This window comes from Grus americana, chromosome 1, assembly GCF_028858705.1.
Source record: "Grus americana isolate bGruAme1 chromosome 1, bGruAme1.mat, whole genome shotgun sequence".
In the NCBI taxonomy this organism is placed as follows: domain Eukaryota; kingdom Metazoa; phylum Chordata; class Aves; order Gruiformes; family Gruidae; genus Grus; species Grus americana.
This window is the reverse complement of record NC_072852.1, coordinates 48,574,518-48,683,648: the sequence shown is the minus strand read 5'-3', so window position 1 is coordinate 48,683,648 and position 109,131 is coordinate 48,574,518. Positions and strand designations below refer to the sequence as shown.

The 109,131-nt window shown below is 46.6% G+C and overlaps 6 protein-coding genes across 6 annotated transcripts; all 6 read right to left on the bottom strand.

Moving 5' to 3' along the window:
* Positions 1–15,084: 15,084 nt before the first annotated feature.
* LOC129201563 (uncharacterized protein C12orf50 homolog) lies at positions 15,085–21,491 on the bottom strand. The gene is made up of 8 exons (XM_054813036.1): positions 21,276–21,491; positions 20,529–20,652; positions 19,140–19,304; positions 17,899–17,976; positions 17,669–17,782; positions 16,935–17,054; positions 15,555–15,662; positions 15,085–15,317 (listed from the first exon to the last, which is right to left on the bottom strand). The coding sequence occupies exons 1-8, from the start codon at positions 21,327–21,329 to the stop codon at positions 15,085–15,087; spliced, it is 996 nt and encodes a 331-aa protein (XP_054669011.1). The 5' UTR covers positions 21,330–21,491.
* Positions 21,492–25,680: 4,189 nt separating this feature from the next.
* LOC129201562 (uncharacterized protein C12orf50 homolog) lies at positions 25,681–31,935 on the bottom strand. The gene is made up of 8 exons (XM_054813035.1): positions 31,878–31,935; positions 31,129–31,252; positions 29,740–29,904; positions 28,499–28,576; positions 28,269–28,382; positions 27,535–27,654; positions 26,151–26,258; positions 25,681–25,913 (listed from the first exon to the last, which is right to left on the bottom strand). Exons 1-8 carry the CDS (start codon positions 31,929–31,931, stop codon positions 25,681–25,683), a joined length of 996 nt encoding a protein of 331 aa, XP_054669010.1. The 5' UTR covers positions 31,932–31,935.
* Positions 31,936–36,468: 4,533 nt separating this feature from the next.
* LOC129201555 (uncharacterized protein C12orf50 homolog) lies at positions 36,469–42,718 on the bottom strand. The gene is made up of 8 exons (XM_054813011.1): positions 42,665–42,718; positions 41,916–42,039; positions 40,527–40,691; positions 39,286–39,363; positions 39,056–39,169; positions 38,322–38,441; positions 36,939–37,046; positions 36,469–36,701 (listed from the first exon to the last, which is right to left on the bottom strand). The coding sequence occupies exons 1-8, from the start codon at positions 42,716–42,718 to the stop codon at positions 36,469–36,471; spliced, it is 996 nt and encodes a 331-aa protein (XP_054668986.1).
* Positions 42,719–45,898: 3,180 nt separating this feature from the next.
* On the bottom strand, positions 45,899–62,762 carry LOC129201551 (uncharacterized protein C12orf50 homolog). Its single transcript, XM_054813005.1, has 14 exons — positions 62,556–62,762; positions 61,807–61,930; positions 60,418–60,582; positions 59,177–59,254; positions 58,947–59,060; positions 58,213–58,332; positions 56,831–56,938; positions 56,390–56,593; positions 49,122–49,241; positions 47,738–47,845; positions 47,297–47,500; positions 46,782–46,871; positions 46,094–46,185; positions 45,899–45,961 (listed from the first exon to the last, which is right to left on the bottom strand). The coding sequence occupies exons 1-14, from the start codon at positions 62,607–62,609 to the stop codon at positions 45,899–45,901; spliced, it is 1,644 nt and encodes a 547-aa protein (XP_054668980.1). The 5' UTR covers positions 62,610–62,762.
* Positions 62,763–65,808: 3,046 nt separating this feature from the next.
* On the bottom strand, positions 65,809–87,131 carry LOC129201546 (uncharacterized). Its single transcript, XM_054812994.1, has 17 exons — positions 86,856–87,131; positions 86,107–86,230; positions 84,718–84,882; positions 83,477–83,554; positions 83,247–83,360; positions 82,513–82,632; positions 81,131–81,238; positions 80,799–81,002; positions 71,233–71,397; positions 69,991–70,068; positions 69,761–69,874; positions 69,027–69,146; positions 67,648–67,755; positions 67,207–67,410; positions 66,692–66,781; positions 66,004–66,095; positions 65,809–65,871 (listed from the first exon to the last, which is right to left on the bottom strand). Exons 1-17 carry the CDS (start codon positions 86,907–86,909, stop codon positions 65,809–65,811), a joined length of 2,001 nt encoding a protein of 666 aa, XP_054668969.1. The 5' UTR covers positions 86,910–87,131.
* A 6,258-nt stretch (positions 87,132–93,389) lies between these two features.
* On the bottom strand, positions 93,390–100,394 carry LOC129201542 (uncharacterized protein C12orf50 homolog). Its single transcript, XM_054812985.1, has 9 exons — positions 100,341–100,394; positions 99,592–99,715; positions 98,203–98,367; positions 96,962–97,039; positions 96,732–96,845; positions 95,998–96,117; positions 94,616–94,723; positions 94,284–94,487; positions 93,390–93,469 (listed from the first exon to the last, which is right to left on the bottom strand). Exons 1-9 carry the CDS (start codon positions 100,392–100,394, stop codon positions 93,390–93,392), a joined length of 1,047 nt encoding a protein of 348 aa, XP_054668960.1.
* Positions 100,395–109,131: the final 8,737 nt, after the last annotated feature.

Genomic DNA, 109,131 nt, shown 5'->3' with positions numbered 1-109,131 from the left:
GCCGTAGATTGTAAAGTCATTTCAACAGTCAAATTTTCATAACAAATAAACTTAGTGGATCTGTGATCACACAGAACGTATATTTTGTGTTTTCAATCAGTTTTGAAACATTGTCGATGTACTTCCTGCATCTTATTTTTGGAATTTGCAATTGTGTCCTCTTTGGATTTTCCAGCTGATAATTTCCGCATTTCAATTTCGATTGCTCTTGTAAGTCGAAGAACTGGCTTCATCTCTTTCCTCCTGTCTATGTATCGCTCTCCTTTCCTGTTCACTTTCCTGTCTTCTTGGCTCTGTTTCAAAATAGATAGGCAGAACATGTTGTGCATCACTTATTAGAGGGAAAGTCTATGCTCTGTTCAAAAGTGTTAAGAATTAGACTTCCAACAGAAGACGCAAGATAGAGGTTCTAATCTCAGTTACCTGACTGGTTGTTTTAGACTTTGAGAACGTTTTAGGGTGTGGATTCTTTCTTTTCCTCCAAGTTGGTGCATTGTAAGAGCCTGAAGTATATTTGTCTGTAGAAAAAAAGACAGGCACTCTTTCTTAATTTCAGCTGCAATATAGGAAAGACTCTCTTAGCCTGGTATGCAAATTAAATATTACTGAAGTATCAATGCATACATTGGGTGACTCAGACACCACCTCTGAAATACAAGGTAGTATTAAATATAGATTTTGCCCCTAGAACTCTAAAGATCATCTGTAATCTCGCAGCGTTTCCATCAGGCTCACAGGATCTTCCAAAGAGGCGGATTGTGCCACGGACATCCTTGACTTGGACAAAGTGAATGTTCCTGTGTAGACAACCTGCCCAAAGGCATCAGTTGCTTTTAGATTAGACTACTCCACAATCCGGTCTCCTTTTTTGTCCCTGCTTGGGAAAGCGCTAGATGCAAGGCAGTGTTATGTTTTTGTACTAGGTGGTTGATTTTGCGTCAGAGTATGCTGCCCAATGACTGACTAGTTTTCTGTAAAACTCGGTTAGAAATCATTATTATGAATACTCTGGTTTTCTGTTAATTCCAGATTAATTCCATTAATTCAAAGTACTAATTCCACAATAGTCCTAAATTTTTCCTTTGCACACAGCTGTGAGTCTTACCATAGCTTTCGGTTTGGGTCCAAAATCTTCTATTTGCGTCAAGCTGATTCTTTGGTTTGGAGCGTTTCCCAGCATACGGCTCAGGTACTGCTGAAAAGAAAGGTAGCGAAAGTGCTAATGGTGGTTTTTACGACAAAAAATGGTGATCGCCTTTTTTTGGGGGGGGGTTTTTTTTCTTTTTTTTTAAAACTATATCCTTTCTCAACCTGGAAATTTGATAAGATGTAGTCTTCTCATTGAGAATGTTCTCTCTGTAATCTCTATGAAAGAAAAAGAAAAACCCCACAACTATTCGCCCCTGAGACGAAGCGGTGATGCTGGGATTCCTTTTGCTTCACTTCATTTGTCTGAAAGTGGGGGTTACTGTGTCTGAAGAAGGTTCCTTTGATTGGCAATTAAGACAGGGAGGCACCTCTAGGTGGAGATTCAGCCCAGCTTAAGAGAGGTGACTGAAACGGGCAAAATGAAATCACTTTCTTAACATTTAAGGATCCTGTGTAAGCAGGAACCCACCTGTCGGTCCATTGCACTTTGGTTCTTGGGTGACGGTGGCAGTACGGTAGACTACATATGCTGATCTTCGAGGTTCTGAAGAACTGAAATAAGTGTCTCTTCCAGTTTCTCTCACTGGAGGAATAGCAGAAGCAGCTTCATCGTCCTTACTTTGACCCCTTTGTTGGCGACGTGGTTTTGCTTTGGGGTCTGGAGTGTGAATTCCTAAAAGAGAAGCAGCAAACTCAGACCAAAATGCTGGGCTATTCCTTCAAAATTGGACATGTTGCAGGAGGCCGGAGGCTGGAAGGCCTAGATAAAGCAAATGCTCTTTGTGGCTAGTCCAATCCAAATATGGACTGTCCCTATCTGACACTAAGAACAGAAATTAACTAGGTCCTGCCAAGTCATCTGTGAGTTGAGTAAACAAGAAGGAATAAGCCAACTGTTTTCTCAAAATACCTTTTCCTGTTCCTGTGTTATGGGACTTGCTTTCTCCCTCGGAAATCCATTGCTTCTCCTTTGCTTCTTTACCGGGATAGTTCTTTACCCCTCCATGCGATTGGTTCCTGAGGGATTAAAATAACGCATATTTACTTTTTGCAAAAGCAGGCACAATCTTCTCCTCCAAAAATGCTTTTTTGTTTGGTTGGGTTTTTTGGGAATTTTTTTTGGTTTTTGGTTTTGGTTTTTTTTTTTTAAAGCAGATCTCCCACTTCATACACAGGTCTTCTTGGGCTGTACATGTTAAAAGTGCCGTTCCTCAGAAGGAAAGCGCAAGCGGTTATGGTTCCTCTAGAAGAGTTCACGGTTGCAAAATCTCGCAAGGAAACTCAAAAATTGACTATAAACACAAAGGTGTTGGACTCGTTCAATGTCTTTGACCGCTTCTGGCTTAGAATGCTTCTCATTATGAATTTGCAAATCTTCATGAATACTGTATTTTGGGTTTACAGTTTAAAAGTACAAACATTGGCTTTAATCCACATACGCGTTTGTAATCACTGCGAATCAAAAGCTGCATGCAATTTATGTGCGTGTCACAGGGGGAACAAATCCTTTTCCAAAGTCAAAGTGTACCATCTAAATGGGAACCCAATGCAAAGGGACTCCAAAGCTGCACTTCAGTTAGCAGCCTTAATGTGTCCTGCGAGCTGAACAACTGAATTGATCGCTGGCATGCTAAGCTGAACAACTGTTCAGTTTATTAACTTGATATAAGTTTAATCCTCAGGCACATCGGTGATACAGTTTACAGGCATGGGCCCAGGCATGCTTGTAACAGCTGACCTGGCGTTGCTGACGTGGTGCCAAGGAGCATTGCAGCACTACCAGTGAACGGCCAAAGCTTCAACCTTGTCACATTGGCTTTAGCTCCGATGTCAACGTACCTAGTGGTAAGGGTATTCTACTGCGGACATGTCTGTTTTATATAACTTCACAGAAGCAATTCTTTTCCAAAATTAAGCAGGAAAAATTCAATTGGAATCAGCATAGAGGATTTTTTTTTCCTAGAATGATGCTAACCCAAGCAGAATGGTAAAGAGTGTTTTTGATTGTTATAGGTAATGGTGCAGCGTGAGAAAGAGTCTCTAGAACATAACAAAGAAAGAATAACTCAGATCTAAAATGGTGAAGCTTAATGCGTGCACGTTCAGGTTTTTTTACTTAGCACATGATGTTCAGCAAAGAGAAGCTGATGCTAAAGTGTATTACCTCCGTTTTCAAAGGATCCACGATCTGTTCTGGGAATGGTCTCTGCTGGTACTGTCGTTCCTGAGCTCTCTCCTTCTCCTTTTGCATTCTTAAATGTTGTAGGAACTGTATCACCGTCGCCTGGAAGGGCAACAGAGAGAGTGGTTTAGCTGCTTGTGTGTAAGCCCAGGGAATGGCGCTGCCATTCTCTCCTCCCTCAGTGATCCTATCTGACTGAATTTCTGGTATTTTCAAGATGCATGTCATTGTGGTACCAAAACCTCAGAGAACTGTCTGGAAGAAATGCTTTGGGGAAACATCTCTATCCTTTTCTCTGAATGTATCTAATTCTAAAGACAGACCTATATTAAACCTGTATTTGCCTGTTTTTACTGATTTCCTTGTCGATAGTCTAAGTCTATCTCAATGAGGTGACATAAATCTTGGTCGTGAGGAAAAATTGTAGGGAGACCACCTCTGTCGTGTGTCTCAGGAAAGTAGACATAGGCTTAATAGCCCATTTCTACCTTTCCCTCGCCAGTGGACGCAGGTAGTCGCCACGTGTGTGACACTACCCATGTATATGGGAAAAAGTAGTGAAGTCTGTTGACGCTCTTTGTAATACGCTATCCTTCATTGTCACTACATTAAAGAAGAGGGGAGAGGGGCAAGCTATGGAGTAGTTTCTCCCTGTAACAGTAATTTAAAAAGTGGTAAACGATGTCCCAGAAGATGAAAAGCACTTGCCTGCCTGCAAGTCTCGCTCGGTAGCTTCCCAGGGTAGTAGCTCGTTTTCCCGAGGTGAAGACACAGTTTTTGTTGATTGGTGTTCCTGAGGGTACTGAATCCGTAATACTCTCCTAAACATACCCCCAGGGAGGAAAAAACCCAATGTTTACTGTATCGGCAGTATTGCTGTTTAGGAAAGAGTGACTATATTGCTGTTTAGGAAAGAGTGACTGATTTCCTACTTACCAGATTGATAGCATATTTCCTTTATTGCTCTTTCCTCTTCAAGGTCTGCAGCAGTCTGAGGCACCCAGTCAGGAGCACCTGTAGGCAGTATTTTTAAAAGGTTACGCGGTATCTATACAAAGACCTTCAACAATTCTTAATGGTCAAAAACCAACGTGAGTTTCATTGTGGTCAGGGTTTGTTTTTTTTCTGACGGCAACCTCTGATTCTGGACAGAAAAATGATTCCTGAATAGCAGGAGTTTCCAGCTGCAGTGGAATTGCAGTTCCAACACGTATACAACAAGCTCTGCCCAAAGTTCCTCTGCTGCAATGTCTGCCGGCAGAGCTGGTGAAGGGAGTGCTCCTTGTCTGTCTCAGTTAAGGCCGCTAAGATCAGCAAAGCCCTCCTTTTTATACTGTTTAAATTGAGGTGGCTTACTCGGACTGAAACCGAGTTAGGAAGCGCTAACAGGCAGCCCCGAAGGGCAGGGGGAAAGTGAAAAGCAGCTTGGGGCGCCTGAGAACTAGCACAGGAATTTGCGGAGTGCACGCATGAGAGCAGGTCGGTCTCTCGCTTTCACCCCCTGGGACTGCACGGTTCATTCCTTCCCAAGGAGTCTCTCAGTCAACGGTTTTAACTACATTTCAAACCTAAATAAAATCTAATATAGCAATAAATGTATACACATACACACTCGGTTAAACTAATGAAGAGTTTTGAGGGGATTCTCTTTGCTAGATTGAAGAATATCTTTCTGTAGTAAAATGAGACCGCCTACAGAGTTTAGGAAATCAGTGAAACAAGGCTTCTAGTCAGCATGAGAAACCTGCCCTCCATGGTGGGATGGGGAGAGAATCGGCAGAGAAAAAGTGAGAAAACTCGTGGCTTGAAAGAAAGACAGTTTAATAGGTAAATACTTGAGCAAAGTATTTAAGGGGAAGTCACACAGCTACCTTTTGTAAACCAACCTGTGACTTCACCTTCAGTGAGGAGAGTGTACAGCCCCTGTTCAAAAGTTTGTTTCCCAGAGAAGAAGTACCACCTCCTGAACTTGTCATTTTGTCCCCAAATTTTGAGAAATTTTGAAGAGTGACTACCAGTTCCAATAGTTTGGAGATTATGTCAAAAACCCGTCAAGACCTCTTTTCTCAAAAGAGGATGGTTTGATGGTTATGCTAATAAACGAGTTGCAAAGTGCATTGCGAGAGTGGAAAACCCCCTTCTACCCCCGGTAAACGAAAGAAAAAATTGTTTACCGTTCTCCTCCTCTTCATCATCGTCCTCATCGTCGTCTTCATCGTTGAGGTGTATAGTCAGTGGAGGGTGAATTGGTCGTAAAATATTCTTTTGATTTCTGAGTGACTCTTGACCATGGGCTGGGTGCGGAATCCCTTCTTGGACACCTTGTTGCAATGGGGCATCTGCAGGAAAGAACATTACATTCATTTTGTTAGGAGGGAACTGGAAGATCAAATCCAGGTTCAGGCCAGCAGGTATCTTCTTGAAATCATTGCCATACTGAAGGAGTCATTAAATAGACGGATTGTGCCTTTTCCGAAAAATCTTCTGCTGAGGTCGGCAAAAGAGCGTCTTCCAAGTACAGAAAGTCTGAAAAAGCAGGCAGGTATTTACACTATGGGACAACATGGGATTAGTAATACGGGGGCTGAAGTGAGTCAATGAGTTTAGAACCCCACCTGTGAAAATATTTTAAACATGCTGAATAATAGGCAGGCCATGGCATCGATTTTGAAGAGTTTAGCAACGCTAAGCACAGGAGTACCAATTTTTAGCTTGTCGACAATTTTTTCTCTCAAAATCTCTGAACCACAACTCTCTCTACTAAGTGCAAAGTGTAGATTTTGAGAAGGAATATGAAGTTCATGACATTAATTTACACTCAACCAGATTCTTGTGCATCTCTTGCTTGCCTATGAGCAGCATGTGTATCATGTTAAAGGCATTTTAGTAGCACTCCTGCAGACCAGATTTGTTGTATCTCGTGCAAGAGAAATTAAGATACAACACTTAACTTGGTAGAGCCTTTATTTATTCATTTCATTAGTAATGTATTTATTGATTTAATTTATTAATTTATTCCAAACGACAAACTGGAAATACATCTGCACACACAGCACTGTAATCTGATGTTGTCTCTACAAGGGGTGTCTCATCCATATAACATGTTGTGCTCTATCAACAGATACTGCTGCTGGTGGCCCTAACAACCTCCTCCCTCCAACCACACACGCTGCTTTTCATTTCTCTTAAGTGCTTACCTGCCCACTAACCATTTTCACTCCTGGAGAGATTTCATCTAGCAAATACCCAAGGAAGGCAACATTTTTACTCCATGGATCTTAGCAACCTAAACTGCCTTTTGTGACTTCACCTTTCATGTCACCGATAGTTACAAAGATTCGTAAGCAGACAGCTAAAAAAAGTCATATGGCAACCCTATTCAAATGCCAATCCAATTCCTTTCTTTGCCTTCAACTTGCCGGCATAGCGGATCATACCTGATTGATTTGCCATGGTACATTTCTTCACCTGCACGTACGCTACGTAAGCGCTGGAAGGACGTTTTTGTGCACTTACTTAAGAGCTCTACTGGACAAACGGCTGAGAAAATATTTTTACTCACTGTTACTCGGCGGCAAAAAAAGTCCATTTATGCTGCGAGGTTTGCTGTGATGGAAGGCGCAACTGATCCTCAAGCAGCCTGATGGTTGTTTTTCCCAGAAACAGGAGATGTTGCTGTACTTCTGCTGCAGGAGAAAACAGGTTTCAGATACTGTCAGTACAGCAATAAAACGGGACTAAATGGATTCATATACAGCGTACTGCTGTGAACATATGACTAAGATTCTGTGGGACCACGCGCTGCTACTTTCGAACATGTAAAGTCATCTTAAGCTCCAGGTAACTCTAAAGTTACCTTGAGCTAGGGCAAGGGAGCTTTCGTGATGTCTGTAGATGAGAATAGGAGCAAAGCAGTCTCCTTACTGTACTGCAGTGCGTGCAGTATCGTGGGTTACCGGCGGTTTCTTAATGAGTTTCTATGTCATTTTTTAAAGGACATCAAAGTCACACTTGAAAATAGTTGAATACGTGACGGGAAGTTCCACCCAGTTCCAGACATTAGCAGCTGGGTCTCAGAGCAGCATCTCCAAAACATGCCACTTCTGGACTGTCGTCGGGACAGCTGGGTGTTTAGATGATCGTGAGCTCTTCTCACTGCTTCTGAAAATCAGCTGTTTGATCTACAGGTGGGGCCAGGACCCACGCAGAGTGGCATAGCGACGTCTAACTTTACATAACCACCCTCCCTTTCAAGACGGATATGTCAGGAGAATCAAGGGTACAAACCACTCTACAATCTACAGCATTTACCTGTGCGTAGGGGGAACAAACATGGAAAGAGCGTCATTCCCAGCTGCGGCCATTTCCAGCTCTCGGGCTTCTCCTCCACTCTCCTACTGCTGGCAGAACATACACGAAAAAGTTAGAGCTCTCAACATTCAGGCAACTTGTAATCGTGTCCTGAAAGCAGTAGTTCTCTTTCCAAACCTGGACCTTCAGACCTTTTTGGAAACAAAACTCCAACAGATGGCGAAAGACGCTGGAACGGAGGAGCTGCTACCTTCTCTGGGCTTGCTGAACCAACGAAGGCAGTTGCTAGCCGGTATAGAATGTTACGTTACGAAAGCTCCCAACTGCTCCTCCAGCTCGTGACATCAGCATGATGGTGCTATGTGGCCTGTCCAGCTTGAACACCTTCCTCTCTCTCCCTTGCTTCAGAGTAGAGTACGGAAAATCGGACCGTTTCAAAGGGTCTCCCCTTCTGGTGTTTCTTTAACGAAAACCGGAACAAACCCATTTGGCAGGGCTACAAGAATACCCAACTTCTTGCTTATCCTTTCCTTAGCAATCTGTGATACCACAAGGACAAACCTTATCCTTTGACTAGTTTTTGAACCAAAATCCTGTTGGCCCATGTTTTTCTTGCAGCACCTCTTTCTTTGGATGGAGAAACTTGCTGCTTCGTGTTAGTACACTGCTAGCTGTTAACGGCTGACGTTGTTGGGGTTCATTGCTTTTTCTTGCTTCCATGATGTCCAGTGCCACAGCTAAAGCAGAAAGAAGAGCGTACACTTGTGTCCCTAATTAAGACCTCTGTTCTCGCTCCCGTCCGAGGCTGCCTCTGAACAGACAATATCTAGGCGGGGAAAGGAAGTTTCAGTCCTGGAAAACGGTCAGGCAGGCTGTGATCCCCAGGACAGGGGGTCACAGTTCCCACACTGAGTGACATCAGTGACTTGGAGCTGAACGCTTCAGGTGCCAGAGACTCCACGGGCACAAATGGTATGAGGCTGGCTCAGCGGTGGTTATGCCCAAGCTGGGGGAGAAGCACGGAGACATTGAAATGACTGGAAGTCTTCAGGTCTCTCGAGGAGCCGATCAATTTGTTTGTGACTCAGGTATCAGGAGATGGCCCGAAGAGCTGTGAAGCAAGAAACGATGTGAGTGAAGGGCTCCCACAGGTCCGTAAGCCCTACAGCTGACTGGGGCACACAGGGGAAGGAACATGCCGGAAAGCAGGCGAGGGCCATGAATAATGAACTGCCAGCGGGCAGGAGCAGCCCGAGTAAGAAAGTGTTAACGCTGCCAAGAGCTATCCAAACAGGGGCTCTTCTTAGCTGTGTAGCTGTGCCTCAGTGAGGCACAGAAGAAGGCACAGTCAGGAGGAACTCATTCTGTCCCGGCTTTGCACGGCCCGGGTTTGGTAGCGGGGATCCAGAGGGGTGGCTTCTGTGAGAAGCTGCTAGAAGCTGCCCCCATGTCCACTACAGCAAATGCCAGCCGGCTCTGAGAGAGACTCACCGCTGGCCAAGGCCGAGCCCATCAGCGACGGTGGTAGCACCTCTGTGAGAACTTTGTTAAGGAGGGGAGAGGGCTGCTGGGCAACGGCAGCCAGAGAGAGGAGTGAGAATGTGTGAGGGGAACAACTCTGCAGGCACCGAGGTCAGTGAGGAAGGAGGGGGAGGAGGTGGTCCGGGCACTGGGGCAGAGATTTCCCTGCAGCCCATGGAGAGGACCACGGTGAGGCAGGCTGTCCCCCCACAGCCCATGGAGGTTGTTGGTGGAGCAGACATCCACCTGCAGCCCGTGGAGGACCCTGTGCTGGAGAAGGTGGATGCCCAAAGGCAGCTGTGACCCTGTGGAGAGCCCGTGCTCTCTTATGGGTCAGCATTAAAGGGAGGGCTGGGACAGGGGACATTATAGCTGGGGTCTGCTACAGGCCACCCGACCAGGAAGACTGAGCGGATGAGGCCCTCTATAGACAGGTAGGAGCAGAAATGGATTTCTGAGGAGCCAAGAAATTCCCCTAAGACAGGAACAGGCAAAGGTATTTTGAGAAAACAGTTGGCTGATTCCTTTTTCTTTACTAAACTGTTAGATGATTTAGACGTGAAGCTCAAGGGCAGCCTTGGCGGCAGTGACCAGGAGAGGGTGGAGGTCAAGATCCTCAGGGCAGTGAGGAGGGCGCACAGCAAGCTCCCTACCCTGGACTTCAGGAGAGCAGACTTTGGTCTCTTCAGGGACCTGCTTGGTAGCGTACCATGGGATAAAGCCCTGGAAGGAAGAGGGGCCCAAGAAAGCTGCTTAGCATTCAAGGATCACCTCTTCCAAGCTCAGGAGCGATGCATCCCAACAAAGAGGAAGTCAGGCAAAAAACACCAGGAGGCCTGCATGGCTGAACAAGGAGCTCTGGGCCATCCAGAGGGACCTTGACAGGCTTGAGAGGTGGGGCCGTGCAAACCACGTGAAGTTTCACAAGGCCAAGGGCAAGGTCCCGCACATGGGTTGGGGTGATCCCAAGCACAGCTGCAGGCTGGGCAGTGGAGAATGGATTGAGAGCAGCCCTGAGGAGAAGGACTTGGGGGTGTTGATCGATGAGAAGCTCAACAAGAGCCGGCGATGCGCGCTTGCAGCCCAGAAAGCCAACCGTATCCTGGGCTGCATCAAAAGAAGTGTGACCAGCAGGTCGAGGGAGGGGATTCTGCCCCTCTACTCCGCTCTTGTGAGACCCCACCTGGAGGACTGCATCCAGCTCTGGGGGCCCCAACATTAGAAGGACATGGAGCTGTTGGAGCGAGTCCAGAGGAGGGCCACAAAGCTGGTCAGAGGGCTGGAGCCCCTCTCCTATGAAGACCAGCTGGGAGAGGTGGGGTTGTTCAGCCTGGAGAAGAGAAGGCTCTGGGGAGACCTTAGAGCAGCCTTCCAGTACCTGAAGGGGGGCCTACAGGAAAGCTGGAGAGGGACTGTTTACAAGGGCATGTACTGACAGGGCGACGGCTAAAGGGTTTAAACTGCAGGAGGGTAGACTTAGATTAGATATGAGAAAGAAATTCTTCACTGTGAGGGTGGTGAGGCACTGGAACAGGTTGCCCAGAGAAGCTGTGGATGCCCCCTCCCTGGAAGTGTTCAAGGCCAGGTTGGATGGGCCTTTGGGCAACGTGGTCTAGTGGAGGGTGTCCCTGCCCATGGCAGGGGGCTTGGAACTAGGTGATCTTCCAACCCAAAGCAAGCTGTGATTCTATGCCTGTCTCCTGTGGAAGGGACCCCACGCTGGAGCAGGGGAAGAGCGTGAAGAGGAAGGGGCGGCAGAGAGAACATGGGATGAACTGAGCGCAACCCCGACTCCCCGTCCCCCTGTACCGCTCGCGGGGAGGAGGTAGAGCAAAAGCAGGTGAGAACTTGAGCCTGGGCGGAAGGGGGGGGGCGGGGGAAGGTGTTTTAAGGTTTCGGGTTTATTTCTCATTACCCCACTGGGATTGGCTTGGTCCTAAATGAGGAGGGGAGTGACAGAGCAGCTTTGGTGGGCACCTGGCGTGCCGGCAGGGTCAACCCGCCACAGACGGGGCCAGGGCCGTGTACCGAGGCGGAGAGCCTGGGTAACAAGCAAGAGGAGGCAGCTGTCCTGACGGAGGCCAAATCGGGCACGGAGAGGTCCCCGCACCCAGCCTGGGGACAGGGCCTCCACGCCCCAGGCCCGCGGCACCCCGGCAAGCAGAAAAGACAGCCTGAGGAAAGGCTGCCCGGCCAGGGGAACGGCACCGCCACCGGCTAAACGGCCGCCGCCGCGGCGCGCACCGGGCCACCACGCGGCCGCCTCAGCCCGGCGCCGAGCACAGCTGGGGCGGGGCGGCCCTGCCGCGGCGGGAGCCGCCGCTGTGGAAAGCGGAGCTGCCCCAGGCCCGCGGCCGGGCCCCGCCGGGCGGTGGAGCCAGCGCCTCGCTGAGGGCTGCTGGAGAGAGGCGACCGCCCCGCGCCCCGCCCCGCCCCGCCGTCCCCGGCGAGCGGTCGGCCGTCCGGCCGGGGCCATGAGCCGGCGGGGCGCGGTGCAGCGGAAGGTGCCGTGTCTGTTCGTGACCGAGGTGAAGGAGGAGCCGTCGGCCAAGCGGGAGCGCCAGGTGGCCGGGGCGGCACGGGGCCGGGCGGGAGGCGGGCGGGGCCGCAGTGCCGGCGGCGGGGCCGGGACAGGCAGCAGCACCGACCGTGCCAGGTCCGCCCGGCCCGGCCCGGGCCGGCTGCGGGGAGGGGGAGACCCGGGCGGCGGGAAGTGTCGCCGCAGGTCTGGAGCGAAAGGCACGGTAGAGGTTTCCGTAGGGCTCCCCCCTGGAAGGCGGGAAAGGAAGGTCGTTTGGGGGCCGTTTCAGCTCTGTCCCCCTCCTTTCCTGCCAGGTGCACCCAGGTGTTGGCCCTGAGGTTGCGTTTGCTTTTTCCAAGTGTAGGGAACAGCCAGGGCAAGGAACGAGGCCGCTCCAACATGACGGCACTGGGAGCTTGTGAGCCTCGTGGGGGAAAAATAAGCTGCGCTCTCATTTTTCTTCTTTCTTTTCTTTCAACAGTTTTATTTGGTGATCAGAGGAATATCGGACTTATGACAGAAGCATTCATCCGAGGCAGCAAGAGGTGCAATACTTCGCAAGGTGAAAGTAGTAAGTCATGGTGCCCAATCACAGTTATTTCTTGTTGTGATTGGGGTGGCATTCACCTGTCTGGCTGTGGGCCTGCGGGTCGTGTTTCCCGGTTTTAGTAGCAGCAGCAGCAGCAGCAGCAGCAGCTACTGCTGTGTGTCGGCTGGGTGACTTTCTCCCCTGGGTGTTTGGGTTCTGGATGGAAGAGCTGAAACGATTGCCAAAACGTCAGTAACTTTGTTGTTCAGCTCTGAGTACCAATGCCATCCTGATGGTGGTCGTGTAAGGGGACCTCCCTGCACTAGGTTTTGGCTAGGATAGAGTTATTTTTCTGCACAGTGTGGGGCTGTGCTGTGGATTTGTGCTGAAAACAGTGTTGCTAATACCGGGATATTTTGGTTACTGCTGAGCAGTGCTCAGGCAGCGTCAAGGCCTTTTCTGCTTCTCACCCCCCCCCACCAGCGAGTAGCTGGGGGTGCACAAGAAGTTGGGAGGGGACACAGCCGGGACGGCTGACCCCAGCCGACTAAAGGGATATTGCATACCATAGGAGGTCATGCTCAGCATATAAGGGGCTTTGGGAAGAAGAAGAAGAAGAAGAAGAAGAAGAAGAAGAAGAAGAAAGGGGGTAGACTCAGAGCGGTGGCGTTTTTTTCTTCCCAAGTCACCGTTAACGCGTGATGGAGCCCTGCTTTCCTGGGGATGGCTGAACACCTGCCTGCCGATGGGAAGTGGTGAGCCATTTCCTTGTCTTGCTTTGCTTGCGCGTGTGGCTTTTGTTTTACCTATTAAAGTGTCTTTATTTCAAGCCCCGAGTTTTCTCACTTTTTCTCTTCCGATTCTCTCCCCCATCCCACCGTGGAGGGCAGGTTTCTCGTGCTGACTAGAAGCCTTGTTTCACTTAGGTTTCACTTCTATTGTGTGCTCTATTGGATTACAGCTGTTGTGACTTCACCTGTCATTAAACATCTTGACCGCAAAGTGGTAGTTACCGTAAAGATAGTAGGTGTTTATAGGTTGGTTGCAGTGAAGGTGCCGGTCAAGGAACTACTCTGGTTCTAAAATGTCCGGTTGGTAGTTCTGCCTTGCACACTAGAACTTGTATAGTAAAGGGTGTGTAATTTCTTTGGGGAAGAGTAACAGAAGTGTGGAGGTTGGGAGGAAACGAGAAGATGCATTGCATTAAAAGACCTCTGAAACTGCAAAGTGAAAAAGTGCTAGTATTTATTCATCTCAGAAATTATGCCTTAAAACATCGTCTGCAAAAGTCATTTCAACAGTCAAATTTTCATAACAAATTAACCTTAGTGGATCTGTGATCACACAGAACGTATATTTTGTGTTTTCAATCAGTTTTGAAACATTGTCGTGTACTTCCTGCATCTTATTTTTGGAATTTGCAATTGTGTCCTCTTTGGATTTTCCAGCTGATAATTTCCGCATTTCAATTTCGATTGCTCTTGTAAGTCGAAGAACTGGCTTCATCTCTTTCTCCTGTCTATGTATCGCTCTCCTTTCCTGTTCACTTCCCTGTCTTCTTGGCTCTGTTGTCAAAATAGATAGGCAGAACATGTTGTGCATCACTTATTAGAGGGAAAGTCTATGCTCTGTTCAAAAGGTGTTAAGAATTAGACTTCCAACAGAAGACGCAAGATAGAGGTTCTAATCTCAGTTACCTGACTGGTTGTTTTAGACTTTGAGAACGTTTTAGGGTGTGGATTTCTTTTCCTCCAAGTTGGTGCATTGTAAGAGCCTGAAGTATATTTGTCTGTAGAAAAAAGACAAGCACTCTTTCTTAATTTCAGCTGCAATTTAGGGAAAGACTCTCTTAGCCTGGTATGCAAATTAAATATTACATTAGCTGAAGTATCAATGCATACATTGGGTGACTCAGACACCACCTCTGAAATACAAGGTAGTATTAAATATAGATTTTGCCCCTAGAACTCTAAAGATCATCTGTAATCTCGCAGCGTTTCCATCAGGCTCACAGGATCTTCCAAAGGAGGCGGATTGTGCCACGGACATCCTTGACTTGGACAAAGTGAATGTTCCTGTGTAGACAACCTGCCCAAAGGCATCAGTTGCTTTTAGATTAGACTACTCCACAATCCGGTCTCCTTTTTTGTCCCTGCTTGGGAAAGCGCTAGATGCAAGGCAGTGTTATGTTTTTGTACTAGGTGGTTGATTTTGCGTCAGAGTATGCTGCCCAATGACTGACTAGTTTTCTGTAAAACTCGGTTAGAAATCATTATTATGAATACTCTGGTTTTCTGTTAATTCCAGATTAATTCCATTAATTCAAAGTACTAATTCCACAATAGTCCTAAATTTTTCCTTTTGCACACAGCCTGTGAGTCTTACCATAGCTTTCGGTTTGGGTCCAAAATCTTCTATTTGCGTCAAGCTGATTCTTTTGTTTGGAGCGTTTCCCAGCATACGGCTCAGGTACTGCTGAAAAGAAAGGTAGCGAAAGTGCTAATGGTGGTTTTTACGACAAAAATGGTGATCGCCTTTTTTTGGGGGGGTTTGTTTTTTTCTTTTTTTTTTAAACGCTATATCCTTTCTCAACCTGGAAATTTGATAAGATGTGTTCTTCGCATTGAGAATGTTCTCTCTGTAATCTCTATGAAAGAAAAAGAAAAACCCCACAACTATTCGCCCCTGAGACGAAGCGGTGATGCTGGGATTCCTTTTGCTTCACTTCATTTGTCTGAAAGTGGGGGTTACTGTGTCTGAAGGAGGTTCCTTTGATTGGCAATTAAGACAGGGAGGCACCTCTAGGTGGAGATTCAGCCCAGCTTAAGAGAGGTGACTGAAACGGGCAAGATGAAATCACTTTCTTAACGTTTAAGGATCCTGTGTAAGCAGGAACCCACCTGTCGGTCCATTGCACTTTGGTTCTTGGGTGACGGTGGCAGTACGGTAGACTACATATGCTGATCTTCGAGGTTCTGAAGAACTGAAATAAGTGTCTCTTCCAGTTTCTCTCACTGGAGGAATAGCAGAAGCAGCTTCATCGTCCTTACTTTGACCCCTTTGTTGGCGACGTGGTTTTGCTTTGGGGTCTGGAGTGTGAATTCCTAAAAGAGAAGCAGCAAACTCAGACCAAAATGCTGGGCTATTCCTTCAAAATTGGACATGTTGCAGGAGGCCGGAGGCTGGAAGGCCTAGATAAAGCAAATGCTCTTTGTGGCTAGTCCAATCCAAATATGGACTGTCCCTATCTGACACTAAGAACAGAAATTAACTAGGTCCTGCCAAGTCATCTGTGAGTTGAGTAAACAAGAAGGAATAAGCCAACTGTTTTCTCAAAATACCTTTTCCTGTTCCTGTGTTATGGGACTTGCTTTCTCCCTCGGAAATCCATTGCTTCTCCTTTGCTTCTTTACCGGGATAGTTCTTTACCCGCTCCATGCGATTGGTTCCTGAGGGATTAAAATAACGCATATTTACTTTTTGCAAAAGCAGGCACAATCTTCTCCTCCAAAAATGCTTTTTTGTTTGGTTGGGTTTTTTGGGAATTTTTTTTGGTTTTTGGTTTTGGTTTTTTTTAAAGCAGATCTCCCACTTCATACACAGGTCTTCTTGGGCTGTACATGTTAAAAGTGCCGTTCCTCAGAAGGAAAGCGGAAGCGGTTATGGTTCCTCTAGAAGAGTTCACGGTTGCAAAATCTCGCAAGGAAACTCAAAAATTGACTATAAACACAAAGGTGTTGGACTCGTTCAATGTCTTTGACCGCTTCTGGCTTAGAATGCTTCTCATTATGAATTTGCAAATCTTCATGAATACTGTATTTTGGGTTTACAGTTTAAAAGTACAAACATTGGCTTTAATCCACATACGCGTTTGTAATCACTGCGAATCAAAAGCTGCATGCAATTTATGTGCGTGTCACAGGGGGAACAAATCCTTTTCCAAAGTCAAAGTGTACCATCTAAATGGGAACCCAATGCAAAGGGACTCCAGAGCATAGGGTGACAACCCTGGTCTGTGTGTCGCTACAAGGTAACTCAGTTAGCAACAAACCAGGAACCTTAATTAGCATGGTCCTGCCTACCGGTGCTTATTTCTCACGTGCTGCACATGAGGCACGCTTTTCCTCTGGCTCAGCTGCATCGTCAGTTGAGCTACGTGTTGTCCTGCGATCTGAACAACTGAAATGATGTGGCATGCAAACTAACTTCAGTTTATAACTTGATATAAGTTTAATCCTCAGGCACATCGGTGATACAGTTTACAGCATGGGCCCAGGCATGCTTGTAACAGCTGACCTGGCGTTGCTGACGTGGTGCCAAGGAGCATTGCAGCACTACCAGTGAACGGCCAAAGCTTCAACCTTGTCACATTGGCTTTAGCTCCGATGTCAACGTACCTAGTGGTAAGGGTATTCTACTGCGGACATGTCTGTTTTATAACTTCACAGAAGCAATTCTTTTCCAAAATTAAGCAGGAAAAATTCAATTGGAATCAGCTTAGAGGATTTTTTTTTTCCTAGAATGATGCTAACCCAAGCAGAATGGTAAAGAGTGGTTTTGATTGTTACAGGTAATGGTGCAGCGTGAGAAAGAGTCTCTAGAACATAACAAAGAAAGAATAACTCGGATCTAAAATGGTGAAGCTTAATGCGTGCACGTTCAGGTTTTTTTACTTAGCACATGATGTTCAGCAAAGAGAAGCTGATGCTAAAGTGTATTACCTCCGTTTTCAAAGGATCCACGATCTGTTCTGGGAATGGTCTCTGCTGGTACTGTCGTTCCTGAGCTCTCTCCTTCTCCTTTTGCATTCTTAAATGTTGTAGGAACTGTATCACCGTCGCCTGGAAGGGCAACAGAGAGAGTGGTTTAGCTGCTTGTGTGTAAGCCCAGGGAATGGCGCTGCCATTCTCTTCCTCCCTCAGTGATCCTATCTGACTGAATTTCTGGTATTTTCAAGATGCATGTCATTGTGGTACCAAAAACCTCAGAGAACTGTCTGGAAGAAATGCTTTGGGGAAACATCTCTATCCTTTTCTCTGAATGTATCTAATTCTAAAGACAGACCTATATTAAAACCTGTATTTGCCTGTTTGTTACTGATTTCCTTGTCGATAGTCTAAGTATATCTCAATGAGGTGACATAAATCTTGGTCGTGAGGAAAAATTGTAGGGAAGACCACCTCTGTCGTGTGTCTCAGGAAAGTAGACATAGGCTTAATAGCCCATTTCTACCTTTTCCCTCGCCAGTGGACGCAGGTAGTCGCCACGTGTGTGACACTACCCATGTATATGGGGAAAAAGTAGTGAAGTCTGTTGACGCTCTTTGTAATACGCTATCCTTCATTGTCACTACATTAAAGAAGAGGGGAGGAGGGGCAAGCTATGGAGTAGTTTCTCCCTGTAACAGTAATTTAAAAAGTGGTAAACGATGTCCCAGAAGATGAAAAGCACTTGCCTGCCTGCAAGTCTCGCTCGGTAGCTTCCCAGGGTAGTAGCTCGTTTTCCCGAGGTGAAGACACAGTTTTTGTTGATTGGTGTTCCTGAGGGTACTGAATCCCGTAATACTCTCCTAAACATACCCCCAGGGGAGGAAAAAACCCAATGTTTACTGTATCGGCAGTATTGCTGTTTAGGAAAGAGTGACTATATTGCTGTTTAGGAAAGAGTGACTGATTTCCTACTTACCAGATTGATAGCATATTTCCTTTATTGCTCTTTCCTCTTCAAGGTCTGCAGCAGTCTGAGGCACCCAGTCAGGAGCACCTGTAGGCAGTATTTTTAAAAGGTTACGCGGTATCTATACAAAGACCTTCAACAATTCTTAATGGTCAAAAACCAACGTGAGTTTCATTGTGGTCAGGGTTTGTTTTTTTCTGACGGCAACCTCTGATTCTGGACAGAAAAATGATTCCTGAATAGCAGGAGTTTCCAGCTGCAGTGGAATTGCAGTTCCAACACGTATACAACAAGCTCTGCCCAAAGTTCCTCTGCTGCAATGTCTGCCGGCAGAGCTGGTGAAGGGAGTGCTCCTTGTCTGTCTCAGTTAAGGCCGCTAAGATCAGCAAAGCCCTCCTTTTTATACTGTTTAAATTGAGGTGGCTTACTCGGACTGAAACCGAGTTAGGAAGCGCTAACAGGCAGCCCCGAAGGGCAGGGGGAAAGTGAAAAGCAGCTTGGGGCGGCCTGAGAACTAGCACAGGAATTTGCGGAGTGCACGCATGAGAGCAGGTCGGTCTCTCGCTTTCACCCCCTGGGACTGCACGGTTCATTCCTTCCCAAGGAGTCTCTCAGTCAATGGTTTAACTACATTTCAAAACCTAAATAAAATCTAATATAGCAATAAATGTATACACATACACACTCGGTTAAACTAATGAAGAGTTTTGAGGGGATTCTCTTTGCTAGATTGAAGAATATCTTTCTGTAGTAAAATGAGACCGCCTACAGAGTTTAGGAAATCAGTGAAACAAGGCTTCTAGTCAGCATGAGAAACCTGCCCTCCATGGTGGGATGGGGGAGAGAATCGGCAGAGAAAAAGTGAGAAAACTCGTGGCTTGAAAGAAAGACAGTTTAATAGGTAAATACTTTGAGCAAAGTATTTAAGGGGAAGTCACACAGCTACCTTTTGTAAACCAACCTGTGACTTCACCTTCAGTGAGGAGAGTGTACAGCCCCTGTTCAAAAGTTTGTTTCCCAGAGAAGAAGTACCACCTCCTGAACTTGTCATTTTGTCCCCAAATTTTGAGAAATTTTGAAGAGTGACTACCAGTTCCAATAGTTTGGAGATTATGTCAAAAACCCGTCAAGACCTCTTTTCTCAAAAGAGGATGGTTTGATGGTTATGCTAATAAACGAGTTGGAAAGTGCATTGCGAGAGTGGAAAACCCCCTTCTACCCCCCGGTAAACGAAAGAAAAAATTGTTTACCGTTCTCCTCCTCTTCATCATCGTCCTCATCGTCGTCTTCATCGTTGAGGTGTATAGTCAGTGGAGGGTGAATTGGTCGTAAAATATTCTTTTGATTTCTGAGTGACTCTTGACCATGGGCTGGGTGCGGAATCCCTTCTTGGACACCTTGTTGCAATGGGGCATCTGCAGGAAAGAACATTACATTCATTTTGTTAGGAGGGAACTGGAAGATCAAATCCAGGTTCAGGCCAGCAGGTATCTTCTTGAAATCATTGCCATACTGAAGGAGTCATTAAATAGACGGATTGTGCCTTTTCCGAAAAATCTTCTGCTGAGGTCGGCAAAAGAGCGTCTTCCAAGTACAGAAAGTCTGAAAAAGCAGGCAGATATTTACACTATGGGACAACATGGGATTAGTAATACGGGGGCTGAAGTGAGTCAATGAGTTTAGAACCCCACCTGTGAAAATATTTTTAACATGCTGAATAATAGGCAGGCCATGGCATCGATTTTGAAGAGTTTAGCAACGCTAAGCACAGGAGTACCAATTTTTAGCTTGTCGACAATTTTTTCTCTCAAAATCTTCTGAACCACAACTCTCTCTACTAAGTGCAAAGTGTAGATTTTGAGAAGGAATATGAAGTTCATGACATTAATTTACACTCAACCAGATTCTTGTGCATCTCTTGCTTGCCTATGAGCAGCATGTGTATCATGTTAAAGGCATTTTAGTAGCACTCCTGCAGACCAGATTTGTTGTATCTCGTGCAAGAGAAATTAAGATACAACACTTAACTTGGTAGAGCCTTTATTTATTCATTTCATTAGTAATGTATTTATTGATTTAATTTATTAATTTATTCCAAACGACAAACTGGAAATACATCTGCACACACAGCACTGTAATCTGATGTTGTCTCTACAAGGGGTGTCTCATCCATATAACATGTTGTGCTCTATCAACAGATACTGCTGCTGGTGGCCCTAACAACCTCCTCCCTCCAACCACACACGCTGCTTTTCATTTCTCTTAAGTGCTTACCTGCCCACTAACCATTTTCACTCCTGGAGAGATTTCATCTAGCAAATACCCAAGGAAGGCAACATTTTTACTCCATGGATCTTAGCAACCTAAACTGCCTTTTGTGACTTCACCTTTCATGTCACCGATAGTTACAAAGATTCGTAAGCAGACAGCTAAAAAAAGTCATATGGCAACCCTATTCAAATGCCAATCCAATTCCTTTCTTTGCCTTCAACTTGCCGGCATAGCGGATCATACCTGATTGATTTGCCATGGTACATTTCTTCACCTGCACGTACGCTACGTAAGCGCTGGAAGGACGTTTTTGTGCACTTACTTAAGAGCTCTACTGGACAAACGGCTGAGAAAATATTTTTACTCACTGTTACTCGGCGGCAAAAAAAGTCCATTTATGCTGCGAGGTTTGCTATGATGGAAGGCGCAACTGATCCTCAAGCAGCCTGATGGTTGTGTTTCCCAGAAACAGGAGATGTTGCTGTACTTCTGCTGCAGGAGAAAACAGGTTTCAGATACTGTCAATACAGCGATAAAACGGGACTAAATGGATTCATATACAGCGTACTGCTGTGAACATATGACTAAGATTTTGTGGGACCACGCGCTGCTACTTTCGAACATGTAAAGTTATCTTAAGCTCCAGGTAACTCTAAAGTTACCTTGAGCTAGGGCAAGGGAGCTTTCGTGATGTCTGTAGATGAGAATAGGAGCAAAGCAGTCTCCTTACTGTACTGCAGTGCGTGCAGTATCGTGGGTTACCGGCGGTTTCTTAATGAGTTTCTATGTCATTTTTTAAAGGACATCAAAGTCACACTTGAAAATAGTTGAATACGTGACGGGAAGTTCCACCCAGTTCCAGACATTAGCAGCTGGGTCTCAGAGCAGCATCTCCAAAACGCCACTTCTGGACTGTCGTCGGGACAGCTGGGTGTTTAGAGGATCGTGAGCTCTTCTCACTGCTCCTGAAAATCAGCTGTTTGATCTACAGATGGGGCCAGGACCCACGCAGAGTGGCATAGCGATGTCTAACTTTACATAACCACCCTCCCTTTCAAGACGGATATGTCAGGAGAATCAAGGGTACAAACCACTCTACAATCTACAGCATTTACCTGTGCGTAGGGGGAACAAACATGGAAAGAGCGGTCATTCCCAGCTGCGGCCATTTCCAGCTCTCAGGCTTCTCCTCCACTCTCCTACTGCTGGCAGAACATACACGAAAAAGTTAGAGCTCTCAACATTCAGGCAACTTGTAATCGTGTCCTGAAAGCAGTAGTTCTCTTTCCAAACCTGGACCTTCAGACCTTTTTGGAAACAAAACTCCAACAGACGGCGAAAGACGCTGGAACGGAGGAGCTGCTACCTTCTCTGGGCTTGCTGAACCGACGAAGGCAGTTGCTAGCCGGTATAGAATGTTACGTTACGAAAGCTCCCAACTGCTCCTCCAGCTCGTGACATCAGCGTGATGGTGCTATGTGGCCTGTCCAGCTTGAACACCTTCCTCTCTCTCCCTTGCTTCAGAGTAGAGTACGGAAAATCGGACCGTTTCAAAGGGTCTCCCCTTCTGGTGTTTCTTTAACGTAAACCGGAACAAACCCATTTGGCAGGGCTACAAGAATACCCAACTTCTTGCTTATCCTTATCCTTTGACTAGGTTTTCAACCAAAATCCTGTTGGCCCATGTTTTTCTTGCAGCACCTCTTTCTTTGGATGGAGAAACTTGCTGCTTCGTGTTAGTACACTGCTAGCTGTTAACGGCTGACGTTGTTGGAGTTCATTGCTTTTTCTTGCTTCCATGATGTCCAGTGCCACAGCTAAAGCAGAAAGAAGAGCGTACACTTGTGTCCCTAATTAAGACCTCTGTTCTCGCTCCCGTCCGAGGCTGCCTCTGAACAGACAATATCTAGGCGGGGAAAGGAAGTTTCAGTCCTGGAAAACGGTCAGGCAGGCTGTGATCCCCAGGACAGGGGGTCACAGTTCCCACACTGAGTGACATCAGTGACTTGGAGCTGAACACTTCAGGTGCCAGAGACTCCACGGGCACAAATGGTACGAGGCTGGCTCAGCGGTGGTTATGCCCAAGCTGGGGGAGAAGCATGGAGACATTGAAATGACTGGAAGTCTTCAGGTCTCTTGAGGAGCCGATCAATTTGTTTGTGACTCAGGTATCAGGAGATGGCCCGAAGAGCTGTGAAGCAAGAAACGATGTGAGTGAAGGGGCTCCCACAGGTCCGTAAGCCCTACAGCTGACTGGGGCACACAGGGGAAGGAACATGCCGGAAAGCAGGCGAGGGCCATGAATAATGAACTGCCAGCGGGCAGGAGCAGCCCGAGTAAGAAAGTGTTAACGCTGCCAAGAGCTATCCAAACAGGGGCTCTTCTTAGCTGTGTAGCTGTGCCTCAGTGAGGCCTGGCTGCAGGGAGGGGGAGACCCGGGCGGCGGGAAGTGTCGCCGCAGGTCTGGAGCGAAAGGCACGGTAGAGGTTTCCGTAGGGCTCCCCCCTGGAAGGCGGGAAAGGAAGGTCGTTTGGGGGCCGTTTCAGCTCTGTCCCCCTCCTTTCCTGCCAGGTGCACCCAGGTGTTGGCCCTGAGGTTGCGTTTGCTTTTTCCAAGTGTAGGGAACAGCCAGGGCAAGGAACGAGGCCGCTCCAACATGACGGCCCTGGGAGCTTGTGAGCCTCGTGGGGGAAAAATAAGCTGCGCTCTCATTTTTCTTCTTTCTTTTCTTTCTTTTCTTTCAACAGTTTTATTTGGTGATCAGAGGAATATCGGACTTATGACAGAAGCATTCATCGGAGGCAGCAAGAGGTGCAATACTTCGCAAGGTGAAAGTAGTAAGTCATGGTGCCCAATCAGAGTTATTTCTTGTTGTGATTGGGGTGGCATTCACCTGTCTGGCTGTGGGCCTGCGGGTCGTGTTTCCCGGTTTTAGTAGCAGCAGCAGCAGCAGGAGCAGCAGCTACTGCTGTGTGTCGGCTGGGTGACTTTCTCCCCTGGGTGTTTGGGTTCTGGATGGAAGAGCTGAAACGATTGCCAAAACGTCAGTAACTTCGTTGTTCAGCTCTGAGTACCAATGCCATCCTGATGGTGGTTGTGTAAGGGGACCTCCCTGCACTAGGTTTTGGCTCGGATAGAGTTATTTTTCTGCACAGTGTGGGGCTGTGCTGTGGATTTGTGCTGAAAACAGTGTTGCTAATACCGGGATATTTTGGTTACTGCTGAGCAGTGCTCAGGCAGCGTCAAGGCCTTTTCTGCTTCTCACCCCCCCCCACCAGCGAGTAGCTGGGGGTGCACAAGAAGTTGGGAGGGGACACAGCCGGGACGGCTGACCCCAGCCGACTAAAGGGATATTGCCCTGCTTTCCTGGGGATGGCTGAACACCTGCCTGCCGATGGGAAGTGGTGAGCCATTTCCTTGTCTTGCTTTGCTTGCGCGTGTGGCTTTTGTTTTACCTATTAAAGTGTCTTTATTTCAAGCCCCGAGTTTTCTCACTTTTTCTCTTCCGATTCTCTCCCCCATCCCACCGTGGAGGGCAGGTTTCTCGTGCTGACTAGAAGCCTTGTTTCACTTAGGTTTCACTTCTATTGTGTGCTCTATTGGATTACAGCTGTTGTGACTTCACCTGTCATTAAACATCTTGACCGCAAAGTGGTAGTTACCGTAAAGATAGTAGGTGTTTATAGGTTGGTTGCAGTGAAGGTGGCGGTCAAGGAACTACTCTGGTTCTAAAATGTCCGGTTGGTAGTTCTGCCTTGCACACTAGAACTTGTATAGTAAAGGGTGTGTAATTTCTTTGGGGAAGAGTAACAGAAGTGTGGAGGTTGGGAGGAAACGAGAAGATGCATTGCATTAAAAGACCTCTGAAACTGCAAAGTGAAAAAGTGCTACTATTTATTCATCTCAGAAATTATGCCTTAAAACATCATCTGCAAAAGTCATTTCAACAGTCAAATTTTCATAACAAATTAAACTTAGTGGATCTGTGATCACACAGAACGTATATTTTGTGTTTTCAATCAGTTTTGAAACATTGTCGTGTACTTCCTGCATCTTATTTTTGGAATTTGCAATTGTGTCCTCTTTGGATTTTCCAGCTGATAATTTCCGCATTTCAATTTCGATTGCTCTTGTAAGTCGAAGAACTGGCTTCATCTCTTTCTCCTGTCTATGTATCGCTCTCCTTTCCTGTTCACTTCCCTGTCTTCTTGGCTCTGTTGTCAAAATAGATAGGCAGAACATGTTGTGCATCACTTATTAGAGGGAAAGTCTATGCTCTGTTCAAAAGGTGTTAAGAATTAGACTTCCAACAGAAGACGCAAGATAGAGGTTCTAATCTCAGTTACCTGACTGGTTGTTTTAGACTTTGAGAACGTTTTAGGGTGTGGATTTCTTTTCCTCCAAGTTGGTGCATTGTAAGAGCCTGAAGTATATTTGTCTGTAGAAAAAAGACAAGCACTCTTTCTTAATTTCAGCTGCAATATAGGGAAAGACTCTCTTAGCCTGGTATGCAAATTAAATATTACATTAGCTGAAGTATCAATGCATACATTGGGTGACTCAGACACCACCTCTGAAATACAAGGTAGTATTAAATATAGATTTTGCCCCTAGAACTCTAAAGATCATCTGTAATCTCGCAGCGTTTCCATCAGGCTCACAGGATCTTCCAAAGGAGGCGGATTGTGCCACGGACATCCTTGACTTGGACAAAGTGAATGTTCCTGTGTAGACAACCTGCCCAAAGGCATCAGTTGCTTTTAGATTAGACTACTCCACAATCCGGTCTCCTTTTTTGTCCCTGCTTGGGAAAGCGCTAGATGCAAGGCAGTGTTATGTTTTTGTACTAGGTGGTTGATTTTGCGTCAGAGTATGCTGCCCAATGACTGACTAGTTTTCTGTAAAACTCGGTTAGAAATCATTATTATGAATACTCTGGTTTTCTGTTAATTCCAGATTAATTCCATTAATTCAAAGTACTAATTCCACAATAGTCCTAAATTTTTCCTTTTGCACACAGCCTGTGAGTCTTACCATAGCTTTCGGTTTGGGTCCAAAATCTTCTATTTGCGTCAAGCTGATTCTTTTGTTTGGAGCGTTTCCCAGCATACGGCTCAGGTACTGCTGAAAAGAAAGGTAGCGAAAGTGCTAATGGTGGTTTTTATGACAAAAATGGTGATCGCCTTTTTTGGGGGGGGGTTGGTTTTTTCTTTTTTTTTTAAACGCTATATCCTTTCTCAACCTGGAAATTTGATAAGATGTAGTCTTCTCATTGAGAATGTTCTCTCTGTAATCTCTATGAAAGAAAAAGAAAAACCCCACAACTATTCGCCCCTGAGACGAAGCGGTGATGCTGGGATTCCTTTTGCTTCACTTCATTTGTCTGAAAGTGGGGGTTACTGTGTCTGAAGGAGGTTCCTTTGATTGGCAATTAAGACAGGGAGGCACCTCTAGGTGGAGATTCAGCCCAGCTTAAGAGAGGTGACTGAAACGGGCAAGATGAAATCACTTTCTTAACGTTTAAGGATCCTGTGTAAGCAGGAACCCACCTGTCGGTCCATTGCACATTGGTTCTTGGGTGACGGTGGCAGTACGGTAGACTACATATGCTGATCTTCGAGGTTCTGAAGAACTGAAATAAGTGTCTCTTCCAGTTTCTCTCACTGGAGGAATAGCAGAAGCAGCTTCATCGTCCTTACTTTGACCCCTTTGTTGGCGACGTGGTTTTGCTTTGGGGTCTGGAGTGTGAATTCCTAAAAGAGAAGCAGCAAACTCAGACCAAAATGCTGGGCTATTCCTTCAAAATTGGACATGTTGCAGGAGGCCGGAGGCTGGAAGGCCTAGATAAAGCAAATGCTCTTTGTGGCTAGTCCAATCCAAATATGGACTGTCCCTATCTGACACTAAGAACAGAAATTAACTAGGTCCTGCCAAGTCATCTGTGAGTTGAGTAAACAAGAAGGAATAAGCCAACTGTTTTCTCAAAATACCTTTTCCTGTTCCTGTGTTATGGGACTTGCTTTCTCCCTCGGAAATCCATTGCTTCTCCTTTGCTTCTTTACTGGGATAGTTCTTTACCCGCTCCATGCGATTGGTTCCTGAGGGATTAAAATAACGCATATTTACTTTTTGCAAAAGCAGGCACAATCTTCTCCTCCAAAAATGCTTTTTTGTTTGGTTGGGTTTTTGGGGAATTTTTTTTGGTTTTTGGTTTTGGTTTTTTTTTTTTTAAAGCAGATCTCCCACTTCATACACAGGTCTTCTTGGGCTGTGCATGTTAAAAGTGCCGTTCCTCAGAAGGAAAGCGCAAGTGGTTATGGTTCCTCTAGAAGAGTTCACGGTTGCAAAATCTCGCAAGGAAACTCAAAAATTGACTATAAACACAAAGGTGTTGGACTCGTTCAATGTCTTTGACCGCTTCTGGCTTAGAATGCTTCTCATTATGAATTTGCAAATCTTCATGAATACCGTATTTTGGGTTTACAGTTTAAAAGTACAAACATTGGCTTTAATCCACATACGCGTTTGTAATCACTGCGAATCAAAAGCTGCATGCAATTTATGTGCGTGTCACAGGGGGAACAAATCCTTTTCCAAAGTCAAAGTGTACCATCTAAATGGGAACCCAATGCAAAGGGACTCCAGAGCATAGGGTGACAACCCTGGTCTGTGTGTCGCTACAAGGTAACTCAGTTAGCAACAAACCAGGAACCTTAATTAGCATGGTCCTGCCTACCGGTGCTTATTTCTCACATGCTGCACATGAGGCACGCTTTTCCTCTGGCTCGGCTGCATCGTCAGTTGAGCTACGTGTTGTCCTGCGAGCTGAACAACTGAAATGATGTGGCATGCAAACTAACTTCAGTTTATAACTTGATATAAGTTTAATCCTCAGGCACATCGGTGATACAGTTTACAGCATGGGCCCAGGCATGCTTGTAACAGCTGAACTGGCGCTGCTGACGTGGTGCCAAGGAGCATTGCAGCACTACCAGTGAACGGCCAAAGCTTCAACCTTGTCACATTGGCTTTAGCTCCGATGTCAACGTACCTAGTGGTAAGGGTATTCTACTGCGGACATGTCTGTTTTATAACTTCACAGAAGCAATTCTTTTCCAAAATTAAGCAGGAAAAATTCAATTGGAATCAGCTTAGAGGATTTTTTTTTCCTAGAATGATGCTAACCCAAGCAGAATGGTAAAGAGTGTTTTTGATTGTTATAGGTAATGGTGCAGCGTGAGAAAGAGTCTCTAGAACATAACAAAGAAAGAATAACTCAGATCTAAAATGGTGAAGCTTAATGCGTGCACGTTCAGGTCCTTTTTCTTAGCACATGATGTTCAGCAAAGAGAAGCTGATGCTAAAGTGTATTACCTCCATTTTCAAAGGATCCATGATCTGTTCTGGGAATGGTCTCTGCTGGTACTGTCGTTCCTGAGCTCTCTCCTTCTCCTTTTGCATTCTTAAATGTTGTAGGAACTGTATCACCGTCGCCTGGAAGGGCAACAGAGAGAGTGGTTTAGCTGCTTGTGTGTAAGCCCAGGGAATGGCGCTGCCATTCTCTTCCTCCCTCAGTGATCCTATCTGACTGAATTTCTGGTATTTTCAAGATGCATGTCATTGTGGTACCAAAAACCTCAGAGAACTGTCTGGAAGAAATGCTTTGGGGAAACATCTCTATCCTTTTCTCTGAATGTATCTAATTCTAAAGACAGACCTATATTAGAACCTGTATTTGCCTGTTTGTTACTGATTTCCTTGTCGATAGTCTAAGTCTATCTCAATGAGGTGACATAAATCTTGGTCGTGAGGAAAAATTGTAGGGAAGACCACCTCTGTCGTGTGTCTCAGGAAAGTAGACATAGGCTTAATAGCCCATTTCTACCTTTTCCCTCGCCAGTGGACGCAGGTAGTCGCCACGTGTGTGACACTACCCATGTATATGGGGAAAAAGTAGTGAAGTCTGTTGACGCTCTTTGTAATACGCTATCCTTCATTGTCACTACATTAAAGAAGAGGGGAGGAGGGGCAAGCTATGGAGTAGTTTCTCCCTGTAACAGTAATTTAAAAAGTGGTAAACGATGTCCCAGAAGATGAAAAGCACTTGCCTGCCTGCAAGTCTCGCTCGGTAGCTTCCCAGGGTAGTAGCTCGTTTTCCCGAGGTGAAGACACAGTTTTTGTTGATTGGTGTTCCTGAGGGTACTGAATCCCGTAATACTCTCCTAAACATACCCCCAGGGGAGGAAAAAACCCAATGTTTACTGTATCGGCAGTATTGCTGTTTAGGAAAGAGTGACTATATTGCTGTTTAGGAAAGAGTGACTGATTTCCTACTTACCAGATTGATAGCATATTTCCTTTATTGCTCTTTCCTCTTCAAGGTCTGCAGCAGTCTGAGGCACCCAGTCAGGAGCACCTGTAGGCAGTATTTTTAAAAGGTTACGCGGTATCTATACAAAGACCTTCAACAATTCTTAATGGTCAAAAACCAACGTGAGTTTCATTGTGGTCAGGGTTTGTTTTTTTCTGACGGCAACCTCTGATTCTGGACAGAAAAATGATTCCTGAATAGCAGGAGTTTCCAGCTGCAGTGGAATTGCAGTTCCAACACGTATACAACAAGCTCTGCCCAAAGTTCCTCTGCTGCAATGTCTGCCGGCAGAGCTGGTGAAGGGAGTGCTCCTTGTCTGTCTCAGTTAAGGCCGCTAAGATCAGCAAAGCCCTCCTTTTTATACTGTTTAAATTGAGGTGGCTTACTCGGACTGAAACCGAGTTAGGAAGCGCTAACAGGCAGCCCCGAAGGGCAGGGGGAAAGTGAAAAGCAGCTTGGGGCGGCCTGAGAACTAGCACAGGAATTTGTGGAGTGCACGCATGAGAGCAGGTCGGTCTCTCGCTTTCACCCCCTGGGACTGCACGGTTCATTCCTTCCCAAGGAGTCTCTCAGTCAACGGTTTAACTACATTTCAAAACCTAAATAAAATCTAATATAGCAATAAATGTATACACATACACACTCGGTTAAACTAATGAAGAGTTTTGAGGGGATTCTCTTTGCTAGATTGAAGAATATCTTTCTGTAGTAAAATGAGACTGCCTACAGAGTTTAGGAAATCAGTGAAACAAGGCTTCTAGTCAGCATGAGAAACCTGCCCTCCATGGTGGGATGGGGGAGAGAATCGGCAGAGAAAAAGTGAGAAAACTCGTGGCTTGAAAGAAAGACAGTTTAATAGGTAAATACTTTGAGCAAAGTATTTAAGGGGAAGTCACACAGCTACCTTTTGTAAACCAACCTGTGACTTCACCTTCAGTGAGGAGAGTGTACAGCCCCTGTTCAAAAGTTTGTTTCCCAGAGAAGAAGTACCACCTCCTGAACTTGTCATTTTGTCCCCAAATTTTGAGAAATTTTGAAGAGTGACTACCAGTTCCAATAGTTTGGAGATTATGTCAAAAACCCGTCAAGACCTCTTTTCTCAAAAGAGGATGGTTTGACGGTTATGCTAATAAACGAGTTGGAAAGTGCATTGCGAGAGTGGAAAACCCCCTTCTACCCCCCGGTAAACGAAAGAAAAAATTGTTTACCGTTCTCCTCCTCTTCATCATCGTCCTCGTCGTCGTCTTCATCGTTGAGGTGTATAGTCAGTGGAGGGTGAATTGGTCGTAAAATATTCTTTTGATTTCTGAGTGACTCTTGACCATGGGCTGGGTGCGGAATCCCTTCTTGGACACCTTGTTGCAATGGGGCATCTGCAGGAAAGAACATTACATTCATTTTGTTAGGAGGGAACTGGAAGATCAAATCCAGGTTCAGGCCAGCAGGTATCTTCTTGAAATCATTGCCATACTGAAGGAGTCATTAAATAGACGGATTGTGCCTTTTCCGAAAAATCTTCTGCTGAGGTCGGCAAAAGAGCGTCTTCCAAGTACAGAAAGTCTGAAAAAGCAGGCAGGTATTTACACTATGGGACAACATGGGATTAGTAATACGGGGGCTGAAGTGAGTCAATGAGTTTAGAACCCCACCTGTGAAAATATTTTAAACATGCTGAATAATAGGCAGGCCATGGCATCGATTTTGAAGAGTTTAGCAACGCTAAGCACAGGAGTACCAATTTTTAGCTTGTCGACAATTTTTTCTCTCAAAATCTTCTGAACCACAACTCTCTCTACTAAGTGCAAAGTGTAGATTTTGAGAAGGAATATGAAGTTCATGACATTAATTTACACTCAACCAGATTCTTGTGCATCTCTTGCTTGCCTATGAGCAGCATGTGTATCATGTTAAAGGCATTTTAGTAGCACTCCTGCAGACCAGATTTGTTGTATCTCGTGCAAGAGAAATTAAGATACAACACTTAACTTGGTAGAGCCTTTATTTATTCATTTCATTAGTAATGTATTTATTGATTTAATTTATTAATTTATTCCAAACGACAAACTGGAAATACATCTGCACACACAGCACTGTAATCTGATGTTGTCTCTACAAGGGGTGTCTCATCCATATAACATGTTGTGCTCTATCAACAGATACTGCTGCTGGTGGCCCTAACAACCTCCTCCCTCCAACCACACACGCTGCTTTTCATTTCTCTTAAGTGCTTACCTGCCCACTAACCATTTTCACTCCTGGAGAGATTTCATCTAGCAAATACCCAAGGAAGGCAACATTTTTACTCCATGGATCTTAGCAACCTAAACTGCCTTTTGTGACTTCACCTTTCATGTCACCGATAGTTACAAAGATTCGTAAGCAGACAGCTAAAAAAAGTCATATGGCAACCCTATTCAAATGCCAATCCAATTCCTTTCTTTGCCTTCAACTTGCCGGCATAGCGGATCATACCTGATTGATTTGCCATGGTACATTTCTTCACCTGCACGTACGCTACGTAAGCGCTGGAAGGACGTTTTTGTGCACTTACTTAAGAGCTCTACTGGACAAACGGCTGAGAAAATATTTTTACTCACTGTTACTCGGCGGCAAAAAAAGTCCATTTATGCTGCGAGGTTTGCTGTGATGGAAGGCGCAACTGATCCTCAAGCAGCCTGATGGTTGTTTTTCCCAGAAACAGGAGATGTTGCTGTACTTCTGCTGCAGGAGAAAACAGGTTTCAGATACTGTCAGTACAGCAATAAAACGGGACTAAATGGATTCATATACAGCGTACTGCTGTGAACATATGACTAAGATTTTGTGGGACCACGCGCTGCTACTTTCGAACATGTAAAGTCATCTTAAGCTCCAGGTAACTCTAAAGTTACCTTGAGCTAGGGCAAGGGAGCTTTCGTGATGTCTGTAGATGAGAATAGGAGCAAAGCAGTCTCCTTACTGTACTGCAGTGCGTGCAGTATCGTGGGTTACCGGCGGTTTCTTAATGAGTTTCTATGTCATTTTTTAAAGGACATCAAAGTCACACTTGAAAATAGTTGAATACGTGACGGGAAGTTCCACCCAGTTCCAGACATTAGCAGCTGGGTCTCAGAGCAGCATCTCCAAAACATGCCACTTCTGGACTGTCGTCGGGACAGCTGGGTGTTTAGATGATCGTGAGCTCTTCTCACTGCTTCTGAAAATCAGCTGTTTGATCTACAGGTGGGGCCAGGACCCACGCAGAGTGGCATAGCGACGTCTAACTTTACATAACCACCCTCCCTTTCAAGACGGATATGTCAGGAGAATCAAGGGTACAAACCACTCTACAATCTACAGCATTTACCTGTGCGTAGGGGGAACAAACATGGAAAGAGCGGTCATTCCCAGCTGCGGCCATTTCCAGCTCTCGGGCTTCTCCTCCACTCTCCTACTGCTGGCAGAACATACACGAAAAAGTTAGAGCTCTCAACATTCAGGCAACTTGTAATCGTGTCCTGAAAGCAGTAGTTCTCTTTCCAAACCTGGACCTTCAGACCTTTTTGGAAACAAAACTCCAACAGACGGCGAAAGACGCTGGAACGGAGGAGCTGCTACCTTCTCTGGGCTTGCTGAACCAACGAAGGCAGTTGCTAGCCGGTATAGAATGTTACGTTACGAAAGCTCCCAACTGCTCCTCCAGCTCGTGACATCAGCATGATGGTGCTATGTGGCCTGTCCAGCTTGAACACCTTCCTCTCTCTCCCTTGCTTCAGAGTAGAGTACGGAAAATCGGACCGTTTCAAAGGGTCTCCCCTTCTGGTGTTTCTTTAACGTAAACCGGAACAAACCCATTTGGCAGGGCTACAAGAATACCCAACTTCTTGCTTATCCTTATCCTTTGACTAGGTTTTCAACCAAAATCCTGTTGGCCCATGTTTTTCTTGCAGCACCTCTTTCTTTGGATGGAGAAACTTGCTGCTTCGTGTTAGTACACTGCTAGCTGTTAACGGCTGACGTTGTTGGGGTTCATTGCTTTTTCTTGCTTCCATGATGTCCAGTGCCACAGCTAAAGCAGAAAGAAGAGCGTACACTTGTGTCCCTAATTAAGACCTCTGTTCTCGCTCCCGTCCGAGGCTGCCTCTGAACAGACAATATCTAGGCGGGGAAAGGAAGTTTCAGTCCTGGAAAACGGTCAGGCAGGCTGTGATCCCCAGGACAGGGGGTCACAGTTCCCACACTGAGTGACATCAGTGACTTGGAGCTGAACGCTTCAGGTGCCAGAGACTCCACGGGCACAAATGGTACGAGGCTGGCTCAGCGGTGGTTATGCCCAAGCTGGGGGAGAAGCACGGAGACATTGAAATGACTGGAAGTCTTCAGGTCTCTCGAGGAGCCGATCAATGTGTTTGTGACTCAGGTATCAGGAGATGGCCCGAAGAGCTGTGAAGCAAGAAACGATGTGAGTGAAAGGGCTCCCACAGGTCCGTAAGCCCTACAGCTGACTGGGGCACACAGGGGAAGGAACATGCCGGAAAGCAGGCGAGGGCCATGAATAATGAACTGCCAGCGGGCAGGAGCAGCCCGAGTAAGAAAGTGTTAACGCTGCCAAGAGCTATCCAAACAGGGGCTCTTCTTAGCTGTGTAGCTGTGCCTCAGTGAGGCCTGGCTGCAGGGAGGGGGAGACCCGGGCGGCGGGAAGTGTCGCTGCAGGTCTGGAGCGAAAGGCACGGTAGAGGTTTCCGTAGGGCTCCCCCCTGGAAGGCGGGAAAGGAAGGTCGTTTGGGGGCCGTTTCAGCTCTGTCCCCCTCCTTTCCTGCCAGGTGCACCCAGGTGTTGGCCCTGAGGTTGCGTTTGCTTTTTCCAAGTGTAGGGAACAGCCAGGGCAAGGAACGAGGCCGCTCCAACATGACGGCACTGGGAGCTTGTGAGCCTTGTGGGGGAAAAATAAGCTGCGCTCTCATTTTTCTTCTTTCTTTTCTTTCTTTTCTTTCAACAGTTTTATTTGGTGATCAGAGGAATATCGGACTTATGACAGAAGCATTCATCGGAGGCAGCAAGAGGTGCAATACTTCGCAAGATGAAAGTAGTAAGTCATGGTGCCCAATCACAGTTATTTCTTGTTGTGATTGGGGTGGCATTCACCTGTCTGGCTGTGGGCCTGCGGGTCGTGTTTCCCGGTTTTAGTAGCAGCAGCAGCAGCAGCAGCAGCAGCAGCAACAGCTACTGCTGTGTGTCGGCTGGGTGACTTTCTCCCCTGGGTGTTTGGGTTCTGGATGGAAGAGCTGAAACGATTGCCAAAACGTCAGTAACTTCGTTGTTCAGCTCTGAGTACCAATGCCATCCTGATGGTGGTCATGTAAGGGGACCTCCCTGCACTAGGTTTTGGCTAGGATAGAGTTATTTTTCTGCACAGTGTGGGGCTGTGCTGTGGATTTGTGCTGAAAACAGTGTTGCTAATACCGGGATATTTTGGTTACTGCTGAGCAGTGCTCAGGCAGCGTCAAGGCCTTTTCTGCTTCTCACCCCCCCCCACCAGCGAGTAGCTGGGTGTGCACAAGAAGTTGGGAGGGGACACAGCCGGGACGGCTGACCCCAGCCGACTAAAGGGATATTGCATACCATAGGAGGTCATGCTCAGCATATAAGGGGCTTTGGGAAGAAGAAGAAGAAGAAGAAGAAGAAGAAGAAGAAGAAGAAGAAGAAGAAGAAGAAGAAGAAGAAGAAGAAGAAAGGGGGTAAACTCAGAGCGGTGGAGTTTTTTTCTTCCCAAGTCACCGTTAACGCGTGATGGAGCCCTGCTTTCCTGGGGATGGCTGAACACCTGCCTGCCGATGGGAAGTGGTGAGCCATTTCCTTGTCTCGCTTTGCTTGCGCGTGTGGCTTTTGTTTTACCTATTAAAGTGTCTTTATTTCAAGCCCCGAGTTTTCTCACTTTTTCTCTTCCGATTCTCTCCCCCATCCCACCGTGGAGGGCAGGTTTCTCATGCTGACTAGAAGCCTTGTTTCACTTAGTTTTCACTTCTATTTGTGCTCTATTGGATTACAGCTGTTGTGACTTCACCTGTCATTAAACATCTTGACCGCAAAGTGGTAGTTACCGTAAAGATAGTAGGTGTTTATAGGTTGGTTGCAGTGAAGGTGGCGGTCAAGGAACTACTCTGGTTCTAAAATGTCCGGTTGGTAGTTCTGCCTTGCACACTAGAACTTGTATAGTAAAGGGTGTGTAATTTCTTTGGGGAAGAGTAACAGAAGTGTGGAGGTTGGGAGGAAACGAGAAGATGCATTGCATTAAAAGACCTCTGAAACTGCAAAGTGAAAAAGTGCTAGTATTTATTCATCTCAGAAATTATGCCTTAAAACATCGTCTGCAAAAGTCATTTCAACAGTCAAATTTTCATAACAAATTAAACTTAGTGGATCTGTGATCACACAGAACGTATATTTTGTGTTTTCAATCAGTTTTGAAACATTGTCGTGTACTTCCTGCATCTTATTTTTGGAATTTGCAATTGTGTCCTCTTTGGATTTTCCAGCTGATAATTTCCGCATTTCAATTTCGATTGCTCTTGTAAGTCGAAGAACTGGCTTCATCTCTTTCTCCTGTCTATGTATCGCTCTCCTTTCCTGTTCACTTCCCTGTCTTCTTGGCTCTGTTGTCAAAATAGATAGGCAGAACATGTTGTGCATCACTTATTAGAGGGAAAGTCTGTGCTCTGTTCAAAACGTGTTAAGAATTAGACTTCCAACAGAAGACGCAAGATAGAGGTTCTAATCTCAGTTACCTGACTGGTTGTTTTAGACTTTGAGAACGTTTTAGGGTGTGGATTTCTTTTCCTCCAAGTTGGTGCATTGTAAGAGCCTGAAGTATATTTGTCTGTAGAAAAAAGACAAGCACTCTTTCTTAATTTCAGCTGCAATATAGGGAAAGACTCTCTTAGCCTGGTATGCGAATTAAATATTACATTAGCTGAAGTATCAATGCATACATTGGGTGACTCAGACACCACCTCTGAAATACAAGGTAGTATTAAATATAGGTTTTGCCCCTAGAACTCTAAAGATCATCTGTAATCTCGCAGCGTTTCCATCAGGCTCACAGGATCTTCCAAAGGAGGCGGATTGTGCCACGGACATCCTTGACTTGGACAAAGTGAATGTTCCTGTGTAGACAACCTGCCCAAAGGCATCAGTTGCTTTTAGATTAGATACTCCACAATCCGGTCTCCTTTTTTGTCCCTGCTTGGGAAAGCGCTAGATGCAAGGCAGTGTTATGTTTTTGTACTAGGTGGTTGATTTTGCGTCAGAGTATGCTGCCCAATGACTGACTAGTTTTCTGTAAAACTCGGTTAGAAATCATTATTATGAATACTCTGGTTTTCTGTTAATTCCAGATTAATTCCATTAATTCAAAGTACTAATTCCACAATAGTCCTAAATTTTTCCTTTTGCACACAGCCTGTGAGTCTTACCATAGCTTTCGGTTTGGGTCCAAAATCTTCTATTTGCGTCAAGCTGATTCTTTTGTTTGGAGCGTTTCCCAGCATACGGCTCAGGTACTGCTGAAAAGAAAGGTAGCGAAAGTGCTAATGGTGGTTTTTATGACAAAAATGGTGATCGCCTTTTTTGGGGGGGGGTTGGTTTTTTCTTTTTTTTTTAAACGCTATATCCTTTCTCAACCTGGAAATTTGATAAGATGTAGTCTTCTCATTGAGAATGTTCTCTCTGTAATCTCTATGAAAGAAAAAGAAAAACCCCACAACTATTCGCCCCTGAGACGAAGCGGTGATGCTGGGATTCCTTTTGCTTCACTTCATTTGTCTGAAAGTGGGGGTTACTGTGTCTGAAGGAGGTTCCTTTGATTGGCAATTAAGACAGGGAGGCACCTCTAGGTGGAGATTCAGCCCAGCTTAAGAGAGGTGACTGAAACGGGCAAGATGAAATCACTTTCTTAACGTTTAAGGATCCTGTGTAAGCAGGAACCCACCTGTCGGTCCATTGCACATTGGTTCTTGGGTGACGGTGGCAGTACGGTAGACTACATATGCTGATCTTCGAGGTTCTGAAGAACTGAAATAAGTGTCTCTTCCAGTTTCTCTCACTGGAGGAATAGCAGAAGCAGCTTCATCGTCCTTACTTTGACCCCTTTGTTGGCGACGTGGTTTTGCTTTGGGGTCTGGAGTGTGAATTCCTAAAAGAGAAGCAGCAAACTCAGACCAAAATGCTGGGCTATTCCTTCAAAATTGGACATGTTGCAGGAGGCCGGAGGCTGGAAGGCCTAGATAAAGCAAATGCTCTTTGTGGCTAGTCCAATCCAAATATGGACTGTCCCTATCTGACACTAAGAACAGAAATTAACTAGGTCCTGCCAAGTCATCTGTGAGTTGAGTAAACAAGAAGGAATAAGCCAACTGTTTTCTCAAAATACCTTTTCCTGTTCCTGTGTTATGGGACTTGCTTTCTCCCTCGGAAATCCATTGCTTCTCCTTTGCTTCTTTACCGGGATAGTTCTTTACCCGCTCCATGCGATTGGTTCCTGAGGGATTAAAATAACGCATATTTACTTTTTGCAAAAGCAGGCACAATCTTCTCCTCCAAAAATGCTTTTTTGTTTGGTTGGGTTTTTGGGGAATTTTTTTTGGTTTTTGGTTTTGTTTTTTTTTTTTTAAAGCAGATCTCCCACTTCATACACAGGTCTTCTTGGGCTGTACATGTTAAAAGTGCCGTTCCTCAGAAGGAAAGCGCAAGCGGTTATGGTTCCTCTAGAAGAGTTCACGGTTGCAAAATCTCGCAAGGAAACTCAAAAATTGACTATAAACACAAAGGTGTTGGACTCGTTCAATGTCTTTGACCGCTTCTGGCTTAGAATGCTTCTCATTATGAATTTGCAAATCTTCATGAATACCGTATTTTGGGTTTACAGTTTAAAAGTACAAACATTGGCTTTAATCCACATACGCGTTTGTAATCACTGCGAATCAAAAGCTGCATGCAATTTATGTGCGTGTCACAGGGGGAACAAATCCTTTTCCAAAGTCAAAGTGTACCATCTAAATGGGAACCCAATGCAAAGGGACTCCAGAGCATAGGGTGACAACCCTGATCTGTGTGTCGCTACAAGGTAACTCAGTTAGCAACAAACCAGGAACCTTAATTAGCATGGTCCTGCCTACCGGTGCTTATTTCTCACGTGCTGCACATGAGGCACGCTTTTCCTCTGGCTCGGCTGCATCGTCAGTTGAGCTACGTGTTGTCCTGCGAGCTGAACAACTGAAATGATGTGGCATGCAAACTAACTTCAGTTTATAACTTGATATAAGTTTAATCCTCAGGCACATCGGTGATACAGTTTACAGCATGGGCCCAGGCATGCTTGTAACAGCTGACCTGGCGTTGCTGACGTGGTGCCAAGGAGCATTGCAGCACTACCAGTGAACGGCCAAAGCTTCAACCTTGTCACATTGGCTTTAGCTCCGATGTCAACGTACCTAGTGGTAAGGGTATTCTACTGCGGACATGTCTGTTTTATAACTTCACAGAAGCAATTCTTTTCCAAAATTAAGCAGGAAAAATTCAATTGGAATCAGCATAGAGGATTTTTTTTTCCTAGAATGATGCTAACCCAAGCAGAATGGTAAAGAGTGTTTTTGATTGTTATAGGTAATGGTGCAGCGTGAGAAAGAGTCTCTAGAACATAACAAAGAAAGAATAACTCAGATCTGAAATGGTGAAGCTTAATGCGTGCACGTTCAGGTCCTTTTTCTTAGCACATGATGTTCAGCAAAGAGAAGCTGATGCTAAAGTGTATTACCTCCGTTTTCAAAGGATCCACGATCTGTTCTGGGAACGGTCTGTGCTGGTACTGTCGTTCCTGAGCTCTCTCCTTCTCCTTTTGCATTCTTAAATGTTGTAGGAACTGTATCACCGTCGCCTGGAAGGGCAACAGAGAGAGTGGTTTAGCTGCTTGTGTGTAAGCCCAGGGAATGGCGCTGCCATTCTCTTCCTCCCTCAGTGATCCTATCTGACTGAATTTCTGGTATTTTGAAGATGCATGTCATTGTGGTACCAAAAACCTCAGAGAACTGTCTGGAAGAAATGCTTTGGGGAAACATCTCTATCCTTTTCTCTGAATGTATCTAATTCTAAAGACAGACCTATATTAGAACCTGTATTTGCCTGTTTGTTACTGATTTCCTTGTCGATAGTCTAAGTCTATCTCAATGAGGTGACATAAATCTTGGTCGTGAGGAAAAATTGTAGGGAAGACCACCTCTGTCGTGTGTCTCAGGAAAGTAGACATAGGCTTAATAGCCCATTTCTACCTTTTCCCTCGCCAGTGGACGCAGGTAGTCGTCACGTGTGTGACACTACCCATGTATATGGGGAAAAAGTAGTGAAGTCTGTTGACGCTCTTTGTAATACGCTATCCTTCATTGTCACTACATTAAAGAAGAGGGGAGGAGGGGCAAGCTATGGAGTAGTTTCTCCCTGTAACAGTAATTTAAAAAGTGGTAAACGATGTCCCAGAAGATGAAAAGCACTTGCCTGCCTGCAAGTCTCGCTCGGTAGCTTCCCAGGGTAGTAGCTCGTTTTCCCGAGGTGAAGACACAGTTTTTGTTGATTGGTGTTCCTGAGGGTACTGAATCCCGTAATACTCTCCTAAACATACCCCCAGGGGAGGAAAAAACCCAATGTTTACTGTATCGGCAGTATTGCTGTTTAGGAAAGAGTGACTATATTGCTGTTTAGGAAAGAGTGACTGATTTCCTACTTACCAGATTGATAGCATATTTCCTTTATTGCTCTTTCCTCTTCAAGGTCTGCAGCAGTCTGAGGCACCCAGTCAGGAGCACCTGTAGGCAGTATTTTTAAAAGGTTACGCGGTATCTATACAAAGACCTTCAACAATTCTTAATGGTCAAAAACCAACGTGAGTTTCATTGTGGTCAGGGTTTGTTTTTTTCTGACGGCAACCTCTGATTCTGGACAGAAAAATGATTCCTGAATAGCAGGAGTTTCCAGCTGCAGTGGAATTGCAGTTCCAACACGTATACAACAAGCTCTGCCCAAAGTTCCTCTGCTGCAATGTCTGCCGGCAGAGCTGGTGAAGGGAGTGCTCCTTGTCTGTCTCAGTTAAGGCCGCTAAGATCAGCAAAGCCCTCCTTTTTATACTGTTTAAATTGAGGTGGCTTACTCGGACTGAAACCGAGTTAGGAAGCGCTAACAGGCAGCCCCGAAGGGCAGGGGGAAAGTGAAAAGCAGCTTGGGGCGGCCTGAGAACTAGCACAGGAATTTGCGGAGTGCACGCATGAGAGCCGGTCGGTCTCTCGCTTTCACCCCCTGGGACTGCACGGTTCATTCCTTCCCAAGGAGTCTCTCAGTCAACGGTTTAACTACATTTCAAAACCTAAATAAAATCTAATATAGCAATAAATGTATACACATACACACTCGGTTAAACTAATGAAGAGTTTTGAGGGGATTCTCTTTGCTAGATTGAAGAATATCTTTCTGTAGTAAAATGAGACCGCCTACAGAGTTTAGGAAATCAGTGAAACAAGGCTTCTAGTCAGCATGAGAAACCTGCCCTCCATGGTGGGATGGGGGAGAGAATCGGCAGAGAAAAAGTGAGAAAACTCGTGGCTTGAAAGAAAGACAGTTTAATAGGTAAATACTTTGAGCAAAGTATTTAAGGGGAAGTCACACAGCTACCTTTTGTAAACCAACCTGTGACTTCACCTTCAGTGAGGAGAGTGTACAGCCCCTGTTCAAAAGTTTGTTTCCCAGAGAAGAAGTACCACCTCCTGAACTTGTCATTTTGTCCCCAAATTTTGAGAAATTTTGAAGAGTGACTACCAGTTCCAATAGTTTGGAGATTATGTCAAAAACCCGTCAAGACCTCTTTTCTCAAAAGAGGATGGTTTGACGGTTATGCTAATAAACGAGTTGGAAAGTGCATTGCGAGAGTGGAAAACCCCCTTCTACCCCCCGGTAAACGAAAGAAAAAATTGTTTACCGTTCTCCTCCTCTTCATCATCGTCCTCGTCGTCGTCTTCATCGTTGAGGTGTATAGTCAGTGGAGGGTGAATTGGTCGTAAAATATTCTTTTGATTTCTGAGTGACTCTTGACCATGGGCTGGGTGCGGAATCCCTTCTTGGACACCTTGTTGCAATGGGGCATCTGCAGGAAAGAACATTACATTCATTTTGTTAGGAGGGAACTGGAAGATCAAATCCAGGTTCAGGCCAGCAGGTATCTTCTTGAAATCATTGCCATACTGAAGGAGTCATTAAATAGACGGATTGTGCCTTTTCCGAAAAATCTTCTGCTGAGGTCGGCAAAAGAGCGTCTTCCAAGTACAGAAAGTCTGAAAAAGCAGGCAGGTATTTACACCATGGGACAACATGGGATTAGTAATACGGGGGCTGAAGTGAGTCAATGAGTTTAGAACCCCACCTGTGAAAATATTTTAAACATGCTGAATAATAGGCAGGCCATGGCATCGATTTTGAAGAGTTTAGCAACGCTAAGCACAGGAGTACCAATTTTTAGCTTGTCGACAATTTTTTCTCTCAAAATCTTCTGAACCACAACTCTCTCTACTAAGTGCAAAGTGTAGATTTTGAGAAGGAATATGAAGTTCATGACATTAATTTACACTCAACCAGATTCTTGTGCATCTCTTGCTTGCCTATGAGCAGCATGTGTATCATGTTAAAGGCATTTTAGTAGCACTCCTGCAGACCAGATTTGTTGTATCTCGTGCAAGAGAAATTAAGATACAACACTTAACTTGGTAGAGCCTTTATTTATTCATTTCATTAGTAATGTATTTATTGATTTAATTTATTAATTTATTCCAAACGACAAACTGGAAATACATCTGCACACACAGCACTGTAATCTGATGTTGTCTCTACAAGGGGTGTCTCATCCATATAACATGTTGTGCTCTATCAACAGATACTGCTGCTGGTGGCCCTAACAACCTCCTCCCTCCAACCACACACGCTGCTTTTCATTTCTCTTAAGTGCTTACCTGCCCACTAACCATTTTCACTCCTGGAGAGATTTCATCTAGCAAATACCCAAGGAAGGCAACATTTTTACTCCATGGATCTTAGCAACCTAAACTGCCTTTTGTGACTTCACCTTTCATGTCACCGATAGTTACAAAGATTCGTAAGCAGACAGCTAAAAAAAGTCATATGGCAACCCTATTCAAATGCCAATCCAATTCCTTTCTTTGCCTTCAACTTGCCGGCATAGCGGATCATACCTGATTGATTTGCCATGGTACATTTCTTCACCTGCACGTACGCTACGTAAGCGCTGGAAGGACGTTTTTGTGCACTTACTTAAGAGCTCTACTGGAGAAACGGCTGAGAAAATATTTTTACTCACTGTTACTCGGCGGCAAAAAAAGTCCATTTATGCTGCGAGGTTTGCTGTGATGGAAGGCGCAACTGATCCTCAAGCAGCCTGATGGTTGTTTTTCCCAGAAACAGGAGATGTTGCTGTACTTCTGCTGCAGGAGAAAACAGGTTTCAGATACTGTCAGTACAGCGATAAAACGGGACTAAATGGATTCATATACAGCGTACTGCTGTGAACATATGACTAAGATTTTGTGGGACCACGAGCTGCTACTTTCGAACATGTAAAGTTATCTTAAGCTCCAGGTAACTCTAAAGTTACCTTGAGCTAGGGCAAGGGAGCTTTCGTGATGTCTGTAGATGAGAATAGGAGCAAAGCAGTCTCCTTACTGTACTGCAGTGCGTGCAGTATCATGGGTTACCGGCGGTTTCTTAATGAGTTTCTATGTCATTTTTTAAAGGACATCAAAGTCACACTTGAAAATAGTTGAATACGTGACGGGAAGTTCCACCCAGTTCCAGACATTAGCAGCTGGGTCTCAGAGCAGCATCTCCAAAACATGCCACTTCTGGACTGTCGTCGGGACAGCTGGGTGTTTAGAGGATCGTGAGCTCTTCTCACTGCTCCTGAAAATCAGCTGTTTGATCTACAGATGGGGCCAGGACCCATGCAGAGTGGCATAGCGACGTCTAACTTTACATAACCACCCTCCCTTTCAAGACGGATATGTCAGGAGAATCAAGGGTACAAACCACTGTACAATCTACAGCATTTACCTGTGCGTAGGGGGAACAAACATGGAAAGAGCGGTCATTCCCAGCTGCGGCCATTTCCAGCTCTCAGGCTTCTCCTCCACTCTCCTACTGCTGGCAGAACATACACGAAAAAGTTAGAGCTCTCAACATTCAGGCAACTTGTAATCGTGTCCTGAAAGCAGTAGTTCTCTTTCCAAACCTGGACCTTCAGACCTTTTTGGAAACAAAACTCCAACAGATGGCGAAAGACGCTGGAACGGAGGAGCTGCTACCTTCTCTGGGCTTGCTGAACCAACGAAGGCAGTTGCTAGCCGGTATAGAATGTTACGTTACGAAAGCTCCCAACTGCTCCTCCAGCTCGTGACATCAGCATGATGGTGCTATGTGGCCTGTCCAGCTTGAACACCTTCCTCTCTCTCCCTTGCTTCAGAGTAGAGTACGGAAAATCGGACCGTTTCAAAGGGTCTCCCCTTCTGGTGTTTCTTTAACGTAAACCGGAACAAACCCATTTGGCAGGGCTACAAGAATACCCAACTTCTTGCTTATCCTTATCCTTTGACTAGGTTTTCAACCAAAATCCTGTTGGCCCATGTTTTTCTTGCAGCACCTCTTTCTTTGGATGGAGAAACTTGCTGCTTCGTGTTAGTACACTGCTAGCTGTTAACGGCTGACGTTGTTGGGGTTCATTGCTTTTTCTTGCTTCCATGATGTCCAGTGCCACAGCTAAAGCAGAAAGAAGAGCGTACACTTGTGTCCCTAATTAAGACCTCTGTTCTCGCTCCCGTCCGAGGCTGCCTCTGAACAGACAATATCTAGGCGGGGAAAGGAAGTTTCAGTCCTGGAAAACGGTCAGGCAGGCTGTGATCCCCAGGACAGGGGGTCACAGTTCCCACACTGAGTGACATCAGTGACTTGGAGCTGAACACTTCCGGTGCCAGAGACTCCACGGGCACAAATGGTACTACGAGGCTGGCTCAGCGGTGGTTATGCCCAAGCTGGGGGAGAAGCACGGAGACATTGAAATGACTGGAAGTCTTCAGGTCTCTCGAGGAGCCGATCAATTTGTTTGTGACTCAGGTATCAGGAGATGGCCCAAAGAGCTGTGAAGCAAGAAACGATGTGAGTGAAAGGGGTCCCACAGGTCCGTAAGCCCTACAGCTGACTGGGGCACACAGGGGAAGGAACATGCCGGAAAGCAGGCGAGGGCCATGAATAATGAACTGCCAGCGGGCAGGAGCAGCCCGAGTAAGAAAGTGTTAACGCTGCCAAGAGCTATCCAAACAGGGGCTCTTCTTAGCTGTGTAGCTGTGCCTCAGTGAGGCCTGGCTGCAGGGAGGGGGAGACCCGGGCGGCGGGAAGTGTCGCCGCAGGTCTGGAGCGAAAGGCACGGTAGAGGTTTCCGTAGGGCTCCCCCCTGGAAGGCGGGAAAGGAAGGTCGTTTGGGGGCCGTTTCAGCTCTGTCCCCCTCCTTTCCTGCCAGGTGCACCCAGGTGTTGGCCCTGAGGTTGCGTTTGCTTTTTCCAAGTGTAGGGAATAGCCAGGGCAAGGAACGAGGCCGCTCCAACATGACGGCACTGGGAGCTTGTGAGCCTCGTGGGGGAAAAATAAGCTGCGCTCTCATTTTTCTTCTTTCTTTTCTTTCTTTTCTTTCAACAGTTTTATTTGGTGATCAGAGGAATATCGGACTTATGACAGAAGCATTCATCGGAGGCAGCAAGAGGTGCAATACTTCGCAAGGTGAAAGTAGTAAGTCATGGTGCCCAATCACAGTTATTTCTTGTTGTGATTGGGGTGGCATTCACCTGTCTGGCTGTGGGCCTGCGGGTCGTGTTTCCCGGTTTTAGTAGCAGCAGCAGTAGCAGCAGCAGCAGGAGCAGCAGCTACTGCTGTGTGTCGGCTGGGTGACTTTCTCCCCTGGGTGTTTGGGTTCTGGATGGAAGAGCTGAAACGATTGCCAAAACGTCAGTAACTTTGTTGTTCAGCTCTGAGTACCAATGCCATCCTGATGGTGGTCATGTAAGGGGACCTCCCTGCACTAGGTTTTGGCTAGGATAGAGTTATTTTTCTGCACAGTGTGGGGCTGTGCTGTGGATTTGTGCTGAAAACAGTGTTGCTAATACCGGGATATTTTGGTTACTGCTGAGCAGTGCTCAGGCAGCGTCAAGGCCTTTTCTGCTTCTCACCCCCCCCCCCCCCAGCGAGTAGCTGGGGGTGCACAAGAAGTTGGGAGGGGACACAGCCGGGACGGCTGACCCCAGCCGACTAAAGGGATATTGCATACCATAGGAGGTCATGCTCAGCATATAAGGGGCTTTGGGAAGAAGAAGAAGAAGAAGAAGAAGAAGAAGAAGAAGAAGAAGAAGAAGAAGAAGAAGAAGAAGAAGAAGAAGAAGAAGAAAGGGGGTAAACTCAGAGCGGTGGAGTTTTTTTCTACCCAAGTCACCGTTAACGCGTGATGGAGCCCTGCTTTCCTGGGGATGGCTGAACACCTGCCTGCCGATGGGAAGTGGTGAGCCATTTCCTTGTCTCGCTTTGCTTGCGCGTGTGGCTTTTGTTTTACCTATTAACGTGTCTTTATTTCAAGCCCCGAGTTTTCTCACTTTTTCTCTTCCGATTCTCTCCCCCATCCCACCGTGGAGGGCAGGTTTCTCGTGCTGACTAGAAGCCTTGTTTCACTTAGGTTTCACTTCTATTTGTGCTCTATTGGATTACAGCTGTTGTGACTTCACCTGTCATTAAACATCTTGACCGCAAAGTGGTAGTTACCGTAAAGATAGTAGGTGTTTATAGGTTGGTTGCAGTGAAGGTGGCAGTCAAGGAACTACTCTGGTTCTAAAATGTCCGGTTGGTAGTTCTGCCTTGCACACTAGAACTTGTATAGTAAAGGGTGTGTAATTTCTTTGGGGAAGAGTAACAGAAGTGTGGAGGTTGGGAGGAAACGAGAAGATGCATTGCATTAAAAGACCTCTGAAACTGCAAAGTGAAAAAGTGCTAGTATTTATTCATCTCAGAAATTATGCCTTAAAACATCGTCTGCAAAAGTCATTTCAACAGTCAAATTTTCATAACAAATTAACCTTAGTGGATCTGTGATCACACAGAACGTATATTTTGTGTTTTCAATCAGTTTTGAAACATTGTCGTGTACTTCCTGCATCTTATTTTTGGAATTTGCAATTGTGTCCTCTTTGGATTTTCCAGCTGATAATTTCCGCATTTCAATTTCGATTGCTCTTGTAAGTCGAAGAACTGGCTTCATCTCTTTCTCCTGTCTATGTATCGCTCTCCTTTCCTGTTCACTTCCCTGTCTTCTTGGCTCTGTTGTCAAAATAGATAGGCAGAACATGTTGTGCATCACTTATTAGAGGGAAAGTCTATGCTCTGTTCAAAAGGTGTTAAGAATTAGACTTCCAACAGAAGACGCAAGATAGAGGTTCTAATCTCAGTTACCTGACTGGTTGTTTTAGACTTTGAGAACGTTTTAGGGTGTGGATTTCTTTTCCTCCAAGTTGGTGCATTGTAAGAGCCTGAAGTATATTTGTCTGTAGAAAAAAGACAAGCACTCTTTCTTAATTTCAGCTGCAATATAGGGAAAGACTCTCTTAGCCTGGTATGCGAATTAAATATTACATTAGCTGAAGTATCAATGCATACATTGGGTGACTCAGACACCACCTCTGAAATACAAGGTAGTATTAAATATAGATTTTGCCCCTAGAACTCTAAAGATCATCTGTAATCTCGCAGCGTTTCCATCAGGCTCACAGGATCTTCCAAAGGAGGCGGATTGTGCCACGGACATCCTTGACTTGGACAAAGTGAATGTTCCTGTGTAGACAACCTGCCCAAAGGCATCAGTTGCTTTTAGATTAGACTACTCCACAATCCGGTCTCCTTTTTTGTCCCTGCTTGGGAAAGCGCTAGATGCAAGGCAGTGTTATGTTTTTGTACTAGGTGGTTGATTTTGCGTCAGAGTATGCTGCCCAATGACTGACTAGTTTTCTGTAAAACTCGGTTAGAAATCATTATTATGAATACTCTGGTTTTCTGTTAATTCCAGATTAATTCCATTAATTCAAAGTACTAATTCCACAATAGTCCTAAATTTTTCCTTTTGCACACAGCCTGTGAGTCTTACCATAGCTTTCGGTTTGGGTCCAAAATCTTCTATTTGCGTCAAGCTGATTCTTTTGTTTGGAGCGTTTCCCAGCATACGGCTCAGGTACTGCTGAAAAGAAAGGTAGCGAAAGTGCTAATGGTGGTTTTTACGACAAAAATGGTGATCGCCTTTTTTTGGGGGGGGTTGTTTTTTTCTTTTTTTTTTAAACGCTATATCCTTTCTCAACCTGGAAATTTGATAAGATGTAGTCTTCTCATTGAGAATGTTCTCTCTGTAATCTCTATGAAAGAAAAAGAAAAACCCCACAACTATTCGCCCCTGAGACGAAGCGGTGATGCTGGGATTCCTTTTGCTTCACTTCATTTGCCTGAAAGTGGGGGTTACTGTGTCTGAAGGAGGCTCCTTTGATTGGCAATTAAGACAGGGAGGCACCTCTAGGTGGAGATTCAGCCCAGCTTAAGAGAGGTGACTGAAACGGGCAAAATGAAATCACTTTCTTAACATTTAAGGATCCTGTGTAAGCAGGAACCCACCTGTCGGTCCATTGCACTTTGGTTCTTGGGTGACGGTGGCAGTACGGTAGACTACATATGCTGATCTTCGAGGTTCTGAAGAACTGAAATAAGTGTCTCTTCCAGTTTCTCTCACTGGAGGAATAGCAGAAGCAGCTTCATCGTCCTTACTTTGACCCCTTTGTTGGCGACGTGGTTTTGCTTTGGGGTCTGGAGTGTGAATTCCTAAAAGAGAAGCAGCAAACTCAGACCAAAATGCTGGGCTATTCCTTCAAAATTGGACATGTTGCAGGAGGCCGGAGGCTGGAAGGCCTAGATAAAGCAAATGCTCTTTGTGGCTAGTCCAATCCAAATATGGACTGTCCCTATCTGACACTAAGAACAGAAATTAACTAGGTCCTGCCAAGTCATCTGTGAGTTGAGTAAACAAGAAGGAATAAGCCAACTGTTTTCTCAAAATACCTTTTCCTGTTCCTGTGTTATGGGACTTGCTTTCTCCCTCGGAAATCCATTGCTTCTCCTTTGCTTCTTTACCGGGATAGTTCTTTACCCGCTCCATGCGATTGGTTCCTGAGGGATTAAAATAGCGCATATTTACTTTTTGCAAAAGCAGGCACAATCTTCTCCTCCAAAAATGCTTTTTTGTTTGGTTGGGTTTTTGGGGAATTTTTTTTGGTTTTTGGTTTTGTTTTTTTGTTTTTTAAAGCAGATCTCCCACTTCATACACAGGTCTTCTCGGGCTGTGCATGTTAAAAGTGCCGTTCCTCAGAAGGAAAGCGGAAGCGGTTATGGTTCCTCTAGAAGAGTTCACGGTTGCAAAATCTCGCAAGGAAACTCAAAAATTGACTATAAACACAAAGATGTTGGACTCGTTCAATGTCTTTGACCGCTTCTGGCTTAGAATGCTTCTCATTATGAATTTGCAAATCTTCATGAATACCGTATTTTGGGTTTACAGTTTAAAAGTACAAACATTGGCTTTAATCCACATACGCGTTTGTAATCACTGCGAATCAAAAGCTGCATGCAATTTATGTGCGTGTCACAGGGGGAACAAATCCTTTTCCAAAGTCAAAGTGTACCATCTAAATGGGAACCCAATGCAAAGGGACTCCAGAGCATAGGGTGACAACCCTGGTCTGTGTGTCGCTACAAGGTAACTCAGTTAGCAACAAACCAGGAACCTTAATTAGCATGGTCCTGCCTACCGGTGCTTATTTCTCACGTGCTGCACATGAGGCACGCTTTTCCTCTGGCTCGGCTGCATCGTCAGTTGAGCTACGTGTTGTCCTGCGAGCTGAACAACTGAAATGATGTGGCATGCAAACTAACTTCAGTTTATAACTTGATATAAGTTTAATCCTCAGGCACATCGGTGATACAGTTTACAGCATGGGCCCAGGCATGCTTGTAACAGCTGACCTGGCGCTGCTGACGTGGTGCCAAGGAGCATTGCAGCACTACCAGTGAACGGCCAAAGCTTCAACCTTGTCACATTGGCTTTAGCTCCGATGTCAACGTACCTAGTGGTAAGGGTATTCTACTGCGGACATGTCTGTTTTATAACTTCACAGAAGCAATTCTTTTCCAAAATTAAGCAGGAAAAATTCAATTGGAATCAGCTTAGAGGATTTTTTTTTCCTAGAATGATGCTAACCCAAGCAGAATGGTAAAGAGTGTTTTTGATTGTTATAGGTAATGGTGCAGCGTGAGAAAGAGTCTCTAGAACATAACAAAGAAAGAATAACTCAGATCTAAAATGGTGAAGCTTAATGCGTGCACGTTCAGGTCCTTTTTCTTAGCACATGATGTTCAGCAAAGAGAAGCTGATGCTAAAGTGTATTACCTCCGTTTTCAAAGGATCCACGATCTGTTCTGGGAATGGTCTCTGCTGGTACTGTCGTTCCTGAGCTCTCTCCTTCTCCTTTTGCATTCTTAAATGTTGTAGGAACTGTATCACCGTCGCCTGGAAGGGCAACAGAGAGAGTGGTTTAGCTGCTTGTGTGTAAGCCCAGGGAATGGCGCTGCCATTCTCTTCCTCCCTCAGTGATCCTATCTGACTGAATTTCTGGTATTTTCAAGATGCATGTCATTGTGGTACCAAAAACCTCAGAGAACTGTCTGGAAGAAATGCTTTGGGGAAACATCTCTATCCTTTTCTCTGAATGTATCTAATTCTAAAGACAGACCTATATTAAAACCTGTATTTGCCTGTTTGTTACTGATTTCCTTGTCGATAGTCTAAGTATATCTCAATGAGGTGACATAAATCTTGGTCGTGAGGAAAAATTGTAGGGAAGACCACGTCTGTCGTGTGTCTCAGGAAAGTAGACATAGGCTTAATAGCCCATTTCTACCTTTTCCCTCGCCAGTGGACGCAGGTAGTCGCCACGTGTGTGACACTACCCATGTATATGGGGAAAAAGTAGTGAAGTCTGTTGACGCTCTTTGTAATACGCTATCCTTCATTGTCACTACATTAAAGAAGAGGGGAGGAGGGGCAAGCTATGGAGTAGTTTCTCCCTGTAACAGTAATTTAAAAAGTGGTAAACGATGTCCCAGAAGATGAAAAGCACTTGCCTGCCTGCAAGTCTCGCTCGGTAGCTTCCCAGGGTAGTAGCTCGTTTTCCCGAGGTGAAGACACAGTTTTTGTTGATTGGTGTTCCTGAGGGTACTGAATCCCGTAATACTCTCCTAAACATACCCCCAGGGGAGGAAAAAACCCAATGTTTACTGTATCGGCAGTATTGCTGTTTAGGAAAGAGTGACTATATTGCTGTTTAGGAAAGAGTGACTGATTTCCTACTTACCAGATTGATAGCATATTTCCTTTATTGCTCTTTCCTCTTCAAGGTCTGCAGCAGTCTGAGGCACCCAGTCAGGAGCACCTGTAGGCAGTATTTTTAAAAGGTTACGCGGTATCTATACAAAGACCTTCAACAATTCTTAATGGTCAAAAACCAACGTGAGTTTCATTGTGGTCAGGGTTTGTTTTTTTCTGACGGCAACCTCTGATTCTGGACAGAAAAATGATTCCTGAATAGCAGGAGTTTCCAGCTGCAGTGGAATTGCAGTTCCAACACGTATACAACAAGCTCTGCCCAAAGTTCCTCTGCTGCAATGTCTGCCGGCAGAGCTGGTGAAGGGAGTGCTCCTTGTCTGTCTCAGTTAAGGCCGCTAAGATCAGCAAAGCCCTCCTTTTTATACTGTTTAAATTGAGGTGGCTTACTCGGACTGAAACCGAGTTAGGAAGCGCTAACAGGCAGCCCCGAAGGGCAGGGGGAAAGTGAAAAGCAGCTTGGGGCGGCCTGAGAACTAGCACAGGAATTTGCGGAGTGCACGCATGAGAGCAGGTCGGTCTCTCGCTTTCACCCCCTGGGACTGCACGGTTCATTCCTTCCCAAGGAGTCTCTCAGTCAACGGTTTAACTACATTTCAAAACCTAAATAAAATCTAATATAGCAATAAATGTATACACATACACACTCGGTTAAACTAATGAAGAGTTTTGAGGGGATTCTCTTTGCTAGATTGAAGAATATCTTTCTGTAGTAAAATGAGACCGCCTACAGAGTTTAGGAAATCAGGTGAACAAAGTATTTAAGGGGAAGTCACACAGCTACCTTTTGTAAACCAACCTGTGACTTCACCTTCAGTGAGGAGAGTGTACAGCCCCTGTTCAAAAGTTTGTTTCCCAGAGAAGAAGTACCACCTCGTGAACTTGTCACTGTTACTCGGCGGCAAAAAAAGTCCATTTATGCTGCGAGGTTTGCTGTGATGGAAGGCGCAACTGATCCTCAAGCAGCCTGATGGTCGTGTTTCCCAGAAACAGGAGATGTTGCTGTACTTCTGCTGCAGGAGAAAAGAGGTTTCAGATACTGTCAGTACAGCAATAAAACGGGACTAAATGGATTCATATACAGCGTACTGCTGTGAACATATGACTAAGATTCTGTGGGACCACGCGCTGCTACTTTCGAACATGTAAAGTTATCTTAAGCTCCAGGTAACTCTAAAGTTACCTTGAGCTAGGGCAAGGGAGCTTTCGTGATGTCTGTAGATGAGAATAGGAGCAAAGCAGTCTCCTTACTGTACTGCAGTGCGTGCAGTATCGTGGGTTACCGGCGGTTTCTTAATGAGTTTCTATGTCATTTTTTAAAGGACATCAAAGTCACACTTGAAAATAGTTGAATACGTGACGGGAAGTTCCACCCAGTTCCAGACATTAGCAGCTGGGTCTCAGAGCAGCATCTCCAAAACATGCCACTTCTGGACTGTCGTCGGGACAGCTGGGTGTTTAGAGGATCGTGAGCTCTTCTCACTGCTTCTGAAAATCAGCTGTTTGATCTACAGATGGGGCCAGGACCCACGCAGAGTGGCATAGCGACGTCTAACTTTACATAACCACCCTCCCTTTCAAGACGGATATGTCAGGAGAATCAAGGGTACAAACCACTCTACAATCTACAGCATTTACCTGTGCGTAGGGGGAACAAACATGGAAAGAGCGGTCATTCCCAGCTGCGGCCATTTCCAGCTCTCGGGCTTCTCCTCCACTCTCCTACTGCTGGCAGAACATACACGAAAACGTTAGAGCTCTCAACATTCAGGCAACTTGTAATCGTGTCCTGAAAGCAGTAGTTCTCTTTCCAAACCTGGACCTTCAGACCTTTTTGGAAACAAAACTCCAACAGATGGTGAAAGATGCTCGAACGAAGGAGCTGCTACCTTCTCTGGGCTTGCTGAACGGACGAAGGCAGTTGCTAGCCGGTATAGAATGTTACGTTACGAAAGCTCCCAACTGCTCCTCCAGCTCGTGACATCAGCATGATGGTGCTATGTGGCCTGTCCAGCTTGAACACCTTCCTCTCTCTCCCTTGCTTCAGAGTAGAGTACGGAAAATCGGACCGTTTCAAAGGGTCTCCCCTTCTGGTGTTTCTTTAACGTAAACCGGAACAAACCCATTTGGCAGGGCTACAAGAATACCCAACTTCTTGCTTATCCTTATCCTTTGACTAGGTTTTCAACCAAAATCCTGTTGGCCCATGTTTTTCTTGCAGCACCTCTTTCTTTGGATGGAGAAACTTGCTGCTTCGTGTTAGTACACTGCTAGCTGTTAACGGCTGACGTTGTTGGGGTTCATTGCTTTTTCTTGCTTCCATGATGTCCAGTGCCACAGCTAAAGCAGAAAGAAGAGCGTACACTTGTGTCCCTAATTAAGACCTCTGTTCTCGCTCCCGTCCGAGGCTGCCTCTGAACAGACAATATCTAGGCGGGGAAAGGAAGTTTCAGTCCTGGAAAACGGTCAGGCAGGCTGTGATCCCCAGGACAGGGGGTCACAGTTCCCACACTGAGTGACATCAGTGACTTGGAGCTGAACGCTTCAGGTGCCAGAGACTCCACGGGCACAAATGGTATGAGGCTGGCTCAGCGGTGGTTATGCCCAAGCTGGGGGAGAAGCACGGAGACATTGAAATGACTGGAAGTCTTCAGGTCTCTCGAGGAGCCGATCAATGTGTTTGTGACTCAGGTATCAGGAGATGGCCCGAAGAGCTGTGAAGCAAGAAACGATGTGAGTGAAAGGGGTCCCACAGGTCCGTAAGCCCTACAGCTGACTGGGGCACACAGGGGAAGGAACATGCCGGAAAGCAGGCGAGGGCCATGAATAATGAACTGCCAGCGGGCAGGAGCAGCCCGAGTAAGAAAGTGTTAACGCTGCCAAGAGCTATCCAAACAGGGGCTCTTCTTAGCTGTGTAGCTGTGCCTCAGTGAGGCCTGGCTGCAGGGAGGGGGAGACCCGGGCGGCGGGAAGTGTCGCTGCAGGTCTGGAGCGAAAGGCACGGTAGAGGTTTCCGTAGGGCTCCCCCCTGGAAGGCGGGAAAGGAAGGTCGTTTGGGGGCCGTTTCAGCTCTGTCCCCCTCCTTTCCTGCCAGGTGCACCCAGGTGTTGGCCCTGAGGTTGCGTTTGCTTTTTCCAAGTGTAGGGAACAGCCAGGGCAAGGAACGAGGCCGCTCCAACATGACGGCACTGGGAGCTTGTGAGCCTTGTGGGGGAAAAATAAGCTGCGCTCTCATTTTTCTTCTTTCTTTTCTTTCTTTTCTTTCAACAGTTTTATTTGGTGATCAGAGGAATATCGGACTTATGACAGAAGCATTCATCGGAGGCAGCAAGAGGTGCAATACTTCGCAAGGTGAAAGTAGTAAGTCATGGTGCCCAATCACAGTTATTTCTTGTTGTGATTGGGGTGGCATTCACCTGTCTGGCTGTGGGCCTGCGGGTCGTGTTTCCCGGTTTTAGTAGCAGCAGCAGCAGCAGCAGCAACAGCTACTGCTGTGTGTCGGCTGGGTGACTTTCTCCCCTGGGTGTTTGGGTTCTGGATGGAAGAGCTGAAACGATTGCCAAAACGTCAGTAACTTCGTTGTTCAGCTCTGAGTACCAATGCCATCCTGATGGTGGTCATGTAAGGGGACCTCCCTGCACTAGGTTTTGGCTAGGATAGAGTTATTTTTCTGCACAGTGTGGGGCTGTGCTGTGGATTTGTGCTGAAAACAGTGTTGCTAATACCGGGATATTTTGGTTACTGCTGAGCAGTGCGCAGGCAGCGTCAAGGCCTTTTCTGCTTCTCACCCCCCCCCCACCAGCGAGTAGCTGGGTGTGCACAAGAAGTTGGGAGGGGACACAGCCGGGACGGCTGACCCCAGCCGACTAAAGGGATATTGCATACCATAGGAGGTCATGCTCAGCATATAAGGGGCTTTGGGAAGAAGAAGAAGAAGAAGAAGAAGAAGAAGAAGAAGAAGAAGAAGAAGAAGAAGAAGAAGAAGAAGAAGAAGAAGAAGAAGAAGAAGAAGAAGAAAGGGGGTAAACTCAGAGCGGTGGAGTTTTTTTCTACCCAAGTCACCATTAACGCGTGATGGAGCCCTGCTTTCCTGGGGATGGCTGAACACCTGCCTGCCGATGGGAAGTGGTGAGCCATTTCCTTGTCTTGCTTTGCTTGCGCGTGTGGCTTTTGTTTTACCTATTAAAGTGTCTTTATTTCAAGCCCCGAGTTTTCTCACTTTTTCTCTTCCGATTCTCTCCCCCATCCCACCGTGGAGGGCAGGTTTCTCGTGCTGACTAGAAGCCTTGTTTCACTTAGGTTTCAGTTCTATTGTGTGCTCTATTGGATTACAGCTGTTGTGACTTCACCTGTCATTAAACATCTTGACCGCAAAGTGGTAGTTACCGTAAAGATAGTAGGTGTTTATAGGTTGGTTGCAGTGAAGGTGGCGGTCAAGGAACTACTCTGGTTCTAAAATGTCCGGTTGGTAGTTCTGCCTTGCACACTAGAACTTGTATAGTAAAGGGTGTGTAATTTCTTTGGGGAAGAGTAACAGAAGTGTGGAGGTTGGGAGGAAACGAGAAGATGCATTGCATTAAAAGACCTCTGAAACTGCAAAGTGAAAAAGTGCTAGTATTTATTCATCTCAGAAATTATGCCTTAAAACATCGTCTGCAAAAGTCATTTCAACAGTCAAATTTTCATAACAAATTAAACTTAGTGGATCTGTGATCACACAGAACGTATATTTTGTGTTTTCAATCAGTTTTGAAACATTGTCGTGTACTTCCTGCATCTTATTTTTGGAATTTGCAATTGTGTCCTCTTTGGATTTTCCAGCTGATAATTTCCGCATTTCAATTTCGATTGCTCTTGTAAGTCGAAGAACTGGCTTCATCTCTTTCTCCTGTCTATGTATCGCTCTCCTTTCCTGTTCACTTCCCTGTCTTCTTGGCTCTGTTGTCAAAATAGATAGGCAGAACATGTTGTGCATCACTTATTAGAGGGAAAGTCTATGCTCTGTTCAAAAGGTGTTAAGAATTAGACTTCCAACAGAAGACGCAAGATAGAGGTTCTAATCTCAGTTACCTGACTGGTTGTTTTAGACTTTGAGAACGTTTTAGGGTGTGGATTTCTTTTCCTCCAAGTTGGTGCATTGTAAGAGCCTGAAGTATATTTGTCTGTAGAAAAAAGACAAGCACTGTTTCTTAATTTCAGCTGCAATATAGGGAAAGACTCTCTTAGCCTGGTATGCAAATTAAATATTACATTAGCTGAAGTATCAATGCATACATTGGGTGACTCAGACACCACCTCTGAAATACAAGGTAGTATTAAATATAGATTTTGCCTCTAGAACTCTAAAGATCATCTGTAATCTCGCAGCGTTTCCATCAGGCTCACAGGATCTTCCAAAGGAGGCGGATTGTGCCACGGACATCCTTGACTTGGACAAAGTGAATGTTCCTGTGTAGACAACCTGCCCAAAGGCATCAGTTGCTTTTAGATTAGACTACTCCACAATCCGGTCTCCTTTTTTGTCCCTGCTTGGGAAAGCGCTAGATGCAAGGCAGTGTTATGTTTTTGTACTAGGTGGTTGATTTTGCGTCAGAGTATGCTGCCCAATGACTGACTAGTTTTCTGTAAAACTCGGTTAGAAATCGTTATTATGAATACTCTGGTTTTCTGTTAATTCCAGATTAATTCCATTAATTCAAAGTACTAATTCCACAATAGTCCTAATTTTTTCCTTTTGCACACAGCCTGTGAGTCTTACCATAGCTTTCGGTTTGGGTCCAAAATCTTCTATTTGCGTCAAGCTGATTCTTTGGTTTGGAGCATTTCCCAGCATATGGCTCAGGTACTGCTGAAAAGAAAGGTAGCGAAAGTGCTAATGGTGGTTTTTACGACAAAAATGGTGATCGCCTTTTTTTGGGGGGGGGTTTGTTTTTTTCTTTTTTCTTTAAACGCTATATCCTTTCTCAACCTGGAAATTTGATAAGATGTAGTCTTCTCATTGAGAATGTTCTCTCTGTAATCTCTATGAAAGAAAAAGAAAAACCCCACAACTATTCGCCCCTGAGACGAAGCGGTGATGCTGGGATTCCTTTTGCTTCACTTCATTTGTCTGAAAGTGGGGGTTACTGTGTCTGAAGGAGGTTCCTTTGATTGGCAATTAAGACAGGGAGGCACCTCTAGGTGGAGATTCAGCCCAGCTTAAGAGAGGTGACTGAAACGGGCAAGATGAAATCACTTTCTTAACGTTTAAGGATCCTGTGTAAGCAGGAACCCACCTGTCGGTCCACTGCACTTTGGTTCTTGGGTGACGGTGGCAGTACGGTAGACTACATATGCTGATCTTCGAGGTTCTGAAGAACTGAAATAAGTGTCTCTTCCAGTTTCTCTCACTGGAGGAATAGCAGAAGCAGCTTCATCGTCCTTACTTTGACCCCTTTGTTGGCGACGTGGTTTTGCTTTGGGGTCTGGAGTGTGAATTCCTAAAAGAGAAGCAGCAAACTCAGACCAAAATGCTGGGCTATTCCTTCAAAATTGGACATGTTGCAGGAGGCCGGAGGCTGGAAGGCCTAGATAAAGCAAATGCTCTTTGTGGCTAGTCCAATCCAAATATGGACTGTCCCTATCTGACACTAAGAACAGAAATTAACTAGGTCCTGCCAAGTCATCTGTGAGTTGAGTAAACAAGAAGGAATAAGCCAACTGTTTTCTCAAAATACCTTTTCCTGTTCCTGTGTTATGGGACTTGCTTTCTCCCTCGGAAATCCATTGCTTCTCCTTTGCTTCTTTACCGGGATAGTTCTTTACCCGCTCCATGCGATTGGTTCCTGAGGGATTAAAATAGCGCATATTTACTTTTTGCAAAAGCAGGCACAATCTTCTCCTCCAAAAATGCTTTTTTGTTTGGTTGGGTTTTTTGGGAATTTTTTTTGGTTTTTGGTTTTGGTTTTTTTTTTTAAAGCAGATCTCCCACTTCATACACAGGTCTTCTTGGGCTGTACATGTTAAAAGTGCCGTTCCTCAGAAGGAAAGCGCAAGCGGTTATGGTTCCTCTAGAAGAGTTCACGGTTGCAAAATCTCGCAAGGAAACTCAAAAATTGACTATAAACACAAAGATGTTGGACTCATTCAATGTCTTTGACCGCTTCTGGCTTAGAATGCTTCTCATTATGAATTTGAAAATCTTCATGAATACTGTATTTTGGGTTTACAGTTTAAAAGTACAAACATTGGCTTTAATCCACATACGCGTTTGTAATCACTGCGAATCAAAAGCTGCATGCAATTTATGTGCGTGTCACAGGGGGAACAAATCCTTTTCCAAAGTCAAAGTGTACCATCTAAATGGGAACCCAATGCAAAGGGACTCCAGAGCATAGGGTGACAACCCTGATCTGTGTGTCGCTACAAGGTAACTCAGTTAGCAACAAACCAGGAACCTTAATTAGCATGGTCCTGCCTACCGGTGCTTATTTCTCACGTGCTGCACATGAGGCACGCTTTTCCTCTGGCTCGGCTGCATCGTCAGTTGAGCTACGTGTTGTCCTGCGAGCTGAACAACTGAAATGATGTGGCATGCAAACTAACTTCAGTTTATAACTTGATATGAGTTTAATCCTCAGGCACATCGGTGATACAGTTTACAGCATGGGCCCAGGCATGCTTGTAACAGCTGACCTGGCGTTGCTGACGTGGTGCCAAGGAGCATTGCAGCACTACCAGTGAACGGCCAAAGCTTCAACCTTGTCACATTGGCTTTAGCTCCGATGTCAACGTACCTAGTGGTAAGGGTATTCTACTGCGGACATGTCTGTTTTATAACTTCACAGAAGCAATTCTTTTCCAAAATTAAGCAGGAAAAATTCAATTGGAATCAGCATAGAGGATTTTTTTTTCCTAGAATGATGCTAACCCAAGCAGAATGGTAAAGAGTGTTTTTGATTGTTATAGGTAATGCTGCAGCGTGAGAAAGAGTCTCTAGAACATAACAAAGAAAGAATAACTCAGATCTAAAATGATGAAGCTTAATGCGTGCACGTTCAGGTTTTTTTACTTAGCACATGATGTTCAGCAAAGAGAAGCTGATGCTAAAGTGTATTACCTCCGTTTTCAAAGGATCCACGATCTGTTCTGGGAATGGTCTCTGCTGGTACTGTCGTTCCTGAGCTCTCTCCTTCTCCTTTTGCATTCTTAAATGTTGTAGGAACTGTATCACCGTCACCTGGAAGGGCAACAGAGAGAGTGGTTTAGCTGCTTGTGTGTAAGCCCAGGGAATGGCGCTGCCATTCTCTTCCTCCCTCAGTGATCCTATCTGACTGAATTTCTGGTATTTTGAAGATGCATGTCATTGTGGTACCAAAAACCTCAGAGAACTGTCTGGAAGAAATGCTTTGGGGAAACATCTCTATCCTTTTCTCTGAATGTATCTAATTCTAAAGACAGACCTATATTAGAACCTGTATTTGCCTGTTTGTTACTGATTTCCTTGTCGATAGTCTAAGTATATCTCAATGAGGTGACATAAATCTTGGTCGTGAGGAAAAATTGTAGGGAAGACCACGTCTGTCGTGTGTCTCAGGAAAGTAGACATAGGCTTAATAGCCCATTTCTACCTTTTCCCTCGCCAGTGGGCGCAGGTAGTCGCCACGTGTGTGACACTACCCATGTATATGGGGAAAAAGTAGTGAAGTCTGTTGACGCTCTTTGTAATACGCTATCCTTCATTGTCACTACATTAAAGAAGAGGGGAGGAGGGGCAAGCTATGGAGTAGTTTCTCCCTGTAACAGTAATTTAAAAAGTGGTAAACGATGTCCCAGAAGATGAAAAGCACTTGCCTGCCTGCAAGTCTCGCTCGGTAGCTTCCCAGGGTAGTAGCTCGTTTTCCCGAGGTGAAGACACAGTTTTTGTTGATTGGTGTTCCTGAGGGTACTGAATCCCGTAATACTCTCCTAAACATACCCCCAGGGGAGGAAAAAACCCAATGTTTACTGTATCGGCAGTATTGCTGTTTAGGAAAGAGTGACTATATTGCTGTTTAGGAAAGAGTGACTGATTTCCTACTTACCAGATTGATAGCATATTTCCTTTATTGCTCTTTCCTCTTCAAGGTCTGCAGCAGTCTGAGGCACCCAGTCAGGAGCACCTGTAGGCAGTATTTTTAAAAGGTTACGCGGTATCTATACAAAGACCTTCAACAATTCTTAATGGTCAAAAACCAACGTGAGTTTCATTGTGGTCAGGGTTTGTTTTTTTCTGACGGCAACCTCTGATTCTGGACAGAAAAATGATTCCTGAATAGCAGGAGTTTCCAGCTGCAGTGGAATTGCAGTTCCAACACGTATACAACAAGCTCTGCCCAAAGCTCCTCTGCTGCAATGTCTGCCGGCAGAGCTGGTGAAGGGAGTGCTCCTTGTCTGTCTCAGTTAAGGCCGCTAAGATCAGCAAAGCCCTCCTTTTTATACTGTTTAAATTGAGGTGGCTTACTCGGACTGAAACCGAGTTAGGAAGTGCTAACAGGCAGCCCCGAAGGGCAGGGGGAAAGTGAAAAGCAGCTTGGGGCGGCCTGAGAACTAGCACAGGAATTTGCGGAGTGCACGCATGAGAGCAGGTCGGTCTCTCGCTTTCACCCCCTGGGACTGCACGGTTCATTCCTTCCCAAGGAGTCTCTCAGTCAATGGTTTAACTACATTTCAAAACCTAAATAAAATCTAATATAGCAATAAATGTATACACATACACACTCGGTTAAACTAATGAAGAGTTTTGAGGGGATTCTCTTTGCTAGATTGAAGAATATCTTTCTGTAGTAAAATGAGACCGCCTACAGAGTTTAGGAAATCAGTGAAACAAGGCTTCTAGTCAGCATGAGAAACCTGCCCTCCATGGTGGGATGGGGGAGAGAATCGGCAGAGAAAAAGTGAGAAAACTCGTGGCTTGAAAGAAAGACAGTTTAATAGGTAAATACTTTGAGCAAAGTATTTAAGGGGAAGTCACACAGCTACCTTTTGTAAACCAACCTGTGACTTCACCTTCAGTGAGGAGAGTGTACAGCCCCTGTTCAAAAGTTTGTTTCCCAGAGAAGAAGTACCACCTCCTGAACTTGTCATTTTGTCCCCAAATTTTGAGAAATTTTGAAGAGTGACTACCAGTTCCAATAGTTTGGAGATTATGTCAAAAACCCGTCAAGACCTCTTTTCTCAAAAGAGGATGGTTTGATGGTTATGCTAATAAACGAGTTGCAAAGTGCATTGCGAGAGTGGAAAACCCCCTTCTACCCCCCGGTAAACGAAAGAAAAAATTGTTTACCGTTCTCCTCCTCTTCATCATCGTCCTCATCGTCATCTTCATCGTTGAGGTGTATAGTCAGTGGAGGGTGAATTGGTCGTAAAATATTCTTTTGATTTCTGAGTGACTCTTGACCATGGGCTGGGTGCAGAATCCCTTCTTGGACACCTTGTTGCAATGGGGCATCTGCAGGAAAGAACATTACATTCATTTTGTTAGGAGGGAACTGGAAGATCAAATCCAGGTTCAGGCCAGCAGGTATCTTCTTGAAATCATTGCCATACTGAAGGAGTCATTAAATAGACGGATTGTGCCTTTTCCGAAAAATCTTCTGCTGAGGTCGGCAAAAGAGCGTCTTCCAAGTACAGAAAGTCTGAAAAAGCAGGCAGATATTTACACTATGGGACAACATGGGATTAGTAATACGGGGGCTGAAGTGAGTCAATGAGTTTAGAACCCCACCTGTGAAAATATTTTAAACATGCTGAATAATAGGCAGGCCATGGCATCGATTTTGAAGAGTTTAGCAACGCTAAGCACAGGAGTACCAATTTTTAGCTTGTCGACAATTTTTTCTCTCAAAATCTTCTGAACCACAACTCTCTCTACTAAGTGCAAAGTGTAGATTTTGAGAAGGAATATGAAGTTCATGACATTAATTTACACTCAACCAGATTCTTGTGCATCTCTTGCTTGCCTATGAGCAGCATGTGTATCATGTTAAAGGCATTTTAGTAGCACTCCTGCAGACCAGATTTGTTGTATCTCGTGCAAGAGAAATTAAGATACAACACTTAACTTGGTAGAGCCTTTATTTATTCATTTCATTAGTAATGTATTTATTGATTTAATTTATTAATTTATTCCAAACGACAAACTGGAAATACATCTGCACACACAGCACTGTAATCTGATGTTGTCTCTACAAGGGGTGTCTCATCCATATAACATGTTGTGCTCTATCAACAGATACTGCTGCTGGTGGCCCTAACAACCTCCTCCCTCCAACCACACACGCTGCTTTTCATTTCTCTTAAGTGCTTACCTGCCCACTAACCATTTTCACTCCTGGAGAGATTTCATCTAGCAAATACCCAAGGAAGGCAACATTTTTACTCCATGGATCTTAGCAACCTAAACTGCCTTTTGTGACTTCACCTTTCATGTCACCGATAGTTACAAAGATTCGTAAGCAGACAGCTAAAAAAAGTCATATGGCAACCCTATTCAAATGCCAATCCAATTCCTTTCTTTGCCTTCAACTTGCCGGCATAGCGGATCATACCTGATTGATTTGCCATGGTACATTTCTTCACCTGCACGTACGCTACGTAAGCGCTGGAAGGACGTTTTTGTGCACTTACTTAAGAGCTCTACTGGACAAACGGCTGAGAAAATATTTTTACTCACTGTTACTCGGCGGCAAAAAAAGTCCATTTATGCTGCGAGGTTTGCTGTGATGGAAGGCGCAACTGATCCTCAAGCAGCCTGATGGTTGTTTTTCCCAGAAACAGGAGATGTTGCTGTACTTCTGCTGCAGGAGAAAACAGGTTTCAGATACTGTCAGTACAGCAATAAAACGGGACTAAATGGATTCATATACAGCGTACTGCTGTGAACATATGACTAAGATTTTGTGGGACCACGCGCTGCTACTTTCGAACATGTAAAGTTATCTTAAGCTCCAGGTAACTCTAAAGTTACCTTGAGCTAGGGCAAGGGAGCTTTCGTGATGTCTGTAGATGAGAATAGGAGCAAAGCAGTCTCCTTACTGTACTGCAGTGCGTGCAGTATCGTGGGTTACCGGCGGTTTCTTAATGAGTTTCTATGTCATTTTTTAAAGGACATCAAAGTCACACTTGAAAATAGTTGAATACGTGACGGGAAGTTCCACCCAGTTCCAGACATTAGCAGCTGGGTCTCAGAGCAGCATCTCCAAAACATGCCACTTCTGGACTGTCGTCGGGACAGCTGGGTGTTTAGAGGATCGTGAGCTCTTCTCACTGCTTCTGAAAATCAGCTGTTTGATCTACAGATGGGGCCAGGACCCACGCAGAGTGGCATAGCGACGTCTAACTTTACATAACCACCCTCCCTTTCAAGACGGATATGTCAGGAGAATCAAGGGTACAAACCACTCTACAATCTACAGCATTTACCTGTGCGTAGGGGGAACAAACATGGAAAGAGCGGTCATTCCCAGCTGCGGCCATTTCCAGCTCTCGGGCTTCTCCTCCACTCTCCTACTGCTGGCAGAACATACACGAAAAAGTTAGAGCTCTCAACATTCAGGCAACTTGTAATCGTGTCCTGAAAGCAGTAGTTCTCTTTCCAAACCTGGACCTTCAGACCTTTTTGGAAACAAAACTCCAACAGATGGCGAAAGACGCTGGAACGGAGGAGCTGCTACCTTCTCTGGGCTTGCTGAACCAACGAAGGCAGTTGCTAGCCGGTATAGAATGTTACGTTACGAAAGCTCCCAACTGCTCCTCCAGCTCGTGACATCAGCATGATGGTGCTATGTGGCCTGTCCAGCTTGAACACCTTCCTCTCTCTCCCTTGCTTCAGAGTAGAGTACGGAAAATCGGACCGTTTCAAAGGGTCTCCCCTTCTGGTGTTTCTTTAACGTAAACCGGAACAAACCCATTTGGCAGGGCTACAAGAATACCCAACTTCTTGCTTATCCTTATCCTTTGACTAGTTTTTCAACCAAAATCCTGTTGGCCCATGTTTTTCTTGCAGCACCTCTTTCTTTGGATGGAGAAACTTGCTGCTTCGTGTTAGTACACTGCTAGCTGTTAACGGCTGACGTTGTTGGGGTTCATTGCTTTTTCTTGCTTCCATGATGTCCAGTGCCACAGCTAAAGCAGAAAGAAGAGCGTACACTTGTGTCCCTAATTAAGACCTCTGTTCTCGCTCCCGTCCGAGGCTGCCTCTGAACAGACAATATCTAGGCGGGGAAAGGAAGTTTCAGTCCTGGAAAACGGTCAGGCAGGCTGTGATCCCCAGGACAGGGGGTCACAGTTCCCACACTGAGTGACATCAGTGACTTGGAGCTGAACGCTTCAGGTGCCAGAGACTCCACGGGCACAAATGGTATGAGGCTGGCTCAGCGGTGGTTATGCCCAAGCTGGGGGAGAAGCACGGAGACATTGAAATGACTGGAAGTCTTCAGGTCTCTCGAGGAGCCGATCAATGTGTTTGTGACTCAGGTATCAGGAGATGGCCCGAAGAGCTGTGAAGCAAGAAATGATGTGAGTGAAAGGGCTCCCACAGGTCCGTAAGCCCTACAGCTGACTGGGGCACACAGGGGAAGGAACATGCCGGAAAGCAGGCGAGGGCCATGAATAATGAACTGCCAGCGGGCAGGAGCAGCCCGAGTAAGAAAGTGTTAACGCTGCCAAGAGCTATCCAAACAGGGGCTCTTCTTAGCTGTGTAGCTGTGCCTCAGTGAGGCCTGGCTGCAGGGAGGGGGAGACCCGGGCGGCGGGAAGTGTCGCTGCAGGTCTGGAGCGAAAGGCACGGTAGAGGTTTCCGTAGGGCTCCCCCCTGGAAGGCGGGAAAGGAAGGTCGTTTGGGGGCCGTTTCAGCTCTGTCCCCCTCCTTTCCTGCCAGGTGCACCCAGGTGTTGGCCCTGAGGTTGCGTTTGCTTTTTCCAAGTGTAGGGAACAGCCAGGGCAAGGAACGAGGCCGCTCCAACATGACGGCACTGGGAGCTTGTGAGCCTCGTGGGGGAAAAATAAGCTGCGCTCTCATTTTTCTTCTTTCTTTTCTTTCTTTTCTTTCAACAGTTTTATTTGGTGATCAGAGGAATATCGGACTTATGACAGAAGCATTCATCGGAGGCAGCAAGAGGTGCAATACTTCGCAAGGTGAAAGTAGTAAGTCATGGTGCCCAATCACAGTTATTTCTTGTTGTGATTGGGGTGGCATTCACCTGTCTGGCTGTGGGCCTGCGGGTCGTGTTTCCCGGTTTTAGTAGCAGCAGCAGCAGCAGGAGCAGCAGCTACTGCTGTGTGTCGGCTGGGTGACTTTCTCCCCTGGGTGTTTGGGTTCTGGATGGAAGAGCTGAAACGATTGCCAAAACGTCAGTAACTTCGTTGTTCAGCTCTGAGTACCAATGCCATCCTGATGGTGGTCATGTAAGGGGACCTCCCTGCACTAGGTTTTGGCTAGGATAGAGTTATTTTTCTGCACAGTGTGGGGCTGTGCTGTGGATTTGTGCTGAAAACAGTGTTGCTAATACCGGGATATTTTGGTTACTGCTGAGCAGTGCGCAGGCAGCGTCAAGGCCTTTTCTGCTTCTCACCCCCCCCCCACCAGCGAGTAGCTGGGTGTGCACAAGAAGTTGGGAGGGGACACAGCCGGGACGGCTGACCCCAGCCGACTAAAGGGATATTGCATACCATAGGAGGTCATGCTCAGCATATAAGGGGCTTTGGGAAGAAGAAGAAGAAGAAGAAGAAGAAGAAGAAGAAGAAGAAGAAGAAGAAGAAGAAGAAGAAGAAGAAGAAGAAGAAGAAGAAGAAGAAGAAGAGAAGAAGAAGAAGAAGAAAGGGGGTAAACTCAGAGCGGTGGAGTTTTTTTCTACCCAAGTCACCATTAACGCGTGATGGAGCCCTGCTTTCCTGGGGATGGCTGAACACCTGCCTGCCGATGGGAAGTGGTGAGCCATTTCCTTGTCTTGCTTTGCTTGCGCGTGTGGCTTTTGTTTTACCTATTAAAGTGTCTTTATTTCAAGCCCCGAGTTTTCTCACTTTTTCTCTTCCGATTCTCTCCCCCATCCCACCGTGGAGGGCAGGTTTCTCGTGCTGACTAGAAGCCTTGTTTCACTTAGTTTTCACTTCTATTTGTGCTCTATTGGATTACAGCTGTTGTGACTTCACCTGTCATTAAACATCTTGACCGCAAAGTGGTAGTTACCGTAAAGATAGTAGGTGTTTATAGGTTGGTTGCAGTGAAGGTGGCGGTCAAGGAACTACTCTGGTTCTAAAATGTCCGGTTGGTAGTTCTGCCTTGCACACTAGAACTTGTATAGTAAAGGGTGTGTAATTTCTTTGGGGAAGAGTAACAGAAGTGTGGAGGTTGGGAGGAAACGAGAAGATGCATTGCATTTAAAGACCTCTGAAACTGCAAAGTGAAAAAGTGCTAGTATTTATTCATCTCAGAAATTATGCCTTAAAACATCGTCTGCAAAAGTCATTTCAACAGTCAAATTTTCATAACAAATTAAACTTAGTGGATCTGTGATCACACAGAACGTATATTTTGTGTTTTCAATCAGTTTTGAAACATTGTCGTGTACTTCCTGCATCTTATTTTTGGAATTTGCAATTGTGTCCTCTTTGGATTTTCCAGCTGATAATTTCCGCATTTCAATTTCGATTGCTCTTGTAAGTCGAAGAACTGGCTTCATCTCTTTCTCCTGTCTATGTATCGCTCTCCTTTCCTGTTCACTTCCCTGTCTTCTTGGCTCTGTTGTCAAAATAGATAGGCAGAACATGTTGTGCATCACTTATTAGAGGGAAAGTCTATGCTCTGTTCAAAAGGTGTTAAGAATTAGACTTCCAACAGAAGACGCAAGATAGAGGTTCTAATCTCAGTTACCTGACTGGTTGTTTTAGACTTTGAGAACGTTTTAGGGTGTGGATTTCTTTTCCTCCAAGTTGGTGCATTGTAAGAGCCTGAAGTATATTTGTCTGTAGAAAAAAGACAAGCACTGTTTCTTAATTTCAGCTGCAATATAGGGAAAGACTCTCTTAGCCTGGTATGCAAATTAAATATTACATTAGCTGAAGTATCAATGCATACATTGGGTGACTCAGACACCACCTCTGAAATACAAGGTAGTATTAAATATAGATTTTGCCTCTAGAACTCTAAAGATCATCTGTAATCTCGCAGCGTTTCCATCAGGCTCACAGGATCTTCCAAAGGAGGCGGATTGTGCCACGGACATCCTTGACTTGGACAAAGTGAATGTTCCTGTGTAGACAACCTGCCCAAAGGCATCAGTTGCTTTTAGATTAGACTACTCCACAATCCGGTCTCCTTTTTTGTCCCTGCTTGGGAAAGCGCTAGATGCAAGGCAGTGTTATGTTTTTGTACTAGGTGGTTGATTTTGCGTCAGAGTATGCTGCCCAATGACTGACTAGTTTTCTGTAAAACTCGGTTAGAAATCGTTATTATGAATACTCTGGTTTTCTGTTAATTCCAGATTAATTCCATTAATTCAAAGTACTAATTCCACAATAGTCCTAAATTTTTCCTTTTGCACACAGCCTGTGAGTCTTACCATAGCTTTCGGTTTGGGTCCAAAATCTTCTATTTGCGTCAAGCTGATTCTTTGGTTTGGAGCGTTTCCCAGCATACGGCTCAGGTACTGCTGAAAAGAAAGGTAGCGAAAGTGCTAATGGTGGTTTTTACGACAAAAATGGTGATCGCCTTTTTTTGGGGGGGGTTGTTTTTTTCTTTTTTTTTTAAACGCTATATCCTTTCTCAACCTGGAAATTTGATAAGATGTAGTCTTCTCATTGAGAATGTTCTCTCTGTAATCTCTATGAAAGAAAAAGAAAAACCCCACAACTATTCGCCCCTGAGACGAAGCGGTGATGCTGGGATTCCTTTTGCTTCACTTCATTTGTCTGAAAGTGGGGGTTACTGTGTCTGAAGGAGGTTCCTTTGATTGGCAATTAAGACAGGGAGGCACCTCTAGGTGGAGATTCAGCCCAGCTTAAGAGAGGTGACTGAAACGGGCAAGATGAAATCACTTTCTTAACGTTTAAGGATCCTGTGTAAGCAGGAACCCACCTGTCGGTCCACTGCACTTTGGTTCTTGGGTGACGGTGGCAGTACGGTAGACTACATATGCTGATCTTCGAGGTTCTGAAGAACTGAAATAAGTGTCTCTTCCAGTTTCTCTCACTGGAGGAATAGCAGAAGCAGCTTCATCGTCCTTACTTTGACCCCTTTGTTGGCGACGTGGTTTTGCTTTGGGGTCTGGAGTGTGAATTCCTAAAAGAGAAGCAGCAAACTCAGACCAAAATGCTGGGCTATTCCTTCAAAATTGGACATGTTGCAGGAGGCCGGAGGCTGGAAGGCCTAGATAAAGCAAATGCTCTTTGTGGCTAGTCCAATCCAAATATGGACTGTCCCTATCTGACACTAAGAACAGAAATTAACTAGGTCCTGCCAAGTCATCTGTGAGTTGAGTAAACAAGAAGGAATAAGCCAACTGTTTTCTCAAAATACCTTTTCCTGTTCCTGTGTTATGGGACTTGCTTTCTCCCTCGGAAATCCATTGCTTCTCCTTTGCTTCTTTACCGGGATAGTTCTTTACCCGCTCCATGCGATTGGTTCCTGAGGGATTAAAATAGCGCATATTTACTTTTTGCAAAAGCAGGCACAATCTTCTCCTCCAAAAATGCTTTTTTGTTTGGTTGGGTTTTTTGGGAATTTTTTTTGGTTTTTGGTTTTGGTTTTTTTTAAAGCAGATCTCCCACTTCATACACAGGTCTTCTTGGGCTGTACATGTTAAAAGTGCCGTTCCTCAGAAGGAAAGCGCAAGCGGTTATGGTTCCTCTAGAAGAGTTCACGGTTGCAAAATCTCGCAAGGAAACTCAAAAATTGACTATAAACACAAAGATGTTGGACTCATTCAATGTCTTTGACCGCTTCTGGCTTAGAATGCTTCTCATTATGAATTTGCAAATCTTCATGAATACTGTATTTTGGGTTTACAGTTTAAAAGTACAAACATTGGCTTTAATCCACATACGCGTTTGTAATCACTGCGAATCAAAAGCTGCATGCAATTTATGTGCGTGTCACAGGGGGAACAAATCCTTTTCCAAAGTCAAAGTGTACCATCTAAATGGGAACCCAATGCAAAGGGACTCCAGAGCATAGGGTGACAACCCTGGTCTGTGTGTCGCTACAAGGTAACTCAGTTAGCAACAAACCAGGAACCTTAATTAGCATGGTCCTGCCTACCGGTGCTTATTTCTCACGTGCTGCACATGAGGCACGCTTTTCCTCTGGCTCGGCTGCATCGTCAGTTGAGCTACGTGTTGTCCTGCGAGCTGAACAACTGAAATGATGTGGCATGCAAACTAACTTCAGTTTATAACTTGATATAAGTTTAATCCTCAGGCACATCGGTGATACAGTTTACAGCATGGGCCCAGGCATGCTTGTAACAGCTGACCTGGCGTTGCTGACGTGGTGCCAAGGAGCATTGCAGCACTACCAGTGAACGGCCAAAGCTTCAACCTTGTCACATTGGCTTTAGCTCCGATGTCAACGTACCTAGTGGTAAGGGTATTCTACTGCGGACATGTCTGTTTTATAACTTCACAGAAGCAATTCTTTTCCAAAATTAAGCAGGAAAAATTCAATTGGAATCAGCATAGAGGATTTTTTTTTCCTAGAATGATGCTAACCCAAGCAGAATGGTAAAGAGTGTTTTTGATTGTTATAGGTAATGCTGCAGCGTGAGAAAGAGTCTCTAGAACATAACAAAGAAAGAATAACTCAGATCTAAAATGATGAAGCTTAATGCGTGCACGTTCAGGTTTTTTTACTTAGCACATGATGTTCAGCAAAGAGAAGCTGATGCTAAAGTGTATTACCTCCGTTTTCAAAGGATCCACGATCTGTTCTGGGAATGGTCTCTGCTGGTACTGTCGTTCCTGAGCTCTCTCCTTCTCCTTTTGCATTCTTAAATGTTGTAGGAACTGTATCACCGTCACCTGGAAGGGCAACAGAGAGAGTGGTTTAGCTGCTTGTGTGTAAGCCCGGGGAATGGCGCTGCCATTCTCTTCCTCCCTCAGTGATCCTATCTGACTGAATTTCTGGTATTTTGAAGATGCATGTCATTGTGGTACCAAAAACCTCAGAGAACTGTCTGGAAGAAATGCTTTGGGGAAACATCTCTATCCTTTTCTCTGAATGTATCTAATTCTAAAGACAGACCTATATTAGAACCTGTATTTGCCTGTTTGTTACTGATTTCCTTGTCGATAGTCTAAGTATATCTCAATGAGGTGACATAAATCTTGGTCGTGAGGAAAAATTGTAGGGAAGACCACGTCTGTCGTGTGTCTCAGGAAAGTAGACATAGGCTTAATAGCCCATTTCTACCTTTTCCCTCGCCAGTGGACGCAGGTAGTCGCCACGTGTGTGACACTACCCATGTATATAGGGAAAAAGTAGTGAAGTCTGTTGACGCTCTTTGTAATACGCTATCCTTCATTGTCACTACATTAAAGAAGAGGGGAGGAGGGGCAAGCTATGGAGTAGTTTCTCCCTGTAACAGTAATTTAAAAAGTGGTAAACGATGTCCCAGAAGATGAAAAGCACTTGCCTGCCTGCAAGTCTCGCTCGGTAGCTTCCCAGGGTAGTAGCTCGTTTTCCCGAGGTGAAGACACAGTTTTTGTTGATTGGTGTTCCTGAGGGTACTGAATCCCGTAATACTCTCCTAAACATACCCCCAGGGGAGGAAAAAACCCAATGTTTACTGTATCGGCAGTATTGCTGTTTAGGAAAGAGTGACTATATTGCTGTTTAGGAAAGAGTGACTGATTTCCTACTTACCAGATTGATAGCATATTTCCTTTATTGCTCTTTCCTCTTCAAGGTCTGCAGCAGTCTGAGGCACCCAGTCAGGAGCACCTGTAGGCAGTATTTTTAAAAGGTTACGCGGTATCTATACAAAGACCTTCAACAATTCTTAATGGTCAAAAACCAACGTGAGTTTCATTGTGGTCAGGGTTTGTTTTTTTCTGACGGCAACCTCTGATTCTGGACAGAAAAATGATTCCTGAATAGCAGGAGTTTCCAGCTGCAGTGGAATTGCAGTTCCAACACGTATACAACAAGCTCTGCCCAAAGTTCCTCTGCTGCAATGTCTGCCGGCAGAGCTGGTGAAGGGAGTGCTCCTTGTCTGTCTCAGTTAAGGCCGCTAAGATCAGCAAAGCCCTCCTTTTTATACTGTTTAAATTGAGGTGGCTTACTCGGACTGAAACCGAGTTAGGAAGTGCTAACAGGCAGCCCCGAAGGGCAGGGGGAAAGTGAAAAGCAGCTTGGGGCGGCCTGAGAACTAGCACAGGAATTTGCGGAGTGCACGCATGAGAGCAGGTCGGTCTCTCGCTTTCACCCCCTGGGACTGCACGGTTCATTCCTTCCCAAGGAGTCTCTCAGTCAACGGTTTAACTACATTTCAAAACCTAAATAAAATCTAATATAGCAATAAATGTATACACATACACACTCGGTTAAACTAATGAAGAGTTTTGAGGGGATTCTCTTTGCTAGATTGAAGAATATCTTTCTGTAGTAAAATGAGACCGCCTACAGAGTTTAGGAAATCAGTGAAACAAGGCTTCTAGTCAGCATGAGAAACCTGCCCTCCATGGTGGGATGGGGGAGAGAATCGGCAGAGAAAAAGTGAGAAAACTCGTGGCTTGAAAGAAAGACAGTTTAATAGGTAAATACTTTGAGCAAAGTATTTAAGGGGAAGTCACACAGCTACCTTTTGTAAACCAACCTGTGACTTCACCTTCAGTGAGGAGAGTGTACAGCCCCTGTTCAAAAGTTTGTTTCCCAGAGAAGAAGTACCACCTCCTGAACTTGTCATTTTGTCCCCAAATTTTGAGAAATTTTGAAGAGTGACTACCAGTTCCAATAGTTTGGAGATTATGTCAAAAACCCGTCAAGACCTCTTTTCTCAAAAGAGGATGGTTTGATGGTTATGCTAATAAACGAGTTGCAAAGTGCATTGCGAGAGTGGAAAACCCCCTTCTACCCCCCCGGTAAACGAAAGAAAAAATTGTTTACCGTTCTCCTCCTCTTCATCATCGTCCTCATCGTCATCTTCATCGTTGAGGTGTATAGTCAGTGGAGGGTGAATTGGTCGTAAAATATTCTTTTGATTTCTGAGTGACTCTTGACCATGGGCTGGGTGCAGAATCCCTTCTTGGACACCTTGTTGCAATGGGGCATCTGCAGGAAAGAACATTACATTCATTTTGTTAGGAGGGAACTGGAAGATCAAATCCAGGTTCAGGCCAGCAGGTATCTTCTTGAAATCATTGCCATACTGAAGGAGTCATTAAATAGACGGATTGTGCCTTTTCCGAAAAATCTTCTGCTGAGGTCGGCAAAAGAGCGTCTTCCAAGTACAGAAAGTCTGAAAAAGCAGGCAGATATTTACACTATGGGACAACATGGGATTAGTAATACGGGGGCTGAAGTGAGTCAATGAGTTTAGAACCCCACCTGTGAAAATATTTTAAGCATGCTGAATAATAGGCAGGCCATGGCATCGATTTTGAAGAGTTTAGCAACGCTAAGCACAGGAGTACCAATTTTTAGCTTGTCGACAATTTTTTCTCTCAAAATCTTCTGAACCACAACTCTCTCTACTAAGTGCAAAGTGTAGATTTTGAGAAGGAATATGAAGTTCATGACATTAATTTACACTCAACCAGATTCTTGTGCATCTCTTGCTTGCCTATGAGCAGCATGTGTATCATGTTAAAGGCATTTTAGTAGCACACCTGCAGACCAGATTTGTTGTATCTCGTGCAAGAGAAATTAAGATACAACACTTAACTTGGTAGAGCCTTTATTTATTCATTTCGTTAGTAATGTATTTATTGATTTAATTTATTAATTTATTCCAAACGACAAACTGGAAATACATCTGCACACACAGCACTGTAATCTGATGTTGTCTCTACAAGGGGTGTCTCATCCATATAACATGTTGTGCTCTATCAACAGATACTGCTGCTGGTGGCCCTAACAACCTCCTCCCTCCAACCACACACGCTGCTTTTCATTTCTCTTAAGTGCTTACCTGCCCACTAACCATTTTCACTCCTGGAGAGATTTCATCTAGCAAATACCCAAGGAAGGCAACATTTTTACTCCATGGATCTTAGCAACCTAAACTGCCTTTTGTGACTTCACCTTTCATGTCACCGATAGTTACAAAGATTCGTAAGCAGACAGCTAAAAAAAGTCATATGGCAACCCTATTCAAATGCCAATCCAATTCCTTTCTTTGCCTTCAACTTGCCGGCATAGCGGATCATACCTGATTGATTTGCCATGGTACATTTCTTCACCTGCACGTACGCTACGTAAGCGCTGGAAGGACGTTTTTGTGCACTTACTTAAGAGCTCTACTGGACAAACGGCTGAGAAAATATTTTTACTCACTGTTACTCGGCGGCAAAAAAAGTCCATTTATGCTGCGAGGTTTGCTGTGATGGAAGGCGCAACTGATCCTCAAGCAGCCTGATGGTTGTTTTTCCCAGAAACAGGGGATGTTGCTGTACTTCTGCTGCAGGAGAAAAGAGGTTTCAGATACTGTCAGTACAGCAATAAAACGGGACTAAATGGATTCATATACAGCGTACTGCTGTGAACATATGACTAAGATTCTGTGGGACCACGCGCTGCTACTTTCGAACATGTAAAGTTATCTTAAGCTCCAGGTAACTCTAAAGTTACCTTGAGCTAGGGCAAGGGAGCTTTCGTGATGTCTGTAGATGAGAATAGGAGCAAAGCAGTCTCCTTACTGTACTGCAGTGCGTGCAGTATCGTGGGTTACCGGCGGTTTCTTAATGAGTTTCTATGTCATTTTTTAAAGGACATCAAAGTCACACTTGAAAATAGTTGAATACGTGACGGGAAGTTCCACCCAGTTCCAGACGTTAGCAGCTGGGTCTCAGAGCAGCATCTCCAAAACATGCCACTTCTGGACTGTCGTCGGGACAGCTGGGTGTTTAGATGATCGTGAGCTCTTCTCACTGCTTCTGAAAATCAGCTGTTTGATCTACAGATGGGGCCAGGACCCACGCAGAGTGGCATAGCGACGTCTAACTTTACGTAACCACCCTCCCTTTCAAGACGGATATGTCAGGAGAATCAAGGGTACAAACCACTCTACAATCTACAGCATTTACCTGTGCGTAGGGGGAACAAACATGGAAAGAGCGGTCATTCCCAGCTGCGGCCATTTCCAGCTCTCGGGCTTCTCCTCCACTCTCCTACTGCTGGCAGAACATACACGAAAAAGTTAGAGCTCTCAACATTCAGGCAACTTGTAATCGTGTCCTGAAAGCAGTAGTTCTCTTTCCAAACCTGGACCTTCAGACCTTTTTGGAAACAAAACTCCAACAGATGGCGAAAGACGCTGGAACGGAGGAGCTGCTACCTTCTCCGGGCTTGCTGAACGGACGAAGGCAGTTGCTAGCCGGTATAGAATGTTACGTTACGAAAGCTCCCAACTGCTCCTCCAGCTCGTGACATCAGCATGATGGTGCTATGTGGCCTGTCCAGCTTGAACACCTTCCTCTCTCTCCCTTGCTTCAGAGTAGAGTACGGAAAATCGGACCGTTTCAAAGGGTCTCCCCTTCTGGTGTTTCTTTAACGTAAACCGGAACAAACCCATTTGGCAGGGCTACAAGAATACCCAACTTCTTGCTTATCCTTATCCTTTGACTAGGTTTTCAACCAAAATCCTGTTGGCCCATGTTTTTCTTGCAGCACCTCTTTCTTTGGATGGAGAAACTTGCTGCTTCGTGTTAGTACACTGCTAGCTGTTAACGGCTGACGTTGTTGGGGTTCATTGCTTTTTCTTGCTTCCATGATGTCCAGTGCCACAGCTAAAGCAGAAAGAAGAGCGTACACTTGTGTCCCTAATTAAGACCTCTGTTCTCGCTCCCGTCCGAGGCTGCCTCTGAACAGACAATATCTAGGCGGGGAAAGGAAGTTTCAGTCCTGGAAAACGGTCAGGCAGGCTGTGATCCCCAGGACAGGGGGTCACAGTTCCCACACTGAGTGACATCAGTGACTTGGAGCTGAACACTTCCGGTGCCAGAGACTCCACGGGCACAAATGGTACGAGGCTGGCTCAGCGGTGGTTATGCCCAAGCTGGGGGAGAAGCACGGAGACATTGAAATGACTGGAAGTCTTCAGGTCTCTCGAGGAGCCGATCAATTTGTTTGTGACTCAGGTATCAGGAGATGGCCCGAAGAGCTGTGAAGCGAGAAACGATGTGAGTGAAGGGGCTCCCACAGGTCCGTAAGCCCTACAGCTGACTGGGGCACACAGGGGAAGGAACATGCCGGAAAGCAGGCGAGGGCCATGAATAATGAACTGCCAGCGGGCAGGAGCAGCCCGAGTAAGAAAGTGTTAACGCTGCCAAGAGCTATCCAAACAGGGGCTCTTCTTAGCTGTGTAGCTGTGCCTCAGTGAGGCACAGAAGAAGGCACAGTCAGGAGGAACTCATTCTGTCCCGGCTTTGCACGGCCCGGGTTTGGTAGCGGGGATCCAGAGGGGTGGCTTCTGTGAGAAGCTGCTAGAAGCTGCCCCCATGTCCACTACAGCAAATGCCAGCCGGCTCTGAGAGAGACTCACTGCTGGCCAAGGCCGAGCCCATCAGCGACGGTGGTAGCACCTCTGTGAGAACTTTGTTAAGGAGGGGAGAGGGCTGCTGGGCAACGGCAGCCAGAGAGAGGAGTGAGAATGTGTGAGGGGAACAACTCTGCAGGCACCGAGGTCAGTGAGGAAGGAGGGGGAGGAGGTGGTCCGGGCACTGGGGCAGAGATTTCCCTGCAGCCCATGGAGAGGACCACGGTGAGGCAGGCTGTCCCCCCACAGCCCATGGAGGTTGTTGGTGGAGCAGACATCCACCTGCAGCCCGTGGAGGACCCTGTGCCGGAGAAGGTGGATGCCCAAAGGCAGCTGTGACCCCGTGGAGAGCCCGTGCTCTCTTATGGGTCAGCATTAAAGGGAGGGCTGGGACAGGGGACATTATAGCTGGGGTCTGCTACAGGCCACCCGACCAGGAAGACTGAGCGGATGAGGCCCTCTATAGACAGGTAGGAGCAGAAATGGATTTCTGAGGAGCCAAGAAATTCCCCTAAGACAGGAACAGGCAAAGGTATTTTGAGAAAACAGTTGGCTGATTCCTTTTTCTTTACTAAACTGTTAGATGATTTAGACGTGAAGCTCAAGGGCAGCCTTGGCGGCAGTGACCAGGAGAGGGTGGAGGTCAAGATCCTCAGGGCAGTGAGGAGGGCGCACAGCAAGCTCCCTACCCTGGACTTCAGGAGAGCAGACTTTGGTCTCTTCAGGGACCTGCTTGGTAGCGTACCATGGGATAAAGCCCTGGAAGGAAGAGGGGCCCAAGAAAGCTGCTTAGCATTCAAGGATCACCTCTTCCAAGCTCAGGAGCGATGCATCCCAACAAAGAGGAAGTCAGGCAAAAACACCAGGAGGCCTGCATGGCTGAACAAGGAGCTCTGGGCCATCCAGAGGGACCTTGACAGGCTTGAGAGGTGGGGCCGTGCAAACCACGTGAAGTTTCACAAGGCCAAGGGCAAGGTCCCGCACATGGGTTGGGGTGATCCCAAGCACAGCTGCAGGCTGGGCAGTGGAGAATGGATTGAGAGCAGCCCTGAGGAGAAGGACTTGGGGGTGTTGATCGATGAGAAGCTCAACAAGAGCCGGCGATGCGCGCTTGCGGCCCAGAAAGCCAACCGTATCCTGGGCTGCATCAAAAGAAGTGTGACCAGCAGGTCGAGGGAGGGGATTCTGCCCCTCTACTCCGCTCTTGTGAGACCCCACCTGGAGGACTGCATCCAGCTCTGGGGGCCCCAACATTAGAAGGACATGGAGCTGTTGGAGCGAGTCCAGAGGAGGGCCACAAAGCTGGTCAGAGGGCTGGAGCCCCTCTCCTATGAAGACCAGCTGGGAGAGGTGGGGTTGTTCAGCCTGGAGAAGAGAAGGCTCTGGGGAGACCTTAGAGCAGCCTTCCAGTACCTGAAGGGGGCCTACAGGAAAGCTGGAGAGGGACTGTTTACAAGGGCATGTACTGACAGGGCGACGGCTAAAGGGTTTAAACTGCAGGAGGGTAGACTTAGATTAGATATGAGAAAGAAATTCTTCACTGTGAGGGTGGTGAGGCACTGGAACAGGTTGCCCAGAGAAGCTGTGGATGCCCCCTCCCTGGAAGTGTTCAAGGCCAGGTTGGATGGGCCTTTGGGCAACGTGGTCTAGTGGAGGGTGTCCCTGCCCATGGCAGGGGGCTTGGAACTAGGTGATCTTCCAACCCAAAGCAAGCTGTGATTCTATGCCTGTCTCCTGTGGAAGGGACCCCACGCTGGAGCAGGGGAAGAGCGTGAAGAGGAAGGGGCGGCAGAGAGAACATGGGATGAACTGAGCGCAACCCCGACTCCCCGTCCCCCTGTACCGCTCGCGGGGAGGAGGTAGAGCAAAAGCAGGTGAGAACTTGAGCCTGGGCGGAAGGGGGGGCGGGGGAAGGTGTTTTAAGGTTTCGGGTTTATTTCTCATTACCCCACTGGGATTGGCTTGGTCCTAAATGAGGAGGGGAGTGACAGAGCAGCTTTGGTGGGCACCTGGCGTGCCGGCAGGGTCAACCCGCCACAGACGGGGCCAGGGCCGTGTACCGAGGCGGAGAGCCTGGGTAACAAGCAAGAGGAGGCAGCTGTCCTGACGGAGGCCAAATCGGGCACGGAGAGGTCCCCGCACCCAGCCTGGGGACAGGGCCTCCACGCCCCAGGCCCGCGGCACCCCGGCAAGCAGAAAAGACAGCCTGAGGAAAGGCTGCCCGGCCAGGGGAACGGCACCGCCACCGGCTAACGGCCGCCGCCGCGGCGCGCACCGGGCCACCACGCGGCCGCCTCAGCCCGGCGCCGAGCACAGCTGGGGCGGGGCGGCCCTGCCGCGGCGGGAGCCGCCGCTGTGGAAAGCGGAGCTGCCCCAGGCCCGCGGCCGGGCCCCGCCGGGCGGTGGAGCCAGCGCCTCGCTGAGGGCTGCTGGAGAGAGGCGACCGCCCCGCGCCCCGCCCCGCCCCGCCGTCCCCGGCGAGCGGTCGGCCGTCCGGCCGGGGCCATGAGCCGGCGGGGCGCGGTGCAGCGGAAGGTGCCGTGTCTGTTCGTGACCGAGGTGAAGGAGGAGCCGTCGGCCAAGCGGGAGCGCCAGGTGGCCGGGGCGGCACGGGGCCGGGCGGGAGGCGGGCGGGGCCGCAGTGCCGGCGGCGGGGCCGGGACAGGCAGCAGCACCGACCGTGCCAGGTCCGCCCGGCCCGGCCCGGGCCGGCTGCGGGGAGGGGGAGACCCAGGCGGCGGGAAGTGTCGCCGCAGGTCTGGAGCGAAAGGCACGGTAGAGGTTTCCGTAGGGCTCCCCCCTAGAAGGCGGGAAAGGAAGGTCGTTTGGGGGCCGTTTCAGCTCTGTCCCCCTCCTTTCCTGCCAGGTGCACCCAGGTGTTGGCCCTGAGGTTGCGTTTGCTTTTTCCAAGTGTAGGGAACAGCCAGGGCAAGGAACGAGGCCGCTCCAACATGACGGCCCTGGGAGCTTGTGAGCCTCGTGGGGGAAAAATAAGCTGCGCTCCCATTTTTCTTCTTTCTTTTCTTTCTTTTCTTTCAACAGTTTTATTTGGTGATCAGAGGAATATCGGACTTATGACAGAAGCATTCATCGGAGGCAGCAAGAGGTGCAATACTTAGCAAGGTGAAAGCAGTAAGTCATGGTGCCCAATCACAGTTATTTCTTGTTGTGATTGGGGTGGCATTCACCTGTCTGGCTGTGGGCCTGCGGGTCGTGTTTCCCGGTTTTAGTAGCAGCAGCAGCAGCAGGAGCAGCAGCTACTGCTGTGTGTCGGCTGGGTGACTTTCTCCCCTGGGTGTTTGGGTTCTGGATGGAAGAGCTGAAACGATTGCCAAAACGTCAGTAACTTCGTTGTTCAGCTCTGAGTACCAATGCCATCCTGATGGTGGTCATGTAAGGGGACCTCCCTGCACTAGGTTTTGGCTAGGATAGAGTTATTTTTCTGCACAGTGTGGGGCTGTGCTGTGGATTTGTGCTGAAAACAGTGTTGCTAATACTGGGATATTTTGGTTACTGCTGAGCAGTGCTCAGGCAGCGTCAAGGCCTTTTCTGCTTCTCACCCCCCCCCACCAGCGGGTAGCTGGGGGTGCACAAGAAGTTGGGAGGGGACACAGCCGGGACGGCTGACCCCAGCCGACTAAAGGGATATTGCATACCATAGGAGGTCATGCTCAGCATATAAGGGGCTTTGGGAAGAAGAAGAAGAAGAAGAAGAAGAAAGGGGGTAAACTCAGAGCGGTGGCATTTTTTTCTTCCCAAGTCACCGTTAACGCGTGATGGAGCCCTGCTTTCCTGGGGATGGCTGAACACCTGCCTGCCGATGGGAAGTGGTGAGCCATTTCCTTGTCTTGCTTTGCTTGCGCGTGTGGCTTTTGTTTTACCTATTAACGTGTCTTTATTTCAAGCCCCGAGTTTTCTCACTTTTTCTCTTCCGATTCTCTCCCCCATCCCACCGTGGAGGGCAGGTTTCTCGTGCTGACTAGAAGCCTTGTTTCACTTAGGTTTCACTTCTATTGTGTGCTCTATTGGATTACAGCTGTTGTGACTTCACCTGTCATTAAACATCTTGACCGCAAAGTGGTAGTTACCGTAAAGATAGTAGGTGTTTATAGGTTGGTTGCAGTGAAGGTGCCAGTCAAGGAACTACTCTGGTTCTAAAATGTCCGGTTGGTAGTTCTGCCTTGCACACTAGAACTTGTATAGTAAAGGGTGTGTAATTTCTTTGGGGAAGAGTAACAGAAGTGTGGAGGTTGGGAGGAAACGAGAAGATGCATTGCATTAAAAGACCTCTGAAACTGCAAAGTGAAAAAGTGCTAGTATTTATTCATCTCAGAAATTATGCCTTAAAACATCGTCTGCAAAAGTCATTTCAACAGTCAAATTTTCATAACAAATTAAACTTAGTGGATCTGTGATCACACAGAACGTATATTTTGTGTTTTCAATCAGTTTTGAAACATTGTCGTGTACTTCCTGCATCTTATTTTTGGAATTTGCAATTGTGTCCTCTTTGGATTTTCCGGCTGATAATTTCCGCATTTCAATTTCGATTGCTCTTGTAAGTCGAAGAACTGGCTTCATCTCTTTCTCCTGTCTATGTATCGCTCTCCTTTCCTGTTCACTTCCCTGTCTTCTTGGCTCTGTTGTCAAAATAGATAGGCAGAACATGTTGTGCATCACTTATTAGAGGGAAAGTCTATGCTCTGTTCAAAAGGTGTTAAGAATTAGACTTCCAACAGAAGACGCAAGATAGAGGTTCTAATCTCAGTTACCTGACTGGTTGTTTTAGACTTTGAGAACGTTTTAGGGTGTGGATTTCTTTTCCTCCAAGTTGGTGCATTGTAAGAGCCTGAAGTATATTTGTCTGTAGAAAAAAGACAAGCACTGTTTCTTAATTTCAGCTGCAATATAGGGAAAGACTCTCTTAGCCTGGTATGCGAATTAAATATTACATTAGCTGAAGTATCAATGCATACATTGGGTGACTCAGACACCACCTCTGAAATACAAGGTAGTATTAAATATAGATTTTGCCCCTAGAACTCTAAAGATCATCTGTAATCTCGCAGCGTTTCCATCAGGCTCACAGGATCTTCCAAAGGAGGCGGATTGTGCCACGGACGTCCTTGACTTGGACAAAGTGAATGTTCCTGTGTAGACAACCTGCCCAAAGGCATCAGTTGCTTTTAGATTAGACTACTCCACAATCCGGTCTCCTTTTTTGTCCCTGCTTGGGAAAGCGCTAGATGCAAGGCAGTGTTATGTTTTTGTACTAGGTGGTTGATTTTGCGTCAGAGTATGCTGCCCAATGACTGACTAGTTTTCTGTAAAACTCGGTTAGAAATCATTATTATGAATACTCTGGTTTTCTGTTAATTCCAGATTAATTCCATTAATTCAAAGTACTAATTCCACAATAGTCCTAATTTTTTCCTTTTGCACACAGCCTGTGAGTCTTACCATAGCTTTCGGTTTGGGTCCAAAATCTTCTATTTGCGTCAAGCTGATTCTTTTGTTTGGAGCATTTCCCAGCATACGGCTCAGGTACTGCTGAAAAGAAAGGTAGCGAAAGTGCTAATGGTGGTTTTTACGACAAAAATGGTGATCGCCTTTTTTTTTGGGGGGGGGGGGTTCTTTTTTTTTTCTTTAAACGCTATATCCTTTCTCAACCTGGAAATTTGATAAGATGTGTTCTTCGCATTGAGAATGTTCTCTCTGTAATCTCTATGAAAGAAAAAGAAAAACCCCACAACTATTCGCCCCTGAGACGAAGCGGTGATGCTGGGATTCCTTTTGCTTCACTTCATTTGTCTGAAAGTGGGGGTTACTGTGTCTGAAGGAGGCTCCTTTGATTGGCAATTAAGACAGGGAGGCACCTCTAGGTGGAGATTCAGCCCAGCTTAAGAGAGGTGACTGAAACGGGCAAGATGAAATCACTTTCTTAACATTTAAGGATCCTGTGTAAGCAGGAACCCACCTGTCGGTCCATTGCACTTTGGTTCTTGGGTGACGGTGGCAGTACGGTAGACTACATATGCTGATCTTCGAGGTTCTGAAGAACTGAAATAAGTGTCTCTTCTAGTTTCTCTCACTGGAGGAATAGCAGAAGCAGCTTCATCGTCCTTACTTTGACCCCTTTGTTGGCGACGTGGTTTTGCTTTGGGGTCTGGAGTGTGAATTCCTAAAAGAGAAGCAGCAAACTCAGACTGTCCCTATCTGACACTAAGAACAGAAATTAACTAGGTCCTGCCAAGTCATCTGTGAGTTGAGTAAACAAGAAGGAATAAGCCAACTGTTTTCTCAAAATACCTTTTCCTGTTCCTGTGTTATGGGACTTGCTTTCTCCCTCGGAAATCCATTGCTTCTCCTTTGCTTCTTTACCGGGATAGTTCTTTACCCGCTCCATGCGATTGGTTCCTGAGGGATTAAAATAGCGCATATTTACTTTTTGCAAAAGCAGGCACAATCTTCTCCTCCAAAAATGCTTTTTTGTTTGGTTGGGTTTTTTGGGAATTTTTTTTGGTTTTTGGTTTTGGTTTTTTTTTTTAAAGCAGATCTCCCACTTCATACACAGGTCTTCTTGGGCTGTACATGTTAAAAGTGCCGTTCCTCAGAAGGAAAGCGGAAGCGGTTATGGTTCCTCTAGAAGAGTTCACCGTTGCAAAATCTCGCAAGGAAACTCAAAAATTGACTATAAACACAAAGATGTTGGACTCGTTCAATGTCTTTGACTGCTTCTGGCTTAGAATGCTTCTCATTATGAATTTGCAAATCTTCATGAATACTGTATTTTGGGTTTACAGTTTAAAAGTACAAACATTGGCTTTAATCCACATACGCGTTTGTAATCACTGCGAATCAAAAGCTGCATGCAATTTATGTGCGTGTCACAGGGGGAACAAATCCTTTTCCAAAGTCAAAGTGTACCATCTAAATGGGAACCCAATGCAAAGGGACTCCAGAGCATAGGGTGACAACCCTGGTCTGTGTGTCGCTACAAGGTAACTCAGTTAGCAACAAACCAGGAACCTTAATTAGCATGGTCCTGCCTACCGGTGCTTATTTCTCACGTGCTGCACATGAGGCACGCTTTTCCTCTGGCTCGGCTGCATCGTCAGTTGAGCTACGTGTTGTCCTGCGAGCTGAACAACTGAAATGATGTGGCATGCAAACTAACTTCAGTTTATAACTTGATATAAGTTTAATCCTCAGGCACATCGGTGATACAGTTTACAGCATGGGCCCAGGCATGCTTGTAACAGCTGACCTGGCGTTGCTGACGTGGTGCCAAGGAGCATTGCAGCACTACCAGTGAACGGCCAAAGCTTCAACCTTGTCACATTGGCTTTAGCTCCGATGTCAACGTACCTAGTGGTAAGGGTATTCTACTGCGGACATGTCTGTTTTATAACTTCACAGAAGCAATTCTTTTCCAAAATTAAGCAGGAAAAATTCAATTGGAATCAGCATAGAGGATTTTTTTTTCCTAGAATGATGCTAACCCAAGCAGAATGGTAAAGAGTGGTTTTGATTGTTATAGGTAATGGTGCAGCGTGAGAAAGAGTCTCTAGAACATAACAAAGAAAGAATAACTCAGATCTAAAATGGTGAAGCTTAATGCGTGCACGTTCAGGTTTTTTTACTTAGCACATGATGTTCAGCAAAGAGAAGCTGATGCTAAAGTGTATTACCTCCGTTTTCAAAGGATCCACGATCTGTTCTGGGAATGGTCTCTGCTGGTACTGTCGTTCCTGAGCTCTCTCCTTCTCCTTTTGCATTCTTAAATGTTGTAGGAACTGTATCACCGTCGCCTGGAAGGGCAACAGAGAGAGTGGTTTAGCTGCTTGTGTGTAAGCCCAGGGAATGGCGCTGCCATTCTCTTCCTCCCTCAGTGATCCTATCTGACTGAATTTCTGGTATTTTCAAGATGCATGTCATTGTGGTACCAAAAACCTCAGAGAACTGTCTGGAAGAAATGCTTTGGGGAAACATCTCTATCCTTTTCTCTGAATGTATCTAATTCTAAAGACAGACCTATATTAGAACCTGTATTTGCCTGTTTGTTACTGATTTCCTTGTCGATAGTCTAAGTCTATCTCAATGAGGTGACATAAATCTTGGTCGTGAGGAAAAATTGTAGGGAAGACCACGTCTGTCGTGTGTCTCAGGAAAGTAGACATAGGCTTAATAGCCCATTTCTACCTTTTCCCTCGCCAGTGGACGCAGGTAGTCGCCACGTGTGTGACACTACCCATGTATATGGGGAAAAAGTAGTGAAGTCTGTTGACGCTCTTTGTAATACGCTATCCTTCATTGTCACTACATTAAAGAAGAGGGGAGGAGGGGCAAGCTATGGAGTAGTTTCTCCCTGTAACAGTAATTTAAAAAGTGGTAAACGATGTCCCAGAAGATGAAAAGCACTTGCCTGCCTGCAAGTCTCGCTCGGTAGCTTCCCAGGGTAGTAGCTCGTTTTCCCGAGGTGAAGACACAGTTTTTGTTGATTGGTGTTCCTGAGGGTACTGAATCCCGTAATACTCTCCTAAACATACCCCCAGGGGAGGAAAAAACCCAATGTTTACTGTATCGGCAGTATTGCTGTTTAGGAAAGAGTGACTATATTGCTGTTTAGGAAAGAGTGACTGATTTCCTACTTACCAGATTGATAGCATATTTCCTTTATTGCTCTTTCCTCTTCAAGGTCTGCAGCAGTCTGAGGCACCCAGTCAGGAGCACCTGTAGGCAGTATTTTTAAAAGGTTACGCGGTATCTATACAAAGACCTTCAACAATTCTTAATGGTCAAAAACCAACGTGAGTTTCATTGTGGTCAGGGTTTGTTTTTTTCTGACGGCAACCTCTGATTCTGGACAGAAAAATGATTCCTGAATAGCAGGAGTTTCCAGCTGCAGTGGAATTGCAGTTCCAACACGTATACAACAAGCTCTGCCCAAAGTTCCTCTGCTGCAATGTCTGCCGGCAGAGCTGGTGAAGGGAGTGCTCCTTGTCTGTCTCAGTTAAGGCCGCTAAGATCAGCAAAGCCCTCCTTTTTATACTGTTTAAATTGAGGTGGCTTACTCGGACTGAAACCGAGTTAGGAAGCGCTAACAGGCAGCCCCGAAGGGCAGGGGGAAAGTGAAAAGCAGCTTGGGGCGGCCTGAGAACTAGCACAGGAATTTGCGGAGTGCACGCATGAGAGCAGGTCGGTCTCTCGCTTTCACCCCCTGGGACTGCACGGTTCATTCCTTCCCAAGGAGTCTCTCAGTCAACGGTTTAACTACATTTCAAAACCTAAATAAAATCTAATATAGCAATAAATGTATACACATACACACTCGGTTAAACTAATGAAGAGTTTTGAGGGGATTCTCTTTGCTAGATTGAAGAATATCTTTCTGTAGTAAAATGAGACCGCCTACAGAGTTTAGGAAATCAGTGAAACAAGGCTTCTAGTCAGCATGAGAAACCTGCCCTCCATGGTGGGATGGGGGAGAGAATCGGCAGAGAAAAAGTGAGAAAACTCGTGGCTTGAAAGAAAGACAGTTTAATAGGTAAATACTTTGAGCAAAGTATTTAAGGGGAAGTCACACAGCTACCTTTTGTAAACCAACCTGTGACTTCACCTTCAGTGAGGAGAGTGTACAGCCCCTGTTCAAAAGTTTGTTTCCCAGAGAAGAAGTACCACCTCCTGAACTTGTCATTTTGTCCCCAAATTTTGAGAAATTTTGAAGAGTGACTACCAGTTCCAATAGTTTGGAGATTATGTCAAAAACCCGTCAAGACCTCTTTTCTCAAAAGAGGATGGTTTGATGGTTATGCTAATAAACGAGTTGCAAAGTGCATTGCGAGAGTGGAAAACCCCCTTCTACCCCCCGGTAAACGAAAGAAAAAATTGTTTACCGTTCTCCTCCTCTTCATCATCGTCCTCATCGTCGTCTTCATCGTTGAGGTGTATAGTCAGTGGAGGGTGAATTGGTCGTAAAATATTCTTTTGATTTCTGAGTGACTCTTGACCATGGGCTGGGTGCGGAATCCCTTCTTGGACACCTTGTTGCAATGGGGCATCTGCAGGAAAGAACATTACATTCATTTTGTTAGGAGGGAACTGGAAGATCAAATCCAGGTTCAGGCCAGCAGGTATCTTCTTGAAATCATTGCCATACTGAAGGAGTCATTAAATAGACGGATTGTGCCTTTTCCGAAAAATCTTCTGCTGAGGTCGGCAAAAGAGCGTCTTCCAAGTACAGAAAGTCTGAAAAAGCAGGCAGATATTTACACTATGGGACAACATGGGATTAGTAATACGGGGGCTGAAGTGAGTCAATGAGTTTAGAACCCCACCTGTGAAAATATTTTAAGCATGCTGAATAATAGGCAGGCCATGGCATCGATTTTGAAGAGTTTAGCAACGCTAAGCACAGGAGTACCAATTTTTAGCTTGTCGACAATTTTTTCTCTCAAAATCTTCTGAACCACAACTCTCTCTACTAAGTGCAAAGTGTAGATTTTGAGAAGGAATATGAAGTTCATGACATTAATTTACACTCAACCAGATTCTTGTGCATCTCTTGCTTGCCTATGAGCAGCATGTGTATCATGTTAAAGGCATTTTAGTAGCACACCTGCAGACCAGATTTGTTGTATCTCGTGCAAGAGAAATTAAGATACAACACTTAACTTGGTAGAGCCTTTATTTATTCATTTCATTAGTAATGTATTTATTGATTTAATTTATTAATTTATTCCAAACGACAAACTGGAAATACATCTGCACACACAGCACTGTAATCTGATGTTGTCTCTACAAGGGGTGTCTCATCCATATAACATGTTGTGCTCTATCAACAGATACTGCTGCTGGTGGCCCTAACAACCTCCTCCCTCCAACCACACACGCTGCTTTTCATTTCTCTTAAGTGCTTACCTGCCCACTAACCATTTTCACTCCTGGAGAGATTTCATCTAGCAAATACCCAAGGAAGGCAACATTTTTACTCCATGGATCTTAGCAACCTAAACTGCCTTTTGTGACTTCACCTTTCATGTCACCGATAGTTACAAAGATTCGTAAGCAGACAGCTAAAAAAAGTCATATGGCAACCCTATTCAAATGCCAATCCAATTCCTTTCTTTGCCTTCAACTTGCCGGCATAGCGGATCATACCTGATTGATTTGCCATGGTACATTTCTTCACCTGCACGTACGCTACGTAAGCGCTGGAAGGACGTTTTTGTGCACTTACTTAAGAGCTCTACTGGACAAACGGCTGAGAAAATATTTTTACTCACTGTTACTCGGCGGCAAAAAAAGTCCATTTATGCTGCGAGGTTTGCTGTGATGGAAGGCGCAACTGATCCTCAAGCAGCCTGATGGTTGTTTTTCCCAGAAACAGGGGATGTTGCTGTACTTCTGCTGCAGGAGAAAAGAGGTTTCAGATACTGTCAGTACAGCAATAAAACGGGACTAAATGGATTCATATACAGCGTACTGCTGTGAACATATGACTAAGATTCTGTGGGACCACGCGCTGCTACTTTCGAACATGTAAAGTTATCTTAAGCTCCAGGTAACTCTAAAGTTACCTTGAGCTAGGGCAAGGGAGCTTTCGTGATGTCTGTAGATGAGAATAGGAGCAAAGCAGTCTCCTTACTGTACTGCAGTGCGTGCAGTATCGTGGGTTACCGGCGGTTTCTTAATGAGTTTCTATGTCATTTTTTAAAGGACATCAAAGTCACACTTGAAAATAGTTGAATACGTGACGGGAAGTTCCACCCAGTTCCAGACGTTAGCAGCTGGGTCTCAGAGCAGCATCTCCAAAACATGCCACTTCTGGACTGTCGTCGGGACAGCTGGGTGTTTAGATGATCGTGAGCTCTTCTCACTGCTTCTGAAAATCAGCTGTTTGATCTACAGATGGGGCCAGGACCCACGCAGAGTGGCATAGCGACGTCTAACTTTACGTAACCACCCTCCCTTTCAAGACGGATATGTCAGGAGAATCAAGGGTACAAACCACTCTACAATCTACAGCATTTACCTGTGCGTAGGGGGAACAAACATGGAAAGAGCGGTCATTCCCAGCTGCGGCCATTTCCAGCTCTCGGGCTTCTCCTCCACTCTCCTACTGCTGGCAGAACATACACGAAAAAGTTAGAGCTCTCAACATTCAGGCAACTTGTAATCGTGTCCTGAAAGCAGTAGTTCTCTTTCCAAACCTGGACCTTCAGACCTTTTTGGAAACAAAACTCCAACAGATGGCGAAAGACGCTGGAACGGAGGAGCTGCTACCTTCTCCGGGCTTGCTGAACGGACGAAGGCAGTTGCTAGCCGGTATAGAATGTTACGTTACGAAAGCTCCCAACTGCTCCTCCAGCTCGTGACATCAGCATGATGGTGCTATGTGGCCTGTCCAGCTTGAACACCTTCCTCTCTCTCCCTTGCTTCAGAGTAGAGTACGGAAAATCGGACCGTTTCAAAGGGTCTCCCCTTCTGGTGTTTCTTTAACGTAAACCGGAACAAACCCATTTGGCAGGGCTACAAGAATACCCAACTTCTTGCTTATCCTTATCCTTTGACTAGGTTTTCAACCAAAATCCTGTTGGCCCATGTTTTTCTTGCAGCACCTCTTTCTTTGGATGGAGAAACTTGCTGCTTCGTGTTAGTACACTGCTAGCTGTTAACGGCTGACGTTGTTGGGGTTCATTGCTTTTTCTTGCTTCCATGATGTCCAGTGCCACAGCTAAAGCAGAAAGAAGAGCGTACACTTGTGTCCCTAATTAAGACCTCTGTTCTCGCTCCCGTCCGAGGCTGCCTCTGAACAGACAATATCTAGGCGGGGAAAGGAAGTTTCAGTCCTGGAAAACGGTCAGGCAGGCTGTGATCCCCAGGACAGGGGGTCACAGTTCCCACACTGAGTGACATCAGTGACTTGGAGCTGAACACTTCCGGTGCCAGAGACTCCACGGGCACAAATGGTACGAGGCTGGCTCAGCGGTGGTTATGCCCAAGCTGGGGGAGAAGCACGGAGACATTGAAATGACTGGAAGTCTTCAGGTCTCTCGAGGAGCCGATCAATTTGTTTGTGACTCAGGTATCAGGAGATGGCCCGAAGAGCTGTGAAGCGAGAAACGATGTGAGTGAAGGGGCTCCCACAGGTCCGTAAGCCCTACAGCTGACTGGGGCACACAGGGGAAGGAACATGCCGGAAAGCAGGCGAGGGCCATGAATAATGAACTGCCAGCGGGCAGGAGCAGCCCGAGTAAGAAAGTGTTAACGCTGCCAAGAGCTATCCAAACAGGGGCTCTTCTTAGCTGTGTAGCTGTGCCTCAGTGAGGCACAGAAGAAGGCACAGTCAGGAGGAACTCATTCTGTCCCGGCTTTGCACGGCCCGGGTTTGGTAGCGGGGATCCAGAGGGGTGGCTTCTGTGAGAAGCTGCTAGAAGCTGCCCCCATGTCCACTACAGCAAATGCCAGCTGGCTCCGAGAGAGACTCACTGCTGGCCAAGGCCGAGCCCATCAGCGACGGTGGTAGCACCTCTGTGAGAACTTTGTTAAGGAGGGGAGAGGGCTGCTGGGCAACGGCAGCCAGAGAGAGGAGTGAGAATGTGTGAGGGGAACAACTCTGCAGGCACCGAGGTCAGTGAGGAAGGAGGGGGAGGAGGTGGTCCGGGCACTGGGGCAGAGATTTCCCTGCAGCCCATGGAGAGGACCACGGTGAGGCAGGCTGTCCCCCCACAGCCCATGGAGGTTGTTGGTGGAGCAGACATCCACCTGCAGCCCGTGGAGGACCCTGTGCCGGAGAAGGTGGATGCCCAAAGGCAGCTGTGACCCCGTGGAGAGCCCGTGCTCTCTTATGGGTCAGCATTAAAGGGAGGGCTGGGACAGGGGACATTATAGCTGGGGTCTGCTACAGGCCACCCGACCAGGAAGACTGAGCGGATGAGGCCCTCTATAGACAGGTAGGAGCAGAAATGGATTTCTGAGGAGCCAAGAAATTCCCCTAAGACAGGAACAGGCAAAGGTATTTTGAGAAAACAGTTGGCTGATTCCTTTTTCTTTACTAAACTGTTAGATGATTTAGACGTGAAGCTCAAGGGCAGCCTTGGCGGCAGTGACCAGGAGAGGGTGGAGGTCAAGATCCTCAGGGCAGTGAGGAGGGCGCACAGCAAGCTCCCTACCCTGGACTTCAGGAGAGCAGACTTTGGTCTCTTCAGGGACCTGCTTGGTAGCGTACCATGGGATAAAGCCCTGGAAGGAAGAGGGGCCCAAGAAAGCTGCTTAGCATTCAAGGATCACCTCTTCCAAGCTCAGGAGCGATGCATCCCAACAAAGAGGAAGTCAGGCAAAAACACCAGGAGGCCTGCATGGCTGAACAAGGAGCTCTGGGCCATCCAGAGGGACCTTGACAGGCTTGAGAGGTGGGGCCGTGCAAACCACGTGAAGTTTCACAAGGCCAAGGGCAAGGTCCCGCACATGGGTTGGGGTGATCCCAAGCACAGCTGCAGGCTGGGCAGTGGAGAATGGATTGAGAGCAGCCCTGAGGAGAAGGACTTGGGGGTGTTGATCGATGAGAAGCTCAACAAGAGCCGGCGATGCGCGCTTGCGGCCCAGAAAGCCAACCGTATCCTGGGCTGCATCAAAAGAAGTGTGACCAGCAGGTCGAGGGAGGGGATTCTGCCCCTCTACTCCGCTCTTGTGAGACCCCACCTGGAGGACTGCATCCAGCTCTGGGGGCCCCAACATTAGAAGGACATGGAGCTGTTGGAGCGAGTCCAGAGGAGGGCCACAAAGCTGGTCAGAGGGCTGGAGCCCCTCTCCTATGAAGACCAGCTGGGAGAGGTGGGGTTGTTCAGCCTGGAGAAGAGAAGGCTCTGGGGAGACCTTAGAGCAGCCTTCCAGTACCTGAAGGGGGCCTACAGGAAAGCTGGAGAGGGACTGTTTACAAGGGCATGTACTGACAGGGCGACGGCTAAAGGGTTTAAACTGCAGGAGGGTAGACTTAGATTAGATATGAGAAAGAAATTCTTCACTGTGAGGGTGGTGAGGCACTGGAACAGGTTGCCCAGAGAAGCTGTGGATGCCCCCTCCCTGGAAGTGTTCAAGGCCAGGTTGGATGGGCCTTTGGGCAACGTGGTCTAGTGGAGGGTGTCCCTGCCCATGGCAGGGGGCTTGGAACTAGGTGATCTTCCAACCCAAAGCAAGCTGTGATTCTATGCCTGTCTCCTGTGGAAGGGACCCCACGCTGGAGCAGGGGAAGAGCGTGAAGAGGAAGGGGCGGCAGAGAGAACATGGGATGAACTGAGCGCAACCCCGACTCCCCGTCCCCCTGTACCGCTCGCGGGGAGGAGGTAGAGCAAAAGCAGGTGAGAACTTGAGCCTGGGCGGAAGGGGGGGCGGGGGAAGGTGTTTTAAGGTTTCGGGTTTATTTCTCATTACCCCACTGGGATTGGCTTGGTCCTAAATGAGGAGGGGAGTGACAGAGCAGCTTTGGTGGGCACCTGGCGTGCCGGCAGGGTCAACCCGCCACAGACGGGGCCAGGGCCGTGTACCGAGGCGGAGAGCCTGGGTAACAAGCAAGAGGAGGCAGCTGTCCTGACGGAGGCCAAATCGGGCACGGAGAGGTCCCCGCACCCAGCCTGGGGACAGGGCCTCCACGCCCCAGGCCCGCGGCACCCCGGCAAGCAGAAAAGACAGCCTGAGGAAAGGCTGCCCGGCCAGGGGAACGGCACCGCCACCGGCTAACGGCCGCCGCCGCGGCGCGCACCGGGCCACCACGCGGCCGCCTCAGCCCGGCGCCGAGCACAGCTGGGGCGGGGCGGCCCTGCCGCGGCGGGAGCCGCCGCTGTGGAAAGCGGAGCTGCCCCAGGCCCGCGGCCGGGCCCCGCCGGGCGGTGGAGCCAGCGCCTCGCTGAGGGCTGCTGGAGAGAGGCGACCGCCCCGCGCCCCGCCCCGCCCCGCCGTCCCCGGCGAGCGGTCGGCCGTCCGGCCGGGGCCATGAGCCGGCGGGGCGCGGTGCAGCGGAAGGTGCCGTGTCTGTTCGTGACCGAGGTGAAGGAGGAGCCGTCGGCCAAGCGGGAGCGCCAGGTGGCCGGGGCGGCACGGGGCCGGGCGGGAGGCGGGCGGGGCCGCAGTGCCGGCGGCGGGGCCGGGACAGGCAGCAGCACCGACCGTGCCAGGTCCGCCCGGCCCGGCCCGGGCCGGCTGCGGGGAGGGGGAGACCCAGGCGGCGGGAAGTGTCGCCGCAGGTCTGGAGCGAAAGGCACGGTAGAGGTTTCCGTAGGGCTCCCCCCTAGAAGGCGGGAAAGGAAGGTCGTTTGGGGGCCGTTTCAGCTCTGTCCCCCTCCTTTCCTGCCAGGTGCACCCAGGTGTTGGCCCTGAGGTTGCGTTTGCTTTTTCCAAGTGTAGGGAACAGCCAGGGCAAGGAACGAGGCCGCTCCAACATGACGGCCCTGGGAGCTTGTGAGCCTCGTGGGGGAAAAATAAGCTGCGCTCCCATTTTTCTTCTTTCTTTTCTTTCTTTTCTTTCAACAGTTTTATTTGGTGATCAGAGGAATATCGGACTTATGACAGAAGCATTCATCGGAGGCAGCAAGAGGTGCAATACTTAGCAAGGTGAAAGCAGTAAGTCATGGTGCCCAATCACAGTTATTTCTTGTTGTGATTGGGGTGGCATTCACCTGTCTGGCTGTGGGCCTGCGGGTCGTGTTTCCTGGTTTTAGTAGCAGCAGCAGCAGCAGGAGCAGCAGCTACTGCTGTGTGTCGGCTGGGTGACTTTCTCCCCTGGGTGTTTGGGTTCTGGATGGAAGAGCTGAAACGATTGCCAAAACGTCAGTAACTTCGTTGTTCAGCTCTGAGTACCAATGCCATCCTGATGGTGGTCATGTAAGGGGACCTCCCTGCACTAGGTTTTGGCTAGGATAGAGTTATTTTTCTGCACAGTGTGGGGCTGTGCTGTGGATTTGTGCTGAAAACAGTGTTGCTAATACTGGGATATTTTGGTTACTGCTGAGCAGTGCTCAGGCAGCGTCAAGGCCTTTTCTGCTTCTCACCCCCCCCCACCAGCGGGTAGCTGGGGGTGCACAAGAAGTTGGGAGGGGACACAGCCGGGACGGCTGACCCCAGCCGACTAAAGGGATATTGCATACCATAGGAGGTCATGCTCAGCATATAAGGGGCTTTGGGAAGAAGAAGAAGAAGAAGAAGAAGAAAGGGGGTAAACTCAGAGCGGTGGCATTTTTTTCTTCCCAAGTCACCGTTAACGCGTGATGGAGCCCTGCTTTCCTGGGGATGGCTGAACACCTGCCTGCCGATGGGAAGTGGTGAGCCATTTCCTTGTCTTGCTTTGCTTGCGCGTGTGGCTTTTGTTTTACCTATTAACGTGTCTTTATTTCAAGCCCCGAGTTTTCTCACTTTTTCTCTTCCGATTCTCTCCCCCATCCCACCGTGGAGGGCAGGTTTCTCGTGCTGACTAGAAGCCTTGTTTCACTTAGGTTTCACTTCTATTGTGTGCTCTATTGGATTACAGCTGTTGTGACTTCACCTGTCATTAAACATCTTGACCGCAAAGTGGTAGTTACCGTAAAGATAGTAGGTGTTTATAGGTTGGTTGCAGTGAAGGTGCCAGTCAAGGAACTACTCTGGTTCTAAAATGTCCGGTTGGTAGTTCTGCCTTGCACACTAGAACTTGTATAGTAAAGGGTGTGTAATTTCTTTGGGGAAGAGTAACAGAAGTGTGGAGGTTGGGAGGAAACGAGAAGATGCATTGCATTAAAAGACCTCTGAAACTGCAAAGTGAAAAAGTGCTAGTATTTATTCATCTCAGAAATTATGCCTTAAAACATCGTCTGCAAAAGTCATTTCAACAGTCAAATTTTCATAACAAATTAAACTTAGTGGATCTGTGATCACACAGAACGTATATTTTGTGTTTTCAATCAGTTTTGAAACATTGTCGTGTACTTCCTGCATCTTATTTTTGGAATTTGCAATTGTGTCCTCTTTGGATTTTCCGGCTGATAATTTCCGCATTTCAATTTCGATTGCTCTTGTAAGTCGAAGAACTGGCTTCATCTCTTTCTCCTGTCTATGTATCGCTCTCCTTTCCTGTTCACTTCCCTGTCTTCTTGGCTCTGTTGTCAAAATAGATAGGCAGAACATGTTGTGCATCACTTATTAGAGGGAAAGTCTATGCTCTGTTCAAAAGGTGTTAAGAATTAGACTTCCAACAGAAGACGCAAGATAGAGGTTCTAATCTCAGTTACCTGACTGGTTGTTTTAGACTTTGAGAACGTTTTAGGGTGTGGATTTCTTTTCCTCCAAGTTGGTGCATTGTAAGAGCCTGAAGTATATTTGTCTGTAGAAAAAAGACAAGCACTGTTTCTTAATTTCAGCTGCAATATAGGGAAAGACTCTCTTAGCCTGGTATGCGAATTAAATATTACATTAGCTGAAGTATCAATGCATACATTGGGTGACTCAGACACCACCTCTGAAATACAAGGTAGTATTAAATATAGATTTTGCCCCTAGAACTCTAAAGATCATCTGTAATCTCGCAGCGTTTCCATCAGGCTCACAGGATCTTCCAAAGGAGGCGGATTGTGCCACGGACGTCCTTGACTTGGACAAAGTGAATGTTCCTGTGTAGACAACCTGCCCAAAGGCATCAGTTGCTTTTAGATTAGACTACTCCACAATCCGGTCTCCTTTTTTGTCCCTGCTTGGGAAAGCGCTAGATGCAAGGCAGTGTTATGTTTTTGTACTAGGTGGTTGATTTTGCGTCAGAGTATGCTGCCCAATGACTGACTAGTTTTCTGTAAAACTCGGTTAGAAATCATTATTATGAATACTCTGGTTTTCTGTTAATTCCAGATTAATTCCATTAATTCAAAGTACTAATTCCACAATAGTCCTAATTTTTTCCTTTTGCACACAGCCTGTGAGTCTTACCATAGCTTTCGGTTTGGGTCCAAAATCTTCTATTTGCGTCAAGCTGATTCTTTTGTTTGGAGCATTTCCCAGCATACGGCTCAGGTACTGCTGAAAAGAAAGGTAGCGAAAGTGCTAATGGTGGTTTTTACGACAAAAATGGTGATCGCCTTTTTTTTTGGGGGGGGGGGGTTCTTTTTTTTTTCTTTAAACGCTATATCCTTTCTCAACCTGGAAATTTGATAAGATGTGTTCTTCGCATTGAGAATGTTCTCTCTGTAATCTCTATGAAAGAAAAAGAAAAACCCCACAACTATTCGCCCCTGAGACGAAGCGGTGATGCTGGGATTCCTTTTGCTTCACTTCATTTGTCTGAAAGTGGGGGTTACTGTGTCTGAAGGAGGCTCCTTTGATTGGCAATTAAGACAGGGAGGCACCTCTAGGTGGAGATTCAGCCCAGCTTAAGAGAGGTGACTGAAACGGGCAAGATGAAATCACTTTCTTAACATTTAAGGATCCTGTGTAAGCAGGAACCCACCTGTCGGTCCATTGCACTTTGGTTCTTGGGTGACGGTGGCAGTACGGTAGACTACATATGCTGATCTTCGAGGTTCTGAAGAACTGAAATAAGTGTCTCTTCTAGTTTCTCTCACTGGAGGAATAGCAGAAGCAGCTTCATCGTCCTTACTTTGACCCCTTTGTTGGCGACGTGGTTTTGCTTTGGGGTCTGGAGTGTGAATTCCTAAAAGAGAAGCAGCAAACTCAGACTGTCCCTATCTGACACTAAGAACAGAAATTAACTAGGTCCTGCCAAGTCATCTGTGAGTTGAGTAAACAAGAAGGAATAAGCCAACTGTTTTCTCAAAATACCTTTTCCTGTTCCTGTGTTATGGGACTTGCTTTCTCCCTCGGAAATCCATTGCTTCTCCTTTGCTTCTTTACCGGGATAGTTCTTTACCCGCTCCATGCGATTGGTTCCTGAGGGATTAAAATAGCGCATATTTACTTTTTGCAAAAGCAGGCACAATCTTCTCCTCCAAAAATGCTTTTTTGTTTGGTTGGGTTTTTTGGGAATTTTTTTTGGTTTTTGGTTTTGGTTTTTTTTTTTAAAGCAGATCTCCCACTTCATACACAGGTCTTCTTGGGCTGTACATGTTAAAAGTGCCGTTCCTCAGAAGGAAAGCGGAAGCGGTTATGGTTCCTCTAGAAGAGTTCACCGTTGCAAAATCTCGCAAGGAAACTCAAAAATTGACTATAAACACAAAGATGTTGGACTCGTTCAATGTCTTTGACTGCTTCTGGCTTAGAATGCTTCTCATTATGAATTTGCAAATCTTCATGAATACTGTATTTTGGGTTTACAGTTTAAAAGTACAAACATTGGCTTTAATCCACATACGCGTTTGTAATCACTGCGAATCAAAAGCTGCATGCAATTTATGTGCGTGTCACAGGGGGAACAAATCCTTTTCCAAAGTCAAAGTGTACCATCTAAATGGGAACCCAATGCAAAGGGACTCCAGAGCATAGGGTGACAACCCTGGTCTGTGTGTCGCTACAAGGTAACTCAGTTAGCAACAAACCAGGAACCTTAATTAGCATGGTCCTGCCTACCGGTGCTTATTTCTCACGTGCTGCACATGAGGCACGCTTTTCCTCTGGCTCGGCTGCATCGTCAGTTGAGCTACGTGTTGTCCTGCGAGCTGAACAACTGAAATGATGTGGCATGCAAACTAACTTCAGTTTATAACTTGATATAAGTTTAATCCTCAGGCACATCGGTGATACAGTTTACAGCATGGGCCCAGGCATGCTTGTAACAGCTGACCTGGCGTTGCTGACGTGGTGCCAAGGAGCATTGCAGCACTACCAGTGAACGGCCAAAGCTTCAACCTTGTCACATTGGCTTTAGCTCCGATGTCAACGTACCTAGTGGTAAGGGTATTCTACTGCGGACATGTCTGTTTTATAACTTCACAGAAGCAATTCTTTTCCAAAATTAAGCAGGAAAAATTCAATTGGAATCAGCATAGAGGATTTTTTTTTCCTAGAATGATGCTAACCCAAGCAGAATGGTAAAGAGTGGTTTTGATTGTTATAGGTAATGGTGCAGCGTGAGAAAGAGTCTCTAGAACATAACAAAGAAAGAATAACTCAGATCTAAAATGGTGAAGCTTAATGCGTGCACGTTCAGGTTTTTTTACTTAGCACATGATGTTCAGCAAAGAGAAGCTGATGCTAAAGTGTATTACCTCCGTTTTCAAAGGATCCACGATCTGTTCTGGGAATGGTCTCTGCTGGTACTGTCGTTCCTGAGCTCTCTCCTTCTCCTTTTGCATTCTTAAATGTTGTAGGAACTGTATCACCGTCGCCTGGAAGGGCAACAGAGAGAGTGGTTTAGCTGCTTGTGTGTAAGCCCAGGGAATGGCGCTGCCATTCTCTTCCTCCCTCAGTGATCCTATCTGACTGAATTTCTGGTATTTTCAAGATGCATGTCATTGTGGTACCAAAAACCTCAGAGAACTGTCTGGAAGAAATGCTTTGGGGAAACATCTCTATCCTTTTCTCTGAATGTATCTAATTCTAAAGACAGACCTATATTAGAACCTGTATTTGCCTGTTTGTTACTGATTTCCTTGTCGATAGTCTAAGTCTATCTCAATGAGGTGACATAAATCTTGGTCGTGAGGAAAAATTGTAGGGAAGACCACGTCTGTCGTGTGTCTCAGGAAAGTAGACATAGGCTTAATAGCCCATTTCTACCTTTTCCCTCGCCAGTGGACGCAGGTAGTCGCCACGTGTGTGACACTACCCATGTATATGGGGAAAAAGTAGTGAAGTCTGTTGACGCTCTTTGTAATACGCTATCCTTCATTGTCACTACATTAAAGAAGAGGGGAGGAGGGGCAAGCTATGGAGTAGTTTCTCCCTGTAACAGTAATTTAAAAAGTGGTAAACGATGTCCCAGAAGATGAAAAGCACTTGCCTGCCTGCAAGTCTCGCTCGGTAGCTTCCCAGGGTAGTAGCTCGTTTTCCCGAGGTGAAGACACAGTTTTTGTTGATTGGTGTTCCTGAGGGTACTGAATCCCGTAATACTCTCCTAAACATACCCCCAGGGGAGGAAAAAACCCAATGTTTACTGTATCGGCAGTATTGCTGTTTAGGAAAGAGTGACTATATTGCTGTTTAGGAAAGAGTGACTGATTTCCTACTTACCAGATTGATAGCATATTTCCTTTATTGCTCTTTCCTCTTCAAGGTCTGCAGCAGTCTGAGGCACCCAGTCAGGAGCACCTGTAGGCAGTATTTTTAAAAGGTTACGCGGTATCTATACAAAGACCTTCAACAATTCTTAATGGTCAAAAACCAACGTGAGTTTCATTGTGGTCAGGGTTTGTTTTTTTCTGACGGCAACCTCTGATTCTGGACAGAAAAATGATTCCTGAATAGCAGGAGTTTCCAGCTGCAGTGGAATTGCAGTTCCAACACGTATACAACAAGCTCTGCCCAAAGTTCCTCTGCTGCAATGTCTGCCGGCAGAGCTGGTGAAGGGAGTGCTCCTTGTCTGTCTCAGTTAAGGCCGCTAAGATCAGCAAAGCCCTCCTTTTTATACTGTTTAAATTGAGGTGGCTTACTCGGACTGAAACCGAGTTAGGAAGCGCTAACAGGCAGCCCCGAAGGGCAGGGGGAAAGTGAAAAGCAGCTTGGGGCGGCCTGAGAACTAGCACAGGAATTTGCGGAGTGCACGCATGAGAGCAGGTCGGTCTCTCGCTTTCACCCCCTGGGACTGCACGGTTCATTCCTTCCCAAGGAGTCTCTCAGTCAACGGTTTAACTACATTTCAAAACCTAAATAAAATCTAATATAGCAATAAATGTATACACATACACACTCGGTTAAACTAATGAAGAGTTTTGAGGGGATTCTCTTTGCTAGATTGAAGAATATCTTTCTGTAGTAAAATGAGACCGCCTACAGAGTTTAGGAAATCAGTGAAACAAGGCTTCTAGTCAGCATGAGAAACCTGCCCTCCATGGTGGGATGGGGGAGAGAATCGGCAGAGAAAAAGTGAGAAAACTCGTGGCTTGAAAGAAAGACAGTTTAATAGGTAAATACTTTGAGCAAAGTATTTAAGGGGAAGTCACACAGCTACCTTTTGTAAACCAACCTGTGACTTCACCTTCAGTGAGGAGAGTGTACAGCCCCTGTTCAAAAGTTTGTTTCCCAGAGAAGAAGTACCACCTCCTGAACTTGTCATTTTGTCCCCAAATTTTGAGAAATTTTGAAGAGTGACTACCAGTTCCAATAGTTTGGAGATTATGTCAAAAACCCGTCAAGACCTCTTTTCTCAAAAGAGGATGGTTTGATGGTTATGCTAATAAACGAGTTGCAAAGTGCATTGCGAGAGTGGAAAACCCCCTTCTACCCCCCGGTAAACGAAAGAAAAAATTGTTTACCGTTCTCCTCCTCTTCATCATCGTCCTCATCGTCGTCTTCATCGTTGAGGTGTATAGTCAGTGGAGGGTGAATTGGTCGTAAAATATTCTTTTGATTTCTGAGTGACTCTTGACCATGGGCTGGGTGCGGAATCCCTTCTTGGACACCTTGTTGCAATGGGGCATCTGCAGGAAAGAACATTACATTCATTTTGTTAGGAGGGAACTGGAAGATCAAATCCAGGTTCAGGCCAGCAGGTATCTTCTTGAAATCATTGCCATACTGAAGGAGTCATTAAATAGACGGATTGTGCCTTTTCCGAAAAATCTTCTGCTGAGGTCGGCAAAAGAGCGTCTTCCAAGTACAGAAAGTCTGAAAAAGCAGGCAGATATTTACACTATGGGACAACATGGGATTAGTAATACGGGGGCTGAAGTGAGTCAATGAGTTTAGAACCCCACCTGTGAAAATATTTTAAGCATGCTGAATAATAGGCAGGCCATGGCATCGATTTTGAAGAGTTTAGCAACGCTAAGCACAGGAGTACCAATTTTTAGCTTGTCGACAATTTTTTCTCTCAAAATCTTCTGAACCACAACTCTCTCTACTAAGTGCAAAGTGTAGATTTTGAGAAGGAATATGAAGTTCATGACATTAATTTACACTCAACCAGATTCTTGTGCATCTCTTGCTTGCCTATGAGCAGCATGTGTATCATGTTAAAGGCATTTTAGTAGCACACCTGCAGACCAGATTTGTTGTATCTCGTGCAAGAGAAATTAAGATACAACACTTAACTTGGTAGAGCCTTTATTTATTCATTTCATTAGTAATGTATTTATTGATTTAATTTATTAATTTATTCCAAACGACAAACTGGAAATACATCTGCACACACAGCACTGTAATCTGATGTTGTCTCTACAAGGGGTGTCTCATCCATATAACATGTTGTGCTCTATCAACAGATACTGCTGCTGGTGGCCCTAACAACCTCCTCCCTCCAACCACACACGCTGCTTTTCATTTCTCTTAAGTGCTTACCTGCCCACTAACCATTTTCACTCCTGGAGAGATTTCATCTAGCAAATACCCAAGGAAGGCAACATTTTTACTCCATGGATCTTAGCAACCTAAACTGCCTTTTGTGACTTCACCTTTCATGTCACCGATAGTTACAAAGATTCGTAAGCAGACAGCTAAAAAAAGTCATATGGCAACCCTATTCAAATGCCAATCCAATTCCTTTCTTTGCCTTCAACTTGCCGGCATAGCGGATCATACCTGATTGATTTGCCATGGTACATTTCTTCACCTGCACGTACGCTACGTAAGCGCTGGAAGGACGTTTTTGTGCACTTACTTAAGAGCTCTACTGGACAAACGGCTGAGAAAATATTTTTACTCACTGTTACTCGGCGGCAAAAAAAGTCCATTTATGCTGCGAGGTTTGCTGTGATGGAAGGCGCAACTGATCCTCAAGCAGCCTGATGGTTGTTTTTCCCAGAAACAGGGGATGTTGCTGTACTTCTGCTGCAGGAGAAAAGAGGTTTCAGATACTGTCAGTACAGCAATAAAACGGGACTAAATGGATTCATATACAGCGTACTGCTGTGAACATATGACTAAGATTCTGTGGGACCACGCGCTGCTACTTTCGAACATGTAAAGTTATCTTAAGCTCCAGGTAACTCTAAAGTTACCTTGAGCTAGGGCAAGGGAGCTTTCGTGATGTCTGTAGATGAGAATAGGAGCAAAGCAGTCTCCTTACTGTACTGCAGTGCGTGCAGTATCGTGGGTTACCGGCGGTTTCTTAATGAGTTTCTATGTCATTTTTTAAAGGACATCAAAGTCACACTTGAAAATAGTTGAATACGTGACGGGAAGTTCCACCCAGTTCCAGACGTTAGCAGCTGGGTCTCAGAGCAGCATCTCCAAAACATGCCACTTCTGGACTGTCGTCGGGACAGCTGGGTGTTTAGATGATCGTGAGCTCTTCTCACTGCTTCTGAAAATCAGCTGTTTGATCTACAGATGGGGCCAGGACCCACGCAGAGTGGCATAGCGACGTCTAACTTTACGTAACCACCCTCCCTTTCAAGACGGATATGTCAGGAGAATCAAGGGTACAAACCACTCTACAATCTACAGCATTTACCTGTGCGTAGGGGGAACAAACATGGAAAGAGCGTTCATTCCCAGCTGCGGCCATTTCCAGCTCTCGGGCTTCTCCTCCACTCTCCTACTGCTGGCAGAACATACACGAAAAAGTTAGAGCTCTCAACATTCAGGCAACTTGTAATCGTGTCCTGAAAGCAGTAGTTCTCTTTCCAAACCTGGACCTTCAGACCTTTTTGGAAACAAAACTCCAACAGATGGCGAAAGACGCTGGAACGGAGGAGCTGCTACCTTCTCCGGGCTTGCTGAACGGACGAAGGCAGTTGCTAGCCGGTATAGAATGTTACGTTACGAAAGCTCCCAACTGCTCCTCCAGCTCGTGACATCAGCATGATGGTGCTATGTGGCCTGTCCAGCTTGAACACCTTCCTCTCTCTCCCTTGCTTCAGAGTAGAGTACGGAAAATCGGACCGTTTCAAAGGGTCTCCCCTTCTGGTGTTTCTTTAACGTAAACCGGAACAAACCCATTTGGCAGGGCTACAAGAATACCCAACTTCTTGCTTATCCTTATCCTTTGACTAGGTTTTCAACCAAAATCCTGTTGGCCCATGTTTTTCTTGCAGCACCTCTTTCTTTGGATGGAGAAACTTGCTGCTTCGTGTTAGTACACTGCTAGCTGTTAACGGCTGACGTTGTTGGGGTTCATTGCTTTTTCTTGCTTCCATGATGTCCAGTGCCACAGCTAAAGCAGAAAGAAGAGCGTACACTTGTGTCCCTAATTAAGACCTCTGTTCTCGCTCCCGTCCGAGGCTGCCTCTGAACAGACAATATCTAGGCGGGGAAAGGAAGTTTCAGTCCTGGAAAACGGTCAGGCAGGCTGTGATCCCCAGGACAGGGGGTCACAGTTCCCACACTGAGTGACATCAGTGACTTGGAGCTGAACACTTCCGGTGCCAGAGACTCCACGGGCACAAATGGTACGAGGCTGGCTCAGCGGTGGTTATGCCCAAGCTGGGGGAGAAGCACGGAGACATTGAAATGACTGGAAGTCTTCAGGTCTCTCGAGGAGCCGATCAATTTGTTTGTGACTCAGGTATCAGGAGATGGCCCGAAGAGCTGTGAAGCGAGAAACGATGTGAGTGAAGGGGCTCCCACAGGTCCGTAAGCCCTACAGCTGACTGGGGCACACAGGGGAAGGAACATGCCGGAAAGCAGGCGAGGGCCATGAATAATGAACTGCCAGCGGGCAGGAGCAGCCCGAGTAAGAAAGTGTTAACGCTGCCAAGAGCTATCCAAACAGGGGCTCTTCTTAGCTGTGTAGCTGTGCCTCAGTGAGGCACAGAAGAAGGCACAGTCAGGAGGAACTCATTCTGTCCCGGCTTTGCACGGCCCGGGTTTGGTAGCGGGGATCCAGAGGGGTGGCTTCTGTGAGAAGCTGCTAGAAGCTGCCCCCATGTCCACTACAGCAAATGCCAGCTGGCTCCGAGAGAGACTCACTGCTGGCCAAGGCCGAGCCCATCAGCGACGGTGGTAGCACCTCTGTGAGAACTTTGTTAAGGAGGGGAGAGGGCTGCTGGGCAACGGCAGCCAGAGAGAGGAGTGAGAATGTGTGAGGGGAACAACTCTGCAGGCACCGAGGTCAGTGAGGAAGGAGGGGGAGGAGGTGGTCCGGGCACTGGGGCAGAGATTTCCCTGCAGCCCATGGAGAGGACCACGGTGAGGCAGGCTGTCCCCCCACAGCCCATGGAGGTTGTTGGTGGAGCAGACATCCACCTGCAGCCCGTGGAGGACCCTGTGCCGGAGAAGGTGGATGCCCAAAGGCAGCTGTGACCCCGTGGAGAGCCCGTGCTCTCTTATGGGTCAGCATTAAAGGGAGGGCTGGGACAGGGGACATTATAGCTGGGGTCTGCTACAGGCCACCCGACCAGGAAGACTGAGCGGATGAGGCCCTCTATAGACAGGTAGGAGCAGAAATGGATTTCTGAGGAGCCAAGAAATTCCCCTAAGACAGGAACAGGCAAAGGTATTTTGAGAAAACAGTTGGCTGATTCCTTTTTCTTTACTAAACTGTTAGATGATTTAGACGTGAAGCTCAAGGGCAGCCTTGGCGGCAGTGACCAGGAGAGGGTGGAGGTCAAGATCCTCAGGGCAGTGAGGAGGGCGCACAGCAAGCTCCCTACCCTGGACTTCAGGAGAGCAGACTTTGGTCTCTTCAGGGACCTGCTTGGTAGCGTACCATGGGATAAAGCCCTGGAAGGAAGAGGGGCCCAAGAAAGCTGCTTAGCATTCAAGGATCACCTCTTCCAAGCTCAGGAGCGATGCATCCCAACAAAGAGGAAGTCAGGCAAAAACACCAGGAGGCCTGCATGGCTGAACAAGGAGCTCTGGGCCATCCAGAGGGACCTTGACAGGCTTGAGAGGTGGGGCCGTGCAAACCACGTGAAGTTTCACAAGGCCAAGGGCAAGGTCCCGCACATGGGTTGGGGTGATCCCAAGCACAGCTGCAGGCTGGGCAGTGGAGAATGGATTGAGAGCAGCCCTGAGGAGAAGGACTTGGGGGTGTTGATCGATGAGAAGCTCAACAAGAGCCGGCGATGCGCGCTTGCGGCCCAGAAAGCCAACCGTATCCTGGGCTGCATCAAAAGAAGTGTGACCAGCAGGTCGAGGGAGGGGATTCTGCCCCTCTACTCCGCTCTTGTGAGACCCCACCTGGAGGACTGCATCCAGCTCTGGGGGCCCCAACATTAGAAGGACATGGAGCTGTTGGAGCGAGTCCAGAGGAGGGCCACAAAGCTGGTCAGAGGGCTGGAGCCCCTCTCCTATGAAGACCAGCTGGGAGAGGTGGGGTTGTTCAGCCTGGAGAAGAGAAGGCTCTGGGGAGACCTTAGAGCAGCCTTCCAGTACCTGAAGGGGGCCTACAGGAAAGCTGGAGAGGGACTGTTTACAAGGGCATGTACTGACAGGGCGACGGCTAAAGGGTTTAAACTGCAGGAGGGTAGACTTAGATTAGATATGAGAAAGAAATTCTTCACTGTGAGGGTGGTGAGGCACTGGAACAGGTTGCCCAGAGAAGCTGTGGATGCCCCCTCCCTGGAAGTGTTCAAGGCCAGGTTGGATGGGCCTTTGGGCAACGTGGTCTAGTGGAGGGTGTCCCTGCCCATGGCAGGGGGCTTGGAACTAGGTGATCTTCCAACCCAAAGCAAGCTGTGATTCTATGCCTGTCTCCTGTGGAAGGGACCCCACGCTGGAGCAGGGGAAGAGCGTGAAGAGGAAGGGGCGGCAGAGAGAACATGGGATGAACTGAGCGCAACCCCGACTCCCCGTCCCCCTGTACCGCTCGCGGGGAGGAGGTAGAGCAAAAGCAGGTGAGAACTTGAGCCTGGGCGGAAGGGGGGGGCGGGGGAAGGTGTTTTAAGGTTTCGGGTTTATTTCTCATTACCCCACTGGGATTGGCTTGGTCCTAAATGAGGAGGGGAGTGACAGAGCAGCTTTGGTGGGCACCTGGCGTGCCGGCAGGGTCAACCCGCCACAGACGGGGCCAGGGCCGTGTACCGAGGCGGAGAGCCTGGGTAACAAGCAAGAGGAGGCAGCTGTCCTGACGGAGGCCAAATCGGGCACGGAGAGGTCCCCGCACCCAGCCTGGGGACAGGGCCTCCACGCCCCAGGCCCGCGGCACCCCGGCAAGCAGAAAAGACAGCCTGAGGAAAGGCTGCCCGGCCAGGGGAACGGCACCGCCACCGGCTAACGGCCGCCGCCGCGGCGCGCACCGGGCCACCACGCGGCCGCCTCAGCCCGGCGCCGAGCACAGCTGGGGCGGGGCGGCCCTGCCGCGGCGGGAGCCGCCGCTGTGGAAAGCGGAGCTGCCCCAGGCCCGCGGCCGGGCCCCGCCGGGCGGTGGAGCCAGCGCCTCGCTGAGGGCTGCTGGAGAGAGGCGACCGCCCCGCGCCCCGCCCCGCCCCGCCGTCCCCGGCGAGCGGTCGGCCGTCCGGCCGGGGCCATGAGCCGGCGGGGCGCGGTGCAGCGGAAGGTGCCGTGTCTGTTCGTGACCGAGGTGAAGGAGGAGCCGTCGGCCAAGCGGGAGCGCCAGGTGGCCGGGGCGGCACGGGGCCGGGCGGGAGGCGGGCGGGGCCGCAGTGCCGGCGGCGGGGCCGGGACAGGCAGCAGCACCGACCGTGCCAGGTCCGCCCGGCCCGGCCCGGGCCGGCTGCGGGGAGGGGGAGACCCAGGCGGCGGGAAGTGTCGCCGCAGGTCTGGAGCGAAAGGCACGGTAGAGGTTTCCGTAGGGCTCCCCCCTAGAAGGCGGGAAAGGAAGGTCGTTTGGGGGCCGTTTCAGCTCTGTCCCCCTCCTTTCCTGCCAGGTGCACCCAGGTGTTGGCCCTGAGGTTGCGTTTGCTTTTTCCAAGTGTAGGGAACAGCCAGGGCAAGGAACGAGGCCGCTCCAACATGACGGCCCTGGGAGCTTGTGAGCCTCGTGGGGGAAAAATAAGCTGCGCTCCCATTTTTCTTCTTTCTTTTCTTTCTTTTCTTTCAACAGTTTTATTTGGTGATCAGAGGAATATCGGACTTATGACAGAAGCATTCATCGGAGGCAGCAAGAGGTGCAATACTTAGCAAGGTGAAAGCAGTAAGTCATGGTGCCCAATCACAGTTATTTCTTGTTGTGATTGGGGTGGCATTCACCTGTCTGGCTGTGGGCCTGCGGGTCGTGTTTCCCGGTTTTAGTAGCAGCAGCAGCAGCAGGAGCAGCAGCTACTGCTGTGTGTCGGCTGGGTGACTTTCTCCCCTGGGTGTTTGGGTTCTGGATGGAAGAGCTGAAACGATTGCCAAAACGTCAGTAACTTCGTTGTTCAGCTCTGAGTACCAATGCCATCCTGATGGTGGTCATGTAAGGGGACCTCCCTGCACTAGGTTTTGGCTAGGATAGAGTTATTTTTCTGCACAGTGTGGGGCTGTGCTGTGGATTTGTGCTGAAAACAGTGTTGCTAATACTGGGATATTTTGGTTACTGCTGAGCAGTGCTCAGGCAGCGTCAAGGCCTTTTCTGCTTCTCACCCCCCCCCACCAGCGGGTAGCTGGGGGTGCACAAGAAGTTGGGAGGGGACACAGCCGGGACGGCTGACCCCAGCCGACTAAAGGGATATTGCATACCATAGGAGGTCATGCTCAGCATATAAGGGGCTTTGGGAAGAAGAAGAAGAAGAAGAAGAAGAAAGGGGGTAAACTCAGAGCGGTGGCATTTTTTTCTTCCCAAGTCACCGTTAACGCGTGATGGAGCCCTGCTTTCCTGGGGATGGCTGAACACCTGCCTGCCGATGGGAAGTGGTGAGCCATTTCCTTGTCTTGCTTTGCTTGCGCGTGTGGCTTTTGTTTTACCTATTAACGTGTCTTTATTTCAAGCCCCGAGTTTTTCTCACTTTTTCTCTTCCGATTCTCTCCCCCATCCCACCGTGGAGGGCAGGTTTCTCGTGCTGACTAGAAGCCTTGTTTCACTTAGGTTTCACTTCTATTGTGTGCTCTATTGGATTACAGCTGTTGTGACTTCACCTGTCATTAAACATCTTGACCGCAAAGTGGTAGTTACCGTAAAGATAGTAGGTGTTTATAGGTTGGTTGCAGTGAAGGTGCCAGTCAAGGAACTACTCTGGTTCTAAAATGTCCGGTTGGTAGTTCTGCCTTGCACACTAGAACTTGTATAGTAAAGGGTGTGTAATTTCTTTGGGGAAGAGTAACAGAAGTGTGGAGGTTGGGAGGAAACGAGAAGATGCATTGCATTAAAAGACCTCTGAAACTGCAAAGTGAAAAAGTGCTAGTATTTATTCATCTCAGAAATTATGCCTTAAAACATCGTCTGCAAAAGTCATTTCAACAGTCAAATTTTCATAACAAATTAAACTTAGTGGATCTGTGATCACACAGAACGTATATTTTGTGTTTTCAATCAGTTTTGAAACATTGTCGTGTACTTCCTGCATCTTATTTTTGGAATTTGCAATTGTGTCCTCTTTGGATTTTCCGGCTGATAATTTCCGCATTTCAATTTCGATTGCTCTTGTAAGTCGAAGAACTGGCTTCATCTCTTTCTCCTGTCTATGTATCGCTCTCCTTTCCTGTTCACTTCCCTGTCTTCTTGGCTCTGTTGTCAAAATAGATAGGCAGAACATGTTGTGCATCACTTATTAGAGGGAAAGTCTATGCTCTGTTCAAAAGGTGTTAAGAATTAGACTTCCAACAGAAGACGCAAGATAGAGGTTCTAATCTCAGTTACCTGACTGGTTGTTTTAGACTTTGAGAACGTTTTAGGGTGTGGATTTCTTTCCTCCAAGTTGGTGCATTGTAAGAGCCTGAAGTATATTTGTCTGTAGAAAAAAGACAAGCACTGTTTCTTAATTTCAGCTGCAATATAGGGAAAGACTCTCTTAGCCTGGTATGCGAATTAAATATTACATTAGCTGAAGTATCAATGCATACATTGGGTGACTCAGACACCACCTCTGAAATACAAGGTAGTATTAAATATAGATTTTGCCCCTAGAACTCTAAAGATCATCTGTAATCTCGCAGCGTTTCCATCAGGCTCACAGGATCTTCCAAAGGAGGCGGATTGTGCCACGGACGTCCTTGACTTGGACAAAGTGAATGTTCCTGTGTAGACAACCTGCCCAAAGGCATCAGTTGCTTTTAGATTAGACTACTCCACAATCCGGTCTCCTTTTTTGTCCCTGCTTGGGAAAGCGCTAGATGCAAGGCAGTGTTATGTTTTTGTACTAGGTGGTTGATTTTGCGTCAGAGTATGCTGCCCAATGACTGACTAGTTTTCTGTAAAACTCGGTTAGAAATCATTATTATGAATACTCTGGTTTTCTGTTAATTCCAGATTAATTCCATTAATTCAAAGTACTAATTCCACAATAGTCCTAATTTTTTCCTTTTGCACACAGCCTGTGAGTCTTACCATAGCTTTCGGTTTGGGTCCAAAATCTTCTATTTGCGTCAAGCTGATTCTTTTGTTTGGAGCATTTCCCAGCATACGGCTCAGGTACTGCTGAAAAGAAAGGTAGCGAAAGTGCTAATGGTGGTTTTTTACGACAAAAATGGTGATCGCCTTTTTTTTTGGGGGGGGGGGGGTTCTTTTTTTTTCTTTTTAAACGCTATATCCTTTCTCAACCTGGAAATTTGATAAGATGTGTTCTTCGCATTGAGAATGTTCTCTCTGTAATCTCTATGAAAGAAAAAGAAAAACCCCACAACTATTCGCCCCTGAGACGAAGCGGTGATGCTGGGATTCCTTTTGCTTCACTTCATTTGTCTGAAAGTGGGGGTTACTGTGTCTGAAGGAGGCTCCTTTGATTGCAATTAAGACAGGGAGGCACCTCTAGGTGGAGATTCAGCCCAGCTTAAGAGAGGTGACTGAAACGGGCAAGATGAAATCACTTTCTTAACATTTAAGGATCCTGTGTAAGCAGGAACCCACCTGTCGGTCCATTGCACTTTGGTTCTTGGGTGACGGTGGCAGTACGGTAGACTACATATGCTGATCTTCGAGGTTGAAGAACTGAAATAAGTGTCTCTTCTAGTTTCTCTCACTGGAGGAATAGCAGAAGCAGCTTCATCGTCCTTACTTTGACCCCTTTGTTGGCGACGTGGTTTTGCTTTGGGGTCTGGAGTGTGAATTCCTAAAAGAGAAGCAGCAAACTCAGACTGTCCCTATCTGACACTAAGAACAGAAATTAACTAGGTCCTGCCAAGTCATCTGTGAGTTGAGTAAACAAGAAGGAATAAGCCAACTGTTTTCTCAAAATACCTTTTCCTGTTCCTGTGTTATGGGACTTGCTTTCTCCCTCGGAAATCCATTGCTTCTCCTTTGCTTCTTTACCGGGATAGTTCTTTACCCGCTCCATGCGATTGGTTCCTGAGGGATTTAAATAGCGCATATTTACTTTTTGCAAAAGCAGGGCACAATCTTCTCCTCCAAAAATGCTTTTTTTTTTGGTTGGTTTTTTTGGAATTTTTTTTGGTTTTTGGTTTTGGTTTTTTTTTTTTAAAGCAGATCTCCCACTTCATACACAGGTCTTCTTGGGCTGTACATGTTAAAAGTGCCGTTCCTCAGAAGGAAAGCGGAAGCGGTTATGTTCCTCTAGAAGAGTTCACCGTTGCAAAATCTCGCAAGGAAACTCAAAAATTGACTATAAACACAAAGATGTTGGACTCGTTCAATGTCTTTGACTGCTTCTGCTTAGAATGCTTCTCATTATGAATTTGCAAATCTTCATGAATACTGTATTTTGGGTTTACAGTTTAAAAGTACAAACATTGGCTTTAAATCCACATACGCGTTTGTAATCACTGCGAATCAAAAGCTGCATGCAATTTATGTGCGTGTCACAGGGGGAACAAATCCTTTTCCAAAGTCAAAGTGTACCATCTAAATGGGAACCCAATGCAAAGGGACTCCAGAGCATAGGGTGACAACCCTGGTCTGTGTGTCGCTACAAGGTAACTCAGTTAGCAACAAACCAGAAACCTTAATTAGCATGGTCCTGCCTACCGGTGGTTGCTTATTTCTCACGTGCTGCACATGAGGCACGCTTTTCCTCTGGCTCGGCTGCATCGTCAGTTGAGCTACGTGTTGTCCTGCGAGCTGAACAACTGAAATGATGTGGCATGCAAACTAACTTCAGTTTATAACTTGATATAAGTTTAATCCTCAGGCACATCGGTGATACAGTTTTACAGCATGGCCCAGGCATGCTTGTAACAGCTGACCTGGCGTTGCTGACGTGGTGCCAAGGAGCATTGCAGCACTACCAGTGAACGGCCAAAGCTTCATCCTT

Bases quoted from the DNA above. Each gene is read 5' to 3' on its own strand.
- LOC129201546 (XM_054812994.1), bottom strand. From the start codon at position 86,909: ATGGCCGCAGCTGGGAATGACCGCTCTTTCCATGTTTGTTCCCCCTAC. The intron at 84,883-86,106 runs GTGAGTAAAAAT...TCTTTCCTGCAG, and splicing joins TTTTTTGCCGCCGAGTAACA to ATGCCCCATTGCAACAAGGT. The intron at 71,398-80,798 runs GTGGGTTCCTGC...TCTTTCCTGCAG, and splicing joins AAAGTGCAATGGACCGACAG to ATGCCCCATTGCAACAAGGT.
- LOC129201551 (XM_054813005.1), bottom strand. From the start codon at position 62,609: ATGGCCGCAGCTGGGAATGACCGCTCTTTCCATGTTTGTTCCCCCTAC. The intron at 46,872-47,296 runs GTGGGTTCCTGC...CTTTCTTTTCAG, and splicing joins AAAGTGCAATGGACCGACAG to CAGTACCTGAGCCGTATGCT. The intron at 45,962-46,093 runs GTAACTGAGATT...TTTTGACAACAG, and splicing joins AGTCTAAAACAACCAGTCAG to AGCCAAGAAGACAGGGAAGT.
- LOC129201542 (XM_054812985.1), bottom strand. From the start codon at position 100,394: ATGGCCGCAGCTGGGAATGAACGCTCTTTCCATGTTTGTTCCCCCTAC. The intron at 99,716-100,340 runs GTAAATGCTGTA...TTTCTCCTGCAG, and splicing joins TTTGTTCCCCCTACGCACAG to CAGAAGTACAGCAACATCCC. The intron at 93,470-94,283 runs GTGGGTTCCTGC...GCCTTTGGGCAG, and splicing joins AAAGTGCAATGGACCGACAG to GTTGTCTACACAGGAACATT.
- LOC129201562 (XM_054813035.1), bottom strand. From the start codon at position 31,931: ATGGCCGCAGCTGGGAATGACCGCTCTTTCCATGTTTGTTCCCCCTAC. The intron at 31,253-31,877 runs GTAAATGCTGTA...TTTCTCCTGCAG, and splicing joins TTTGTTCCCCCTACGCACAG to CAGAAGTACAGCAACATCTC. The intron at 27,655-28,268 runs GCAAGTGCTTTT...TTGCCCTTCCAG, and splicing joins CGAGCGAGACTTGCAGGCAG to GCGACGGTGATACAGTTCCT.
- LOC129201563 (XM_054813036.1), bottom strand. From the start codon at position 21,329: ATGGCCGCAGCTGGGAATGACCGCTCTTTCCATGTTTGTTCCCCCTAC. The intron at 20,653-21,275 runs GTAAATGCTGTA...TTTCTCCTGCAG, and splicing joins TTTGTTCCCCCTACGCACAG to CAGAAGTACAGCAACATCTC. The intron at 15,318-15,554 runs GTATTTTGAGAA...CTTCTCTTTTAG, and splicing joins TAACACAGGAACAGGAAAAG to GAATTCACACTCCAGACCCC.
- LOC129201555 (XM_054813011.1), bottom strand. From the start codon at position 42,718: ATGGCCGCAGCTGGGAATGACCGCTCTTTCCATGTTTGTTCCCCCTAC. The intron at 39,364-40,526 runs GTAAACAATTTT...TACTGCCTACAG, and splicing joins TGATGAAGAGGAGGAGAACG to GTGCTCCTGACTGGGTGCCT. The intron at 36,702-36,938 runs GTATTTTGAGAA...CTTCTCTTTTAG, and splicing joins TAACACAGGAACAGGAAAAG to GAATTCACACTCCAGACCCC.